A 144,179-nucleotide genomic window follows, 5' to 3' on the forward strand; every position below is an offset into this window, starting at 1 on the left:
ATTGCATGCAAGGCTCCAGCAGAGGCCCGGGGAGACGGTGGCGTCACAGCTGCAGCCCTGAACACTTTACCTGGGAGAGCAGAGGCAGCGGTGCGACCCCCAGCACCCAACAAGCCTCAACACACCTCGGCTCCCCCCTCCATCCATCTGTTCAATGTTTCTCCCACAGAACACCTCTCTCTCCCCCCCCCCCCCCCCCCCCCCCCCACAGTCCTTCACTTTATTTAACCAGGACGAGATACTCACTGCAATTACTGCTTTCCAGGGACTGCACACATACACGTGTCGCCTGCTCCTACACGCGCTCAAACATCACTCATTTCTACCTATGCCTATATCTCCCTTTCTCTCCTCCCATCTCATTACCCCCCCACAAATCCCTTTATCTCCCACTCTGTAACCTAACTCCCCCCTCCCCTCGTCCTCCTCTCCCCCCTATTCTCTCCCTCTATCTGACACTCAGCGGGGCCGCTCTCCATCTCTCCCTGTGCCTGCAGGCAAACATATGCTGCTCTTCCCGTCAGATTCCGGTGTGTTTGAGAGAGGAGGGATTGTTTAATGTTTATTAATCACCTGTCTGTGGTGGAGAGAGGAGAAGATGATAGAGCCACACACACTCTGGTACACATGCTGTCTCGCTCTCTCTCTCACACACACACGCACGCACGCACGCATGCACGCATGCACGCATGCACGCGCACACACACACACACACACGTTCAGCTGTGATGTTACCAACTTGGCCTGGTTTTTGCATTTACAGCTGTATGTAAGCAAATGCTCAATTACTGTTACACTAAAGTCAAAATGTATCTGTCACAGCAGCTTTTTTTTTAGCAAACCATTTAAATATATGTGTTTTTTTCCCCCAAAAAAGATCATCATGTAAACACAGGCAATGTTAGAGGAAGAATTCATATCCTATACCGCATTCAAATTAAAGTATGTTAATGTTAACTAAAAAATGTTCTTCGAAGTAAAAATATTCAATGGAGAAGAATGGCCCCTGTGACTGTAATCATATAATCTTTATATATTGATCAATAAGGAATAATTATTGTAATAATACAATTAAATTATTAAAATAATAAAACAGTAATATTTATGAAGATAAAGGAATGAAATAATTTAGGATCAAAAATCATATAACCAATTAAAAGAAAATGGCGATTAATCTTCTCTCAATGTGAACAACTCTTAAATGTTGAAGTTACTTGTGAGTAAAGCTGATTAATAAAATAAGAGTTAAACGCATAATGTTTCTCTCTGAATGTAGTGGAGTAGGCCTTTAAAGTAAATACAATCAGAATCAGAAATACTTTATTTATCCCAAATTGGGACATTTTTTCGTTACCGCAGCAAAATACAATACAATATGAAGCACCTAAAATGTGTAATGAGTACAGTACTTTCGTAGATATACTTTCCACTACTGCCTACAGGCTCATCCTTGATCCTTCCAAACTAATTTCAGTAACAAATACATTTAAAAAAGGCGCACTGTCAGCACATCTACTCAAAATTCAGCCTGTGGCTTTAAAATTGAGGAATTGTTGTTTCATATCAGGAATTTGATGCCTGACAAAAGTAACAAAGATGGTGCAGTTCCAATAATCATATTGCTGACAGTGTGCAGGAAGCCAACGCTTTCATTTAAATGTTACCATGTTTTTATCCAGCAGTTGTGCATTACATGGTTTTTAGCTATAGACATTAAGATTTGGTTTATTTTTATACAATTGCACCCTGATAGTGAGCTATAAATATTTTACAGCTCATTCACGGACGCATCAGCCTGTGACCTTGCTATTTACTTCAATCTTGAAAAACTGGTAGTAGAAATTGGTATGCGAGTAAGTAATAGGTAAGACCTGAATGCTCTTTCTTTCTTTTTAGAAGATGAGGGGCATTATATGAAAGAGAAAGGGAAAGAAAGAATGAAAGAAATATATTTGTTTGTCTAAATTGTTTTTTTCTGAGAGTTTCAGTTATAGTTTTTTTGAGATTTAAATTGATTTTGCTCATTCGTCATCCCTAGTGTAGAACAATTGAGCAAACTACATGTGCTGGCAAAGAAGACTGCGAGGTGTGATTAATATCAGCATGAAAAGCAGATCTTAAGTAGGAATAATAACAGCAGTAAAACACAAACATGCATTGATCTGTATCTTCTGCTTTTGCCTACTCAACATTCAGTGTTGATAGGATGGATATCTGATGATGTGTGTGGCACATAATAATTCACTTTGGTTCATTTTTCAACTTTCTAATTCAGTGTGTATTGCTGGTGAAATAACCAGAGGCTGTAGAAATAACAGCACATACAGTATTAAATTGGATTTACTTTTAACCCTGCTCAGGCGAATCAGTATCAGAACACCTGTACAACTTAAGCCGAAGCATTAGTTCTGCAGCTGATGCCAACTCTGTGCAGGTAATGTTTACCGACTGCGTCAGAGGTTTGAATTAAGCTCTAGTTCAGGCAATTTTTGGAGATAATTCAATTAACTACATGGATATATTGATTTTAATAATATCAGGGTTCCATGTTAACAAATACCTTGTTTCTATCATCTATAACTTATATACTCAATTAAACTAGTGTATATCACATAGCTTGTAAATTAAATTTCCCCTACAGGGATTGATAAAGTAGAATTGAGAAATTAAAAAACAACATTATTTTTACTTTACTACGCAGATTGTTCATTTGGGGAAGAAATCTTATCAGAAATCGACTTTTTCCCTTTTAAGTAACATTATATGTGCATGTTTGTTTTATTACACGTGTAAAAGCACGAGCTGTGTACATTGCACACGCACACTCACTGAGTACAAGTGCAAAAGTACACAGCCAGGAGGCTGTTCTCTTTCCATGTGCAGATGAGTAGAATAGAGAGCAACGAGAAAGCACCACAGGGACAAAGAGCTTGTATCTCAACTGTGTGTCACTTTTTATTGGAACAGAAAGAGCAAGGAGGTCAACGGTACAAAAAAAAAAAGAAGGAAAGAAACGAGGGCGTGGGGGTCGATTGTTAAGCAGTGAGCGGTCACTTGGCGCCGGTGCAGATCTTCTCCAGGTCATGGATGCCCTCCTTGTCAATCAAACGGACAGTGAAGGAGGGAAGGTTCAGGATGAAGCGCTTCCTCAGCTGGAGGGGGGGAAACACACAAGAAATATTAAGATAAGGCACGAATAAGCAGAATGGATGTAGAATTTTGTCAAACAGAAACAGCTATTTGGAGGAGAGTCAGAATCATAAACAATGTGGGTTACTGCCATTACTGAACCTATGTAAGTGTATATACATTAACATATATAACTGGCGCTTCGGTACAAAGCAAATGTGTATAACTAACGCTCCCCTTCTACTAGCAAAGCGCGATGCAAGGCGGGGGCTGACAAGTGAGCCGAATAGCTGCAACTTAATAGGTGACATGGATCTGTCATTGATGGTTTTTGTAATTTGAGATGATGAAATAATTTGAAAAAGGCAAGTTACTAAGAAACAGAGGAAAACAGAGGAAAATGACACTTACAGGAGTTATTCTAAATACGATATACAATTGTTATGTAATGTCATTTTTGTACATCTTGCTTTCTGGACACCCAACAATGAGGCTCAATCCATGCGAGCCAAATCAGAGTTCCTGTAAATGTCCCTTTTTTGTGTGGCAGAGGCTGAACATCATAATAGTTTAATAAGATGCTTATTAGTCCTCTTCATATTAAAAAAACGAATGATTTAGATCTCTTGAACTCACTTCCTCGATGCACTTCTTCAGCAGATCCACTGCCTCCTCTCGGGTCAGATCTAGAAGACAGAATTTTACAGATATATCAGGGATATTTAAACTTCAAACTTCCATGCAATACAGCATACAAAGCGTCTTGTTTCTAAACTAATCTTTGCATTGAGGTGAAATTATTAACAAGAGCCCGTACAGTGACATTAATTTGTACCAGGAGTGTGAAGGAAATCATTTCATTATTTTGCTCTCGTCTCACAGGAGCAATAAAGACAAAGACAACATGCATGAGGCACTCCCTCACTGACCTGGTCTGTAGTGCTGGTCAAGGATGGAGAGAGTGAGGAAGGCTCCGTAGCCGTGGGCAGCAAAGGGGGCCTTGGACAGGGAAGACAGGTGGTCCATGTAGTAGAGACCGGGGCCGTCTGTGTCATCGTAGCCCGCCAGCAACAGGTTAACGTGATAAGGAGTCTGGAGACAGGAGTGGCGGATTAATATTCAGCTCTATGAGAAGGGATTTAATAAGGTGTAATGCTATGTTCACACCAAATATGGAGGGAATTTTTAGTGAGTCTTGTGATTATTTTGATTAATTCTCAGTCTTGGGAGGCTGAGAGGAGGGGCTAACTCCCATGTAGAAACCATTGATCTGTTTTACTACAGCAGTGTGTTTACTCCTGCAACATAGTGACATGACAATATAACACTTCTATTGGCTAGCGCTCCAACACATTATACATGATAGGCTAAGAGGCGGGACAACTTTAAGCGTCTGACCAATCACCAAAGAGCTGGCTAGCTAACCGATCAGAGCAGACTGGGTTTTTGGTTTCAGACAGAGGGGGAAAAGAGGTGCTGCAGCGCAGGCAGTATGAGAAAAATAAAGAGCTATTTGAACATTAAAGCGTGGAGACATGTCAAAATAGAGGCACAAAATACAAATGTGAACCAGAAAATTAGCATGATAGGGCCCCTTCATTAGCAATAAAGAAATCAAAGGGATGCCGGAATAAACACCCGATAAAAATGGTATATATATATATATATTTCTGATTTAACAATATTAGAAGCATCTTAGGAATGATATGCTTTTGCGCTAGAGCGTCCCTCAATTTAATAAGGCAAATTGAACATTTGTAACTTCCACGTTATGAGAAAGACCCTGCTCAAATTCCGTCCTTTCAGTATCTTTGCATTGATTGTTACATATAAACACGGCAGGAAAAATTCGCTTTCACATGCGTGTTGCAAAGCCAGACGTATCTCCACAGCGTTTTCTCAGTATGAAGACTACTCCAGTGTAAGCATTACAGAAAGCTCAACAGCTGGCAACTGCCTCGATATGTAAACACGAGTATATGCTGTGTGTATTTTATCGTCATGTTGCACGATATTGCACATAAATAGTTCTTCTCTCTAATTAGATGTGCCAACATTCCCATCAGTAGTTTCAGGAATCAGATCGAGACATCTTACAACTTGAAAAGTACAACTTCTTTCTCCACTAATCGCTATTATTATTTGACTCTCGCTCAATAAGGGGTAGCCGGAGAGAGGTGGAGGGTTAGGAAAGGTGAAAGGGCGTCAGAGGACACGAGTGTGTTTGTGAGGAGGGGCAATCAGGGTGTCACTGGCAGTGTGACATCTGCTGGGAGTTAGCACCCCTGTTGCTCCTGCATAGCGCACTCCCTCCCTCTCCATCCCCTCTTTACCTCCCTCCCTCCTCCCCTCTCCGCCGTCTTCACCCTGTGCCCTGGAGTAATGCCAGGGCTCATTAAAAACTTCTAAAGTCGTTTCTCTTGCCCCCTTCCTCCCCCCCTCCCTCCTTCCTCTCTTATTAAATTACATCTTTTACGCTCCCAGCCTCTTCTCCGTTCTCTTCCTCAAAAACGCTAATTTTCTCTCTTCGTTGTTGCAAGCTACTGTTCTTCATTTTAAAAAAATCCCTTTAAAGCTAGGCAGTTTTGGGGGATTTCACAACAACTTATGACCCAAATGTTTGAGTGAGTTATAAGCAGTGCACTGTGTCGGGTTGAAAAGCAACAAATAAAATATACTATAGCATTTCTATCATGCAGTGAGGCAAATGTTATTCATATGACGCCAGGCGAGTTGTGATCCGCGCACCTGCCCTCTCGTTTCAATTTATCTCTGAGCAGCCTGCTTATTTCTGTGACTTGTGTGTTAGTGCTGTGTTTGCCACAAGGGAAATGATGATCGTTATGCTCCCTGTGGAGCGGGCTTTAGTCTGTGTGTTAACGATGAATGCACACGTGAGAACCAGTGTTGGTTAGTGTGCACAACAGGCGTGATTCTCAGGTTGGATATCTATGCGTGTGTGTGCTTTAACTCCTCCGTGAGCCTGCGAACGCCCCAGTGGCGTCACCCCCCACCCACCAGACACCTGTCTCGCTGGTTACAATGTAACAATAATACAGACTTGGCATCAAAATAACCTTCCCTTCCCATGTCACCTAGGAGGGAAGCAGGCACCTTGTTAACCAAGCCACCTGAACTCACACCCATGTTCACATACAAACAATACACATCATATTTTTTAACCCCCCCTGCTGTCGTTTGTTTCTCAGCCAAACAAGGAGACCGCTGTGTGGCGAAACAAAAGCTTTAACTGTGTGTTGCTTCTGATGCCTCCAGCGGACACTAACCACCTCCAACGGTTTTTTAGGGATTTTCTAAAAATAATACTTGTATTTGCACGCTTGCTGAGAGTCAGATGAGATTGATACCACTCTTATGTACGGTAAAAATGAAGCTGCAGCAAGCACGAGCTTAGCACAGAGACGAAACTGCTAGCCTGATTTAAAAAGAAAAGGTACCCGAGAGATAATCCATACCACAAACTACCATTTACTAAACTACAATTTACTAGTAGTTTTAAAAATAGTAAAAACAAATTGTCAAATCAATCAGCGGTTCAATCAGTTTTACACCAACTAACAGGATTATCATCAAAACTTTTAAGTCCCAGTCAATCGATTTGAAGGGTAAGCTAAAGTGTTATTTTGAGAGCTTGAAATGTGAGGCAGGTAAAGTTATCGTTGGACAGCGAAAGCCTAGCAGTTTCTAGCCTTTGTGCTAAGCAAACAGGCATCTAGAGGTAGCTATATATTTAGTTTGAGTGATATTGATCCTCTTATCAATATCTCAACAAAAAATAAAACAAGACAGACGTGGCTCTGTTCCTTTAGAACATCATGAATGTAGGATTCTGAGCAAAAAGCTCTTTAGCTGTTACACAAATTAAGGTCAGGCTGCTAAAAATCTTCACAAACTCATCCCCAAACTCCCTGCTTCCACGTTCCAGCACTCTCTCCCTCCCGTTTCCTTCCTCCCACTGCCTCCCTCTCTCCCCCTATTTTTGCACCCTGCCCCGGGGCATGTTCTCTTTATTGGCATTTCTCCTCAATCTGCTGTATTAATTGTTCATCTGTGCAGGAGCAGGGGAGCCGTGCGCAATATGGCGGCAGTAATTATTTGTCACTATTGTGTGCCCGCCCCTGCTACAAAATATTTTACAAACCCATATGGGGCCAGCTGTAGATCACCAGCACTCAGAGGCTAACTGTTGCTGCGGCGTTATTGAAAAATCAGAAAATAAAGATTAAAATGTAAATAGCTGTGATATTTATGACCTTGTCTGCCTCCACTTCCTGTATCTATTTACCTCATCATGTCTCAGACGCCTTACATCCGTCAATTCAATATCAATTTGAATCTGTACACATCTTCAATCTGCAATTTTTGGGCAAATATTGCAGCACATCAGACAGGAAGCTAAAACAAATAGAGGCAGAGCAGATGCTGAGTTTCAATGCCCTTAAAACTTTAGCAGTTGTTGTTTTGCTCTGCAGTGAATTTCATGTGTATCATTACCGATACGCAGGCAGCAGAGTCGAGGCCTCAGGTGATTCTGCTTACCGTTTTTTTTCTCGTCTTTGTCTCCTCTCTAAAGCTTGAGTGAGAGCAGTACTCCAGAGGTTAGCGGAGTTGTTTTTGTGGACGGGCGGCTGGTAAGCACACGGCCGTATGTGAACGCAGTTTCGCTTACTCTGCGCCGACATGCTCTGCTGACTTTAGCTAACTACACCTCCCGGAGGTCTGCAGCCACTGGGGTATGACATCTTTCAGACTAAAGGACTCATCTGTAATTTATCCTGCAGGAATAAGGCCATCAGAATGAACAATATACCACTGATTAATTTATCAGCCAGTGGTTTTTAACCTAAGGCTCTGGATGTGCCAGTGGGATCACATGAGGATTTTTTTTTGAAAGATGATTTAAGGATGGTAGAAAAAAAAAAAGGAAAAAAGATTTGATATAGAAAGCAGATCATTATCCTTCCTTTCTGTCTGGCCTCAACTTGAATCTGGAATGATTTAATCAGATTAATTAAAATAAAGTCCAACATATGCAGCCAGTTCCCCAGACAGGGACTGAGCATGGTCTTGGACTACAGGCGGTTTATCTACCTACATCTACATTAAATGTTGCTTTAGTCAACAAATTGGCTTAATGTATGCAGTGCATGTTTTAGAAATGTTTTGTTGGGGATCCCACAACTTTATAATTGTTTGTTTTTAATCAAATTTGGATCATTTGTTTCCTTAAAGCAAACAGCATAACTCAAGACTGAGTTTTCCTTCAATTAACAAAAGTATTGATAGATGTAGAAAGTTTTGTTAATATGTTATCCTACATTAAAAGAAATAATTTGATGCTGTTAATTGAATATATCTGGAGTTAAGGGTTGAACAAAGGAAAACGTCACAAGAACACTTTGATGGGCATTTGTTTTGTTTATATTTGTGGATACTTTGTAGATCTAAAAAGGTATGAATATATAAATGTGATTGAGAATAGATTGATCTATAAGAAAAATCCCTTAATAAAAGTTGTGAGTTATTGTAGGAATTGTTTGTGTAACACACATACAGTTCTTCAAAGGGAATCATTATCGACCCAAATGAGACACAAAATCAGGTCATTTTCGATCTTCTGTGTGTTTGTTAAAGAAGTGTTACTTGTAGATGATATTAAAGGATTTTCACATTCAAATGGACACCACATATTAACTATTCTACATACTCAAGACGTTCTACGGGGAAAAACACCATAAAAAAAACTGTTTATACAACATAATTTGCAAATGTCCGTGTACTCTAGAGGTTGATGAATGTGAGGAGAGCATAGCTGGAGGAAGGTGTGGGAAGCAGCGGAGAAACTGCTTTTGCTTCAGTTTCTGAGCACTCCTGAGAACGCAGCATTAGTAAATCCTGCACTCATAAAAACCAAATTCATAACCGTAAGGCACGAAAAATAGCGATACACACGCAGCTTATGGCAGGACATGAATATAAATGTTATCCTCCACAACATGAGCAACCTTGACAGAATAAAAACGATCCTATAGGTCCCTCCTGCATCTTGTATTTCTGTGTGTATGTTGACTCCTACTCGTTCTCACACTCCGGTCTGTGTGCTGTTGTCTACTGGGCCTGGCTGTTTCCCCCTGGGACCCCCGCACCTCCTCCTCCCCCTGCTCCTGCTCTACCCCTATCCCCCGTTCGATGTGTCCCACATTCCCTCCTCTGCCACACTAATTGTTTTTTGTAATTATTCTCACCCTTCTGCTATTGTGACAGGCAGCGGCTGCACTACTCTTAACAAATTAGTGCAAGAGTTACGGCGCCGGGATACGAGGAGCAGAGCTGACTGGAGCATTGGGCGTGACATCTCAACCCACATATGTCACCGTGTACACAAACACTAACGTAAATGCTACAAGGTAAATGCAGATGCAAAAAAGGGCTCAAAACAATAGTTGATCATTTGACAATGAGAAGAATAATTAACTTGCAAATATTTGAAAAGGGATTCAAAGTAATATTCTTAAAGATTTTGATTTAACAAATGTCCATTGAGTCATCTATCACTCAATGATGGACGTATCTATGACCCACTGATGAAGCAGCCCAATGAGGAAAGCCACTGCATTTGTCGTTTAACAAACTGAGTGGGTTGGCGACATTCCCCACGTCCCAATTGTTGACATTGTTTGGATCTCTGGGAACTTAAGACGCAAAACACACCCGCAATAACTGATTAAAGCTAAATTGAACAAAGCGGTTTTAGGCAAAATGTTGGATCACTGGCTTGTTAACGATTCAAAAATGTGCAGCTTTTCGGCAAAATATTATATCTTTGACAAATTATGAGACCCCATAGACATCCCTTTCTGATATTCTTGGAATCACACAATTGATTGACATTAAAATTATTCTGATCGATGGAAAACCAAGTTATTTATAGAAAAATGTATCCAAATTTTTACGAATGCCACTTTGTATGTGCTAACAAGTCCGCATAATATTGTTACTAGGGCCAGTTATCCACCTTCATTACTTAAGTATTGAAAGCTATTGACATCCTTAAATGCTTTTACTTAATCTTTAATCTCATATTTATTGTTTTAAATAATTCAATTAAATAGTAACATTTGAAAAAAGTTCTTTACCACTGCCAAACAGAGAAACAATCACATGATGGATATGTTCAACACTGTGTGGTATAAAAGTGTATTTTGCTTCTACGTGGCTCTCTGATAAATTATAAATGGTTTCTGGTTTAATTTCCTTTTGAAAATCTAAGCTTAAATAATAAAAGGCGAAATTCGGCACGTACACACATTGTTTTACAGATTAGTATTGAACTTTAAGGTCAAAGCAACGGTAGTGTTTTGTATTATTATACCCTGGGAAACTGTAGGGTAATGGTGGGAGACTCCTGCAGGCTCAACTGTTGTCATTAAGTCTCAAGGGAGAAACCTCTGTCACCACTCACAACGAGCTGACAAATGTACCTGCTCTGTCAAAACGCATCTACTGGTTCAGCTTAGACGTCTCATGCTGATAAGGACACAAACAGGGGTTTAATTACAAGGGAGACATAATTCCCACCAGAATGTCTCCAATACTACATCCCAGTAGTGTCAAGTGATTTAGAAAGGAAAGGCCTCCATTGTGTTTGAGTGCTGAGTTTCTTGCCAACAGATTAATAATTCCAAATCGGAAATCAAAACACACCTTGGATTCGGATGAGTAAACCTCACACATATGTAACTTTCCCTGTCAATTGAGTGAAGTGAGTATTACTTTTGTATATAAATGAGTGTGTGATTGTATCATTGGTTCCCTGCAGCTAAATGAGATTGCAAAGGCAAACAGAGGACTGTAATTAAGTTAAAACAGAAATTTAAATTCACTAATCACTGCATAATGAATATACTTAATTGACTAGTACAGGGGATTAATAAGCTACTGTTTTGTTAACTGAAGAAATATAAAAGATACAGATGTTAAATGTTTTTCGATCGGTTTGAAAAACATTTTTAAGGGGAGCCGTAATGTGCTTTTTTGGTGCATGTAAATGGTCTCCAAAGGCTAAAATCCAAAAAGTTCCCCCCAGAGGGGATTTCTCTCCCACACACTATCCCCCGCCTGAAACACCATCATTGGACATTTTTGTTTACTTCCATAGCATTGTGACATCACTATGCAACACTCGTGCTTTTATTGGCAAGACATCTCTTAAATGTTGACCAATCAATCCAGAGCCAGCCAGCTAACCAATCAGAGCAGACTGGGCTCTGGTTTCTGACAGAGGGTGAAAAGAGGTGCTGCAGCACAGGCCGTATGAGAAAAATAAAGACCTTTTTGAACATTAAAGCCTTTCAACATGTAACAGTAGAGATACAAAAATGAACCTGCAAATGTGCATAATATGACCCCTCTAAACACAAAGGTAAAACTAAAACCTACACTAGAAGCATACCAGACAGCAGCTCATAGAATACATGGCAAATTCAGCAGATGGAGCAACGCCACTCAGCATGTTCTTGATGAACAACAATGATATTAATTACCAAAACGTTTTTTTTTATTTCATGCAATCATATCAGTCAGTCTAGTAAAAACAAACTGTATATTACAGTAGAAGACAATATGGTGAATCACTTGGCTGGTTGCTCTATTATCTTTTAAACCTTTTTGGCAAGTGGGAACTTTTAAGAAACTGGTAACTTATTCCGTTAAAAAGTGTGTTAAATTGTGGAGATTATCTTGTTAATTAAGAAAATACATGCATAACAACTGAATGATTTAAAAGCAATGTTATTCTTGATCAAACCCCCCCGCTATAATTGAATTGGCAATGAGCTGTGAGGACCTAAAGAGGATCAAACATAATAAAGTTGACCAACCAGAAGAAATCATCTCTTTATGCTACAGTGTGCAGAAATGAGTTTTAAACAAGAAACTTGCCCCATACTATGGTAATAATTATTGTCATATCTCTCATCAAACTGTAAAAGAACAAAATCTTCCCAGAGGAAACATTAAAAAGAGATAAAAGTTACTACCACTGCTTTATAGGAAGCTGATGGCTGCTTTATGGGCTGAGAGTAGAAGACCATCAGATTTAGAAACTACCAGTGCCAACAGAAACACATTCTTTCAAATCAACACATCAATAAAAAAAGGGGATACATTTCTAATGGATAATACCGCTTTCTTCACTTTGATATGTGGTCTTTTTAATGCTTTGGCAATACAAGTTTGATGGTTTACACATTTGTCCAACCACAAAGTCAATCTAGATCAGATTAGTGTAGGCCCTGAGATTTTTTGAAATACTAACATGTAAACTACACATTCTGGTACACTATATATCTATTATTACCCGGCATATTTAATAATATTTCATGCCATTTATCTTTTGTTACTTTGTTCTGACAGCTGAAGCTGCTTCTCGTCACAGAAAGAACAGGAGAGAGGAGATGCTGTGTGAATTACTTTAAATTGTGGATAGGGTAGATAGCTCCCATTGTTCTGTGGGTCAAAAGGAAAGCCTACACATTTTTTCATTATTATTATATCTTTTTTTAAAACAGTAAATGACATGGATGTATACAGAGTAGTTCTACCGCAAAGTTATTCTCCATGGGAACTTGCAGCAACATGCTGTAATCTTAATTCTGATTGGCCAGAAGACTCAAAACTGTTTCTGTTCTCCACATTTCCAGTCAAACGGCTACTGCACACGTAGCATTAGAAATTCCAGCCTTCAAAATAAAGTTTGACTTTTTTCTGTGATTTTTTTTCTTTTTCACTTGCGTATCTGCGACCCACTCATAGGACACTCATCTGAATTTGCAAATGATATGCACACTGTTATAGTTTGGCCAAGATAAAATGACTATTTCATTTTAAAGATGTGTTGTTGTTTGTATTGTTATAGTTACCCTGCTCCGAAGGTAGTCTGCAAGATTCTTTCTTGTGAAGTTTGCGGCGGCTGATGGACTGAGCTCATAACCTGAGAAAAAAAACAGTACTGTTAGATACAACATTTCTGGTCACTTGTTCTCTGGTAAACCCAATTTGCCTTCCAATATTGCCACTTTGCCAACATCTACAGATAGAGGAAACTTTCAAAAACAAGGAAAGAATGTTTTGCAGCAGAATTAACATCTGAGAGGTCCTTACCGTTCCTCATTTTGTAGAGCTGAACGTTCTTCTGGATGTACTCTGCAAACTGTGCCGTGTCTCCCGCTTCTCCAACACACAACAGCAAGATCTTCTCACTTAGTTTGAACATCTTGTCATAGTCTGAAAAGCAAAAAAACAAACATCATTTTCTGTGTGTTCTGCCTTCCTCTACCCAGTTATTCAGATGCGAATCTTGTTGTCATTACAAGCCTAGCACAATATCAAATAACTCTGATCAACACTTACCCCCAAAAAATCATTACATAAATATGACTTTTATCTAGTCAGACATACAAACACTCTTCAGCAGCCCTGGACACTCGGTTTGGCTGACACTGTTGTGAGATGCGATTATTGAATGAATGTATACATGACGTTATGGTGTAGTATTTAAATATGTATGATTCCATATGTATATCTGAATCTTTCTGTGCATTGCTTGTGAAAAAATGTATCCCCTGAAACAAAAATAGGTTGTAGGATTTAAGAAATCGGCCATTAACGGACTCCCAGAGTGAGTAACTTGAAATCAGTAATCTCTTTCACTTTCACTGTCAGAAGCCTGACTTGGCAGCTAGTGCTAACATGGCTAACTTGTTTATTTTTTTAAAAACGGAAAACACATGTAACCCCGTGGAGTACATAATCATTATTCTACACATATACACTTGCTGATGTGAGTTATGGAAGGAAACTGTGAGAAAAACAGAATAGGTTAGATGCATGCGCGACTTTAACTTAACGTTAGCTACGGTTAGCTTTGTTAGCTTAAATTCAATTGAGAATATGAGTAAATTATGCGATATTAGAGAAGATATATATTACACACCAACACAACGTGAAATTGGAATTATTTAAGCACAGTCTGTGAGTAACACAAACTGGTCTAAGTGTGAACAACAACTATAAAAACAGGTGTTGTTAGCAGGTTATAGCTAAATCAACCGACAGTGGCTAACGCTAAGCTAACGCGTTGTCATACCATGTTTCATCTGAATGATGCTGCTGGCTGCAACATTATCGGCGGCAACCAGGACGAAATCAGGTCCCTGTATCCCAACTAAATATTCCATTGTGTATAACAGGTATGAAGTGGACTATTCCTATAAATTGTTGAAATAGCACACGGGTTTCCTTTTAGCCTCTACTGTTCAGATTACACAGCAAAAGTTTGAGAAAGGTGGCGCTGACTGTTGTCGTCACCGGAAACCACGAGTGCGTACTTTCAACGCGACTCGGGCGGGCAATTTGAGCGGACTGCAGTTGTTTGTGACGATACAACTTTACAGTGTAAAACTCATCTCGACATACGCGGTTATATCACCAGGAGACGGTCAGTATGAACGAAGGGACGCCAAAAAGCATTATGGTGGAGTTAAAACCCATTAACGACTCGCAGAGAAGACGATCACCGCGGTTGAGTTCTCCTCCGGCTAATATTCAGGTTAAACCTGACAACAAAATCTCGATTTCTCTTAAACGCCGTATTACTGTGAGGAAAATAGCTCCTAGAAAAACAGTCGCACCGTCGGAGCAAAACAAGGAGAATACGCCAGGCCAGCAGAAGAAGCCGAAGGTCTCCACTCCGGATCCTGTCCCGAGCCGTGGGGGCTCCTCTTCTGCAAAGAAGCAGAAGGCCGTTATCCTCTCCCCGATACTCCCCCCATCACCGCCAGGCCCTTCTCAACCCCAGTCCCCCTCAGTGGATCCAGGGGACGCGGTGTGGTCGCAGAAGGTGCGGCGCTCCTACAGCAGGCTCAGCGACAAGTCCTTCAACAGCCCCGACTCAAAGGAGAACATGTTCGGCTTTCAGAAGATGAACACCCCAGAAGTGATCCGGAGAGTCGAAAAGCCAAAGGCAGGTCTCGAACTTTCTGGATCCTTGTCTGGTCTAAACTTATTCACGTCTCTGCTTGAGGCGGAGGACTGTGGATCAGCCATACCTGAGATGGACCTAAACATCCCCGGAATAGTTATGATCAAGGAGAAGAAAAGGAGGAAGAAGGTCAAGCAGATAAGCACCACAGAGATGGAGGCACTGGAGGCCCAGATGAACGAAGAGTTTGAAAAGGCAGAGAATTTTGAGTTGCTTGTGGAGTAGTTAATGTGACTGAAAGACTGAAGGATTTTGTTATTATATGCTACATTGTAGCAGACATGACAAAACATGATTCTGATATTCACACTTGCATCTTTTTTTGGATATTTCTAGCTTTATATCATGTACATTCTTTTACGGTTTGTGTTGTTTGGTTTCTAAGTTCTCCGCTCTTATTGTGTTTTGGGGGGAGATTAGTAAAAATATGTATTTTGTTTTGGTTCTTTTTTTAAATATTATACACATTTTCTTTAATGTGATACAATATTTTATATGTCATGTTTAAAGTCCAACATGGACACAAAACAAATAAATTCAATTTAGTTTTGAACGACTTTTACTGTTTTAATTGTATTTGTAATACCTAACTGATTGATGGAGCAAATAAAAAATGTTGGACGAATATTCAACATTTTAAAATGGATTGTTATCCCATGTGGTAGCTGTAGTTTGGAAACTTTCAAAAATTATTTTGAGTAATGATAGGATCCGAAAGCTAGAAAGGGATGTTTTTATACCAGTAGAAATACATCTGTCTGTTCTTAAATAGAATAGAATAGAATTACTTTATTGATCCCAACTTGGGAAATGTCTATGTTGTAGTTGCATAAAAACAAGGCATAATAGTTCAAATACAAATATATATATATATATATATATATATACACATTTTTGACAAAAATGTACAGAAAATATTAACAAAAAATATATATAAAAACTAAATATAAAGCAGGATGTAATATGTACAATAAGTGTGAGAGGTGTGGAATATTATTAGAATAAGTATAGATTGGACAGTATGTAATGGTTTAAATCCAGTGGTCACAGAGAGGCTATGGAGCAGAGAGTTATCTTTCAGCCAGAGGTGAGTTGTTATACAGAGTTATTGCAGTGGGCATGAATGTTCTCCTGTATCTGTCCTTGTGACAGCGGAGCTGGAGCAGTCTGTTGGAGAAGGAGCTCCGCTGTCCTTCCAGCTGCAGGTGGAGAGGGTGGCTGGGGTTATCCATGATTGATAACAGTCTGTTCAGAGTCCTCATCTCTACCATAGCCTCAAAGTTGTCCAGTTTGGTGCCGATGACAGAGCCAGCTTTCGTGATCAGTTCATTCACTCTGCTGGTGTCACCGTCCCTGATGCTGCCCCCCAGCAAAGAAGAGTGCACTAGAAGACGTCAATTTTTATTTTTGTTTGCCTGTAAATAACATTTCAACAAATCAAATCCCCTGATTTAGAGGGTCATTCAGCAACTGTCTATTTTAAAGAAATATTTCTCTTCTGCTTTTAATACATTTTGAGATGTATTTTTTAAGTATAAAGTCAAATTTAATAAAACGAAAAGTAATCAGCTGAGCACAGGCTTTAGAAAAACAACAATCAATTATCCTTTAAACCTTGCTTTCAAACATGACTCCAGTTAAAACACGCATTCAAAACATATCTTCATGTAATTAAAGGTATTCCCACCTTTAAAAAGTGACTGTTGGAGCTGTGAAGTAGGGGGTGGGGGGGATGATGGCACTTGTTAGTGATGAGGTTAACCTGCTCAGGGCCCTAACAAGCTTCCGTCTCACAACCTTTCAAGATACAGTCTATGCTAACAACACATTCCTATACGCAGCACTGGTCTCCAGTGATTCTAATGACGCAGACTGAAGATCGGGTGGGCGATCTGTCTGGATTTAATGAGAATGGTGGACAGGTAAAACATTTTCCTCTAGAGTCTCTTAAAGGTGTGAGTGGACGTGTTTCATAATTTGCTCTAACGAGGGGGAGTGATCAACCTTCATGTCTGCCTCTAACTGCAGCATCCTCTCTCAGATAAACTGAATGGATTCATACAGGTGCAACTTTAATTCATAAAACCCACGGGTCATCATGGCTCTTATAACAATTTCAACATACATTTTTTTTAATCATTTCTATTTAGTTTCTTGATGTTATAATGTAAGCCAAATAGTAATAGTTAGACAGTTATATCTTTGACATTATGGGTCTTATTAAGGGACAGAAGCAAATATTGCTGGGCCTTGAATGTAACATTTCTATTTGTTAATGTGCATGGGGAATTTCATGGATGGCTCTTAAGTAAAAAAAAAGGTGAAATTCCAGTGATGTAGTATTGTTTTGGTATTTGTAATAAAGCTCAGTAAAACTAGCAGTACTCAAAAGCCCTATTGGAAACAATTGCTCTTCCATTTACTATCAAAACCTGATAATTCTAGACTTTTTATTATTTCATTAAATCTTTTTTGCATGATTTGGGGGCCACTTTATCCATTCTAAAGTAGAAGTTTATTTCCCAGATGATCTTTATTCAATCCTTAGTTGTTTTGATAGCATCCAATTAAAACACAGACTAAACTGCCACAGTTCATACACAATAAGTAAACCCTGAAGATCTTTATTTCAATTTGAAGTCATCCAGCATAGTTCTAGGATGCTGACAAGTTATATCTTCACCTGTTATACCAACCTTGAAAAAAAACGGTATAAACTATGAAGTTGGTTGTTTACATCTTCTGAGAGAATGTATACATGCTGATAGTATTTGTGTGTGTGTGTGTGTGTGTGTGTGTGTGTGTGTGTGTGTGTGTGTGTGTGTGTGTGTGTGTGTGTGTGTGTGTGTGTGTGTGTGTGTGTGTGTGTGTGTGGTTGTGTGAAAAAGAGACTTATAATGAGTGTGTAGCAACGAGTGAGTAAATCAACAATTTGCTCACGCATTTTAGGGTGTGCAAAGCATGCTCTGTTTTCTTCCTCAGGTGCCATTTCATGTTCTTACCCTTCATTTGGCATCTCAGCTGCCTGGGAGAGCACAACACATGGTGGCTTGCCTCTTTTTTTTGTATATTTTTAACAAGGTATTCATGTCTGCTTGTCACTATGACTGAAAGTAGAGTGTTTTTGAGCTGCCACTGCCAGAAACAGTTATTGATTTACAATGCTGCTGCTGCTTGGCTTTTGAGTCTGTTCATGCAGATTCTTTTAGGGGAGGTTGGGTTTTTTACACTCATATTCATGTGTTTTTTTTACCCCCTTTCCCCCCTTCCTCCCTCCCTACATTTCACTCACGGCAGTTGTCGCTGGTTCAGCTTGACTGCTTCGTTAGGGCTCATCATTTGCATTCAGATTAATTATCTAATTACCGACAAATGTCCGGCGGCCACCCCACACTCCGGCTCGTCAGCTTTCAGCCTGTAATTATTTTAATCATTTACTTTCATCTGGAGCGTTCTTGCCATTCTCCTGTGTTTAGAGGCCATTCTTAATTACCCTGCCAAGACACTCTTTTCATGAGAGGGAAGGGAGGGAGGGAGGTTGGTTTGAGGGAGAAGGGAGCAATTGGGTGAGGGAACGTGTGTGTGTGTGTGTGTGTGTGTGTGTGTGTGTGTGTGTGTGTGTGTGTGTGTGTGTGTGTGTGTGAGAGAGAGAGACCAATGGGGACATGATCCAGAGGCTTTGACAGCACAGAGGAAGCTCCCTGCTCTGCTGGATGCTCTTTCCTCCCTCTCTCCTTCTTTTTTCTCCATACTTTTTACTCCATGCATACACCCCCCCTCCTGCCCCCGTCCCCCCCAACCAACTTCCACATCTCTCCTCTCACCCCCTCCTCCACGCCCCGCTTCCCCCCTCCGTTATACTTCCTCCCTTTTTTCCCTTTATCGCAAGCACACACAGGAATCGCCCGTGGGCTTCAGTGCTCTGACTGCTAATACACTGACACACACACACACACACACACACACACACACACACACACACACACACACACACACACAACACACACACACACACACACACACACACACACACACAGAAACAGGCAGACAAGAGAGAGTCATGTGCCCTGTTTGTGGCACTCATCAGGATGCACGCATCTTTCCACTATCTGCCTGGAAAATCTATACTCCTCTCAGCTCGTCTGTCTGTTTCTGTTTCTTTTTTCTGTCTCCCACCATCAGCATCCCTCCATCCGTCAGACCTGCATGGCTGCACTCTGCTAACATGTCTATCTGCTGCCTGTCTGTCTCTCTCCATCTGTATTTTCCTCTTTCTGCCCATATTGGTGTGTTTGGACAGGCCTAGCATCAGGCCTGCTGCTCCCAGTCCTCGATGAGGGACGATGGGTCATCTCTTTCTCTTCCCCCCCACCCTCCGTGTGACCGCTCCATAATGATGCTCTCACTCACCCCTTAAGCCACTCACCCTCCTCTCTACCCCTGACTGCTCTTGTTAAGAAAAGCGAGAGTGAGAGAGGAAGAGAGAGAGATACAAGCTCTGTAATTGGGCTCTTGAATATTTAAGTCAGTAGGGATGAAAGTTTAATGAAAAGATGATTATCTACCAGTTTATCACACCACTGTTTCATATTTCATTTTCATATCCCCGTTCCGAGCTGCATTGTCCGTTTTGGCAGCCGTGGGTGCAGACTCTGTGAATACTGAGCATAAAGAAGAAGAAAATGCAAAGAGGAGGAAGGTTTAGATCATGATACATAAAAAACAATTTAAGCAGACATAAATGGGACTTTTTGTCATCACAATGGTCCAAGAGTGTAGATATTTCTCACTTTCAGATGGGATTTCATCACATTGACCACCAGATATTTCTGTTAAAGCAGTGTAGCTCATTTACATTATACCCTTATGTGAGTTTTGATCCAGTGCATGTTGTAAAATATTAAGTAATAGTGTGTAAAGGTGGAGAGAAAACAAATTTGGCTTAGATGCAGATGAAATCATTTAAACAAATGCATATTTTGTCATCGCTTTGTCCCAAAAGTCTACGCTACTATGAGCAATGTTGCATTATTGTCATCATCACAAGGCTTTACTCTTGTTGATGGGTCAATTACCCATTTTGGCAGCTGTGGACTGAGTTATGATCCACTGATTGTTGGAAGACAAATGTTATGACCATGTCTTTTGTTGACACTTAAGAACAAAAGATGCCATTTAATTCTAAATTCTTTGTTATTTAAGTTGGTCACATTAGCAATGATTCTGTGATGCATTGTCACACAAGTTCCTACAGTATTACTTAGTAGTACATGTTGGCACTTTTAACCCGTTGTGGGATGAAAGAAAATGTGTGGAAGAGAAATGTTAAGGCCGAAATTGAGAGGACACTGTTGATTTGATCTGGATAACCAAAGTGTTTCTGCTAGGAGCAATATCACTCGCACATTGACGCTTACAGTATATGGTTGCTTAAATATACACAGGGTATACGTCTATGTACTTTACAAAGGCAGTGAATTGACTCAGTCATTTGTCTAAAGTCAATCAACACCAGCCAAAAGACGCTTACATTATTTATATAAGAACAAAAGCTACAAATATCTGACAAAATCTAACAAAAGCTAACAATAGCTAAAGTTAGCTAGCAAAAGATTACAACAGCTCACATTCGCTAAGAAAAGATAACAATCAACTGGTCATACTGGACTAGGTAGGGCTGTTGCAGCAAAACCACTAAATCATTAATTAGAGCATATTCAAGTATCAACCATAATGTACCTATATACATTTGATTTTGCTAACTTATAACTTAACCTATAAAGCAATATACCGTACCTCTTGTGAGTTTGGACACCCCTGAATTAGACTTTTGTGAACAGTAAAATATGTTATTTTTATGGTCTTATTTAAAGATCACAAGTTTTCATTATTTCTCACTTGTTTTATTGAAGTTGTTTTGGTCACAGTGACTAACTGTCTTAATTCTTCTAAGAGTCTATATGTATGTTGGCTCATGAACAAGGCAGTAGATTCTATCAGGAACACTAAGGTCACCATGGTCGGCACCTCTTTCAGAAAACCAAAAAAAAGAGAACATCTATTTGTATATTCCCCTTTTGTATAATTTAGTTATCTCTTTGTGTAAACTGTATTTCCAAACTAAAATGTATTAACTGTCAGGAATAGGGGTGCTTAAAGTACTCAAATGTAGAAATTGATCAAATATGGAGTTTTGAAATAACACAACCGACTTAATAGAATACTATATTTTGAATAGTGGACTGTAATCATCAATAGTATACATTAATATCTATACATTGTTTTATGAGCAGATATTAACACCATGGTAAATATGTGGATATCTGTGGAATCAATCTGATCTTTTGTATGTTGTCTTTTCTATGCATACAAAACATACAAACGCTTCAGCTCTCTATTTCAACATTAATTAAGAGATAAATTCAGTGGCAGTACTTTAGCCTAAAGCATCAGATGGTAACTTAACTCACACATTTCATCCCATTCTGTCACCTCCAAAAACACCCTAAAGACTGTTCAATAAAAGAGTACAAGGACACTCTTTCCTTTATTTAATCATGTGGGATAAACAGACGGCTGTTTGTTATTCATTCTCATTATTCATAATGGTGGCAACATTAATCCCCTTTTTGAGAGAAGATGGTGTGAAAAAGCCGCGTTGTGTTGCACTTTTGCCAAACCCCAGTGGAATAAAAGGGACTGCAGAGTTTTGAGGGGGATTATGCTGCGGACCCACACATAGCCTTAGGCCACAGTTTGGAAAAGGGACACAGTTTGGACGGCAGAGATTAGACACCAAGGTTTGGTGCAAAGAGGCCATTTCCAGGCAAAGACAGCCTGCGTGGGTCAATACAGGGGAAGACAATCTTCTCTGATGAATTAATTCTGGTAATAATACACAGATTTTACTTTGAATGCATGAAAATTAAGATAAGAGGGGATGCTTCCATAAGAGACCTACATGACAAAAGCTTATACAATTTGCATTCTTGGTTATTTGATTAATTTTTTGGCAAAGTTGCAGGATATATTCATGAGCTGCATTATTAAACAGCTTCAGCTTCATATACAGAACACCATATGTTGATCTTTGCGCTTCAAAAAACTGAAATCCAATAACCTGTATGAAAGAAGCCTCTGGGGACCGAAGAGAGACGGAGTTAAAGAGTGCGTTAACCCTGCCTCCTGAGTTACTTGGCACTCACTTAGTCCAATAAAACTCGCTCAAAAAATGTGGGGTGTGTATTATTCTGGCTGCTTATCAGTTTAATCCACGATTTCACGGCGCTGAGGCGGGGACGACCCGCGCCGCTTGCTGCTTTTGTGGACAGGGTGTCACCGTTTAGCCCTCTCTGCGGCTTGAAAGTGGGGGAAACCGTGCTCAATCTCTGAGGGGGAGGGGGTGAGACAAAAAGAAAAAGAGCAAGTTAAATGGAAGTGACAATCTGCAAACATTCCTGCCGGCAGCTGCGTTAGCATTCTCCATAGTCAACCACCCTCTGCATGGTCATCGGGGCCCCCGCGACCCCCCGTGCCTGGCACACGCACCTGCCGCTCCCAGCCGCTCTTTCACCGACAGCCAGATAATCTATGGGCGGGTCCGGGCCGGGGCTCCTCTCAATGTGCTCTTGAGAAAACCCCTTATGCGTGAAAAAGCCCCCTTTCTCTTTCTTTTGTCCAACACAGTTTTATGGGACAACATTGGGCATTATGAGGTTTGGGGGATTTTTCACGGGACTCTATAGAAGGGTATAATCCTTTCAGGCACGGGACGAATAAAAAAGTTTTAACCTGCTGTTTTCATATTTATTAGCTGGTTATAGCAGACGAGGCAGCTGAACCATTAACACACACCCCTCCTCACACACACACACGAGCTTCAACTTCTGGAATCAAACTCTGATGCTGTTTCCTGAGAGGGGCCCCTTTAATGGACCTGATTGCTTTAACTGAATTAGTGAAGAGAGTCAAGTGTGTGACTGACACCGGGGTCACGGAGGCCTGAAACGCCGTGTGCTTCTCTGTTTCTGTCAACAGGTTGGTACAACACATTATTAGGTGTTTTAGTTAATAAAGTTTCACATTTCAAAAGAGGATTTGACCTGCTCTGTCAATTAAAGTTTTTGACGCATTGTAGTTGCATGTTTTTGTCCATGGTTTTCAATTTAGGCTCAAATTAAGCCAATTTAGAGCATGATGGTGGACAAACACAATTTGATTTTCTAAAACTTCTGTTGATGAGGCTGGTAATTATTTTTAATTTAATAACTTATATCTTCAGGCCCGAGCAAAAATAATACAACAATTATAATCAATAATTGAATACAATGAGACATTTTATCAAACAGGGACATCTGACTTCTGTATAACTCATATGGGAACTTTTTTCTTTCTCTTAGAGTTACAACTAATACTTTTTAGTTTTTTTCTCTAAACTCAGGGTGGGTGTCTTTTGAAATGATAAATATATATTTTTTTTTGTTTAGTCCAAACACTGTATTTTACTACACTAAGTATTATTTTAAAACACACCATACTGCAAAAAAAATGTACCAAACATCAACATCCATCAAGCACAACATTTTTTTTGACTTATTGTTAAGGATAATTTCATATAACTTGTCATGTCTGCGTGTTTTACATTAAAAATTAAACAATAAGAGCACATTAACTTTTAGCAAATAATAAAAAAACATGAACATGTTAAAAACATGAAACACTTACGCATTTCAAACAAAGAAAAGCTTTACATGTAATTAAAGTTACTGTTCTTTTTGTTGTTTATTTAAAAAAATAAAGGGCTCACATTTGTATCTCTATCTATCCATCTATCTATCTATCTATCTATCTATCTATCTATCTATCTATCTATCTATCTATCTATCTATCTATCTATCTATCTATCTATCTATCTATCTATCTATCTGTCTGTCTATCTATCTATCTATCTATCTATCTATCTATCTATCTATCTATCTATCTATCTATCTATCTATCTATCTATCTATCTATCTATCTATCTATCTATCTATCTATCTATCTATCTATCTATCTATCTATCTATCTATCTGTCTGTGTATATGTATATGTATATGTGTCTATATATCCCCCTCTATGTGTTGTGTTTCTCCTCTGACGACAGGTCTTTCTATCCAGTTCATCATACACAGGCCCCGGGCCGCAGCCTCCCCCCTTCCACCCCTCCACCCTCCCTTCATCCCTCCCAACTCCTCTACCTCCCTCTATCCTCCCCACCCCACCACCCCCTTTCTGTCAAAGCTGATTGTTTCCACGCCAGCAGAGTGCTGCGGGCAAACACACTGTCACACTACATCAGGCAGAGGCAAGAAGGGGAGAGAGAGAGCATGATAGGGTATATATGTATATCTGTGTTCAAAAAGCTCCACAACAGCTAAAGCCCCAGCTTTCAGCAGGGAGTCCCAAACTTTTCCATGTCAAGGGCATCCAAATACAAGACAGCCGATAGACCTCCGATCAGCTCCTGAGGAATCTTAATGTGAAGCGGGACCAAAAGATAAAACGGTTTAAGATTAAAGGTTTGCAAATCCATTAAATATCCCTATCTGCTTTCATTACAGGGCAGAATGAGGTCAACTTAGGCAAAGGACATTAAGTTTTGCTTATTTTTAAACAGTGTTTGCTGACAATAATCAAGAAATAGAAGTATAATGATGTGTAGACACAGTTTTCTATGTTTACCCAGTACCCATGAGTTAATTTAAGCCGGTCATAGAGTTTGTTTTATATAACTAATGGATTAAGCTCAAGTTTGACGTTATTGAAGTTTGAAAATATATGTGAAGTTGTACAAAAGAATGTGAAAATTACATTTAAAAATATTAAGAATACACAAATAATTAACTATTTGTTATTATTGTTTTCCCCCAGTTAACCCAGAACACAGAATTTTATTTCTAATTCTCAATCCCAATTTCTTTCTAATAAGTTGTCTGAATTTCAGAGTAGTGTAAACAATATCTTGAATATTTCTCATAAATATGAGAGAGCTTCAAGAAAGTTCTGAAACAATAGGATAAATAAATGTTGTGTCATGTTGTCTGAAGACTGGAAAGAAGAAGATTTACCAACCGTAAAGACACTTACGATGTATAGCACATTTGACAACAAATTATCGCTCAAGAAATCCCATTTAGTATACTGTTTGAAAAAATAATTCTAGGCTGCCAAAACTCATCTAACATAACTCTTAAAATTACTATAATTATAGAACAACCATCCTCATACATTGTATAAGACTTTCTAAACAATGACATTCGCTTGAGATCCCTTGAAGCAAAACCATTGCAACCCTAAATTATTGCATATTAGGCCTACAGGTTGCAACCAGTTCAACAATCAGATTATCTTTTCCCTTTGTTTCATCTGAAAATGTATTCACAAAATATTAAGTGAACATTTAGAGGAACACCTTAAAAGAAAACAAAACTATGTGCAATAGAAAGGTGTTATTTTCTGCTTTGCTGTCCTGTTGATCATCCAATGACCCCTCCTGTGTCCTGATCCTAGGTCAGGACCCACTGCATTATATCATCCAACATGTAGCGAAAAACAATCCATTGCCTCCCAGTGGGAACTCTCCCATAGTTCCCAGGTGGTCCCCTTGTGAGTGCACCACTGCTGGATGATCCTGCCCCCACCCCCCTCCCCAGGTGCACTCAGATGCCCCCTGCAGTCTGAACACAGAAACATCAGCGGGATAGGGGTCTGGTATGAAGGTCTGTGATGGAGTGTCTCCCCCTACTGGACACTCATGTGTATCCTCTGAGTCAGAGATAAAGTGTGAAACAGATTCTAATGGATGTTTGAAATGTGAAATAACAATCTGAGGTAAATGCAGGCAAATGAAATTCAGTCCTTAAATACTCCACTTGTTTATTAACCCTATACTGCCTGGATTTCTTTAAATCATAATTGAAAAATGCAGTCCTTTGTAACCTGGTTTATATTTGAAAGAAAACCTGGATCATGTAAGCTTTGCCACTCTTTTGTCTTTTGTTTGTTTTCTTGGGGTTTAAGGAAGTCATGGAGTATTTTTTTTTTTTTTTTACTAGTGTAGTATTTGTTTTGTATGCAATGAACTGAAAGGAATTATAAATCAGGAATACATTAAGTGTTTTCATGGTGTGGTTCTGGTCGTTTTTTGTGTGTGTGTGTTTGTAAGGAGGGGCTTTTAGTGTGAGTATTATTGCAACTAACTAATGTTCTTACGATGAGATGTATAATGGCAGACTTATAATAATTCAGCCTGTGTAGAGAAAAGGTACTTGTTTTATAAAGAAAATATCTTGTGTTTTAAGATTGTCACATGATTTGTGTATTAATACTTGAGAATACATTTAGATACAATGTTGGCCTAGGCTAGCAGTTTTCCGGCAGGGAAAAACATTTCAAAATCTTCATCAGAGATTGAAATGCAGGCATATCATGATCACACTGTTTTGAAGAAAAGTGAATTTAAAAATATATTTAAAAAATACAGATCCCCCTCCTGCCCCCGCATGTCGCCATGGGGGAGCCACTAGGCCACGCGGTGTGCACATCGCTCTGCTCTCCAGGAAGTTCTGCATTAAAAAAAATATCCACCTGTCAATTGTTTTATGTATTGTTTCCCTTCCTTTTTATTACTGCCTGAATTAAAAGGTGTGCAGGGTAGGAACACACTGCAGGAGTCCCTGCCGTCTCGAGGAAAGTGTTCCGGGTGAATAAAGTACAAATCTCACAAATGTTCTGTTCTAAATTTCACATGGATATAACTTTCTTAGAGTTGTCTTTTTGCAAATGTCAGTATGACAAGGCATTTATAAACTATAACTAATGACTTTATTGCTGATTCATCAGCTAAAAAGGTCTCCATGAATCCATCAGTACAAATGTTGGTTTATCTTTTAGCATGGTGTTTATCCTCCTCAGATGTGGTCACTTCTTTTGTCTATTCATCTCTTTAGTTCATCAGGGAGATCTGCTCAAGGGACCACATGACCTCTGACCTTTAAAAAAAAGGGTTTAAAAGGGCATCTGGATAACATTTATGTAACTTTTGACATTTGCAATTTGTTGTGTGATGAAGTGATGAACAACAAGTTACCCAGACTCATGACTTGTAAAGTCATGAGTCTGGGTATAAGAAATGGCAAAACATGTGAAACTTAGTATTAATTACCTAATTGACATTAAAAGCTGAATATTTATGACTAGAAAGATTTTATTCAGCTTTTATTGGAGATAAAAAGCTGTCATAATTCATGGCTATCTCTTCTTGTAAATTATGTACTAACCAATAATGGACTCTTTATAAGGAGTGCCTTATTAAAAATTGCCATCTACATTTTTATTTTTTCTATTTCCCTGGAAGAAATATGTTTGAACTACCAAGAGATATAACAAGTCATTGTTCTAAAAATACTTAATTTTCCTGGTGAGTTAAAGCAACTTTTAGGCTCATTTATCTCCGTGTTTCATGCGCTTTGTTTGGATACATTTATTACCTATCCTAACCCTGAAATCACGTCTCGGTGGTTTAGATAATCAGCATCAAAGGCGTGTTTGTTCCTCCTTAATGTCCTTTTTTCAGAGATGTCTGTTCGCACGTTACTTACAAGTCACCATTCCGGTGTAAACATGTTATCCTCGCGCTTTGATGCGTCCCAAACCTCCAAGCTTCAGCCAGCGAACAAGGGATCAATATGTAAATCAACTCAGACTTTCTCTGCGATGCCTGCGTCCAGGGGAGGCGATAAGCGTCGAAAAAATAAACTGGAGTTAGTTAGGAGGCATAGCCGGGGATTATCCCAAACTTGCCCCGGGGTTCTGGCTCTCCTGCGCGCAACCGGACCGGCATCTGTTCACCGCGGTCGGATAGGACCTGCAGGGCCCCGGGGCGCAGACTGACAGGCTCCCCGGGGGGGCCCCCACCACCACGACTCGCTCAGGATGGAGATTATAGGGTGGCAACGGGGCTGGTATCTCTGTGAACACACACACACACACACACACACACACACACACACACACACACACACACACACACACACACACACACACACACACACACACACACACACACACACATAGAAGAAGGTGAGATGATGTTGGCGTGCCCGCGGCAGGAGCTATGCCCATGGAGATTGACGCCTGAGCCTCTCACGGCTATCACACACCCCGCAGAACACACACTCCCCAGCCCCGTGTGATGAGCTGATACAAACCAACTTTGTTCGGCTGACAAAGAGGCAATTGTTGGCTGAAAGGTCATTCGCCCTAAGGCTCCACAACAGCAAGTACAGTTTTAGGAGATTAAAAAAAAAACCTTTTTTTAGTCCTATCTGCACTGAGGGGGCTTTGATAAACCTGCTCTTGGAGATCAACATGATGATGTGGAATGAAATGAAGACTTTGTGCTCCTATTGTCAGACACTCTTTGGACTTCCCCGTAAGATGTATCTATTATGACTCACTGCAATAAGTCGTTTTCATTAGATCAGCTTAAATACAATCAGACGACGCAGACAAATCAGATAGAAGATACTTTTATTTATTCTTTAAATGTACTTAATATTTCTCTATATACAGCATTATCTCAGGGTATAAATCATCTTTTACAATCTATTTTATATATATATGTAGGGGGGTTTTTTTTCTACTCACAGGTCAAGACAAACAAAGACATTGCACAGACACAGATTATTTCTGATATATTATTCCCACAACAAAGTGTTCATCATTTCGATGCTTTGACCAGGACACATTTTGGTTTGGCGTCAATACATTTAGGGTTAGGGTTTATTGATGCTCTCGGTGGGACACCAGTAAAGAAATTCAATTTTTTTTTGAGTCATTACAATCAGAAACAAGAGACTGGAACTTAAAATCATCAGACTGAACAATGGGAGATTGTCTTTTTTTTCTGGATAGAAGCATACAGACTACTTCCTGTTTCCTCCCATCCTTCTCTCTCTTCACGATTGGCTGACGGCAGCAGCGGGAGCAGCGTTAGCCACGGCGGCAGCAGCGCCCATACGCAGCAGCTCCTTCCTCTGCGTGAGGATGACGTCAAAGCTGCTCTGCAGGCGGTTCTGCTGCTCCTGGATGCGGCTCTGCAGGGTGCGGACCCAGCGGATCAGCGCGAGGCGGCGGTACATGGTCAGCTGCACCTGGTGCTTCTCCATCTCTTGGGCCTTGAAGCGCTCGCGGTCTCGCAGCGTCCACACCGCATCCATCAGCTCAGGGATCTCCCCGTCTGAGTCTGAGGAGCAATCTTTGTCTTCTTTCTCTTCTGCTCCTTCTTCCAGAAGATTTCCCAGGTTGCATCCTGTCAGAGACTTGCGTCCGAAGCTTCTGCGTTGCCCAACCGAGTCTCCATTTCCATTTCTGTTTGCGTCACTTTCATTGTGGTTGGACCTTGGTTCCCCAACGCCAATGCGGTCCCAGCCTCCCATGAGCATCCCTTCGCCTCCACTGTCCATGTTGAGGGAGGACATGCTGCCACCAGAACGGTGGCTGAACTCAGACTCAGAGTCACTGTCACCCCATTCGTCACCGTCTTCCAAACCTGGCTCGTCTTCATCTTCTTCCTTTCCTCTGAAACCTGAGCTGCTTTTCCTCCTCTGCTGCTCCCTTTTCTCTCTTTGCTTCTCCTCATGCCGGTATATCAGCTCCCTCCTTTCCTCTTCCTGTATCCTACCTTCTTCTGCTCCGTCAGGGGGCACTCGACCATAACCATCATCCCCACACTCGATTTCAGGCAGGGGCTCCAGTGGGCTCCAGCAGGGCATGCGGGAGCGTGGGGACAATACGCCTGAGTTGTTGTGGTACCCAGAAGAAGAAGAGGAGTTTGGAGGGTCACGACCCAGCGGGCCCAAGTTGCGGGGACGGACCTGGTTTCGGTTCTCGTCTCCGCCTCCATGACCCATGGAGCCCTCATTATCTTTGCCCGGCAGGAAGTTGAAGTTGCCATCTTTGTCACACTTCCTGTTTCGCAGCGAGGAAGAGGAGCCATTGTTGGAGCCTCCTTGCCCGGCGTAGGCAGAGTTCAGATGCTGGTCCTGATGGTGCAGCATCACTGACCTCGACTGAGCCTCACTGAAACAACAAGGGACAGACAATAAAACAATTTAAGAACCCCAACCTCAGATACACACTCTTACAATTAAGTTCTTGCTTATGTTTAAAGAATAAACATGTTTGGTTTGTGTCGTTATATTTTTTTCCCTTGAAAACATATAACAGTTAACTATCAATTTGGTACTAGCATCCAAAAATGTGAAATACCCAGAAAGCAAATTATATCTTGCAATCAGAAGCACAAAAGATCTCTTCTGTGTTGGTGTGTTGAAGATGACATAAAACAGCAACCTCTTTAATGCAACAAGCCAGCACTTTCTTCCCCACAACAGCTCTGTTTGTTTCAATTCCTGACAGCACATCTCATCTAATGCTGTTCCATAACACATTTTCTAATCTTGGTTAATGGTACGTCCCTCAAGTTTAAAAGTAGTCAAAACAAGCTTTCAACTTGATTTTTAGCAAACGATAAAGTAACTCAAGTGTTCTGCCAATTGATTTTGAGCACAAGCATGAGTCAGAACCAGCAGCTGCTAGAAGATACATAAAAAAGCCACCAGCAGCCTAAAAAGCGATGGTACATTTTGGAAAATGTTCAGTATGTTCAGTATCCGCCTAAAGCACAACAAAATGCTAGAACAATGTAATTGACATGGATGAGGAGCAACTATAAAACAAATGAATACGAAAAATGTAATCTTGTTGCCACCCCACCCTAAACGCACACACAGACAAACACACACAAAACTCCTTGTTTATAACGTCTAGAACTACAGGCTGGTCTGCACGCTCCACTTCCATTACCATCAAATATTTACATGTCTCCTCAGAATGGAAATTTCTCTAATCCTGACTTCAGGCTGCTGTCAGTCAATCCCTCTCCTCTCCTCTCCTCTCCTCTCCTCTCCTCTCCTCTCCTCTCAAGCGCGTTCACGTGTTGCTGAAGGACAGCGACGGTGGCTTTGGGAGCGCGCATAGCAGGCATAGACAGATGCTTGATGATCACGAGGAGAAACATATGATTCTCGAGACATTTTTCTTTTTAGAGCTGAATTTGATATGTGAAACAATCAACAGGGTGCAATAGAAAAAAACACAGTCTGATTTAAATTAGTATATAGCGTTTAACACATGTAAAAACATCAGCACGCGATAAAAATAAAAATAAAAATATATACCGAAATAATCCTGCTGCAGGGTGGATGTTTCTTATCAGTACAGAAAGATGCTTGTTTTTGCTCGGACTACGGCAGAAAACACAGAAAAGGTGACCAATGGCGTTGAACGGCTGCATGTTTCCGGATTAGTGTTGAATATAATGTCAAAAAAAACAACCGACAGTGTTACATCTTAATCCATCTAGAGCGAACCGGGATGGCTAAAAAATGACTCGATATTTACTGTTAGTGATGAAATAGGATAAAAAGGCAGGAAAAAAGGAATATTTCATGTGCGTTGGGCGTTATGTAACGCTCACCCCATATCAGTGCTGTGTCCTCTGTCGGCAAAAACAACCTCAGAAGCTTCCTCTCATCTGCTGCGTGCAAATGACCGACAGAGAGCCGTGTTAATATTCTTGTTTATTAGTAATCTTACCTTTTTTCCTAGTCTGTTCCGTGGAGAAGCTGGACGCTGCTCCCTCCCAATTTTTTCTCCTCCTCCTCCGATCCCTCCTATTGTGATGTTTATTTTCCTCTTCCTCTCTCCTCCTCCTCCTCCTCCTCCTCCTCCTCCTCCTCCTCCCATCCTCTCACTGCTACTGTGGTTCTGAGGGAAATAATACCAGCACTTCCTAAACTGGGCTGGGTCTGCAGGAAGAGGGAAACCGTGGAGAATGAATGGGAACAATGGGCTGTCATGATACTCTGAGTCATTAACTGGAATAACGGTATGACTGTGCAGCAACAGGCCGAGGTGGGAGAAGTATCTGTGTACTTTAATCAAAGTATAAAAACCAGATTGTAGAATACTCTGTTACAAGTAAAAGTCCTGTGATCAAAATGTTATTCAAATAAAAGTACAAAAGTACCAAAACTAAAAGTAGTCATTCTGTAGATTGGTCCATTTCAGAATAATATATTATATGTTTTGATCATAATTATTGATGCATTAATGTGTTTATCAAAGCTGGAAAAGGTGCAGCTAGTTTTAATGACGTTGTATACTGCAGGGTAGATTGTGAATTTCCTTCAGGTGGAACTAAAGTCTGATTTAAGTTTTGATTATATTGCACACCATTAATCCAAATCTGCAAATTAACTAAAGGTACAAAATAAATGTTGTGGAGTAGAAGTACAAAGTAGCATAAAATGGAATCAAAGTACAAGTATCTCAAAACTGTGTTTAAGTACAGTACTTGTGTAAATCTAATTAGTTACTTCCCAGCCCAATTCTGCTCTATACATCCAGTTGTGGGCAGTAACTAAGTACATTTACTATTAAGTACTGTACTTAATCTCAATTTTGAGGTACTTTACTTGAGTATTTCTAGTTGTTACTTTTACTCCACTGCATCTTAGAGGCAAATATAAAGTTAATTTACACCACTACATGTATATGACAGCTCAAGTTACTTTGGATATTTAGACTAATAATACAAAATATCTTCACATTTCTTTTGTTTTAATTCATTAAAAAAATATATGTTTTACAATGAAAAAGCCAAGTGCCATAATATAAAAATAAACCAAAGACAATGCAAAGGAAACAGAAAGAGCTTTCCGGATTCATGCATGAATGTGTAAAATGTTGAAATGGGGTTGTGCAAAAGTTCACAGTTTGAATTCTAAAGTAGAACAATATGTGCAAGTCATGAGGTGTATCAGCAATAATACAGGGGGATTCCCTCACTGAAATCAATGACAATAAATCAAGTTTTAGACTTGTAAGGACAAATATTGTTTATAGAAAAAAAAAAACATCATCTGTTTCTAACCTGATATTTCTTTCTCCTCCTCCTTCTTACTGAACTCAAGAAGCAAGGTTGTCAAACCTTTCCTCTAATGGTGGTCGGAAAGCATTCTGGGAAATGGAGGAAATAAACAGTAAATGCGGGGTCGAAAAATCACACATTTTCTGGCAGGCATTGAACATATCAAGCTGATTGTTGAAGGAATGTCATCATAACACATACAAGTAAAGAGGTGTTTGAGGCATCAAACTCTTACCCACAATGCAATACTTGCAGGCAACGTCACATCTCCAGTTTGTGCAAATTGAGAACTGCAGAATTTGTTGCTGTATGATATTTCTCAAAACTGGTGACGGACTGCATTTGTGATCATCAATCTCAGATCTAAGCGCATGGCAGTTGAAAAATGGTGTGTGTGTGTGTGTGTGTGTGTGTGTGTGTGTGTGTGTGTGTGTGTGTGTGTGTGTGCAAGTGTGTTTTCTAGAGGTGTGTGTGCGGTATAGAGAGGCTACATCAGACAGACTTAACAAGTGTTCCCTGTCTCTCTCCAGCCTATTCTCATCCCCCTGACATGTCGTCGCTGGCGGCAGAAGAAAAAAAAACTTGCGTCCTCATCCTCTTTCAACACACACACACACACACACACACACACACACACACACACACACACACACACACACACACACACACACACACACACACACAAACACACACACACACACACACACACACACACACACACACACACACACACACACACACACACACACACACACACTTCTATCCCTATCTAGCCCCTCACCCCCCCTTTCTCCTTCAACAACATCCCCATTCAAGTGCATCAGCTCCAGGCATCCTTCCTCCCACCCCCTCCCCTCTTCCTCCCCCTCCCCATCGTTCACCAGTAGCCTAAGCACATAAAAAATACATCAAACATAGCAGCCCGCCCAAGGCCTCGTCACACGCAAAATCATCTCTCCCTCCATCTCTCTCTCAAAAAGAAAACCCAAGTTACAAAAGACAACCACAGAGGACACTGATAGGAGAGATAGGCTGAACCGGTGGACTGAGGGTCGTCTGTGAGGCCTCCTGGGGGTGGGGGGGGCAGATTATTGTAATGTTGTAACACTAACCTCCCCCCTTTCACACACACACACACACACTGTGAAAAAAAAAGAAGCATGACTTACCTTGTGCATAATAAGACCTTGTTTGGATTGTACACAGCCTCTAGCGCCCTGACCCACTTCCCTCAGTTCAGCTTCCACATCTGCTGCAGCACCAGTCTCGGCTGTGACAGTGGCCGAGGGCGCCTGGCAGCACCCATGGGCCACACTGTCAGATCCCCGGTGCTGAGACTGTAAAGAGAGGCCTGCCGGACCTCCAACTCACAGCCAGCGCTCATAAAAAAAATCACCCAAATCAGCCAAGACGTGCTAAATTGAAGCACTAATCCAGCACGGGGTTTGTTTTCCGCACTAATTATAAACTTTTATTTTAGAGCATAGATGCGAGTAGACACGCACACGTACAGTGCAGACGTCATGACACAAGCTGCACACAACCCCTGGGTGTTATACAGCTCATGTTTCTCTTCAATTATTCCACCCTCTGCCCTCTCTCCTCCTCATAATCTGAATAAAGCCAGATCCGTGTCCTCTAGATATTTAGAAGCCGGGCCTCAGTGCCAAAACATGTAACCTTCCTCCTCTTCTCAAGTGTGGAGGGAGTTGGGAGTTCTTGGGGGGGGGGGTTTGGCTTTACTGGGTTGACCTCGCAATTCCCTCTGGGGGTTAGACAAAGTTGTGAAATTCAGTTTGGAGTGCGGTGCCGATGCAGAAAAAGAGAATTATGCTTGAATTAGCCAACAACTTGCAAAGACGTTATTAAATTCTCATTAGACTTGATTTCTTGACCCTGCAAACAGACCCTTAGGATTCAGCATCAAGTCTTTATCTCGATTAATTGCATTGTAATGGCTCAAATATAATGACAGAGGAAGCTCCACAACGAAATCTATCACGTTATTTCCTTTGCCCCAAGCCTCTTGGCTCCTAAAATCTCACAGAAATCCAGAGTCTTAGATAAACAGACCAAACTGAGGCTTTGACAAAGGTAAAAATGTAATCGCTGCTTTAACAACACCAGAATTAAGCTCGACGGCCTGCAGGTACGGCAGCTCGCTATGGGAGGGGCCCACCATGGGGTTCATTCCAGACCCTCCTGGCGTTGGCCCCTAATGATGTGTAATGGGGCCTCCTGCGACCGTACCTAACCCCGGGACCTTCTCCTAATCACCGTGGCTCCTAATGAGATGGAGAGACATGAAAGGGCTCGTTAGAAAGAAGACCCTGTCTTTAATGCCTGCCTATTATTAGCCACTTAGCAAATCATTAGTCTCTAAACTGCGATTACGCTTTTAAGCTCGAAGATAAAGTGAAATTAAAGAGTCGAAGGAGTTTTGAAAATGTACAGCAAAGGACAGGTGAAGTGGAGCTCTCTCCAAAAACAACCAGGAAGTAAAGCTGGTTGGACTTTGGGTTACGATCTCCATCTGTCTTTTGTATCAGTTTCCTTTGATGTGCAGTCCTGAGATTATTGTAGAAGATACTTGTCTCATATTAAGTCAAGTAGTGACCTTAAGTCTGAGCAGGGAATGAAGATACACACTCCTATCCACAGGAGGCCTGATAACTAGTGTTAGAGGAATGGTAGGGGTCAAAAGTGGGAAACAGATTCAGAGGCACTAAGAGGTCCCCCTGAACAAAAATGTCAAAGTTGGGTTAAATGATCGTTGCTTTACTGAATTCCTAGACAAATAGATTTTAGAAACAGTAGAGCAGAGAGAATGAAAACAAGTCTAACGGTATGCTTCAATACCCAAACTACTCAAAATATTTAGTACGTACCAATACATTGTATGTCAAATGAAGTATGCTAATAATACCAGGATGTCCTGCTGCATATGGTCACATTTTGCCAGGATACAAGACAAGAGTCTTAATGCACGATAATGATGTGTGTCCCAAATCAATTTCTTTTTTTGAAACTTTAATTTTTATTAGGATTTTTTCATTTATATACATTTATACACAGTAAAACACAAACAAAAACATGTCCATTAACAGCTTATGAGTCCATTCATCCAGTCACAATGCAACACTTCTGTCCTGTTCAGTTGTCTATACTAGTGGTATCACCCCTCGCCCCTTCTGTAATCCTTCCATTTCTCCCATTTCAATTTAAACTTTCCCTCCCGCATTCTCAAGGTATGTGTGAACCTCTCCATGTCATAGATCTCCTCCACAATGCTCAGCCACTGTTCTTTAGTTGGGGGGTCTACCTTATACCAGGCCCTTGTAACTGCCTTCCTGGTAGCCACCAATAATACTTTCACCAGGTATCTATCTTCTCCTTGTAGCCTACATCCCTCTGTGAGATGTTCCCCAGATATAATACCAAGCATGTCTTTGGTATCTCATATCCAAGTATCTCCCTCAGCACCCTCCACACTCCCTCCCAATATCCATCCATCTTTTGGTAGTTCCAAAACACATGCGTATGGTCTGCCTCCTCTTGGCCACACAACCTCCAACATGATTTCTGATCTGGTGTGTATCTCCCCTTAATCTTTGGTGTAATGAAAAACCTTACAATGTTCTTCCAACCAAATTCCCGCCATACCCTCGAGCTAGTGGCTGAGTGTTGGACCTTGCACACATCATACCAGTCATCTTCAGTTATTTCTATTCCAAGCTCTTTTTCCCATTTTTCTTTAATATACACAGTTGAATTACCCCCACTGGCACCTAGAGCTTGGTATAGAGCTGAGATTACCCTACAATGTTTCCCTTCATATGCACCTATCATTATTTTAATTATCATATTCTGTTCTTTGGGTTCTTCTAACTTTATCTCCTTTAAATAATAGTCCCTCACCTGGAAATATCGAAATAGTTCGTTAGCCTTCAAATCAAATTTCGCAATTAAAGCCTGAAAACTCTGCATTTCCCCCCTCTCAACTAATGTACATATTGATGTAATACCCCTTTGTGCCCATCTCTCAAAGCCCCGATCGCTTATTCCCGGTTTGAATCTCTTGTCGTGGGTTATCCACGTCATCTTCGCTTCGGTCTGTATTTGGTACTTTCTCACTATCAAGTGCCAAATCCCCAAAGTGAATTTGGTTACTGGGTCCAACAATTCCTCTTCCCTCTTAAATAATTCCCTGTCTGTCATTAGTATTTGTACTGGGCTGGTCTCTGCCTTCATTTCTATATCCTTCCATCTAGCTATATAATCTCTATTACACCAGCAAGTTACCGCCCTGAGCTGTGCAGCATAGAAATAGTCCTGCAGTTTCGGTACTGCCATGCCCCCTTTGTCCTTGGGAAGCTGCATAGTGTTATATCGGATCCTTGGTCTCCTGCCCCCCCAAATGAACCTGGAAATCCATCTATCCCACTCCATAAACTGTTTCTGTGGTATCATTACTGGCAGAGTTTGGAACAGGTACAGTAGCCTTGGTAACACATTCATCTTCATTATTTCTATCCTTGAACTGAGATCCAGTTGGAGTGTTGACCATCTTCCTATATCCCTTCTAAGTTCTTGATTAATCTGAAGGTAATTTGCAGTATATAACTTACCCACTCCCCGTGTGATGTTGACTCCCAGATATCTAATTGTTTCTGCATTCCACTTAATTTTGTATTTCTCTTCCAACTCTGGTGTCGGGCATAGTTTATGGCCAAGATCTGTGTTTTGGTAACATTAAGTTTGTATCCTGAGTAATATCCATACTCCTCCATTAGATTCATCAGTGCAGGGAAGGACTCACCCGGTTGCTCCAAATAGGCTACCACACCATCCGCGAACAGCCCTATCTTATGTTCTGTACCGTTCATCTCCACCCCCTTGATGTCTTGGTTCTGTCTAATCGCCTGTGCCAATGGTTCTATGAAGAGAGTTGGAGAGAGACCACACCCCTGTCTAGTAGACCTTCCCAGACAAAAGGGGTCTGTGAGACTACCATTCACCTTGATCCTAGCAGTTGGTTCTTGATATAACGCCTTAATACATTTGACAGACTCCTCATTGAAACCAAACCTTTCTAACACCTTATATAGGTAGGTCCAATTGACACTGTCAAAGGCTTTCTCTGCATCTACACTGACTAAAGTAGCACTGTTCTTCGTTCGTTGAGTCTCTTCTACAATGTGTATTATTCTCCTAATGTTGTCCTGTGTCTGTCTCCCTTTAATAAAGCCTGTCTGGTCTTCGTCTATAATGTCAGTCATGAATGTCTCAAATCTTTTGGAGATTATTGAAGTGTACATCTTGTAGTCCACATTTAGTACTGATATTGGTCTATAACTGCTACAGTGCTCTTTATCTTTGCCCTCTTTGGGTATGGTCGTGATAATGGCCTCCCTCCATGAAGGAGGGATTTTCCCTTCTTTAATTGTGTGTCTAAATGAAGCCAGGGGTCAACTCTTGTCTAAAGGTTTTATAGAATTCTGAGGGGAATCCGTCACTACCAGGAGATTTATTGTTTTTCATCCTAAGGATCGCCCTTTCCATTTCCTCCTCTGTGATGTTTGCAGTCAATAGTTTATTCTGCTCTTCCCCTATTGATGGTAGATCCAACCTGTCCAGGAAGTCTCTCATAGCCTGTTCGTCCACCATTGCTGGTTGTGTGTATAAGGACTGATAATATTCCCTAAATGCTCTCTCTATTTCCTCTGGTTCAGTAAGTAATTCATTTGTTTTGGGGTCTCTAATTTTGTATATGGTGTTTGACGCTTGTTGTTTTCTTATACGTCTAGCCAGTAATCTGTTTGCTTCGGGGCCTCCCTCATAATAGGTTTGTTTTACAAATCTAGCCTTCTTTTCCACTTCTGACAGTAATATATTATCAATCTTTTTTCTTGTTTCTTTCACCTGTCGAAGTACCTCCGGGACACTTGTGGCTTTATGTTTTTTCTCCAAGTCTTTTAGGTGACCAATTTGTTTCTGGTAGTTCGCTAGTCTGGATTTCTTGCGAAACGTTGTCTCTGCAATCAATATTCCCCTAATGACGGCCTTAAGCGCATCCCAAAGAATGTTTGGATCTACCTCCCCATTGTCGTTTTCCTCTATATATCTATTTATATCCCTTTTTATCCTTGCCACAAGGTCGTCCCAAATCAATTTCAATTGAATGTATGGACTTTGTATGGGCAGCTAGAGAAAACTGAGCCACTTAGTCACTGTGAAGAGTCTACAGCCATGCTCAGTGGCTCTGTGAGGCAGTATGCAGCACAGTGATGTTTCAAGCTCAATGCTGAAAGATCTTTTAGCAAGGTAGCCAACTTGTATTAGCTCATCTGCTAATAAGTGCTATTGGGGCATTTGACCTGAGTATGGAGCTAGATTATCACCATGGTTATAACAGTTCTTCCTGAAGGGACATGAATCTGTTTACCAGGTAATCCGGCCAACAGCTGTAGATATTTCACTCAAACCCACAAATGATGTGATAAACCTCATGGTGGCAAAAGAGGAAAAGTCAGATTCATCAACCTGGTACCTTGAGTATCAATCTCAAATTTCTGATTTGTAAAAAGATCAGAAATGCGTCAACCTGTAGGTTTTACACACACCTGAGCACCTGCAGAACCACTGACAGCTTGCATATGTTCTGAGACAAAGGACACCAAGGCAATATCTTAAAATACAATTTTATTTACAATGTAAAACAAATACACTTAATTGATACAAAACTCCCTAAAAAAAACAAAAATCAATCCTATTTACATGATAAAACTATTTTAAGTGGACCGCCATCAGAAAGTCCAAATCAAGTCAAGTTAGGTGTGACAGATGGATGCTTCTGATAACGGATTTAAAATTCAAACACACACGGACCGGACTGCAAGTGTGTGTGAGAAGTAAAACATCAAGAGATGCCTCAGTGGTGTGCTGTAGTTTGCCATTTTAAGGCATTGTAAACATGTGAAACACAAGGATCTTATATGTGTTTCATTAAGAGGGTGTCCAGCAGCTTCGCATGTCACCATAATTTAACCATTGTTCATTTTTGAGATCTTTAATGGCTTGTGAAATACTGGATGTGGCTGGTCTATTCTGGCCTTTATCCGATGGCTCTTAGTTAGCGTTGCTCCCTCAGTGGTCCAGGTAGCTGAAGATGCTCCTTTGGGGGCCTTTTGTCTGTGCTGCAGGTCTGTTCTCTCTGCAGGGCCTCTTGGCTGCGGGGGTCACCGATTCCACCGGCCCCCTCTTCTTCATCACCTGACGATCCAACACAATAAATATAAACCTTGTCAAAACACTGGAGAATACATAAAGCCATGTTTTTGTGTCGATATAAATAATGCTTGGTAAATAAAACATTCATACTGAGAAGTGGGCTCTGCCTCCCCCTAGTGTCATAACTATAGAAGACATCAGAGTCAGTAAACACATGATTATCACACCGAGCGATCTTTGGAAACTGATTTGTTTTGGTGCTTATTTTTAGAACAGTGAGCTCTTGTGAAAAACACGCAGCCAAACAGGGTGTAGGCCAGAGCAAAGATTAAACCCTGTGATTCAAAACAGCTGGACAAATATGCCAGGCCATTTTTGTAGTCAAGGATTAGGTACTAATATGGGTACTCTAGAGTAGCATGCAATATTTTTAAAGGATACAGTAAACACAGAAGTACCATGAGCCTGATTATTTAAAGATCAGTGGTGACTCTCCGTCATCTATGCGGCCTCTTGTTGCAAAATGTTCTCTTAACAAGCTGTGATGTTTTTAATATGAGATCATCTTTCCTTTTCCCACTCATTTCAAAACATTTATGTAATCAAAACAAACAGTTATTATTGTTAGGATCTATGCACGGGCACGCCAGAGCCCCGTAGGACTAACAAATGTTTCTGTTACTTTTGACTCTGCCACCTTGTGCAATCTGTGTAAGGCAGTGCTTTCTACTAGCTTGTGTGACACAGTGCCCCAGGACGAAAGTGTGAAGGGTCATGGTAGATGCTGGTTAAAATTTAACTTTAACTACAGAGGCTTTATTGCAATTGCAAGAATTACTTAATCCCAATATTGGAGTAAGGTAGCAGACTTAATAATAATTGTGCAGAGGAGGTCAGTTCTCTGAACGATTCAAATGCTGCCAACTCTGTTCAACATTTAATGCATTCACATTCTTAAAGGCTACCATTTATTAAACAATAAGCACAACTTATTACTATCACTTTCCTACATATGTGTATTACTAACTACAATTACTGCCACATGGGTTCTTAAAAAATATAGTATCAGGGCACCAACGTGAATTCCGGACCAAATCACGGCCTCGCCCACTTTTCCGGCAGATATAATGCATTAGAGCGAGCGGAAACTAATACTTTCTTCATGTCTTAAAGCTGCTGAGTCATATATTGCACCTAAAACAACAAAGAAATCCAGACTTACGGTTTCTTTACCTCTACAGAAAAAAGGAACTAAAGAAACTAATTTAGAAATCTCAGTATCAGTGTAAGCCTGCTGCCTGCCACTCCTCCTCCGCCAGACCCACCAGACGTCCATCCTCTATTTATTCTCCCTAAAACAAAGCTGTCTGTGCCGTCTGACGCTCCATTTCACACAATTATTATATTATAACGTTTTTGACGAACATAAATATTGTTTTCTGGCATCACTCAAGCATTTTATGGGGAAAACCTGCATTTTAGTATGGTTTAGACAAAACCCCTGTACCTTATTGTCACCTCTGCAAAGGAGCTTGTTTTTGGGCAGTTTGCTGTTTGTGAGCAGGACTGCTATAACACTTTTTTAGGAATGTCTGTTTTTTCTTTTATATGAAAGCGCATAGCACGGGCAAAGGAAGAACACATCACATTTTGGAGCAGATGCACGCATCATTTTTCAGTCATGGGATTGGGTTTAATGGAGGTCTGAGCAGATCAAGTGCCCGTCTATCGTTTTCTTTTATCCTGAAGTAATGTATATAAAGATAATGACAAGATTCTATTTTAAGCTTATAATGTTTGGTAATCTCAATCAATCAATCAAGATTTTCTGACCATTCAGATTAATACATATTTTCTGATTTTCTGAGGGCTGAATGGTTGATTGAGCAAAGGGACACCATCTTGCACTTCTCACCTGTTTGTTGGGAGCGTTCAAGGTGGACTTGTCCTTCTCAGGAGACAGAGTCTGGAACAGGAATCCTCGACTGTTTCTGGGAGCCAGAGGATTCCCGTCTGAGATGCAGGCCAACTTCTGGAGGACGGACTGAGGCCGACTCAGCAGGGAGCCCCTCTTCACCTGGAAGAGCATGCATCTTAGATTGACCTTGTACAGGCAACATATAACAGACATAGTTGGTAAAAGGTTCAATGCTAATCTAACAAAATGATAAGTCAGAACTCAATTAAATCCACATTTTCTTTACATGACGGTGAGGTACCTGTGAGGGCTGCGAGGGTCTCTGGAAGGGGTTCAGAGCTGATGTCGTCTTCTTGGATGGTTGTGGTGCCGCAGTGGGATCTGGTTTGAAAAGATTAAAAGTTAGAAAGTGAAATATTCTTTGATATACTTTTATAATAATGAAAGGTAGTTTACACTTTTTGTCTTTTCCCAAATGATCCGGGGAGCTATAAGCTTACCAATATCATTTAAAGACCACCGATCACTGGAATTATTACAGAACCAAAGCGTGTTTTTAAGTCCATAGGATTGGGTTTGCGATGCCTTGTCTCAAACTGACCTTTCCTCTGCAGAGTCTTGGCAGTCACTTTCTTGGCCAGCTTCATAAACTGACTGTCTTCTTCTCCAATCTTCTCATCGTCTGCATCCAAGTCCTCCTCTTTCTTGGCTTTCTGCTCAGACTGTGAGAAGAGACACAGAAAAAAGAAATGAAGACAAAGTAACAACAGCCCATGCAGAAGAGGGGGAAGACTCAACCACATTTGTCTCCTCACCATTATCTATGTACTGTATAATACTCCCAAAAATAGCAACGTACCTGTTCTCTGAGCCACTGTTCTCTCTCCAGCCTGTCTTTCCTCCTCTGGATCTCAGCTGGGTCCACCTCATCCTCATCCTGCTCCCCTTCCTCCCCCTCTCCCCCCGTCATGTCCATGTTGAACCCGTTATCTGGAAAAATAATTCAAAAGGTTGGGTTAATACTTGTATTAACAACTCATTTCCAAAATCCCTTCTCAGTACCAGTATAAAGTATACAATATATGGTATGGATCCCTCATTCGATAAACTCACCCATATTTTTCCAGCGGAATTGGCGAGCTCGTCCCGGGCCGTCAGAGTGCAGGTCTCCGTCAGCGAGGTAACGCTCCTGGTAGAGCCTCAGCTGGCGCTTGTCATCATCCATGATCTGCTTCCTGTAGGAACAATACCGGATGGGTGTGATTTTAAATTTTCATCTTTCAGTTTAAACGGCTAAACTTAAGAAGACGTCTTCATTGCATGCTTTATAGGGGGGAAAGCGAACATGTACATCTCATAGGTTGTTTGGTTCAGGATCATCGGTTCGTTATGAAACCTCTTCAGGTCGGTATTCCCTGTGACCCATCAATAACTTAATAAAGATGAGTGTTATAAACTATTCCTAAATGTTCCAAATTTTCTAAAATAATTTACAGAACCGTGATCCAAAAACTGAAGATTTATATCAAACAGTAAAGTTTGAACACGGTTACACCCCTTATAACTTCTATAGGTTATTCCTAAAGAGTTGTGCAGTAATAAGGCCTCAAAACCAAAAATGAGTCAGCATTTGAGCCATTCCAGGTTCCCTCATTTCGAAGACTGGTTTGGTGAATGTGAAAGATGCTTTAAATAATGTCTGTGGTTCACACAAGCTCACTAGACGTTCATGATTTGTAGTAGGACATAAACTCTGCAGTAAATACCAGCTGGTGAATGTCTGAAGTGGGTGCTAACAATTGAATAAATATTAGCAGCCTTTAACTTAGCGGTGGTGATGCGCTGCCATGTGACGGTGAACTGGGGTCGTTCTTTTATGTCCTAACGTTAGCTACAGTAGGAGGTGATTGCATTTACACTTCAAAAGTCACGTTTAATATATTGAAATTACACTGCTGAACAAATTATGTATCATAAGCATGTGTTTGATAAAGAGTCTATTTCTGCTATACTCAAAAATCCAAAGCAATCCAATGGAAAAATCCCATTGCTTTTTGTGATTCCAACCCCCTTATACCAGCACCACTCTATTATGAGCGGAGGAAACTCCAACCTTATCTTGGGTCATTACTCACATGTGGATCTTGTTGACCTGGTCCTGCAGCTCTTCATCAGAGGGAAGATCCTCTAGAAGCTCCTCTTCCTCATATTCGCTTCCTTCGTCGCCGTCCTCATCGTCACTGTCCATGTCGCTGCCGGACAGCTCGGCCTCTGCCTCCAGGTAGTCGGTCATATGCCTGGGAACAGCAGGTGAGAGGAGGTTCACACGAGTGCTCAAGCGTGGACTACGTGATGATAGTATATGACGTGTGTATGCATATGGTGCTAAACACATTCATTTGGTTCTCAACTTACATCTTCTTCTTTTTCTTGACTCGGTGTGGTGCGAAGACACCCTGCATCTCCTCCTCTTCTACATCATCGTCCTCTTCCCCAACCTCCTCTCCATCTCCCTCCTCTTTTTCCGCTGCACCATCCTCATCATCGTCCTCCTATGAACGTACAATTCATGTGTCATTTGCATCAAAAAGACGTAAATCCAGTATGTTCAATTCAACTAAATTAATAAAACGGAGGCACGTGTTGACGCCTGGATCTCACCTGTTCACTGTGACTTTCCACATCTGACAGAAGCCGGAACTCACAGTCCTCCTCTTCCTCCTCCTCTTCTTCATCTGGCTTCCTTTTACTTTATATTAAGAAATAAGAAATTAGTATGAGAATATTCCCAAAAAATGGTACCTTTAATGTACCCTGTTAAAGGGTTTAAAGAAAGTGAGTAAGTAGAAAAAGAGGGAATAGATATAATATTATGTATATTTCTTTAGACCCATCTCCTTTCCTAACAATGATGTGCATTATTCCAGGTCTTTCTCTTGGTACTGTACCTGTCTTGTGCTGGCGAAGCTGTGTGAGCAGAACCTAAAATTGGCAGCAAAGGGAGACAGATGTAAATATTGTGTCGCTGAAATAAAAAAACAAAGACCCAGGGCAACAAGAAATGTACATATAAGAAACTGCATCCATTTATTGTGATATATACGATATACATATGGTTGTTAGATAAAATATTGCTTTGGGTATCTTTGAATACATGAACTTCTGGGAAGACAGAATATTATAGTTTCAGAAAATATTTCGATGATAAAAGCTTAATCGTAACAATAGATATTCTAACCAAAGCCACTGAATTTAAATAAAAAGTAAATTACATAAAAGAAAGAAATTCAAACCAAAAACATAAAAAAGGAAGTATGAATTTTAACAGGACAGTCATCCGAACTACATTGTTTATCGGCCTCTTACTGCTAAGCTTAACATTTATTTCCCCTTCACAATAAATACATTTTTTAGTATTAGTTAAATTATTAAGACCTGAATGTCTTGTCAGTAATAACATAATGTATAATGTGTATGTGTGTAAAACAATTGTTTGCACACTGTAAGTGATTAAACATAAAATACACTTTATTAAAAGAAGGAATCTTTACCTTGACTGGGGAATTTCCCCGAGCAGAGCCCCAGCAGCTGATCCATGGTGTTATCAGACTCTTCATCCTGGTCACTTCCCTTTTTGTCCTCTCCTGCCTGTGTCGGTGGAAACGCTCCGGAGCACATCTGGAGCAGCTCGCCCTCCTGTGTGGCTCCGAGGCCCTCGGCCCTGCGGGAGCCGCTGTTCGCCGTTGCAAAGACTCCTGAGCACATGCCCAGCAGCTCCCCCATGTTAGCGTCCATCGCGTTTTCATCCAGGCTGTCCAGGATCAACTGTCTCTTATGGGAGCGGGGTGCACCAGGCCTCGGCCCGACGTTCAGGAAGCCGTCCGCATCCAGTAACTGCGAGTGGGTGTCCTCCTCCAGTGAGAAGCGACCCTGGGAGTCTCCTCCCAGGCCGGGGCCTGAAGCTGCTCTGTCATGGGGTCCTGAGTCTGCTCCTGGGGACGGAGGTGCATACATGTCTAGGGAGTCCTCAACAGGGAGGGAGAGGGAGGGCTCGGAGAGTTTGCCTGAACTCTGGTGGAAGAAAACAAGGTGGAAATATGTTTGGTAGAAGTCCAACCACTGATGATGTTATTTGAATACTTTGGTGTCTTAAACATAATTAAAAATATGATATCTTACCTTAGAGGCAGAGCCAAGGAAGCTGGGCCTGAAGAGGCATGGAGAGGGGGAGCGGAAAATGGAGGAGTTGGAGAGGCTTTTTCCTGCGGAGCGCTGATAACTGACAGGCTGGTACGAGGTGATCATGGAGCCAGCCAGCTCAAAGCTGCTGTTGTGGCTGTTGTCCTTCACCAGGGACAGAGAGTCGTCATCCTCTGGAGACGGGAGGGATGAGACAGTGAGAAAATAATACACACATTTTGCACAAAATGCTCCAGTAAATAAGAGCTCTTAAAAGCAAATGCTTCCCTTTTACTCACCCATCTTATTGCTGTTGCTGTTCTGCCCAAAAGGACCAGACCTTCTGACACCATCACTAAAAGGTTAAACAGAGCATTTGACAACATACAGTGCAAACAAATATAAGAATACTTAATTTAATATTAAGACCAATTCATTGAAGTTACTGATTAAAGTTACAATGGTAAATACATAACAAGACAACTAATAAACTCCCCACACACACTCACCCTGTGCGAGAGCAGGAGTTCCCGGGGAACAGCAGCAGTGTGACGTCCCTGTTCATGTCAGGAACCGGCGATGGTCCGTTCAGTGCCACAGGAGACAGACTTCTAATACTCCGGGCCACGCTGCCTTCATCGTCTTCATGCTCCTTCTCTTCTTCCTCGCCATCATCCCCTCCCAGTAAGTCATCTACATTCTGTTAAAGGAGAAGATCAAGTTTACAAGGCTGCAAAAGGTACATGTCGGTCATTTCAAAAGCAAAACCTCTTACCTCCTCTGCCTCAGAATCCGTCATGTCTTCTTCCTCCTCTTCCTCCTCTCCACAGTCCTCATTGTCGAGGCGATTCAGCTCAGCCTTGCGTTCCCTCTCCTCCTGTCTCCTCTGGGCCATGGCGAGCTGCAGGCGCTGCTTCAGAGTCATCAGCTTCACCCCTAAAGAAAAGGAACAGAGGATGTTGGACTTGTCAGACAGGAAGCAATCCATGTCTCCAGCTCAATATTGGTACACCAAGATGTATCTTTCCATTCTTTGGTCCATGGCCTCAAAATGCACTTCACATGTGGATCCATACCTGGTTTGGTGGTCGGAGGCTCCTCTGCTCCCTCTTTCACAGTGACAGTGACTGACTCGGTGTGCAGCTCCTCCTGTCCAGAGGGGGTGCTGTCTTTGCGGACTATGCTGAGCTGCATCGTTCGTTCTCCTTGAGGCCGTACGGGTGCTTTGACGTGACGAAGGTAGCGCTTCTTCAGTGCCTCAACGCCTAGTTGAAGAAAAAAGGTGAACACAAGATCAATTTTTGACAAGCTACTCTCCCCTTAAATGAATTAAACAAAACAAAAAATCTTTGTCTCTTCTAACTTTATGGAAATCCCAAAGAGAATCATCACTCACCAGAGTTGAGCTGTGGAGGCTCGAGCTGAACAAAGGCCCCGTCATCTGGACATAATTTAGCGACGGGTGGAGGGTTCAGTCCGAACTTCTTCAGAAAGGCGAATCTGTCCTTCTTTGGTTTGGTGGGTTGCTGTGCTGAAGGCTCTTTAACAGCAGGTTCAGGACACTGAGCACCCAAAGGCTCCACCACAGCCCCAGATACAGGCTCTTTCTGTGGGGCGTCGGACATCACCGCATTCTGGCTTTGCTCTGCAGGTGACGCTTCTCCAGCATCAGAGGCACGTCTCTGTGCATCTGTTCCCTCCGACTCATGCAGACTCTCAGAGAGGTAGAGCATGGGTCCAGAGTCCTGGTCGGGATCCAGGCTTGGGGCAGCGTCTCTGGCTTGGCTGAGGCTCTCCTGCTGCGGGGACGAGGTGGCGGCAGGATGAGGAATGGACTGGATCTGAGTGGACGACATATCCAGAGACGGAGGAGAGTCCTGCTCTGTGGCTGGGATGATGGGGGGAGGAGGAGGAGCTGATGGTGTCTCCAACATCATGGCTGAATATTTGGTAGATCTGATGAGAAAATATGTAAAAATGAGTGTGAGTAAATGTCGATTGTGTGTGTATGAAGGAAATGCACTTGAGATTAACTTCCTAACACAAAATCAGAGAGTCTTTAAATCGTTACGACAGACGGTCATTTTTGAACCGTATGGCCAGCTGTTGCCCGGATACATGCGTGTTATGTGTTACACGAGTCCTTACTTTAACAGTCTCATGGCGGGACCCTCTGGCCTGGCCCGCTTCTTAAAGAACTGGTCGATGGTCTTGGGCTCAGGGATGTGATAGGGCAGGCCAAGTGTAGACTCTACAGAGACAGAATAACTTGTCAAAGATGCAAACACACATTATGAACTGTAAACACCTTGCCACAATAGATCAAAGTGAATAGAAGTGTTTCATGTGCACTGACCTCGGACCAGCCTCTGGGACTCACTGTGGAGGTGCTTCATCGCCTCTTTGCTGGCACGTGCGGCTTTCCTCTCCTGAAAGCATCACACGTGTTGAGAATGAAGCCGCTTTTCTTACAGCATTAAGAATAAAAGTCAAGAGTTTTGCCTATGCATACCACACGCTGAGGCTTCTTTGTGTCCTCCTCTTCATCTTCCTCCTCTTCATCATCCAGGAGAGGATCCTGCAGCAATATTAAACACGGATTACACAAAGGCCTGTGTAGACGACCTACATGTCATGCAAACTATTGTAATTCATAAATATATACAACTATTTAATGGCCCTTTGAAGATGAATAACAACTGCTCTGCATTTAACTAAAATTAATTAACTTTTAACTGGATCTGTTACCATTATTATGCATACCAATACGCTGAACAAAAAGCAAGTGCTCAGAATCATGCTAACACTAACATATACACAGTGATGAACAATTTGAATTGCCAATAGTCATCTTTGTACCTTTTGATTTTTCATTTTTTGCTTGACAGCAGCCCTGATGGCCTCCAGAGATTCTTCCTCCTCATCATCGTCTAGCCCTGTGTCAAACAGATCTGTGTCGCCCAGCTGACAGCCACTATCGTTCAGACCCCGAGGGAGAGGTGTGTTCTGGGAAAAGGAATGCACGTTGTCTTTAAATTACAAAAAAGTAATTGACCATGCAACTTACTGGTAATTTGTGTGGATTTTTTAACTTTTAATGGAGACAAATGCACACTGTGGTATACCTACTTTTATGTATTCATCAGTAAAGAATCTGAATACTAGAGTCACTGCACATGGAATTAAAAACACAACTATGGGAAATAAATTCACAAACCTGATTTATTTCAGAGAACCTCTCCTTTTTCTTCAGTTTTTCCACCGCCTTGCTGCGCTTTTCCTTTTTCTCCCTGTGCCTCTGACTCTTTTCTCTCTTGTTCAATTCCTTCATCGATTTCGCTTTCTTCCTCACCTCCTCCTGTTGTTGCTCCTGCATTTCTCCACTTTTCTCTTGCTCAGACTCACTGTCTTCGCTGTCAATGGGAGCACGGACTATTCTCTTGCTCTTCTGCGCCCCCTTCTCTTTCCTCTCACCCTTGGTTTCTGCGTCTTCAGTCTCCATCTCCTCTCCGCTGGAAGCAGATAAGACCAGCGCTTCGGCCATGTTTACACTGTTGTCACCAGCGGCCTCCTCTTCCTCACTCTCACTGTCTCTTATTGCATTACGATGAGGCTTTCTGTGAACAGTGATGTCTTCATCGTCTTCTGAATCTGAAAACATTTTTTTTTTTAGAACCAGTCAAATATAAAGCACTTAATACAGAGTTATTGTAATTGCCTGATATTGGTTCTGTTTGTCCAGTGTGTTGTTCTTTTATTTTATTTGTATTTTGTTCTTTTATAACCGTATGGTAATGGTTCCTTGTATACTGTTTAAATACTAATTTGAGTACTGCACTTGTTGTAAGCTTTGTGTCCACCAACTACCTAACAGTAAACGTAAATGTAAATTGTGTTTGTTATTGTATGGAGATTAACATGAATGCCCTCATTTACATAGCCAAAGTGTCCCCTGCCCTGTCTCTCTCAGGCTGAATGATCATCTTTTGTTATGTTCCTTCACCTGGAAGCTCCACTCTTTTGTTGGCTGCCTCCATCACCATCTCCTCCTCTGGAGAGCCCATCCCGCTGTCTGAATCACTGTCTGGGGCTGTTGGGACCACAGCCGGGAGAACTTCAGCCTGGGAACAAAAATACAGATAAAGTGCACATTCTAATTATTACTCTGTATTCTGTTTGCCTAGTTTAAATAACTCCAAAAGTTACTATGTATAAATTGCATTATTAAAGTGGAGACTGCAGCTGTTGATATTCCAAAACTTAATTCTTAACTTTTTGGTCTGTTATTGAATGAACACATAAAATAATCTATTTCCACTAAATCAAACAGCACTCCCTGAGAAGCTTTAATGGCTTTTACATTTGTTAATCCCTTGCAGCATAGATAAATATACATTTTTATATAATCAGCTTGAAATACCTAGAATGGGGGTCACTAGGTCAATATCCAGTTCCAGACACAATATTTGTTATCTTTGCAAATGTATTATATGTATTGTGTTCGATTGTGTGACTCAAGACATCCGGATCGGTGTTATAATACCTTAGTGGCGCCTTGAAATACACCAAACAATGAGCAGTGCGTTAGCTAGCGACATTGCTTCCTTTCAGCAGTTACCTTAGGTAATGTAACATGTACCATACATTAATAATTGTTTCAGGGAGCAAGCAGTATTTTATTTTACTGCCGATATTATAATCTTCCCAGATGTGGGATTTGAACAGTAGTCAACAATATAAAACGCCTAACTAGCATGCATTTAATCGATGTGACCAGGCCAAGAGGACATCCACCATTCCAGCTGGCTAAACCAAACGTAGCAAGCTAACGTTAGCTATGTGGCTAAAGCTAACTACAGCTGCTATTAGCACATTTGTTTCTTTCTTGAATGCGTTTGATCTAGCTAGTCTTTTCTCCTAACTCATGGCTAACAGGGCCTAATGTGGCATATATGTCAGTCTGATACTTTAACGTTAAATCGATGTTTAAAACACATTTTCCTCACCTGTTGAGAGACGGCCAGGCTCATCTTTGTCCGCCGGCTAGTTTTCGCTCTTCTGTGAAATAAACCAGCGGAGACCAGTAGCCACAACTGATGTGGAGAAGCAAATGTCTGCGTGACAAAGGCTACTTTAGAATTGTAAAGCACATTTAGAAAGAGTTGAGCCGGGCTGTTTCTCTTCCTCCCGCCTGTTCCCTAACCTTACACACCGAATAGAAAATTTGATCTTTCGCGCGCCGTGACAGCTGGCCCGCAGTTTTTCGTCACCGAGTGTCAATCGCCTCGTTCTCGCGTTCCTATTGGTCTATTTTGGACGTTTGTTTCCGCCCAGTCTGACGACACGGCTTGGATATAGCTGACTTTTAATGCCGGGAGTTCTCGAGCGGGCGGGGTTGAGGGGGTTTACAAAAGGGAAGGTAGTAAAAGATTAAACTTTATTATCCCATAACGAGGGAAGTTGTTGTGCAGCAGTTGTACTGCAATAGTTGAACATATGAACACATCTGAGTAGGCTAGTCTAGTTCTATTTAGTAAGGTGCAAAACCGAAATGTAAACAATGGCAGAAAAGTTAATTGGTTAAGGGTTACTGCCATACAAATGACAGAAAACAACCAGAAAGAAACAAAGGAATTTGTCATGAATTGGTCTTCGTTGCAATCACTAATAGTACAAAAATGTGATTATCTGGAAGGGAATTGAAATTTGACTAAAAATTGGAAAATTGTAGAGACAATCTAAATCTGACTTTCTAATATTTAATGTAAAAAAAGAAATGATATCGCTAAGGCCCCTGGACATTTACAGGATAATAAGATATGCATATTTTCAGTACTTGCTCTAATGTTGAATTTATTCAGATACATTTCTGAACATGTATATCGATCACAGTATCACTGACTATATTGGATCATATGAGCAAATGGATCCATCTGTTAGGGTAGGGCTTATTTTAGTTATTTTACATCTGAAAAGAATTACTCAAGTAATGCTCTGCTCAGTGAATTACTCTTACATTAGAAATTCACTAGCCTAATCACTTGATTAATAAAACAAATAACTGAGTATTATTAGAACCAATGTACTTTACTTTCCAACCCTAATTTGATTTATTTTGCTCAAATATGAATTAATGTAACTACGTACATTTACTAATTTACAGTTTTAACAGTCACATTTTTAAGAAAGTGGATTTAAGTCAGTATTTACATTTTACGTTATACACATTTCGGAGTGAAATATTGCACTTTTTACTGCACTTAATTATGCCTGCAAGTATCTGCTTGATTGATATCAGTGATAAACAGAAAATGCATCAATGATTATAATCCATTTATTCAATCTATACAAGTAAACATGTAAATGCATGCACCCCCACCCCCTTTAAGTGCTGGTGAGGCACAGCAAATTACGCATGCGCACAGTTTACTCCACGGCTTCTAACTAGAGCATGCGCACTTACAAATCCCCAGAAGCAGCAGCAGCGGCGGTGGCTTGGGTCAGTTAGTTCAGTCAGCAGTCATCCACGCATCTATCTATATTCCCTTTTCTTAAATTAGCCACATTAAGCTTCGCGATACCGCCCCCAATATCAGCGTCGGTACGGAGCCGCCAGGCCGGGACAGAGACGGAGAGTGAGGCCTCGGCCATGGAAGCGCTCGGACCCGGTAAGAAATATGAGAGACACACAGCAGGCAGCGGGGAGAGATGGCCGTGTGTGGTGAGCGTGTTGCGCAAATGCGTCGCATCACTGGGGGCCGCGGCTGCAGCGAGGCCTTGACGCTCTGACGGGAAAACAAACCGAGGCCCAGCCCGTGTGTGTGTGCGCGCTGTATATGTGTGTCGGGCTTTATTTACACCGAGCGGGAGCCACGTTTTTTGTATGTACGAGGAGGGTTGGTGTTTATAAACGGTTATCGAGCAATGTCTGCGCGGTTTTATTTCTCTGAAGCACTCTGCCCGTCGTGTCGGTGCTGGCATTGTGTGAGTGGGGATTTAACCAGGACCTTCCTTCCTTCCCTTCCGCGTCGTAGTGTGTTTACGTTGTTTGTTCTCGATGTGTTTGTCTTTGCCCACACTATACGACTTAATTCCTACAACGAGGCCACACAATACCGTCGAAATATGTAAAAATATGCTCCTTTGTATCAAATAATTGCTGCTAAACCATCTAAATGTGTACCATCGCCATCAGGAACAGTGCGTCTCTTCGTACTGCCCTCCGTACAAGATGACAGCGATGGGTGGAAAACAAAATAAATGCCAATATAACGGACGTTACAGGCGTTGAAGGAGCATGTTTTGTGACTCATAAATTACTGGTTTTATGCGAGGCTGTCATTGGTTAAAGTGCCATGCGTTTGAGAGCCGAGCAGGGATGGATGGCGCTTTTATCGATCAGATCAGCCGGCCAGCTCCATAATATTCCCCTATATGATAACAAAGACACTTATTTTGCAGCGATGCAGTAACCTAACGATAAAGCTTGCGGAGAGATGGCAGCCAAACACCTGAACCTGCCCAGCGAAACAATGCATTCTTATTGCAAAATGAGTGGGTTTTTTTTGTTTTTTTTCAACATAGTTTCAAACCGTTTCCTCATTTTGATGGTGAAATTAGCCCTTAAACACACAACGAATTAAGTGCAGTTATCAGCCATTGAACCCTTGCATATCCACACACATTGTACACATGCTCTGGAAGAATGGTGGTGGTATAAGCTAGATGCCACCACTACACTGGAATGTAAGGAGACAACAATATTGTACAACCACCCACAGGTGTAAGTGCCACACATAATCGGTGCAGGCCATAAATAATAATCTATTATAACAGCAGCTTCTACATTGTAAACTTCACCAGGTCCTGTCAAGGGATAGCACATGCATTACCCTTATCACAACATATTTCGGGGAGGACTAGTATTGTAGTTTTTAGTCATTAATCATTTCTTACATTGAAAGGTGTAGTGTGGATTTAGGCTTGCTATTGTTCACACAATTTACTCACACTTGTAATGATAAACAGGAATACAGCAGTAATAATGTCAGACCTTTCATGCTCATTGCCTTGAATAGGATGCATTACACTGTGACAAGATCAAAATACGATCACAATTTGAATCGTGCATCTGACGACGCATTAAATGAAAGGATGCTGTAGTGCTTAGCATAGACAAACTACAGATAATATCAAACCCTGCATAGAATGACCCACGTGAGAAATTGGTGTTGACAAAGCAGGTTTTAAATATGGAAAATCAGCTGCCACTGATTTAAGTTTTAAGTGATTTCTACAAAATAATTGCATTTTTTAACCTATTGCTTCATTATGACAGGAGTTCTCTAGAAAGCTCCCCATAATGTAGTGTGTAACAATGTGATGGAGGTTGGGGGTGTCTTCACAGAGCAGCTTGTTAAACCGTTTTTTTTTGTTCGGTTTGGTAGAAACTGTTGAAGTGAGGTTCAAATCCGAACTTAATGCAGCTGAAACAAATACACTGACTGTCACAGGAAAGACGTTAATAGAGGTAACAATTAACTCAAGAGGGCGTGAACTGATGCGAAGATGAGCCCACTGATGTTGAAAATGTTACACAAGACCAAGAAATTCACAACTATTAGGAACTCCATTGCAAGAATATACATGCATTGATTGGTGGAAAAAGACAAAAGCCTCTAAGTTAATTAATAAAAACTATTACTGCTCAAATGTAGGTGTGTTTGACGGTAGTCTCAGCATGCTCTATTACACAAAGACTGGATGTGTTATTTAGCTGATGTGCTGCCAGTCAAGAAATGCATTCATTTGGACTGAAAATTGAGGCGACATTTATCTGATAACAGAATATTGCTTTTCTGGTCTGTCAGTTCAAATGAGTTGCGACTGTAGCTAAAGCTGTACATCAAGCTTCTCTTCATTGAGTGGCAGATATTTCCTTCTTGTGAATGGTCCCTTTTTCCTCCTCTAGCGTAGTATTGTTATCCAGGTGGCTGCAGGTGTGGGCGTCAGCACGCTCCCCTGCTGTTACTCTCTGACTCACCAGCAGGCCGAGCCATCATCATCCTCCTGCTTAGCTTAAGCCCAGTTGACTCTGCTTGATCTCACTGTGGTTACTTTGAACACACATAGCATTACAAGCTTCTACAGTGCACACGTAGTAAAACGTCTCTCCTTTAATGTCAGTACACCACACACAATTTCATCTTTTTAGACATTAGATCAGTGGAAAGTAAAAAAAAAAAAAAAAACTGGTTTGTGCAATATTGTGTTGCTCATTGAATCTCTTGGTGGTCTATTTTAGCTGAAAGATGCTCTTAGATTACATAAGGAGCAGAAACACTTACTTGGCTCCAGTGCCTCTGTCATTTTCCGCGCCAGGAAAAGCTAATTTCACTTCCTCTTTGTCTCAACGTAGCTGCAGCTCGGTGTCACTTAGAGCAGAAGCATCATTTTATGCGGGAAGCTTGCTTTTGCTTCACGAGTTGTTCAAATCAAGCCCTAAATGTGACTTTTGACAAGTCTGCAGTATTCCAAAGTTGATACCTAGATCTTTATTGATAAGAATGGTTCACATACCGGTTTAAATCAACTCAATATGCTTAAATTATTCCTGTAAAAGACTGCCTAAGTAATGTATAAACACACTTGGCAACAAGATTGCACATTTTTATCAAAATATGCTTGTGACAAAGAAACAAGTGAGTATTCAGTGAATAAATCACTTAAGAGCTGTCGTCTTGCGGACAAAATGTTCTGCATATTTGTAGCTTTAATTACATTTCTGATTAAGTAGCACTCTGTGATATTGCATGACCTCAATCTTAATGTGATGTTCCTCATGAATTTTGTCATATTAGGAGCTGTTGGTGAATTTTTGATGTTTGCTTGCCGGGGTAGCTATATCTTCCGCCCTTGACAGTTTGCTGCGCTTAAATAATCTCTGATACATAAATGTAGTGCTTTTATTCTCTGACCCAACGATTACCCTTTTACCTTGTTTGGAGCTACCTATGCTGGTAGGTTTTTGCTATCTTGATCTTTTGTTTTTATGCCATTTAGTTAGAGCTGAAACAATTAATTTGTTAGTCAATGGATAAAAAAATAAGAATTTAAAGCAAAAACCTTTTAAAAAAAAAGAGCAAAACATTCTCTTGTTTCAGCTTCTCAAGTGAGATGAGTTGAAGCTTTTGTTGTGTAGGATATGAGAAAGACCACTGAAGAGGCGTTCTCGTTTTTACTTTTCATATGTTAAGCAAACTCGACAATTATTTTCTCTGGCTGCAGGATTATGAGAATAGGTTGCTTTTCTTCATCTTAAAGGACAGCAAACTGATTATATGTGGGTTTTGTATGGTGTGTCCGACAAACAGTGAGGAAGAAATTACCTTTGGCTTAAGGATATAACTACATTTTATAAACTGAACTATTTATTAATATAATACAGGGGGAAAAAAGCATTTCAATCAACAGATTGCCCCCCTAACTCTGGTTAGGCGGTGTTGGCTGTGGTGAGCAGACAGGAAGTGGAGGAAGGATGAGTTCAGACATTTTATGTTGAGACACACACATTTCCAAGTGTAGTAGTGTGGCAGCTGAGGGGGCTATATTTAGGTACAGCTCTGCTTTTGGTGGAAGTGGAAGAGGAAGACCTCCGACTCTGTGGTGCTCACACACAGCAAAACCCACTCTGCAGGAAGTTTACACCAGCAGAGAAAAATGGAAACCCCTGTCCAATCGTTCCACCATACTTTTATACTTTGAATGGTATGATCCAGAGCTGTAACCCTGAGAAGATGTATTGACTGTCAAACTTCAGATATTTAGATAACCATGTGTTACTTTGCCAAATATAAATGAATTTCTTCTTGTAAATATATTATCTTGGGCATTCAGCCTCTTGGCAAAGGAAATGTTTAATATTTTCGGACATTTTGTCAAGCATGTTCAATTAATCGATGAAAAATAAATAACAAAAAAGCACAGCAGTTCTGCAATTTGCATCAGCTTTTTGAAAGGCCAGACTTCAGGTCAGAGGTTTAGTCTCAACTCTTAGGTAGTTTTTGTGTCGCTTGAGGTTGTGGTGTTTTTTTTTAAAACACCACAACCTGTTTTATCATTTGGAACTGTGTCATGAGCAACATAATGATGTAGTGAATGGTGGTATAATACAATCACGCTGATGGGTGATGGATATGGGGGAGGAGTGGGTGGTAGAAGGCAAGGGGAGGTGATTTGGGGCCCACGCTAGAAGAGGGCATGTTAGGAAGCGTGTTTTCAGGAAGCGATGGGGAGGTACCCGATTGTCCGTGCTCTTGCGCTTCACTTGCTAACTGGAGCGTAGAGTTCGGGAGGACCCCCGCAGTCCCCTAGCTGTCAGTTAACAAAAGCTGTGAGCAGCCTCCTCCAACCTCCTTCAATACCACCAACACAATGTTGATTTAATGTCGTTTGTGTATATATATATATATATTAAGTCCCAAAATTCAAAGCAAATATGAACTCTATGCGTTTCCTCTTTAAGGGATGCCTGGTCGGCCAAAATAAAGGAAGCGGATAGCATCACGGTGCCTCCTTATATAAACAAGTAGTGTTTATGTGTAAGCTTAGCTATATTTTAATTTCTTATTAGTCCTTTTCTTAGAATGTATATTCTTTGACTGTGTATGTAGCACCAATTCAAATTCCTCGTATGTCTACTTGGCAATAAACCTGATTTTGATTCTGACTCTAGTCAATGACTGAGATCTCGAGTGAATATATGTCTTGTTTTTAACTGAGGACTGCAATCACTGTGTTTTGTTCCCCCATAGCCTGCAGCTCTTTGTGTTACAATACAATCCCCACAAGCCCCACACCTGTCTTAGGTACCTGTGTATTCAGTATGTAATGTGTATGTGAGTTAAAAGCGTGTGTGTGTGTGTAACGGTAATCCCAGACCCTCTGTGTCACCCCTCCATATGTCCCTGCTGCTGTCTGTCTGAGAGGAGCTCCGTCTTTGTCTCGGCGTGAGGGGTGGGCGCCCCGTGTGTCTGGGTGGGGCTTGGGGGGTGGTGCCGAAGGGATAATTGGAGGTCATTGTTTCGCCAGCCCCCTTGTTGACCCATGTAGGTCAGAGGCCAGAGTCCCGGATCAATCAAGCCGTGTATCTGCGCCCCCGGGTCTATGAGAGCAGTTCAGTGCATTCAAGCAGGTGTCCCTGATGAGATGGTTCGCAACAAGCTGGGCGTTGCGTCGCACACATTCTGCTTGAAATGATGACGGTTTATTGCGGAGATAGGCGCGCACAATCTCACTGTCGCCACCTTTGTTCGCATTCAGAATGAATGCCAAACATGCTTTATTTGACGCTTTCATTTGTGGTGAGGAATCCATGCATTTCTTTAGAGTTGTTAGTCTTTACTGAGAGGAGCAAATTACTAATGGTGAATTAATTTAAGAGTGGTTTCAGGTATTCTTATGCAAAGTAGTGGCATGTCAATTAAAGTCCCTTTTTTAACTCAAAGACAGTGGTGACTCACAATCTTCTTCTTTTTTCTTTTCTCTGCTTCCTCCAGGCCCGCCCGCCCCTCCCTCTCTGTTCCAGCCTCCGCGGCGTCCCGGCCTCGGCACGGTGGGGAAACCCATCCGGCTCCTGGCAAACCACTTCCAGGTGCAGATTCCCAAGATTGATGTCTATCACTATGATATCGACATCAAGCCTGAGAAACGGCCTCGGAGGGTCAACAGGTAAATACCCACCAACGACAGCAAGATGCACACGATGTCGTAAATATTTAAAAATGTTGAAATGCAAGTAGCATCTGTAGCTATCATAACAGACTGCACAAGATGAAGTGCGGGAAGCTCTATATGCTTAAAAAATAGCAAAGTTAGAAGAAAAAAAAGCTTTTTGTTTTATTGCATTATAAAACTCCATGATTTTTTTTTTTACGTTGTCATGAGAAATGTATTTTTGGCTCAACGTCCCGTTGTACCCGTCTTCCAGGGAGGTGGTGGACACTATGGTGCGGCACTTCAAGATGCAGATCTTTGGAGACCGACAGCCGGGCTACGACGGGAAGAGGAACATGTACACCGCACATCCTCTGCCAATCGGGAGAGACAGGGTTGGTATTTCAAACAGATGACCCTCGTGTCACAAGCATGTGCAAAGAGTAACTTGTGTGACTGCTAAAAGACAGACAAGACTTTTACACACTATTGGATCTAAGAATATTTCAAATGAAAAAAATGGTTTAAATGTAAGCAGTAAGCACCTTTTTATACATGTTCATATTCTGAGCACTTCTTTCTGTGTTGCTCTCCTTATTTCAATCTACTTTGTCTTCAATCTCTCCCTGTCACATGCTCTCCAATCCATTTCCCTCCATTAATTATTTGTCTCGTCCTCCCACTCTATCCTCTTTCCCTCCTTCTCCTCTTCCTCTTCAGGTGGATCTGGAGGTGACTCTGCCGGGTGAGGGGAAAGATCAGACGTTCAAGGTGTCCCTGCAGTGGGTGTCCGTGGTCAGTCTTCAGATGCTGCTGGAAGCTTTGTCGGGTCACCTCAACGAGGTCCCCGAAGATTCGGTCCAGGCTCTGGATGTCATCACGCGGCACCTGCCTTCCATGAGGTACACTCATAACCTTTCCCTTTCTTTATAAACACATCACATCTTCTTCCACAGTTGTTGACAGAGTTATTGCTTTTTATCTCTTATTCGTCTGTATTACTTAATTTCCTGCTGTCTTGCGTCTCCCAGATCTAATTATATTAAGATCAAATAGCATTTTCCTGGGATTGATTCCCTCACAGCAGCTTTCATAGCAAGTGAACTACAGGGCACTGCATTCCTGAGATATTTGAGTGTCTGTGAATTGATTCATCATTCAAACGACTGTCTTTGTGCGCTCAGGTATACTCCTGTGGGGCGTTCGTTCTTCTCCCCTCCGGAGGGCTACTATCATCCTCTGGGTGGAGGCAGGGAGGTGTGGTTTGGTTTCCATCAGTCTGTCCGTCCCGCCATGTGGAACATGATGCTCAACATCGACGGTGAGTGGAGCGGATGATGAATCAAATCACATTTTTACACGTTTCCTTGGTCAAGACAGGCAGCAGCACATTAAACAACGTTTCAGATAAACAAACATGACTTTCAGATCATAGCATGACTGAAATAAAAGTAGACATTTTCTTTCAAACACTTGAAGAGACCAGCTCCGATAGACTGGAATCAATCTGTCAGTAATTCCTAGTCGAAGCAGCAACAGCTGCAAACCCTTGCCCTTTTCTTAACCACAGGACTGTTATTGGTCTGAACACTCATTAAAGCTGCCCTATTAGTCTTTTTGAGGTTTTAAGATTTTTAAGATAAGATGGAAGGTGTAGTTGAGAGGTGTGAGACAAACTATCTAATGTGATACTTTGAATCCACTTTAAGATGGATTGCTTGTTAGCCAAGATGTTGGTATCCACTTACTTATATTGTGGAGAGACGATTAGCAGTCAGTGGATGTTATTAATGAGATCCTTTGGCCCATTCATTACGGCTACAAGACATTTAATGAAGCTACATCCTCATTCCCCATTTCTTCTTTGGCCAGATTCGCTCTGTGGTATACACTACTATTTGTTAATGTCGTCTGCTTGTGCTATTGAATTTGAACGTAATTTGCTGAATCCTTTTCATATCTTTTCCTCCCCTCAGTGTCAGCGACAGCTTTCTACCGCGCTCAGCCTGTGATCGAGTTCATGTGCGAGGTGCTAGATATTCAGAACATCAACGAACAGACCAAACCACTGACTGACTCGCAGCGTGTCAAATTCACCAAGGAAATAAGAGGTGAGCACTCAAAACCAGCACACACACACATTATGCAAAACCAAAGGTGAAAGAAGACCAAGGTTTCCAGACATTCTAAACACAACTTGTGTGATTCACTTTCTATCAATGTCCTCACTAGATAACAGAAAGGTGTGGGCCTGCAGAGCACATGCATGTTTGTGTTTATGCAGTGTGTAAACTGTACAAAAAAAAGCTACACACGTAATAATGCTGTATACCAACCACACTACACACAGCTTAGCCTTAACCAAGGCTAAACACCTGTATCACACAAATGTATACAGTGTTTACTCTACTGTACAGTATTTAATTTAACTTGTTCTTTATCTTAATCTATCTTATTTGTGTGTGTTTGGCTTATTCCTGCAACTTACCTGCACTTTAATGTCTATTGGTCTATTTTATGTGATGTTATACTGTGTGTTGCATTGCTGGAGGACCCTTTCGTTGCCAAAACTACGCTGTAGCTAAAACAGCACAGACTTTGAACCATTGATTTTACTTCAAAGAATGGTGTTTCTCAAATCACAAAAAATGTCCTGAATATGGCTTTTAGATATAACTCACAATTTATTTTAATATAAGAAGATACTCCGGTGCCAAGTTTTTCTAATAACTTCAGTCTCTCTTTGGTTATTATTTATGCTTGACAGGGTGGAATTTCAAAAGTAATTTTCTACAGCAGACACTTGTAAGCTCTCTAAATTCTCCTCTGGTTTGTGTTTTTAGCCAAGTTGTTACAAATGTATAAAGGGAAACTAAAGACCTGCTTAAACACCCTGTACGACACGCTAATGGCTGTCTGGTCAGCATTAGTCTTTATCATGGCCTGAAGCAACAGCAAACAAACAAACAGAAGTGTGCGACTCCAACCTGCTCTATTTAAAAGATCTCAACATTTCTAATTGTAGCTAGTAGTCAATGGCAGAACCTTTCCCATGCCTCTATACCCGTTCTTTGTTGTTTGATTTTACCCAGGTTTGAAAGTTGAGGTCACACACTGTGGTCAAATGAAGAGGAAGTACCGTGTGTGCAATGTGACACGCCGACCTGCCAGCCACCAAACGTAAGTGCCGTCTCTCATTAGTTTATTCCCCTTCACGTGTCAGCATAGGACACTTTGTGTGTGTACTTTAAGCCATTTACAAATCATGCAACTCCAATACTTTTTTCTCTTTTCTTCACAGGTTCCCCTTACAACTTGAGAACGGCCAAGCCATGGAGTGTACCGTAGCTCAGTATTTCAAGCAGAAGTACAATCTGCAGCTCAAATATCCACATTTACCCTGCCTGCAAGTAGGGCAGGAACAGAAGCACACCTACCTACCCCTGGAGGTGAGAAGCACGCTAATATTATAGGGCTTTCCTCCACTTAACAAATGTTTAGTCCACTGACGCTCATGCGTTGTTTATTGACAAATTGATTCGTTCATTGATTTTATGACCATCTGAATGAACGACTATTGTTCAATTTTACACATGCATTCATACAAATTCCCACGACCACCTATAAAACGACACCAGGCGTAGCTTCAAGATCTCAAAGATAAAGGTCTTTTATGGAGATATCAAATTTAGTTATTGAGTTGTTTTTTCAGTAATTCAATAAATCAACAGAGCAAGCTATATAAAATCTTCTTGATTGTGGAAAAGTTGACAACCTGTAGACTTGATATTTGGTGGATTAATGAAACGTGTCTTCCTGCTCTGTAGGTCTGTAACATAGTAGCAGGCCAGCGCTGTATCAAGAAACTGACAGACAACCAGACGTCCACCATGATCAAAGCTACAGCTCGCTCCGCCCCCGACAGACAGGAAGAGATCAGTCGACTGGTGAGGAAATTAAGTTCTTGATTTCGAGTAATATTGAAAAAAACAAGGAAGATCATTGTTCCACACTTTCCGACATTTGATTTTTGTTTTCCTCATTTCAGTTTTTGTATCACTTTTTTTCTTCATACAATTCTCATTTTATCTCGTGCGACTCATTTCCCCAACTCTTTTCTCAGGTTAAAAGTAATAGCATGGTTGGGGGTCCGGACCCTTACCTGAAGGAATTTGGCATCGTTGTTCACAATGACATGACGGAAGTAACGGGGCGCGTCCTCCCTGCTCCCATGCTACAGTACGGGGGCCGCGTCAGTACCGACACAGGGAGAGACTGTGGCAGGGTGAGTACCGGGATGGGGCAGCACTGTTTGAGAGCTCGACTCACTGGGATGGGATAGGGCAGGGCGCATTAGGGTGAATGCTGGGAAATGGGGGTGGGTCCAGGCTTGCAAGGGTCACTTGCATTACAGAGCAAAATGGAGAAAGATTCATATTCAAATACTTTATTTTAAAATTGGCTATACCATTGACTATGAAATATAACCTCAAACAGTACACTTGCAGTGGGACGAGAAGAAAACATCCTTAACTTTTGTTAAGAGCAATAAACGTCAGACACTTAAAACAAAAATAAACATAAAACTGTTTGAACCACCTCTACCACTGTAATGGGCATCACATTTCTCCAGGTTGAACAGTGTTAGAAATATCGGGCTTCTTTAAAAACAATTGCAGGTACAAGCCGGTGTTCATAAATACAATCTAAGAATCCTAAGGTGCATTTCCGTAAAGAAACGTCCAATCACAGATCCTAAAATACTGATAATTGACTTGCTTTATATCCTAACTGAATTTGAGATGAATGTCGTTACAACTTTGATTTTCACATCTGATTGGCTCCTTCTCCATAGCAACAGTAGCAGAGGTTCATGGGTATTGTACTATTTAGAGTCGCCCACCATGCCAAATTGTTCAATAAAACAGGATTTCTTTCTTAAATAGGAAGTTTTAATATTAAAAAAAATTAATTATTTTTTTCCTACCTTTAGTAAGATTAGGGATGTCATTAAAGGAAACCCAGAATAAGGAAAAACACCAACAGATCCATCTTCTCCTCTAAATGCCGTGTATAACTTCAGGTGTTGACTAGATACAATATTTGACTTCAATATTTGACTTAAATATTTGCAGACCTGTAAAACCTTGAACTTGTCCCATGTTACCCAGTTGCACATCTCTGCAATTTTTCCCTTTACAGTTTTTAAATATATACAGTGGGGCAAAAAAGTATTTAGTCAGCCACCAATTGTGCAAGTTCTCCTATTTAAAAAGATGAGAGAGGCCTGTAATTTTTATCACAGGTATACCTCAACTATGAGAGACAGAATGGGGAAAACAATCCAGGAAATCACATTGTAGGATTTTTAATGAATTAATTGGTAAATTCCTCAGTAAAATAAGTATTTGGTCACCTACAAACAAGCAAGATTTCTGGCTCTCACAGACCTGTAACTTCTTCTTTAAGAGGCTCCTCTGTCCTCCACTCGTTACCTGTATTAATGGCACCTTTTTGAACTCGTTATCAGTATAAAAGACACCTGTCCACAACATCAAACAGTCATACTCCAAACTCCACTATGGCCAAGACCAAAGAGCTGTCAAAGGAGACCAGAGACAAAATTGTAGACCTGCACCAGGCTGGGAAAACTGAATCTGCAATAGGTAAGCAGCTTGGTGTGAAGAAATCAACTGTGGGAGCAATTATTAGAAAATGGAAGACATACAAGACCACTGCTAATCTCCCTCCATCTGGGGCTCCACGCAAGATCTCACCCCGTGGGGTCAAAATGATCACAAGAACGGTGAGCAAAAATCCCAGAACCACACGGGGGGACCTAGTGAATGACCTGCAGAGAGCTGGGACCAAAGTAACAGAGGCTACCATCAGTAACACACTACGCCGCCAGAGACTTAAATCCTGCAGTTCCAGACGTGTCCCCCTGCTTAAGCCAGTACATGTCCAGGCCCGTCTGAAGTTTGCTAGAGGGCATTTGGATGATCCAGAAGAGGATTGGGAGAATGTCATATGGTCAGATGAAACCAAAATAGAACTTTTTGGTAAAAACTCAACTCGTGGTGTTTGGAGGAGAAAGAATGCAGAGTTGCATCCAAAGAACACCATACCTACTGTGAAGCATGGGGGTGGAAACATCATGCTTTGGGGCTGTTTTTCTGCAAAGGGACCAGGACGACTGATCCGTGTAAAGGAAAGAATGAATGGGGAGATTTTGAGTGAAAACCTCCTTCCATCAGCAAGGGCACTGAAGATGAAGCGTGGCTGGGTCTTTCAGCATGACAATGATCCCAAACACATCGCCAGGGCAACGAAGGAGTGGCTTCGTAAGAAGCATTTCAAGGTCCTGGAGTGGCCTAGCCAGTCTCCAGATCTCAACCCCATAGAAAATCTTTGGAGGGAGTTGAAAGTCCGTGTTGCCCAGCGACAGCCCCAAAACATCACTGCTTTAGAGGAGATCTGCATGGAGGAATGGGCCAAAATACCAGCAACAGTGTGTGAAAACCTTGTGAAGACTTACAGAAAACGTTTGACCTCTGTCATTGCCAACAAAGGGTATATAACAAAGTATTGAGATGAACTTTTGTTATTGACCAAATACTTATTTTCCACAATAATTTGAAAATAAATTCTTTAAAAATCCTACAATGTGATTTCCTGGATTTTTTTTTCTCATTTTGTCTCTCATAGTTGAGGTATACCTATGATAAAGATAAAACTTTATTAATCCCTGTGGGAAACAAAAGGCCAGATTCTCCTGTTTCTTTCCACTTCATTAACAAATCTACTTTCACAGAAGTACAGAATCATTTTGCTTTGGTAAAATCAAAAAGCTCCTACGTTCCAGTGCCAAGCTAAAATCCTGCTATTGGTTTATTTACCCAAGATCCTATCACAACACTCTCTGGGCACCTTGCCTGCTGGGATATGGAGTCTAATCGGCTTCCAGTGAAATGCCTTTAAATGCAGACTGAAAGCCTTTTCCATTTCTGTGATCACTCGCTAGGAATGAAATACATCTCTCATTTTGAAATGGCTTACCGATGTTGGCAGACAAACAGTTCCATCAAAGTATTATCATAAAAAAAAATAAAGAGTACTTCCTGAAGTGACTGTATTTACAACATGTGAAGAGGCAGAAGCAGCAGTATATTTCATGTACACTGAGAATTATTTTCTTATTTTAACAGTCTGTACCTTATTAGGTAGTTTGAAATCCTGTGACTTTAATCCTGCCGTAGATCTTTTGAAGACTATCTTGTAATGAGATAAAGCTCTTAACTTTCCTTGGCACACAACTCAAGTAGTTGATTGTGGTGCCTTGTTTCGGAGAATAAGAGCCCTTAATGGCCTTTGACAAATCTTGTTGACTAAATTGAAATCCACTTTCCTTCAATTTGTATTCACAACCACACTGGAAGCAGGAGCACTCACCTAATGACGCGTCCTCCCAGAGATGCACTGCTGTTTGCTGCTCATGTCAGGACTCCTGATGTAAGAAGCTCTGACGACTGGATATTTGTACACAATACACACAATGCTCAACCTAAAAGTGTATTCACTTTGCGATGCAGAGTAACCCTGGGAATACAGAGAGTAGTTAAACAGTAAAACAGGCGTTCCAATGTGGTATAATAGTTTTTGAGGTTCAGCTATTACTGCCAGTGTCTGTATCTCTGCTGGACGGCTTTATAGCATTTTATTTGTCTGTATACAGGATTAAAAATGAAAGATTTAGGTTTGGCTGTAGTACCTGTTTATCGGCTCGCATACCCGGTAGATTGACTAAGAGAGTAGGGACTCTCTCCGCAGAACAAAACCGTGGCCACGCCCAACCAGGGCGTGTGGGACATGAGGGGGAAGCAGTTCTACGCCGGCATCGAGATCAAGGTCTGGGCCGTGGCCTGCTTCGCGCCGCAGAAACAGTGTCGAGAGGACCTGCTAAAGTAAGTCAACTGAACCTTTTTATCATGAGGCTTGTGCTTTAATCTATCACTTTGTGTATCACCATTAAAACACGTTTTAAAATGTTTAAGAAACCCCACACAGCTCAGTAAACAGTGAAATGTCGACTTTATTTGATCTTTTCAGTAAAATAGTAACGTTCATATTACGCCTTTTGATTGTTACAGTGTTGAACGTTCAAAGCACTTTGAAGTTACAGCATAAGTTTTAAATTGCTTACCAAGCATTGTAACTTTCATGAAACGCATTTCTCCGTCATGATCGGCTGTTTCAGTGAACGGCCGAATGTTGGGTCTTGGTAAAAGTTGCTGCCGCAAGGCATTGTGGGACAGCATTTTCTCCTTTCCTTTTGCAAAGAAAGGTCCAGCGTTTCCTAAGCTAAAGGAGGTTATAAAGGAAGTTTCAAAGCTGCATTCCTATCATCGACAGAATTCCAACAGCTCTTATCATGGCTGCCACTGAGGTACTTCCGGGTCATTTCGCTCCGTTAGGAACCTTCCTAAGCTAAACCGACTATTCGACTGCAATCACAGAAGAAAGTAAATGCCGATAGGGCCTTTGTACCTTAAATGATTCCCTTTTAATCCACGCTAGCAGCATGGCTCTGGATGGTAATGTCTTTTGGTTAGATGGTTCAACACTTTGGTCCAGACTTAAATATTTTCAACAACTATTGGCAAACACTGATGACAGATGATGTGTGAAACATTTATACCCTCTATATTGGATGTTATAAGTTGTTCTCTCCCTTATTCTGCTGGTTTCTCATGAGTATATTACACCCTTCAACAGGAGCTTTACTGACCAGTTGCGGAAGATCTCTAAGGATGCTGGGATGCCCATTCAAGGCCAGCCGTGTTTCTGTAAATACGCCCAAGGAGCTGACAGCGTGGAGCCCATGTTCAAACACCTCAAGATGTCTTACGTTGGTCTGCAGCTGATTGTGGTCATCCTGCCCGGAAAAACACCAGTCTATGGTGAGCTTTAAACTTTACTAGATAAGGAAAAAATAAAAGCAATTTCGGATATTAAGAGGGTCTCATATGTTGAAATGCGTTTGATTCCACAAGAAATTATTCTGTTTTTAAACAAATAGTTTTACATGGATTATCTCCCCTTTTTTTTGTCTCCAGCTGAGGTAAAGCGGGTGGGTGATACTCTGCTCGGCATGGCAACCCAGTGTGTGCAGGTGAAGAACGTGGTGAAGACGTCCCCTCAGACTCTCTCCAACCTCTGCCTCAAGATCAACGCCAAGCTAGGAGGCATCAACAACGTCCTGGTGCCTCACCAGAGGTCAGAAGGGATTTCCATTTTAGTTAGGGCCCCCCAGTAGAAATTACAGTTTTTGTAATCAATTTTCTCACTCTGTTTTCCCCTCTCTTAATGACAGCAGTATAGAAATAGAATGAAAATGATGTACAGGTCTGTAATTTGTTTTTTTCTTACGTCCTGTCCTTCGTCCAGGCCCTCTGTGTTCCAGCAGCCCGTCATCTTCCTTGGCGCAGACGTCACACATCCCCCAGCAGGCGATGGGAAGAAGCCGTCCATCGCGGCGGTGGTGGGCAGCATGGATGGTCACCCCAGCCGATACTGCGCCACGGTGCGAGTCCAGACGTCTAGGCAAGACATATCCCAGGTTTCAGCGGTACGTATTGGTTCTCCTAATAACTTTTCTTTCAATCATCCCAGTGTATCCAAGTTTGAATGCCTCACTTCAGGAGATCGAAGTTCCAGTCTGAAACATTTCTCAAACGTTGACTCTTACAGTGCCCTCCGCCTCCGACTCATCAGGAGCAGCTCTTCAGTCAGGAAGTGATCCAGGATTTGACCAACATGGTGCGAGAGCTGCTCATCCAGTTCTACAAGTCCACGCGCTTCAAGCCCACACGCATCATCTATTACCGAGGCGGAGTGTCTGAGGGACAGATGAAACAGGTGAGAGCTTTGCAGTCTTTTTTTTTTTTAAGCTTCTCAAGTTTTTTTCCTGCCTTTCTCCAGTTGATTTCTGCTTTATTTTTAGAGTCCAAAGGCAGTAATAGCAGCTGTGAGTCATGGTTAGAGGGGGCTGTCAAAACCATGTATTTTGGATTTGAATCTTTTAGTTTTTTTTTCCTTTTTATCATATTTCTTATATTTGCACTCTTCCCACTCTGTATCGTCAATGCAACCTATTGGTCATAGGATAAATAAAGTGCATCCCATCTGACACCTTCAGTTAAAATGGAACAAACGAAATACCACGAAAACATTATTTGCACTAGTAGTATTGCAACATTTTTCAATCGTGTGACTTTTTGTGTTTCAGGTGGCCTGGCCGGAGCTGATAGCCATCAGGAAGGCCTGCATCAGTCTGGAGGAGGACTACAGGCCGGGCATCACCTACATTGTTGTTCAGAAACGTCACCACACTCGCCTCTTCTGCTCTGACAAAGCTGAGAGGGTCAGTAGGAGTTAACTCTATCATGTGTGGTTTGAAATAGTTTTTTTGTTGTACAACTATTGTCCTGTGAAAATCTTAAATGCAATCTGATTGATCCTCTGCTGCAGGTGGGCAAGAGCGGTAACGTCCCAGCAGGCACCACGGTGGACAGCACCATCACACACCCGTCCGAGTTCGACTTCTACCTGTGCAGTCATGCTGGGATCCAGGTACACACATACTCACGTTTAAACAAGTTTTCAGAGATTCTGTGTGGTAAACTTACCTTTTACCTTAAGAAAACTAATGGAACTTTGCATTTGGTCCAGCTACAGTTCTACCAGTCATTTTTGAAAAAAATCTAAATTATCAGTGGACATTCTATAATATAACTATCTTTCCTCCGCCTCTGATAGTTGAAGATGTTATTTTAATGAATTTTAACCTCAGACTATGTTTTCGGTTTTAATCACTTGTCAGCTTAGAATTAAACAAATGTGGCTGCACACAGAAATTAGCAGAGGGTTATGCACACAGCAGATTGTGAGTTTACCTAATATAATGAGTAATAATTTCACAACTTTTTAAATGTTTAGTTATGTTTGAGTCCTTCGTGTTAAAGAAAGATTTTCTTTTACTTTTGCAATATTCTTAAAGTGGATAAAGTATGATCAATATGCAAAATGTGACTGTATTTAAGAAGAGCCTCTGTGGGGGTTTTCTACGAAAAAGATTTGTGTCAGAAAGTAGGCTTATTCTTATTATTACACTAGAATAAATGATCAGTCCTTAATTAACCTGTTTTTTCTCCGTCTTCCCTCAGGGAACCAGTCGTCCCTCCCACTACCACGTCCTGTGGGATGACAACTGCTTCACTGCCGATGAACTGCAGCTCCTCACCTACCAGCTGTGCCACACCTACGTCCGCTGCACCCGCTCCGTTTCCATCCCCGCTCCTGCCTACTACGCCAGGCTGGTGGCTTTCCGAGCCCGCTATCACCTGGTGGACAAAGACCATGACAGGTGAGCCACCATGGGATATCTCTGCTTCCAGATCAAAAACGATAATTTATTACGGGCGCTTCACGCTTTGTGTCCAATCATAGACGATCGGATAGTGTCGTCATGATACGGGAACTTCTAACTTCTGGCATACAATGCCTCAAAAATATAAGGCACATTAACAACATTGAGTTGCTTACTATTGCATTTTTTATTATATATATCATAATATGAATATAACAAGGCTTTAACTTAATTTCTCAATATAATCTCTATATTTTAAACATTTTGTCAACTCACTTTTGGAGCAAAGAGTGAGAAAATGCAGCGGCCATAATTGTGTCGAGACTGTAAAATATTGAAATGGTTTCAATATTTTGAATAGATTTATGTATAAAGAAAACAACATTTTGGACCTCATTTCCAAGGCTGTATCTTGGCTAATGCGTTTATTCAACAGTTTCTTCTCAAAGACTCATGCAAAATAAACACTGGTTCACTCAAAAAGTACTCTTAAGTACTTAGTTTCTTAAATGTCATAACAATACCACAATAAGTCAACTCAGACCTAAATCACTAGTTTAGTCGACCAGTCTATTTGGTTGGATGTGCCTCTATGACATCTATTATTTTGTCTTTGAAGCCTTTTATAATATGCTTTAAAGCGTAAATATAAAAAGGTCTGCACTGTTATGAAGAGGAGAGGCAAAGCACTTGTGTTTTCAGAAGACCGACACGGAATCATTTACTTTCAATCAGCTCCTGCTTCCTTCCCTGTGCCCTGTATCCCCTGCATTTCTGTGATTTGATCCTTCCTGACAGTAAGAGTAACCTCTGCCTCCTTCTGTCTCACAGCGCTGAAGGGAGTCACGTGTCGGGCCAGAGTAACGGCCGGGACCCGCAGGCGTTGGCCAAGGCGGTCCAGATCCACTATGACACCCAGCACACCATGTACTTCGCCTGAGCTAGCGAGCATTTCAGCCAGTCCACCCGCGGATTCCCTTTCTTCTTCTTCTTTCCTCTCTTAGTCTTTTAATCTCTTATTTGCCAGTCCTTCTATTTTCCTCTCCCACATCTTTGTAGTCTATCTCATTCTCTTCCCACTCTACATTTTTCTGAATCTGCACCAAAGCGGCTCTTGAAGGGGTGGGTGGGGGTGGGGGTGGGGGGGGGGGGAGAATCTGCTGTGTCCCAAAGTCCAGCAGGTTTTTTTACTACACGGAACAATTTCTAACCAGCGTTCCCAAATCGAGCCGCCTCAAAAACCAGCAATCAAGCACTGCGAACCCCGAGGGTTTCCAATGCACAAAAAGAAGAAAAAAAACACGAAAAAACAAAAACAAACCACACACACACACACACACACACACACAGCACACACACATACATACATACATACATACATACATACATACATACATACATACTACACGTTGAGCCATTTCCTTTGAGTTTGTTTTTGTTTTTTCTATTTGAATGTCTGCACTCTTGCGTTTGTAAGATACACTGAGCGAGGGAGTGGACGGCACAGTGTGTGTCAGCGCAGCTCTTTAGCTCTCCCAGCTAAGCAGGACTCTTATCTACTTTTACCTCAAAGCCCCTTTGGGCAAAAATCTGTCACAAGGTCTTGGGTTTATTGGGTGGTCTGGAGGGAAACTCTACGCGAAAAAGAGACGGAGGGGGAGTCGACCTTTTTGAGAATGATATATATATTTTTTTTTTCCTTTTTATGAGCGTGTGTTTTAACTTTTTCTCCTTTTAACGGTCTTTAACAAGCGAGGTGACCTGGGTGTCCATGCCCATTACTATTTTCCTCCCATCATAGCGAAGAATACGCCAGTCTGTATGTATGCGTGTGAGTGTTTTTGTGTGTGTGTGCATCTGTATATACATGTACTGCTGTATGAGAGTGTGTGCATGTGTGTTTCATGGCAGGCCACTGAATTGTAAAGGGAAATCAAGGAGATAACTGCTGTAAATGCCTCAGATTTGTTGTTTTTATATTCACACATACAGTACATATAAGCATATATTTACATCTATAGAGCAACTTTGAGACATATGACTTAATCAGGCCTCACAGAGGCGGGTGTGGTTTTTTTTGTAGCAGTCCTGGGTCACTTATTAGTTGAAATGCTTTGGATCGCCTTTTTAACATGCGCGTCATCGATCAGGATTCCACACATTTTGGGAGCCAGATGTTTCTTTTGTGCATCAAAACAGTTTTGAATCCCAGAAAAAAGCAACTTATTTCATTTCAAGTAGTAAGTGAAGTCAGGTCTGACTGTAGCAGTGGTAACCGTGGTCTGGCTCAGCATTGGGACCTTTTGAACGGCTGAAGGCATTCAACGCAGAGTAGGGTCTTTATCAGTCCCGCAGTTTGTGTGGAAAGCAGGATTTTTTTTTTCTTTGGACCTGAAAGATTATATGATGACACTGCTGGACGTTGCTTTTATTTTTTTTATTTTTTAGATGTAGTATCAAGGGCCGGAAAACCAACGTAGTTTTTGTTTTAGGTCTCCTTTGCTAATATTGGCCAATTCATTGCACTGACCCGGGACGCTAGGCAACAGAGGGCACTCTCAATCTCTCTTACCTTTATGCATTTATACATACGAATCAACAAAGCAGATTTGTAAAAGTTTAATATAAGATGTTTTGTGGTTATCCTTAAAAAAAAAAACTGTTGTTTAGAATTAGTAGTTTAGCATTGATGTTGTTGTTGTTATCATTGTTGTCGATGTTGTTACTATCGTGATGAAATTTTATGGTCGGCAGCGAAAGCCAGTTATATAGTTACTAGTGCGACTTCAGGAATAGACTTCAGTTGTTGAGCTGCAGGTTAGGGGGGGTAGAGCTTTGGGTTGGAAATTATTTTGTAGCACTCTGGCTAACGGTGGGAAGAAGTAGGACCCCAGAACAGGTGACTTCATGCTTCCTCTGAAGGTAAAGGAGTGAGATTTGAGCGGCAGATTCGAGGTATTGTGTAGCACTCCGACTGGTAATGCTGATCTGCCGCTGCCTATTTCACTCCACTGGTTTCAGTCGGTTTGGACCGGATGGATGGAGACAATCAGGGATCGTAATCAGAGTGAAACCTAGTTTAAGGGATTTGTTTATAAAGCGGTTTGCGATTGGCAATGAGTTGAATTTTTAGACTTTTTAAAAAAACGGTTTCTATTGCTGTGTGTATTTGAAGTATACCCACCTTTATCGTCTCTGCTATTTGACGGTGTTTGTTTCATACTTTTATGCATTTTTAACACTGGATTAAATGAATTGACAATAAGCATAAGCACTGCCCTTGGACCCCCTCCCATATGGCAGACTGTTACCATGGGAACTGTGAGGCGCTGTGGTGATGGTTGGTGTTTTGATTGGATAGAGATGCAGGAGAGAGAGTCGACGTGCACGCCTCATCAGGAGGGGACCGCTCAGAGAAAACCCTTTTGTAATAAACCACCCGTAAAGCAGCAGGTTTACTATGAATGAGTTTGAGCACCTTTCTGTTGAAGGCGTGGGCATCGGCCAGTCGCAGAGAGGCGGGACATGAGGACGGCTAGTGGGGGGATGTGGAGGGTGTTGTCCAGGCATTGCATGCAATAAGTTTTACTCTTTGTTTAAAGGGGGCGGATCAGTTTTAGAAACGTGCACTAGTTTTGTCAAGCCAAGCGGGCTGTGATTAAATATTCATCTGGCATCTGTAATGGGGAATGATTCAATGTTTTTAATCCTAATATTTGATCGTTAAACTCTAGTCAGATTAATGATCACTCCCTGTTTGTAACATGACATTGCAAAGCAATATTAACCAAGTTTTCATATGCGGAAAAACAAAGCTATAATTCTACTCATTGTGGTTGTCGGTCTCTCGCTATTGTGTATCTGTACTTTTATTATAATTTTTTAAACTTTTTTGTTTATTTTATTTGCTTGTATCAATCAGTGGGAATGTGCATTTGGTGAAATAGTTATGTAGACATTTTCTTTAAAGTAATTCAAATGTAGACTTTGCTCACCTGCATGCCAGAGTATTGTCCTTTTTTAAAAAGAAAAAAAGAAAAAAATGTTTTTTTGAATCATATTTATTATCAGAAAGGAAAAAAATATAAACGCTTTTTTGGGGTAAATGTTTATCAATTTTAGTGGGACTGATTTAGGCTAGCAATATTTGTCCAGTCTCTAAGATGCATTTTAAAGATTCCTACACAAATGTCAGTAATTTGGGAGGTACAAGCTATTTTCTGAGGGGAGGGGGCCCAGCTCTTTGCGTTGTGTTCGAATTAAAACGAGGTACTTTCTTCAAATGTGAACCCGTTAAAGACTGAACCCCTCTCCTCTTTGCCAGGTATTTCGTAGCGAGCATCTATTTGGCTCCTCGTTCCTGGTTTGTACCTTTTGGCCACGCCTCTTTGGTGGGGGCTCTCCTGTCTCCATGGCAACTCTGTTGACCCCTCACAAATGCACTTCCTTTTTGTGAAGGGGTCCCCATGGCATCAAGGGAGCAGGAATACCTCTTTTTAACCTTTTTAAAAAAATATCCATAATTCTTTCTGTCCCCTGATAGAGAGCATGATTTATTTTTTAATTCCTCTCACTTTGATATATTGTTATATCTTAAAGGATTTGTAATTTGACATTGTGTATTGTGTATTTAAATTGAATTTTGTTTTCCCTTATCGGTTCCTTTTTTGGGCGCGGGGTTGTTATAGCTCTGCTCTTTTTCTTTTGTTTCTGCTAGTGGTCTTCTGAAGCTGTGTGTGATTGTCTGATAGCAATAGAATCATAGAATTGGATCATTCCAATTCATTGAATGGAACGCTCCGATTTTTTGAATGAACTGACCGGTAGTAAGAGGGCGGGGCATGTTCTAGCACCCCCCCCCCCCTGCAGAGGGCCATTCACGCTGTTATTGCTATTATGTGACATGTTCAAATACTTTTTTTTTTTTTTTTTTTTTTTTTTTTAGCCTGCAGGGAATTCTTGTGTTAATGTGCAAAGTAATAAATTGGTATTTTATGCCTATAACAGAGCTGGTGTGTTCTTGTCATTGATGAAAGATGGCATATTATGCAACTGGGATTCTCAACATCCGATCTTAATACATCCCATTGAAACTGCTCTGGAAAACATCAGACACGTGCAGCGAAATATTAAAAGACTCACGCCAAACCAAACCCTCTGCTAAACCAAAACCTGTTGGGATACATCACTCCTGCATGCTTAGTTCCATGAGAGATTTCTCCACATCCTCAAAATATAAGTAATAATTAAAAATGGTACTTTTAGAAAATGTAATTTAAATAAACCATATTAAAGGACGGATGGATAATGCTTGAACTGTTTGTGGATACAAATTATATCGAGAGAACTCAATAGAATGGAATTTGAAATGGCAGCTATGTTTAAGAACCACAAACACTACATAAAGTGGTAATTCTGCTTACATGTCCAATTTGCGGTGAAATAGATTTCGTTTATAGACATTTTCCCCCTTATGTTAATTGTCATTTCCTTTTGTGTTATAACATCACATTAAAAACAAGCAGCAACAATGCAACTGTTTGAGTCCAGAAATGGATGATGCACACAATGTCTCTCTGTGCATGTACTTTGTCACTAGATGGCATTCTTTAGCCAGGTAAACGGGTTCCCATGATTACTGGGAACAGTAAAACATTAATGATCTATCCATTTCCCCAGCTTGATGGTCATCTTACACATAAGTGACATGAATGAGACATGAAGATATCTTTTCTTACAGAACTGATGTCGTTCCATGTGAGATAGTGAAGATGCAGTCAAACTGAACTTCCATGTTAAGTGAGTGCATTTCTAGAACAGCAAAGAAGCCAATCTTATCTTTAGACCTCGACCAAGCTTATGCCTAGAGGATAGATTAGCTCCAACAATGGAACACTAAAACAACTGGTTAGTGTAGCAGCATTTAACATATTTGCAGGTACACTATATGGTCAGTAAGTCCACTGAATTCACTTAATATAGAGTGAGAATTCACAAATGATGATACACTTTCTTTTCATTAAATCGTTACAAGAAGTCGGCTTTTATGTATGAAGAATCAAGTTTAAGTGTTTTTACTAATATAATAGGGAAAGAGAAGCAGAGGTTCAAATAAAGCTAAAAGAACAAAAAATAAATAGATCAGAAGGGATAACAATTATTTTCAGCTGAGCTGTAAGAAGCAATCAACTTAAAATAACATTTCAAACAGTTTTTATTAATTATCAACATTATTTATACTTAGGTTGGAAACAGGTATCTGTTGGTGGCTCAATTTATTTGAAAAACAATGGATTCAAAACAAAAAACACAATTTTTCATCTTGCCTTTGTTGATAAATGTGCCACTATTGTTATTCAAATTATTTCCATATGTTAATTTAAAGTTGCCATTTTGAATGGTTGTCATTCAGAAATAATTTCAAAACATATTTTCTCACTCTGTTCTATGTTGCCCTGTTATGATAGTTCAACGCTGCACCCCTCTGCTCCTGGGGCCTCAGGTAAAAGTCATGCAGTCAGCTGGTATGACCTTTGAAACAAGAGCATTCAAGCTATTTACAATAACTCCAATATTTTTACTGTATGTAAATCAGGAACATACATCTGGTGATATTTTTCCTAATTACGATGGAAATGAGGCTGCATGGCTTTAGTGTGATTTCACTACAACACACCTATATCTGTGTTTATACACCCAGCCTGGATCGCAATCATTGGTATGTGTCACCTTTTTCTGCTTCCCTTTGTGTATCATCCCGTTTCCTGTGTCCTGGCTGGTTGTCATGACCACCGTTACCAAGGAGAGTAGAGGCTACACAAGAAAGGAAACCTGAACCACAGATCTTGATGCCATGATATTTAATTCATCAACACGCCGGCACACCAAGGTTCGGTGTAATACTGAGGGAGCGGGAGAGCGGGATTTGTAAATATATAAGACAAAGAGGTGCTGTCAGATCCTTCTGTTGCAGCCAGGGCCTGCTTTCCTCCTCAGTAAAAATGTACTGATAATAACCTGTTGATGTTTCCTCTGCAAATTGCAAAATGTAACAAATTCAAAACCCCCAAAAGTATCAGAATTCAGGGTTTTGTTATTTTTTTTTGTCCAGGTGACACAATCATACAATACTTTTTTTTAACCTGTGACCTATGTATTTCTCCTGTGGCTTTTCAGCATTTCAACCATAGTTATTGTTAAAAAAAAAAGAAAACCTATGCCTCCTTTTGTAAAGTGGTTTCTCCCTTTCATCGCAAACAAATAGCAGAATTAACAGCTCATATTTGTGAAAGCTCCCCAAAAATACATACGAGTTTGTGTGATACAAAGCAATACAAAGTGTGTAATCCTCATTGTAGAGGCCTCCCCCCACCTGTGTTGTCTTTGTGTTAACTGATCCACCAACAGACCGTGCTCCATCCTCGTCCAGCCATCCCTCCCTCCTTTTGTTGTCTCACCCTCTTTTTCCCCCTCCCTCCCATCGCTTTTTTTTCCCTAGGGTTCAGTGTTGCTCTCGCAGCTTTGACTGTGAACAGTGAAGATTGGAAGAAGTGAATAGATGCTCTGCAGGAGTCTCACTGTTTGGCCCTGATTTGTTATTTATACCCTTGTTTGGAACCAGACAGACCCATTTGGGCTACGTTGCTACTGAGGAAGCAGTTGGGGGCAGGGTGAAGCGGAGCAGCTGAAGTGGCGTCGTCCAGACTTGGACCTCTGCGCCGTTTATTGTCAACAAGGAGATACTTCAACGGGCAACAGCAGCAGCGTCTCAGGCCAAAATCTTCTGCCGCTTTTTCTATGGAAACCTGGGTTTTATTTCAAAAAACCAGACACAGATTTTAAAGTCTGTATTTTTGCGAAAGTTGAGGTGGAATCGTGGAAAAACCTGCTCAAATACATGGCTCTTTGGATTGTTCATCTTGACAGGATGTCTGTACCATTTGTTCTGCAAGGACTCAACATTGGATAACTCTGAATGACGAAGACTTGCTGTCTTTATTCTGTGTAATCAAGCATCACCCTTCTAGACCTTGCTGTGACAGGATACACGCAGAGCCGCCTCACTGGCCTTCGAATCCGAGTATCAGGTTATATCAGTGTGATCCATCCAGGTAAGGCAACACCGTACCAGGAGTGTGACACTGAAACACACTGCAGCTCAACAATTGGCCTCCTGGATTTGAACCAGAGCTGAAGGCAAAGAAACACTTCCACAGAAAAAATAAAAGCCTGGCTGGGATCAATTTCATTCACAAGGCCTGGACCGTGAAGCCCAATCGATCCCGCTACAGAGGACTGCCACAGGTGGCTGCACAGCTATTGGCTACTCAATAATGTATTGAGTCAAACTGAGGAATGAAAAGGAGGAGAAAGTGCTACTGATGCTTTGAAAAAAGGTGGATTATAGAATTCAAGTGATTACTTCAGAGTGAATTTGAGGACTCAGGGAAGTTGGAAAAGGGAGCAGATGTTGAAGCGGAAAAGAAAAAGGGAAGAAAATGGCTGCTGACAAGGTGGCATTGGGGCAAAGACCGTGAAAATTTGGCAACGTCAACAGTAACAGGACCAAATACCCAAAGGAGTAGACTTTAAAGACCACAAAAGAGGATAAACAAATAAGAGGTTACTGTAATAGACTAAGGGAAACTGTGATTCTTCAGAGAGTGGTCTAACAAACAGGTGTCATCATGGTGAACACTGGCATGCAGCTGATCAGCTTCACCTGCGCGGTGACCGGCTGGATCATGGCGATCGCCGTCACGGCCCTGCCTCAGTGGAAGGTCTCGGCCTTCATCGGCAGCAACATCCTGACCTCGGAGATCAAGTGGGAAGGCATCTGGATGAACTGCATATACCAGACTACGGGCCACATGCAGTGCAAGACGTACGACTCCATGCTGGCCTTGCCCCCGGACATCCAGGCGGCCCGCGCCCTGATGTGTCTGGCCATCTTCATAGGCTGGCTCTCCTGCACTGTGTCCTGCTGCGGCATGAAGTGCACAACCTGCGCTGGAGACGACCGCAGGGCCAAGGCGGGGATCGCGCTCGCAGGTGGGGTTCTCTTCATCCTCACCGGCCTGTGCGTGCTGATTCCCGTCTCCTGGACCGCCAACACAGTCATCCAGGATTTCTACAATCCCAACGTGCCTCTGATGCACAAAAGGGAGCTGGGGCAGGCAATTTATCTGGGCTGGGCGTCTGCCGTTATTCTCATGATCAGTGGAGCTGTGCTGAGCAGCACCTGCCCCCTCATGGAGAGGAGTGGCAGGTACCGCAGGGGCTACATAGGCCGGAGCTTCGCTAATTCACCAGCTTCAGCACCAGATCCTCCAAAACCCATCACATCCAATAGTGTACCATTAAAGGAGTATGTATAGGTAGGGGAGGAGGGAACAGCAAGTGAAGAGGGATGAAGTTAGTGAAAACATTGTTTCTTTCCTAAATTTACTGTCTCAAGTTTTAAGTCTCAAATTATACATTGAAATACATATATTTATTAATATATTGATCCTATATTTTATATATCTCTTTGTAATGTTGAACCTGTTGAAACCTGAAGTTTGTTTGACTCTTACTGCACTGTGATTTATAGTAGTTCCTGAAGAAAGCCTATTGCCGAAATTGTCAGTTTATGACTGTTATGATGGCTTTAATGATGGCTTGTTTTATGAAGATTGCAGTGATTTCTCAAGCAGGTATTCTCTCACAATGTCATTACCTTTTTCTTTGTCACATAAAGCTTTGACTGAGTGTGCCTACATTGAAAGTGTGAAATAAACAAAGTTTGTTAAAAAGCGTCTCACTACCAATTGTAATTGTGGCTGGTTGTTTCACAAAAATAGATTTGTTTTGGGTCATCTGAATCATCACAAACCAAAATGTTGTCAAGTATGATTTTTTTTTTTTTTTTGTCAATGTGTTAACTTCTTCTTCATCTTCAATTACAATATAAAGTCTGGTACATGCACACATATCCGATCCATGGATGTGTGCAGGGACATTTCTTTAAAAAAAAATAAAATACAGTCTATTTTGTTTCATCAACAAAAAATGCGTCCATCTTTACGAGTTTATGCACTTCTCTTCAAAGACAGCAGTCATATTTAAATCTGGTCGAGGTTGCCCTTCTGTCGCGTTTACTCTTCTCATTGGGACTCAATAAAGAAGTGCACTTTGCAAAGTGTATCTGCAAGAAAACAGAGAAGTAGTGAGTTCACCTACCAATCTTTGGTACACACACTGCTAACACTGACAGCTAACTAAACAACAGCCAATATACTTTTTGGCTTAGTGATGCTCTCTGGTCAGTGATTAAATCTGAACATGACTTCACATAGTCTGGCCTTTATTCTAGAGTACAATACAAGTATACACCAAAAAAAACTATATCTGATCGTAGCAAAAGTCAATACATTTGGAGTAACTTATCTTACGAGAATGCAATCATAAATTCATTAGTTATTATCCGAACAGAGCAGCATTCAAAATAAGGCAATGTACCTCTGATTTCATCCTCTGCACTGGGAGACTCCAAAGATTTCCATCTTTTGGGGGCAGATTCTAAAAGGGAGAGATCATCTGGCCTCAGAGTCTGCAGCAGAGTCTTCCTCCTCAGATATCTGAACATGAGTTAAGGAGAAAAAAGAACCTAAAACATAATGCAAATCAAATTCAAACACCAACATTAAGGATACTGTTGCCGAAAGTGACGCTCAGCATTGACCAGCCACTCCAGCATGTCGGAGACTGAGGGACCGGTGGATGATCGCTCAGTCACAGTGAGAAGATCCAGACTGTCTGCGTTCTGCTCATAAAGCTGGACCACCGCAGAGACCTGGTTAGTGACGGAATCTCTAACAGACTGTAGAGAAGACCTGTGAGAAAAAGGGATGGCTAATTATTTTAATCGGGTTACATGCATCACTATCCCAAACATAGTTTTAAACTTTATTACTTCTAGCTGGTATTCTGCATTAAGTCAATTATTATAAGCCAATATGCAACAGTAGTACTGTTTTTTTATGGGAATATTGAAAAAATAGCAATAACTATGAGTGACATCCCTCAGAATAGGTATGCATCACATACAACTGGTGGCATGCCATCAGCTACGTTTCAGCCTTTCTGGCTTGGAGGTCCATATATGCCCAGGGTCTTTCTAACAGGTGGAGCTGGCTAAGCTGGCTGCCGCTGATAAGTGCAGCGGCAGCCACATAAACTAGCAGATTAAAAAGTGATGCTCATTACAGTCTTGCAGTCTTTATTCGTGTTGCACAATTTACCCAGTCACTTACATATTCAAGTTGAGTTTTTCCAGCACTGTATCCGTGGATAGTTGGAGCTTGAAACGCAGCCGCTCCTCCAGGTCAGGAAAGTCTCTGAGCGGTGTGTTGGAGATTTGGATGTTTGAAAGGGCTCGGGACTGCTCCGCCAAGTTACCTAGAGATACCATCAGAGGGATGCAGTCGGCCAACACACTCTCCCATACTTTCTGGTTGTTTTCAAGACTCTGGAAGCTTTTCCTCAGCCCTTGATGCAGTGAAAGTAGTATAGGTTTGGACATTTCAGGTGCCGATTTAAGACATCAGTTGAACACAACATCTAAATGTATCAGATCCTAAAATTATGTTAGTCCGTTTTGGATTAACGCACTCCTTGAATATGATACGGATAACCCTTTTCAATTAAAGCAACAGTAGCTGCTTGTTCAAATCACATTTCTACCCATGTATCTACCATGTTGCCTGTATCCATTTCCGTCCTGCTGATGGAAACACTGACGTTTGCTGCTGTGATTGGTCGAGAACCATTTTTCATGACGCAGAGCAAACACGAATTTTAATTGGCTGACTGTACGCCTCCCTCCTGGCGCAAACATTTGAAAACGGCTTTGTGAAAAAGGGAGAGACGAAGAATAATACCATCAGGTGAGAGAAAGTAATTATAAAATATATTATGCTATGACGAAAACGGATTATTTTGTATTAATTGTTTGTGCGTATGAAAGAAGCTGACAATTAAGAAATTCAGCCAAATTACGAGGCAAACAAGTAACCTCGCTAACTAAGAAGCACACCAAGGGACGTTAGCATTAACAGTTGGCTTGTTACTGTTAGCGGCATGTCGGTGGTTTCTTTGCAAAACGCTCGTTTTATTTATAACCATTTTACTTAGTAAACCCACGCTTTGTAATTCGCTAATGTTTAGAACCGTCTCGTGTTGTCAAACGTGGTTTCGTTTATTTTGTTTCCGCTCCCTATAGACGCAGACATGGCTCCCAGAAAAAGGACGACCAAGCAACAGAAAATTACCCCCAAGACGGTTAAGATGGATGCCTTCCTCCAGGATTTCGACAGTGAAGGTGATTATATTTCACGTTTTTTTACACTGCATATTCAATGCTTTTCATGGCATGTTGTAAAAACAAGAACCCAAATGAAATGCTTTAAAAAGGCTTGTTTTAAATTTGAAAAAAAACGTAACGTTTCATTGACACCAATCCCTGACAGGCTTGCTATATGTGACAGGAAACAACTACTTTCAAAATGTTGTTTTATATTTTAGCCTCTTAGATTTAACTGCTTCTTATACTAAGATTGCTTAAATGCCTTTTACATGTGTTTGATTCCTCCTTTTCCATTAGGTTGTAGACTAAGATATTGACACGTGATGAATATTGGATTCGAACTCTGTTCTGCATCCATATACAGAGCAAAGCAACAATATTAAGTCATTTAAGATATCGAAATCATGGTTTTTACTTGCCTCGACACTGCAAATTTGAAAAATAAAGAAAGCAGTATTTAAAAAAAATGTTTTCAGCAAATACAAAAGGTATTGTGGAATACGGTCCACACATGAAACTTGTGCTTTTCTTATATTGTACTTCTTAAATATATATATATGTGAACATAATTTATATTACACAATATTCATGTAAGTTTTCGAATAAATTCAGTTAATTCAAGTTGAAAACCTCTTCTAACAAACATTAGTGGATTAGAGAAAAAAAAAGGTCAAATAATTAATTTTCATAACAAGCTTGAAATAGACCCTTCTTGTTTCCCCTTATTATAAGCAATCTGAGCCTCCTGTTTTAAGGCTGCCAACAAAATTAATGGAAAGCTGTGATGTCACCTGTTTGGTTTCTTAAAGCATATTCCAGCATCAACAATAATGTGCCTGCATTTGATCAGTTGTATAACTTAACTTATGAGGCAATACCTCTCCTCTAGTGAGTGGCCCAGCTGTTCGAATGTTTTTCTGTATGTGGCCCTCAGTGAAAAAAGTTTGGACACCCCTGTCATAGACCTTTCTGTAAAGCAATACCTTGTAACTTCTTTGGTTCACATATATGCCAGTATATTAAATTAAATCAGCTTATATTATTGATCAGTCAGGATAATATAGTATGAGACTATCTTTACTGGTGCGTTTCTATACAGCAGGGCATTTCAAAGCTGTCGTTTGTCCATGATGAGACAATTTGAGCTTCTTTTATCAACTAATGGATTAAGCTAAAACTCTTTTATTATGTTTCACAGTGAAGACCAGAGTTACACGAATGAAAGAGAAGATCAGCCATCTGCTGAAAGATGTCGACAACGGCTACAACGTGGAACTGATTAAGCTCCCAAATGTTGTCCGCCAAATGCCCTGGATAGAACTATTCAGTGAGTTTACACACAGTCAGATATGAGTCTCACCAGAATCCCAATTCACTAAAGGTTGAATACTACTGATCCAGTGCTTTTCACTCCTTGAACATGTTGTTCGATGTGTAGGATATGCACTTCCATTTATTGTTTTCTCATTTCAACTTCCTTAAATAAATACAAAAACATTTCCTTCTGTGCAGATTCTGAGAAACAAAACTCACCAGAAGTGGCAAATGTTGGCGTAAGTTGATCATGTTTTTTATATATCATTGATTCACTCAGTTCAGTTTCTCTTTGGCATGTGTAGACTCACCTTTTTGTCTTTATTAAACACTCATTCAGTTCTTAATAAATGTCTACTTGCAGAAAGAAGAGGAAGCTGCTGTTGTGGAGAGCATTGTGGATGACCAAGCTGCCTTTCTGAAATCAATAAAACAAAGTATGTAAAGATAAACACCTTCAGTTTTCTTTCAAACTATTTTTAAATGAAAGAAGTGTATTAACTAAATGCTGTTGCTGACTAACATTGTTTAAATAAATGGACAATAAATTAACGTGTGATTTGATCCCATTTATTTTGTCTTCACCCCACAGCATCACAGAAAAAAGCTGAATCCAGTTCGGATAAGGAAAACACCCTGAGCATAACAAGGAAGGTAATAGATGATTTTCATTTAAGCAAGCATACAAAGAGGAAGACCCAGCTGAGCGTTTGAGAACATTATTGATGTAAATACAGAGACTGTGTGGTTGCTATGGAGTGGCGTTGTGTTTAACTGCTTGTTCCTAATTCAGGCGAAAGCAACAAGGAAACCTCCAACTACATCAAAAAGAGCGAAGGCACTGGCGGTCAGCAAACATAACACCCCCCTCAGACGGTAAAGAGATTCTTTATCCCTTTTCAGGGCAGAATGATTAATATCATTTAAGAAGTATGGTTTGTAAAGAATGCAATATTCAAAAGGCAAAATAATTATTTTTAACCTTGTTTGATTGTATTATAAAATATTTTTAGTAAATGTACATGTTGATCATCGATGCTTTGGTGGTCATAGAAGTATTTAATGCTCGTGTGATTGATACAGAATATATGAAGTTCTTTTATGCTGAATATGAATATTAGTCTCAAAAAACCTCTTTCAGTCCAGCCATCATTTCTTTAACCTTTTGAACATTTGGTTGGCAATTATGTAACCATGCTAAGTTGTCTCTGTCTGGTTTCAGGTCGAGCAGGAAGCCATTGATCACTCCTGCAAGGAATATGATGGATGATTCTCTGATGATGGGAGCCACTCCCCTCATTACCCCACGCTTTGATTCCAGGTAAGCAGGCATCACAGTAGAAGCTACACGTTAAAATACATAGTAATATTGTCGCTGTTTCGGCAAGAAAGGATATCTCCTTCCCTGTTATGCATGAATCATATTGACAACAATTAAATTCTGCCAAAGGGAAGTCTGTGTTGTTGGGTTTAAACGTCTCTCTGCGCCTATATGAAGTGATGAGTAAAACCAACAGCAATGTGGTTAACTGACTCCTAAATGTAAGAAAAGCCTGCTTTGTCCAGTTGTGTACTCCTTGCTTGTATCTGTGTCCTTTTTTTAAATTCAGTATTTAACTTTGAAATTCCTGTGCTGTTATTGCTCTGAACTGTTGGGCTAGTTTTTCTTTTTATGAAAACGCAACAGGCAAATAAACACCCTAACTATTGCATCACATCCCAAGATAATTCTTAAAATGGTTTGGTTTTATAGTTCTCATCTGCAAGTGGATTAAGCAGAGGAAGTGCTCATGCGCGGAAGTGGTGTGTAAAACTTAGGAGCGTGTAGCTCCCGTTTCAAACTTATGAAAAATCAGGTTATGAACGGATGATCAAGTTGTTCAGTCAAAGTCCATAGTGAAATATAATGTGGGGAATATAATGGCACCAAAGAAAGCACACAAAAAGGCTAAAGTGCCGTTAAACGAGAGCAGCGGCCTGTCGGGAGTGAATGACACACGAGCAGCTGAGGAGAACGCCATGGAGAGCGAGTCCTCGCAGGTGAACAGCTCGGAGCTGTCGGCACTAATACGCCCAATAATAAGAGAGGAGATAGGGGCTGCTTTCGAGAGGTTCCAGCCGCAGCTTGATGCTTTAAAGGGAGAACTCGACTCATATTGTCAGAGGCTCGGTGATATGGAGGAGGGACTGACCGATATGGATTGTAGGGTTGCTATACTCGAAACTGCAAATGGAAATCTAATGAAGGAAAACAAAGAGTTTAAAGACAAAATTGAGAGGATGGAGATTCAAAACAGAAAGTTGAATCTACGTGTGTTTGGACTGAAAAAGGATATAGAGAAGAGCGATCCCATTGCCTTTGTGACAAACTTTTTAAAGGAGGTATTCGGAAGTGAGCTCTCATGTGACCCGGCAGTCGAGATGGCATACAGGATTGGGCATGGGACTGATACGAGACCCAGACCTATGATTGTCACTATGCAGAGATACCAAGCAAAGGAAGCTATCTTGAAGCTGGCAAGAAGCAAGGGAGAGATCATTTTCCGAGGCATGCGAGTGAAGATATTTCCTGATATTACTGCGGATATTGCCAGGAAGAGAGCACTTTTCAATGACGTCAGGATGAAGCTGCGTAAGGCTGAGGTGAGGCATGGACTACTGTTCCCTGCAACACTCATCGTAACCTTCAATGGACAAACAAAACTGTATCGGGACTGTAGTGAAGCTGAGCATTTCTATAAAACAGTGATAAACCCGGTTTCAGCTCAAAGCTGAAATAGAGGTGGGAAATGACTGATGGACATGACATAATTAGATGGTATGTTTATGCATATCAGGAGATGAAATGAATTATATTATGCAAAGGGAATTGTTGCAGTTTTGGTGTATTGCGAATTTATTCATTGTAGGCCAATATTCACTGGCCTATGAGTTATCTACTACCTTATTTTAAGTTATTTATTTCATCAACTGCGACTATGAGATTGCGTTTAATAGATTTTGAATAGAGGCCAATTTTAACTGGTCTCTATTGTTGTTCATTCCTCCTAAAAATGGCATTTTGATTTATTGATTTATAAATTTGATCTTGCGTTGCAAGACATTACCATGAATGTATTTAACACAAAGGTTATTATCTAAAATGTTAGGGAGCTACCGTGCTGCTCGTTTAGGTGAGTGAGTATGCACATGGATAGCAATCTATGGGCAGTGAGGTGTGGGGTTGTGTGATGGTGTGTGGTTGAAGTTGTGTTGCTTGTATGTTTTGGTTCAGCTTTCAATTTTGAAAAGAAGTGAAAAAGAAAAAACATTTAAATTGCCATCTTAATGTCAAATAAGTTACCAAATAAAGGTTTAAATTGGCTCATATCAATATTTGTAGCCTAAGAAATAAAGTGTCTGAGATAGAGGAAATATTATCATGTGGTATTCATTTGTTAGCAATATCAGAAACTCTAGATGACACCTTTAATGACGCTGCCGTGGACATTCAGGGATATAGTATATTTAGAAAAGACAGGAATGCATATGGAGGTGGGGTGGCAGTATACGTTCAAAAGGAAATGCCAGCTAAAGTCAGATATGATTTGATGTCTGCTGATATTGAAGTACTTTGGTTGCAAATTCATTTACCTCATTTGAAACCTTTGTTGGTGGGATGTTGTTACAGACCTCCTAATTCAAACCTAAATTATTTAGAAAAAGTATGTCAAATGTTAGATAAAGTTTGTGATCTTGATAGAGAGATTTATTTTATCGGTGATTTAAACATTGACTGGAATATGTCCCACTGTGCCTTAAAAAACAAGTTGCATAGCTAATACATGTAACTTGGTACAAATGGTGACTAAACCTACTAGGATATGCATAAAGAAAGGTGGAGCAACAAGTGCAACTTGTATTGATCATATATTTACAAATGTTAGCCATTTATGTTCACAGGCAATATCAATTCCAGTAGGGTGTACTGATCATAATTTAATAATTATCGTGAGAAAGACAAAGGTGCCAAAAGCAGGACTGAAAGTAATTGTGAGGAGATCAATGAAATGTTTTTGTGAAGAGTCATTTATAAAGGATGTTCAAAAGATATGTTGGAAAATATTTTTGAAAAACTAAATCCAGATGATGCTCTTGCAGTATTTAATTTGTTATTCATGCAAGTGATTGATAAACATGCACCACTTGACAGTAAGGAACTTTAGAGCACCCTGGTTAGATGATGAATTAAGAGATGATGCCAAAATTGTAGCTTTCTCATCAAGTTATGAGTCAGATGGGCAAATTTATAGAAGGTTAAGAAATGATGTTACAGCATTAAATAAAAAGAAAAAACAATTGTATTACGGAAATAAAATTAAAGACATTAAGGATGATAAGAAACAGCTGTGGAGTTTAGTAAATGGCATGATGGGCCGTAAGCCGAAATCCACCTCAACATATCTTGAGGTGGAAGGGAAATTCTTGACTAAACCAGTACAAATTGCTGATTATTTGAATGATTATTTTCTTGATAAAGTGAATGATCTCAGGAGAAATATGAAGCAACCTATAAATAGGAACTCCACTTTTCTAATAAATGATTTAATTATGGAAATAAGAATTGTAAATGTAAAATAGAGAAAGTGACAATTGCAGATGTTGAATGTCAACTAGGTAAATGTAATGATAAACCGCCAGGTGTGGATCATTTAGATGGTACATTTCTTAGATATGTTGCTAATTTGGTTGCAGAGCCTATCTGCTATATCATCAATTTGAGTATTGAAAAATGTATTTGCCCACAGGCATGGAAAATAGCAAAAATTATTCCACTTGCAAAAAATCCAGCTGGACCATTTTCTGGTACAAATAGCCGCCCAATAAGTTTGTTACCAGCATTAGGAAAGATAATGGAGAGAATAATTTTAAACCAAATACAAAAATACTTTGAAGGCAACAATCTTAACAGTGATTATCAACATGCTTACCGGCCGGGCCATTCAACATGTACTGCTTTAACACAAATGACCGATGACTGGAAGGTGGAAGGAGATGATAGGAAGTTAGTGGGTACAGTACTACTTGATTTTAGTTCTGCCTTTGATGTCATTGATCATCCATTGTTGTTGCACAAGCTAAAACAATATGGTTTTAATCTGAATGCGCTGAGGTGGATAGAAAGTTACTTGACCAATCGATGTCAAACTGTTTTTAATGGAAGTTTGTCAAAGATTAAGTCAGTCACTTGTGGAGTTCCTCAGGGTAGTTGTTTGGGGCCACTTTTATTTTCTATTTTTACAAATGATCTACCATTAGTGCTACAAGAATCCAAAATTGTAATGTATGCAGATGACTCGACAATATATGGAGCAGCTTCATCTACAAGTGAGCTGAGTCACTGTATGAACAAGGATCTAGAACAGATCTCAGAGTGGGTCATACATAATAAGTTAGTACTTAATGCTGGAAAAACTAAATCTTTAATAATAGGATCAAATCATCAGTTAAAAGGTGAACCTAAGTTGCTATTACATTTAAACCATATTGAAATTGAACAGGTCAAGGAAACGAAATTGTTAGGTATAACTCTGGATCAAAAATGATCTTGGTCTAAACAAACTGATAATGTTGTATGTAAAATGGGAAGGGGTGTGTCACTTGTTAAAAGAATTGTAAAATATTTGCCAAAAGATGTCAGTAGACAAGTTCTAGATGCTTTGGTTCTGTCACCGCTTGATTACTGTTTTGTTATTTGGTCTAGTGCTGCAGAAAAAGATCTAGACAAACTACAAGTAGCTCAAAAAGGCAGCACGATGTGCACTGCAGTGCTCCTACAGAACCAGAGTGACTGAAATGTTGGAGACCCTTAAATGGTTGAGTGTCAGACAGAGGTCCACTTATACTTTGTTAAAGTTTGTTAGGAATATTACAGTGACACACTTACCACATATATTATCACAAAGGTTTATATCGCAGTACACTCAACATAACTATCAAACAAGACATGCAATAGAAAGAAGGTTCGTATTACCCACATCTAAATCAAATATCAGACAAAACAGTCATGTACAGAGCCATGGTCAGCTGGAACTCTTTACCAGTCCACATGATTCAGGAAAATTCTCAAGTACATTTTAAAAGGTTGCTAAAACATTATATGAGCATTACAGAGTAAAATGTAACTGCCTGTGGTTTGGCCTTGTGATGATGGCTAAAATGTGATGACCATTTTTGTTTCACTTCGTATACCATTGTTCATATGATGAAATGAGTTGTTCTATTTTGCTTTTAGTTTTGTTTAATGTTTGTTGTGTGTGTGTGTGAGGACCCCAGAAAGAATAGCCAACGCTTGTGCTAGTGCTAATGGGGATCCTAAATAAGAATAAGCACCTTCATATGTTTTACATTATACGGGCATCGCTAGCTATGTTGCTCCTTTTTTAAATGCCGCTCATTTTTACTCTCTTGGATCTACTTTTAGATCACAGAGACTACACACAGGCTTCCAACATGCTCACCATTAAATCTTTATTTCCTCAGACTTCCAAAGACCCCCGCTATGAGGAATCCCCACCACAAAGAGAGGGTTTACAGCATCTCAGTCAACGGCTCTCCCATCGCAGCCGGAAATGAAGACATCGTCATCAACATCCCCATCGGCAACGGAGAGGTGAGCTCAGACTTTTGGATCCCAAAGAAATCAAGGGGAGCCTTTCACCTCTTCTACTGGATCCATACGGTCTACATCAGGGCCGTCCAAACTACGGCCTGGGGGCCAACTGTGGCCCGTTCTCCATTTTGAATTGGCCCTCAGCAAATTCTAAAAGTATAATGGAATATTGCCCTCACATGAAGCTTGTGTATCATCATTGACCTACATTTGATTGATTTAGCCAGCTTATAACTTAATTTATTAGCGACATATCTGTATGTGGCCCTCAATGAAAAGGTTTGGCCACCTCTGGTCTAGATGTACAGCCATCAAGCTTACTGCTTATTAACAGCAGGGCAAGAATATTCACATTTGTAGCTGACTTAATTTAGGAAAGATGTGGTTGTTTTCCACAGCTTGTTGATAAAGTTTATTTTTAATGTTTAAAACAAAAATTCTGGTGCCGTCTTAAACTTCTCTTTTGTTTAGTTATCTGAATAAATTTACAGGACACAAAATAAATGACACTCCATGACATTACAACAGTGGCCTCATTATGTATTTCTTTAGATAAGCACATTGATAGAGCTGTGATGTTAAGCAACATTTTTCAAAAAGTGTAATATGGACTAGTGCAATTAGAAATACAGGACGTGCAATATTTGTTACAGTTCAAATATGTGAAGATATTATTATGAATGAATGATGTTGGTGCTGGGTAGATGTCCCGGCCTTCAAAATCTTATTTGACAGAAATGAATAAAGTATGTTTGTTGGATACAGCGCCTCTTAATCACACCATGATCATTATAAATATATCTTTCAATAACGATGCTAAAATGATTAATCCCCTCTCTCGTGAATCATACCGCAATTGCAATATCAGTCATAAATAATCGCTATAGCTTTTTTCAAATCATACAGCCTTCTGATCTGTGATGTGATATGCCTCTGCAGAGTGTTCAGCTACTGGCCAGCGAGATGGACTCCGTGGATCTGTCTCTCCTGGATGAACCCACTCTGAGGAGAATTAATACCCTTAAGGTATATGAATCACTTGTGTAATGTCACTGTTTCAGCATGTGAGCTGAGAAATGTAGCACATGCTTTTGATTCTCATCATTGTTTATTTCTCCTCTTGACAGAATCGCCTGACTGCGCTGTGCTCATCTTCTACATCACTTTAAAAAAAAGATTGTGTGATTTTTGCCATTTTATACCATTTTTATTTTTTAAAGATCTGACAGATCTTTACTCATGTTCCACAAATATAAATAACAGTTAATTCTTTGATTTGTAAGTACATTTTAATCTTACATTTTATTTCTTTTTCCATTTCCTTATTGTCAAACAATCCTCCATGTACATATCACAGATTGTCCACAAAAACTGATAAAGGTTTTGGAACAGAGCTTTGTGTGACGTGTTTTATTCAGGGTAGAATGTGTTGGTTGATAGGGGTGAGGATGGGGAGCTTGATCCACATAATTCTGTATTTCTAATTTAAAATGATGCTTTAAATATGCTTCTGTAGAATTTACTGGACAGGATTTGTCTTTTTGGACAGTTCTGTTCTCCAAGCTGTACCTTTGCATGTTGACCAGTAGGTGACAGCAGAGCACCACACAAGTGTAGTCTTGAATCGTCAGAGCAGCCTCTGATAGTACAGAAGTTTTATCAGCACTTAAACTATCAAACATGTTAGTAACCCATTTAGCAGAATGGATGTAAGTACTACATTAATACTGAATATTAATATCACAAACGAATTCATGTTAATTTGGCTTTTCAGTGTGGAGCCAGTTGTGGATGCTTTGATGGAAAGTACTGTTTTGATCCCAATTTGAGAGATTTTACGTTGCAGCAACATAAAGACAGGGCATTGTACATTACAATGAAAATAAAATAGCATTAAAAAAAAAAAGAAGTAGAAAACATGCATGTCGGCCAAAAAATGTACACAAAATATAAAGCAGGATATTATATCTACATTAAGTATGTAAGGAATATAAATGTAAAATGTACAGTGAGTTAAGTTCTGTTATCCAAGAGAAGCCATGGAGCATTATATTTGAATACTACCGAGCAGAATATAATACACCCTACAACTTTCAAACAGGAGGATTGTTACATAAGTATTGTACACAAGTAAACGTTGGAGGTACTTAAACTCATACTTCTATATTTTAACTAATATTTCACATTTGCTTCATTTATTTGACTCCTTTAATTAGTTTTTAGATTCAGACCTTTTTGCTTATACATCATATAAAAAACATTTCTCAACAAAGCTGTACTTTTTGTAATTTGGGTGTTTTTTGATACAAATACATTTATACTTTTGCACTAGTAAGATTTAATGTGCAGGACTTTTTTGTAACAGAGTGTTTTTGTCCAACTTCACATTTCTAGTTTTACTTTTACTTTTTTGGTTATAGAAAATCAGAGTACTTCTTCCACCGCTGTACTTGAGTTAATATCTTGCATTTCACCTCTGAGCATAACAAACTCTGGCTTTGCTAATGTGAGAAGTTCCTGTTGTCCTTTCACGACTTTATTTACACAGAGAGACTTTAGTTTGGTCATGTGAGCTGCTGTTGGCAGGAAGGGGCAGCCTTGCACACGTACCTGCACTCTGACCTTCGGGACATCATAACGCAGCCAATTAGAATCCCGTTTAGCTTCGTTAGGCCTGATGAGCTCGTTAGGGTTTCCACCTGGGATAAACTGGGTCAGCCCGGCCTCACCTTGGGCCGAACCAGACAAGTATAACTCTTTGCTATCCCCGCTGGATCCTCATGCATCATATGCTACCAGGCCCCTGCCAGGGACCTCTTTGGCCCCAGCTGAAAACGGGTCCCGGTCCCTTCCATCTGTATCCATCATAGGCGCTCTATCATCTCCTGTCTCTCGCTGTGCAAACTGCTGCAGAGGTAAAAACCAAACTCTGCATCCCTACAAACGACAGATGTTGTGGTCAGCGGTGCGTGCAGTTCAGCTCCCTCGTTAGCGGAGCAGCGAGCCTTAGCGCACCTGCTCTACATATCACTGAATTTTCCTACTTTTGCCTCTAAATGGATCGGATCCTTTTTTCCCCTCTTCTCTAGGTGGGTGGAAAATTGCCATTTTGCACGGATGGCTTGGTTTTCAGTAAGCACGCAGGCAGTGGCGCAGTGACAGGTGCGGTATGGATGGGGCGGATTTTGAGGTCACAGAGCAACACTGCGACATAAATCATCCGCTGAGATGTTCAGGATGAGGGACTGGAAGCTGTTAGTGGAAGGGAGACACAGAGCAGCAACGCTTCAATAAAAGCAACTCTGTTTTAGAACCAGTAGGTTTAAACCAGTTAAATGAATACGTGGGCAAAATTTGGTTCGTTAAGCAGTCTTTGAAGTGACTCTCATCAATATTTTGTATTTCTGACAGCTGTGATATATCCCTTTTAAACTGAGGTACAGCAGTATCAAATAACCACTGCCACAATGGCTGCTAAGCAACCAGCATTATATTTAACCATTAGTTAAATATATTATAGGTCTCAGATCCAAAACATGTCTCTGAAGTGTTTGGGCTGAAATACCAAACAAATTTCAAAATTGCTGATTCTGAGTCTGTAGCTTTAAATGCTAATGAGCTGCTAATGAGCTGCTGTTGGCCATACCCCTCTGCAGAGGGTTTGGTTAAATAAATCACAATGATGCTTTAGGAGGAGATTTATTTGATAAGGTGGGTGGGTGTTACCTTGTTTGGTTATTAGCTAATGGTCACACAACCCTACAACATATGGTCACATCACAAAGTGGCCTAAATCAGATCAGCTCTCAAAAAGAGAGAGAATCTTCTTTCCTGAAACTTTAAGAATCGTTTAACACAGAGGGGACACATAGTTATGTATAAAAGACATGCAAAAGTACATTTTGCTTAATAGGTGACCTTTAATACATGTATGTATCTAGATGACATGTGAACTTTATATTCCAATAATATATTTAAAAGGCTAAAGTTTACAGTATGCTGCCAAAACAATCATATAACACTGCTTGAACCTGCATCCACGTTAATTTGACCTTTTCTTTATCAATCATTTTGTCCCCTTATTGCACAATAAGTCGCATCCCCCAGCAATCTCATCTGTAGGCCCCTAGCCCCATCCTTTCCCCAGCTAACCTCATCCTACCTCAGACTCTCATTTTGTATTCCTGAAATCTGTTATCATTAACACATGTGTCTGACACATGAATGTGGCGTATTTCTCAACAAAGCTGTTCCCTCCCTTAACTGCTGGAGCCGCTGGTTAATTGAGCCTCCAGACTTGGGGAAAGTGCCAAATTTGCTGCCAAGACGAATGAACCTGGCAAAGAAATGTTCTCCAAGCAAAATTAATTCTCTGGTGCGTCCATACCTTCCATAAATCCCATCCGTCAAGTGCCCCACTAATCGATTTATTCACGTGCCCACACCTTTGTCTGCCACTGCCTCTCACTCAATTCTCACAGAGCCCTCCACGGTCCAGACTCATCCTGTACTAAGTTGGTTTGTCAGAGCAAACCCAAAAAAGAGCTCACTGGATGCTTTTTTCTGTCTGCTTTAGAGATGGAGAGTAAGGAAGACACAAGCTGATGGTAAAGGGAAGTGGCAGACGGGAGGAAGAGTTAAATGGGACTGAACGGCCCCACATGATGCATTCTGGGCATGTTTTTGTCTGGTGGCCAGCAGGGTCCTGATGGCGTTCAGGCACCCCTGACGATGGGCGGGGTAGATAGGAACATCTGCTGCCAAAAAAAAATCCTTTCGAAATGTAGTCCTAGAAAATAACAATGCACACTGAGGAGGAGCAGGAACTTAATGCCATTTGCTGATTGAACAGACAAAGCTTTTCTTCGCAGGGCCCCTAGTCGGCTTTTGAATTCAAACATTTGTCTATGGCAGCTTTTGTTTGCACTGGGTACCAGGACAGACATCAAACCTATTGTCTGAAACCTAGCTAAATGCTCTTAAAAATTGCAGGTGCAAACAGTACAATGAGGGTTATTCTTGGCATGTGAATTTCTGTCCGAGGGCCATCATAACCTTTTTCTATATAAACTTTCAAAAACAAAGTTACGATTAAATCATGATAAATCTTTAAAGGGCCAGTATGTAGCATTAATAGGGCCCATTAGCAGAAATGAAATATCTTATTGATAGCTATGTTTCAGTGTATAATCACCTAAAGAACTGGTGTGTTCTCATAACCTTAGAATGCGTCTTTGGGAGTGGAATTGCGATGCGCTTAAAGTGGTAAAGTTAAAACCTGCTTAAAAGCTATCGGGAAGTACTACTACACCATCACCACGTTAAACATGTTCGCATTTGGTGACTCGTTTCAGACCTTGAGTCGGATCCAATAAATACTTGTGACTTCTGTTGAGTCATTTGTATGCAATGAATGCTGGACTATGAAACCAAGTGGATTAAAATCCTTTTGTTAAGTCATGTATTATTGTCCAGTAGGAAAGAGACTTAAATCTGTCGGTCCAATGTAAGAAGTTGTGGTTAAAGTGTTCGCACTGAAAGCAGTTTATCCGTCAGTTATAAAATTCTTTATTGTTGTTTTCCTGAATTTTAATGAACATTAAGAATGAAGATTCATCATCAGATTTATTTATCTGTCGTTCCCTCTTTTTCTTCCACCAAACAGTCCTCCTGTTTTTGTGAAGGACTATAACTTACTCTCTAAAATTTGAAAGTCAAGGGCACAAACGTAACAAAGTGAACTAGCCTGCATGCAGAGGCTAATTATTGTGGAAAGCACTTATTTGAACTTTGTGCTGTCATTCGTTTCTATGCTAAACATGGTCTAGGAAGGCTGGAAACAAGTGCTCCTTATTTCGTTAAATAATATGACATGCAAATATCAGGTAGGGCGAGAGTGCAGGAATGAAATAAAGTGAATTCTCACCCCATTCATTACCTCCATCAGAGACAAGAAAAGCAAAGTGACCATAAAATGAGCGGTGGAGCAATGGCGAGGATTGCCTTTGAGACATAATTAAAGCCTCTTTGCAATGCTCCCCAGCCTCTGGGAAAAATCCCCATCTTTTGTATGGGCTACAATTGATGTTTGGTTTACCAGCCCCTCTGTATAAAGCAGACCTTCAATAAACTATATCACCCTATTTGTGAGAGTAATACAGCCCAGTGCGGTCCTCAATTAGGTATAAATGACACAGCAAATTGGAAAATTAGGAGGAGAGGGAAGGATAATTTGTTCCAAAACAGGCTAAAACCATTTCATTAGGACACCGGGAAGGAGACAAAGAGTCAGTTTCTGTCCTCTAACAGAAAATCCCACTTTAAGTTCGGATGCCGTTCTTTTAACCTTGCCACAGGTTGTGTTTGCATGCTGATTTTAGCACTTAGTATGTCTCACATGTTATAAATAGTGCATGGAATTACAGGTTGCACTAATGGGAGAAAAGCTAATGGAGTCACTATTGTTAATGCTAATCAGACACAGCCTCGTAAATGTAGAAGAGGATAACATTCCCAAATTTAATTCCATATCAGATAATGCATGTTATACTGTAAAACAAAAAACAGGTCAGCACAGGACAGTGAAGAGCAATGTGCTGCTCATATTGCTGGATGACCTGGGTAAGGTTCACCATACTGATGAGTGTCCGCTTTGCTGAAGCTACTTATTATTTCCTTGCTGAGCGGACAGCTTTGAAGGCTCACTAGATTACCACATTAGTGCAATGTAAAATATTCATTAGAAGTTAGAACTCAAGAAAAAGTAATTCAATGTCAAGGTAACCTGTGCTCAACATCCACTGGATAGTTAGGAGATTCTGTAAGTATAATCAGGGTCCCGTGAGGATGACCCACTTTGACTTTAAGGATTTCCTGACACTTTTATTCCATGAGGTTGACATTTCTGTAGTCAGGGTGACCTATCTTGAATTTGCATGCAATTTACTAAAAGATATTCAGGGTCCCAAGAAGATACATTGTTATTTTAGTGATCGCCTCACTTTTAACTGTAGCACCACAAGCAGTTTGAATGTTGGTTTACAGTGAATCCCTGGACAAGTTTTGAGGTTTTGTACAGACATTCATGGCGTCAAGAGCATGCATTAAAATCACTTCAATCCTCATATCGTTCATATGGCGCCATTATAAAGTAAACATTTCAGGTTAGTTTAATCCTTTGATTTTCAACCAAAATTTGCCAAAGTAACAGCTTTCTTAGGAGCTTTAGTTGTACTCTATTAGTTAGTTTTGTAGTAATTCTTCAAATGTAAGCGTGTTAACCAAACGTAAGATCATGAACATATTAAACTGTATACCAAGAGGTCATACTGTATCTGGGCCTAAAAAAATAAGGCTAAAGCTAAGGTGCCATAATCCTGCATTGTTTAAAATGGCGAGCAGGAGGCGATTCACTGGTTGCTAAATAAGTTCAATTGTATAGAAGACTACGACAATATGAGAAAATGGGTCGCCATATAGCTCAGTAGGGCAGTCCTTGCAGCTGCGGACACAGGCTTTAAGTCTGTCTCTTTACGTTTCATCCCTTCTGTCTGACCCTTTGACACTGACATTCTCAAATAAATGCTAACATGGCCCAAAATAAATCTATAAGAAAATGACCTTACTTCTCACTTGATTTATTACCTAAGGAAACAAGAGCTTATAGTCTCAAACACTAGTTTCAGGTCTTTTTCAATACAACTTGATATCCATTTTATAAATTATGGTCCCATTAGGAGTCAAAGCACGGCTGGAAACCCTCTAGTCTTGTTCTCTTTAAGGCACAAAAGGAAGTAAATGGACATGTTCATAAGAATAAAACAGTGCTGTGTTTCCAGTCAAAACTCAAGCAGTGCTCCCACTTGTCTACACCTTACCTACATTTTTGAGTTCCAGATACATTTTCTGCAGCATTTCTGGTGTGAAAACAAACTAAAGACCACGCTGACAGTTTTTCAATGAGTTTTTTGGGCAGTCTGTGGTATTTCAGTGACAGACCAGCAAAAGGAACTGAGCTGACACTGTTAGGATGTTTTTCAACTTTGATGCAGGAGTAAGTTCACATATTCCATTATTATTTCAGGTTATATCTGTCACATAGACCTTGATATTTTCATGAAGCTATGGCTTTTGCTTTTTGTAATGTCTACTGTCCCTTTTGTGTTATTTTACGAGATGTGCTTACAATCCATATGAATCACCTCTAAAACCTACATATTTTGTGCGTTTTGCTTCACCATCCTCAATCTACATCTGTTTTTATACTTCCCCAGTCCTTTTGGTCAGATAAAAAAAAAACCCTCTCTGTCTCCTCTCTCTTTATTGCTCGTTGCTTGCAGACATGGTGTGGCGTTAGCGCATGTCCAGGTGGGTACATGTGCTTTGGCCCCCAAAAAAACACAGATATGAAGTTTGTTCTGTGAGACACACACACACACACACACACACACACACACACACACACACACACACACACACACACACACACACACACACACACACACACACACACACACACACACACACACACACACACACACACACACACACACACACACACACACACACACACACACACACACACACACACACACACACACACACACACACACACACACACACACACACACACACACACACACACGGATCATCTGAGAAACACCTGCCTGTCTTGGATTCAGGGCCTACATGATATAATAAGTTTGGGGATCAATTTGTCTTCATTTCCGGCCTCTCTTTTTATTAGATGCAGTGGTGAGTGATATGATTAGCGGGGTCTGCTTCAAGAGCTGCTGCACAATGGGCCCTTTTTTCCCCCACTTGAGGTAGCAAACACACACACCCACACACAGACATTTCAGCACAGAAAACAATAGTCTCGTATCAGAAAAGAATAGAATAGAATACAATGTTGTTAATGAATGCTCCCTATCATTTGAATGCACAGGGACTCATTTCTAATAATTATTAGCTTTTGAATAGTCTGCTGATGGTCGGGCTTATTTCAATCACCAGTTAGATGTACAAAACTAATGTCCTATACCACATAAGCCAAGATCTAATTCCATGAAATTGAGGGTTCATGGTATTTGTAATGGCATACTGCAGTGAAAAATCTAAATTCAAGCCAAAGATGGAGAGGTGGCTGTAACAGTTGTTCTGCTGAAGGACTGGATTAGGCAACTTTAAAAACTCCTAAAGTAGATTTGTGCTACAAGTCAATAAAAAAATCTCTCCCCATGAAAGAGGGAGATGTTTGACTTTTTAACTTTGGAAGTTTTCAGCTGAACACTTATTGATTTAGTCTGTTCCTTCGTAACGGTTGTTGCTTTACTGAGAGTGAGCGTAAGAGACAGAGATGCTTCATTTCGAAATAACTTTTGGCAACCTTTAAAGCTTTGGTTGATATTACAAGACACAGGTAGCTAAAAAAAATGGATAAATAAAATCATATTAAAAAAATCCAATTACAGTTAACTGAATCTGTTTAAATGCATCAATTGATTTTCTTTTTTCGCCACCAGAGCAAACAAAAAAACTGAAGTATTTTGAGGGTATTTTTCCATTAGAGAGTAGACACTAGAGGAATGACAAGAAATGAGGGCTATGTTCATTATCTTATAACCAAATGTGTCTGTCTGCTGTTCAGTTTTTGTGAGCGGCTTGCACATGGTTGCAAAATGGATTGTTTGCAGGCTGGAAATCCAAACAAACAGCTGAAAGACACTAAAAAGGTCTGGAGAGCTGAAAGGAGCTGCAGAATTGGCTGACAAGTTGTGTGTCACTAAAAGCAAGTCATTAAGCTGCATTCACTTTCACATTTGAATGTATTTACTGCTGACCTTTTCATGCACAACAAATCCTATGACAGCTGTATGTAGCACCAAAAGCTAGCAGGGGACGTAACCATAGAAATGAAACTTGACTAGTTGTTTAAACTGCAAGGCTCTGCACATAACCTGGCGATGAGCAATCACACATGGCGTTTCATGTGAATGCAGCTTTAGTCATGTAATGCTGTTAACATAAGCACACTGTATGCATCTGGTGCCACAGATAAGATAACAGGCCTGCATGCAAACACGCAAACACACACGGGTGAAGACAGTCTGCTGGCCCATCACTCTCCTGATGTGTCTCTGAATAGAAATCCAGTGTGTGTGGAGCGAAGTGAGTCAAATGCTGACCTCGCTGTAAGCAACACCGGGGTGCCGTTATTCCTCTGTCATGCATCACAGAGCTGTCGACCTTCAGACCCCCGGTGTCTGTCCACTCAGGCGCAAAAATGTTGTAAGTGTTCTAAAATGCCCCGGCCTCAACTCTTCCAGTAGCAGGTGTCCATTTTTCTCGCCTGTTTTCCTGGAAAAAACTGTTAGGACCCTGAAAAACACATCATACCTGTTACAGTAACTTGCTGAGTTGCAGATTTCCCCTCCCTCCTGCATCCCTCACTACATCACATTAACAGTGATGGCTTGGTGCATTCATTTGAGGTTTCTCCTTTATGTGGCCTTTAAGAAGAAGGACAGTCACTGCTGATGGTACAGATTATAATTAAAGCAACATTTCTAAACCTGCTTCAAGCCTATATTATATTTGCTAAAAACATTTATGCATAGCTCTTGTTTGTGTCTTCACATTCCCCGTCCCTCGGGTGCCTTCTTTTCCTTTACAAACAATACAGCTACAAATTCCAGTACTGCAAAAACAAGTTTATTATTTGCATCATGATTGCTTTTCTTTTGACATCACAGCGGCAAGAGAGCAGATTCAGCGTTCCCCTGGCATGCCTGAGTGCGAGTCGTGCTTATCTGAATTTTCACGGTAATCATAGCTACGCAGGGCTTATTCAAACTGACTGAGCGAGGCTACGTTGTGGTTGCACCTGCCAACAGCTTCAGTATTACAGCAGGTTTAACACACATTAGTGCTGCTATTCTGCTGAAAGACCTTTTCTCTATTTTCCATGTTTTCTCCTTTTACGAGAACTGACAGTTGACATGATCTGCTTCATGTTAAACAAGTTTTACAGTCTATTCTTGCAGCAGTACCCAAAAGAGTAAAACATTGTGGAAAAAAGTAAAAGTAATTTATTTTTTTCATTTCAATTTACCTTTCGGGAGGGCGGGATGTGTGGAACACTGATGTGATTTAAATTGACTGAGGATGGTGTGGAGTCTCAGGTGTCTCCTGCTCTGAGACTCCTCCTGCCTCAGCACTGTGAATTAATACTACAGCTGAATCCATTTTATCTTTTTTTATAGTTTCTCAAATCTAACAGAATACATGCATTGTGGTTAAAAGTTTACGAATAAAGCCCCCTCACAGTTTCTGGTTTCACTTCTCTTTTAACGTCAGAGAGGGATGCTACAGATATATTATCCAATAAAGCAGTCCCAGTGCAACATCCCTCCTCTCTGTCTGTCCGCCCTTCTCTGAAATGTTGTTTTTTTATTGGGCAGCTGCTTTTTGCAGTAATTAAAGCTGCAACTTACTGCCTGGACTGTTAGCCCTGCTTGCTTTTTTCTCAAATGAGTTAAAATTGGAGATTAAAAGATTGAGAAGTGTTATTAATGACTTGCTCGTACGATATGTGCTGGGAAATTATTTTCTACCTTTAAAAGCAAAGCCCCTGCAGAACTCGAGACAGTATTGGAGGTGCAAAGATGTCACTTGAACTTTTATCAAATAAATATTTTTCATAAATGTATGTAGTATATATATTATTCTCATTCTGCTTTAAAATATTCTAAGGTTACTGTTGTTTAAAATATGTATGTAGGTCCTGTATGTAAGGATGCATTGTTTCCTATATTATACAGGCTGGAAATTCTTCATTTTCTTTTATTTGGGGCTTTTGTAAGTCAAATTAACTTGACATTACAGCTGCTGTCTCTATTGTTCCACACCTTAACTTTACACCAAAGACAGAGGATGCACAGGTTTGAGGGTAAAAGCTAACGGCAGCTGTTTTAGTCCTTAGCCGAAAAGCAGGGAACAGTATTACTAAAACAATGATACAGACACAGATATATAATCCGATCATCCACTAGACATTTTTTTTAAAAGGGGAAGAAAAAGGAATAAAAGTTAAATAAACGTAGAAAAGATGTAATAATATATAGGATTTTTTTCTGGGAAAGTGACTGACTCCCGCTCTAAGATGTAGAAGTTGTTGGGGGAAGAAAAAAAGTAATAACATCTCAGAAGGGTTTGACTTCTCAGTGACTTTGCTCATGAATGACAGGTCGTTCCACTTTCTGCATGAAAGCACTGCGTCAGAAAAATGTGAACAAGTATAAAGGTCAAGTTGAGAAAATAAATCACTGCCATATTATCATATAACTGCTAATAAGACACAAATAAAAAAGTAATTTCGGGGGGCATCCATGTGTACCGACACAAATTATTTAAGCCACTTGAGGACTGTTGCAGAAAGGGAATTTTTCTGAGAGCTGGGAAAGTATTTGTGTATTGATTTGAGGCTGAGCCCTATGGCAGTTTTAATACTCAATCGATACGTGTCAGGGCTACTGTGAACGGGTAACATTAAGTGTCAGATTGAGGTAATGAAAGGAAACTGCTTGCTGTCAGATATGACCTTATTACCAGGCCCAGTTTAGATAGGTCAACATGTCCGCAGGTTATGAGTTAAAGTGTAATCATTAACAGTAGCACAGCATCCTGGGGATAAACACAAAAAAATCAAACTTTCTCATATTTTATTCTGTTCTGACAAAAACTGAAAGTCACAGGAAGAGAAGCCCTTTTGAGCTTCCCCTTTAAATAAAATATATAAGCTAATTTTTGCGTATAATAACAAATAAAATTCTTGACGCTAAATTCCTTACCTTGCTGCTATCCTTATTTGTCCCCAATCCTCTGTTATCTTAGTGGCTATATTACACAGCTGAGTCTTTGAAGGAATCAAAGCAATAAAAGACTTTATTTACCCTTATCTGAAGCAGAAAACTGCACAGTATAATACAGACCGAGACCCTTTCCACAGACAGCCCACAAAAGGTTCCTGCTCCTGTCTCCTGGCAGGATTTTCTTCTTATTTTCGTTTATTAAAAAGTCTTATTCCTTGTCACTGTGCATTGTACCTTATTGCGCACAGATTTCTTGGAAGGAATCATCTCCCATGAGCAGGTGAAGCTAATGGAGGCTGCGAAGGCATTGAGGAAAAGGGGAATGAAACTTCAGGTTGCTAAATCAGGTCTTGCCTTTGACCACTTAATAATGAAAAGCAATTACAGGCAGGCACGGCGAGGGAGTATGTTTTCTACTTTTTATTTATCAAAGAACCCCAAACGTCCTTGATGTCTAATGCACATTGTCAAGAATAGTTTTAAGGGCTGCTTTCTGTTTTGAACTTCAATTGACTTCAGTGTCACTTTTTATAGGTTTCTTCAAAAAACTACTTTGTGCAAAGATTACATTTCTTATGTTGTAAGATGTGGATTTCTCATCTTACAGAGAAACAAAAAGATGGTTATGTATTTAAGGACATTGAGCTAAATGCTTACATTAGCACCATAAACTTCTGCCATTCACAATGCCTATATGCTATGTTTTGCCTGTATTATGTTAATCACCATCATAGTGAGTATGATAGTATGTTAGCATTAGCACAAAACATAAAGTAAAGCTTAGGCTGATTGGGAGGTCATTATTGTTGCAAGTATATAGTGAATAACCAAGGTATTGTATGCCCTTATGATGGAAGCCAGAGGATCCCAAAAGTGATTACAATCAATGCTAAAAAATGTCACTCAAAGCCATGTTAGTGTTAGAGGCAAAGTCATGGAATCTCCCAAGTCAGTGGATTTCCCTCTGGGAAACATGAATGTCTGTAAAATATTTCATGGCAATTCATCCAATAGTTGTGGGTTAGTGGTGATCAACCAACATTGCCTCGCTGTTAACTTGAATTGCCAGATAGTTGAATAGCCGTCTTTGGAAACTGTAAAGAAAAGGGATTTTTTTTCCCAAAAACACTTGGCAGGTGAATGGACGAACCATTTGTCTATAACCATCAATCACAGGCTAACTCAACCAATCAATAAAGACAGTTGGGAGAAAAGCAAATAATATTTTCCATCAAGGAAAGTTTTTTTTATCTCCTTTCACAAAAGAAATACTCTCCAGTTGTCAAATAACTGATTCTGTTGCAGCTTCTACATCAGTCTATTTAGGAGCTGAAGAGTGGCCTCTTTTGGTTTTCTCACACACATTTAAAACACAACACTGCCAGTAGGTCCTCACAGGAGAATACTGATTTGCCTTACTTCAAGCATGGCAAGATAGGTTTTGGTGTGAACTCTTGATCAAGCCTTTCTTATGTCATCTTAAAGTAACTGCAAGAATCCAGTTACATTGCAAGGTAATCATGGTTCTCATACTTGGTAGCCAACTCAAATTCTACACGGTCTTACTTTCAAGGACCACTCAATTATTAACAGTGTCTCCAACTGGGGATGTTTTGAAATTCCACAAAGTTTAAAGCTGTCTTTCAAAATACTAACAGTTTGGAGGGAAGACTTTTTTTGTATTTGTTTATTCTGCTGTGCACTCCAGCAAGATCCGGAAGTTCTTCTTCAACACAAACTGGCAGTTTTGTAAAGAAAGTGTGCTGTATCCTACATATCCCAGGGGCGATACGTGTGTAGCACCTGTCTACAGCCTGTACGCTGTCTAAAGTCATTAACAATAAAGTGATAACTCCACCTGGCATTGTGTTAAACTGTGCCACTCCTGCTGTTTTAACTGCAAATCCTCGCTGCTTTGCATAAATATTTAATCCTACGGTGAGAGACGCCCGGGGTTAAAAAATCGGGGACGAGTGATTTACGGGAGAAGGAGCTTTTGGCACATTGTGATGATGCGGGGTGACCTTGTTGCTTTTGGCATTCCCGTACAGGGATAAATACATTAAAAGTGAAAAAGCCACTAGATGTTTGCGACAGCCACCTCTGCGCTTGCTTCGAGGTGTGATTGATTGCGCGAGTCCCTCGCAGCGTGTCTTTTTCGCGAGCCTTCCATGGTGGCTCGCTGGCGGGGAAGATGCAGCGAGGCGGAATGTTGGGATGAAGGTCATTTGAAGTGTCTAATTTAGTGTGAACCACGAGTTAAACTGAACTCTTGTCAACATAACAATGATGATGTAAAAATGTTTCAAGTGGCCTGTGGTAGAAACCGCTTATCAAAGTGTCAGGCTGCAGGAAGCATGGTGTTCCTGTAGCGACTTCCTCACAGCAGCTTCACTTAGGTAATGCCTCCTGATCTCCATCACACACTTCACCTTGATGGCCCATCCTCTCTAGAGTCACAGAGATGCAATATAAATAGAGACAATCGTAGTATTCAGTCCCACCAGAGGTCTGAATATAACCTGCAATTTGGTCCCTTGGAAGTATCCGTTATTGCAGCCTTTTCTTGTCCTTGGACTCTTTTAGTGGCACTTTCTTCCCTTTTCTCCAACCAGGATGACAGGGATCTGCACCTTTCATGTAAATATCCCCCGGTGACGGGTCTCAGAACAAAGGGGAACCATATAGAGAGCTACCCCTCGCTCCAAGCCTCAGGTTGAGACATTCCCAATGGGGCCAATATATCACCATGTGATTTATATGCTTTGCAGGAGCCTGGTTGTCTAAGAAATAGAGAAAAAAGTAGGAATTAACATAGAAGATGTCATAAGAGACTAGGGACTAAAAACTACAGGAGATAGTTAAATAAAATACAAAGACGGTGATGCAAAGCTTAGGAGGGGTAATTAATGTATGTATCCCCACCCTACAGTAAACACTCATAGATTATTGTGCTGATGATGAGCTTTATTAGAAAATTGTTTATCATCTGAGACTGAAGAAAAGGGCATAACTGTAAATGAATGTTGCTGATGGGTGAAATGCCATATGGACGTCATATTCACAAAGTTTAATTGTTGGTGTTAGATTCATTAGTTTTATTACATCATAACAACAGTTGAAGTTTTAATTGCACATTCGGTTAGGAGGCACTAATAGGGTCATAATGAATAACATTATCCGCCTGTTTTTCCCCCCGCTTAGATGGCACAGATATAACGTGTTAATGAGAAGACTGTTTACATTTCATTTTTTTCAGGATACTAACAGGATTTAAGAGTTTGTTAAAAGGCTGTTACATGGAGGAAAGGATGGATCATATTTCTTAATTAAAAAAATATTGTTATCATTACTATTAGGTGGAATCACCGCATTATTTTGGGCCTTTTTTATGCAATAAACAGTTAAAGCATTGCATGCTCTGTACTATGTTAAGGAATTTGGTATATAAAGCTTGACTGATATAATTTCAAACCTTTTTGTAAGATAGCCCCTCCTTCTTATTTTAAGTAAAGGAGAAGTACAGTATGTTAGAGTTAAGAGCTTTAACCGTCTCCTGTTAAGAGATGTTCATAGTATTAATACATTCTGTACAGAGTGATTTAAGAAAGAATCTCTTTGAAGAATTAAATAATGAATAAATTCTCCTACTTCAGGTATAACTCATAGTACAACATTTTCATTTGCTTTTCCCCTATAAATTGTTGCAAATTTGTATATAAGAAGTATTCAGTGTAGCTGTCATGCTGCCGTCCTTTCATTTTGACCCCCTAGACAGAGTGCAGGCCGCTCTGCTGTGACCCAGAATGGCGATAGCGAGGCTATCAGTCCCTGTCAGACCACACAGTCGGGCCATTTCCAGTAAGTCCCAGTCAATCACTCTCCTCTGTATCACAAACCCCCAGATGGCAAGTCACCACCTCAGCGCTGTCCCAATCCATCATACGTCTGATTCTACGAGGCAGTAGGTGTTAAAGGTTTATCAGGGTGGGCTTTTTACTGCTCTGCAAACCCACAAATCTGTCAGAGAACAGGTTAGAGGTGAATCTGCCTACAGCCAGTGTCCTTTGACCTAACCCAGTTCACTGCACATTACTAAAACTACGGCCCACTAGGCTATATAACCTCTCATCACCTTGATGCTACAACCCCTCTCAACAGTTTCTATATGCCTTTCTAAATGCATGTACATGAAACCACTAATAATAATTATAATTTCAATTTATATAGCGCCTTTCTAGGAACCCAAGACTGCTTTCCATGTTGTGAGGACAGACAGAAAACAAATAAACAAACAAAAAAGTAGAGCAAATAAAAGAATAGAAAAATAAAAAAAACAAAAAACAAAATAAAGGCAGTTGTGGTAGAAGGACGGGGGACTAAGTGGAGTTAGTGGTCAAAGGCTATGGTGAAGAGGTGAGTTTTTAATGAGGATTTGAAGATGTCCAGGGAGGCAGCATTACGGATCTCTGCAGGAAGAGCGTTCCAGAGGTTGGGGGCCACAACACTGAATGCCCTGTCACCGAGGGTTCGGAGGCGAGTGCAGGGAATAGAGAGAAGGCCCATGTCCGAGGACCACAGACTCCGTGTAGGGGTGTAGGGATGGAGGAGGTCCGATAAGTACGGTGTAGTGAGGCCATGGAGAGACTAACACTGAGTTCTCACTGCTTATTCGACAAACCATGTCACATTGGCAATGACTTTACATTTCTTACTGACAGTCTGTAATAAAATGAATAACAACATAGTGTAGCAGAGAACACTTGCAAAGTAAGATGTTAAGCAGAAACCCAATTTTGCACTCATAGGCTAACATTTGAAATGCTTTGTTTTGCTTTTATACCTGTTTCAGCTGTTTGAATAGTCAAAATAATTATAAATAATAGCTTTGTACCACTTTCAACTGTAGTTCAGTATCGTTATATATTGTAAATAAATGATGCAATAAAAAATTATCTAATAACGATGTCAACTGATCTGGAGTTTAAAATATTAGCTTTTAAAATGGAGTTGGATCTGGTTGCCCTACTGATTTTATTCCAGAAGCCTTTTTATGAACTATTGAAGGAGCTTTTTAAAGAAATACAGAAGATACAGCTTTTGAGACCCATCAACTGAAAAGAGTTGCAACCGAAAAGTCACTTCGTTATGGCTTTTAAAAGGATTATGCCAACATTTAGGGACTTATTGTTTGTTTTTTTTACTGATAATAAGATGAGAAAATCGATACCACAGTGCTATTTATCTACCCATCTTATTGATAACCGATTAATCAAGCTTGATTGAAAATATATTGTACCAACCATTAGTACAGCCAACCAAGACAACCTATAATATACAGTATATCCTTTGTAAACTATTTACACTTGAAAGCTAGCATTGCATGAAAGACAGATGGAAGCTTACTATTTTTTCTTGTAACTCCAACAAATGTATTTCCAACAAAGGGTGCCTTAAAGGAATTCATGTTGACCCCTTCTGTGACCAACAATGTAGGAAAGATGTGTCACCTAATACCCCTTAAGATAAAAATAAATCAATTTAGTCAACCAGAAAGTCAAATTCAGAAAATCGACATGTGGGAGCGAAAAGAAACACCAACATCCATACATGAATGCATACACTTATTACATAGATTTTCCATCAATGCCTCCCATCATTAACCCCAATGTGTATATGTATATTTGAGCGTCCTTTTACCCAACACCAGGCCATTTGTTATTTTAATAAACAACCACCCCAACCTTGCTGTCATCATCCTTTCTCCTGTCCCAGTTCACCTCACAAATATCCCTGGAGCAGTGCCTGCATAAAAACACAGGAAGTAAATCATCAGTAAGGAAATTAGGCTGAGGAATGATGGTCTTTCAACTTTCTTTGACCTTTTGTGGAGAGTTGTTGTAAGTGCGTCCTCATGGGAACTGAACGCCCTCTAGGCATGAATTAAATACACGTTCACAATAAAAAGGAGAGGGGATATATGGAGGGATGTGAGGGAATTTTATTATTAATTGGATTTGAGAATTTTACGAGCGTCAGCAGAATGTCTGCGTTCCTGTCGTCTCATTACTGTCCAGCAATTTCAGCAGCTTCCTCCTGATGCGGGAAGTTTCCATCCTTTTCTATTACTGTGCAAAGTTTGAAAAGTTGTTTCACATAAACAAGAATAAGTTATGCCAAAGTTTTAAAGATTTAGTTTTAACTTTATTTAAAGTAAACTTATACAGTCCCTGTGGGACCATAAGTTGTATAAAACATGATAAACTTGATAAGCCTCCTGCTCTATAGTAATATTTGGCATTCATGATAGAAAACATTCAGACAAGTAACAAAATGCACATAACGTTCTAAAAACACTAAAAACTGTAGTATTCAAAATGGTCATACATTTGACAATTCTACGATGGAATATAGTAGCCTACATATTTTTTACTATACTTACTAATATGTACATTTCATGCTTCTTTATTCTACTCACAGCAATTTAACTGCCAACCTTATAGTACACTTCATTGATAAAATTAGGTAATAGTTACATTGCATTTTCAAATAATTAATACAATATTAAATCAACTAATTCAATATGATATATCATTTTTGAAAAAGGAACCTGGTAGAATATAAATTAACTACAAAGATTTCCACCTTAACCAGCTGTAACACTGAACTTATACACACATTAAATGCAACATTTAATACAGTGATATTAAGTAAATACAGCATGGAATGGATTACGTAGCCTATGTTTACTTTTGATACTTATGTCTCTTGTTCAAACGTAATGACTAGGATAATTATTATTTTTTTAATATTGGTTTTTATCATTTGTTTAAGTTGAAAAAGACTGAGTTAAACTAAAGAGAAAAGTGCGTAACAACGACCCCTGGATAGTCACTTCAGGTGCATGTACGGCAGCCTGTGAGGTCAAAAGCGATATTGCCCATTTCTTCACTCGCATTCACGTTGATTGAGGGACGCTGCGTCAATTGAAAAACACTGTGCCATGTACACAATGAGATGTGGTTGCTGAAATTACAAGGCGACACAGTTAGTGAACGTCACTGTCTTTAAAATAGTGTAAGTCACCTGTGAGACAACAGAGTTATTTTGAGATAAAAAGTGGTTTTAGTATAATTTAATTGATCCACCCGTAGAGTTCGCTAATTCTTTTTCCAGCACTTGCTGCTAATAAGCTAGCTAGCAAGAACAAGTGAAGAAGTGGGCTGTCAACTAATGAAGCTACAAATGACAAATTATGGCATGGATATGGACCCTCGTGAAGGAAAGGAAAATGGGCTGCCTTCAACGATAAAACAAAGTAAGTGAAATGCATCCCCTGTCTGTCTCTGTCTGTCTTTCTGTCTGTATGCCTGTCTACATACAGGCTGGTTAACTGTCCTGGCTGAATGTATGCGAGGATGCATTTTGCTTTCTTCCTTACTCGAACACTGAAGCTGTTGTGCTATTGTTGTGACACTGCCAGCAGAGACCTGTTGAAGTTGTTTGGAAACAGTTTTTAATCCTTGTTTGTTTGTTTGTTGTTGGCTTTTATCAGTTTTGATATGAACATAATGGGTTAGTGTTACTTTTTGATATCAACATAGTTTTATTTATTTCTGTCTTCTCTGTTGTGTAGTTTATAAGCTTTGCAATGCTCTTTGCATCTTTGGTGTTCAAAGAAGAAGAACATTTGATAATGTACACATGATGAAACATAAATACTGTAAATAGTGGATCAAGGTTTTGGGGTTATGTTGTATTACCGTACGGTGGAAAAGTACTACAAACACACATTTTTAACCTAAAGAAACCACAACATTGCTGCTTATTTTATTTTAGTAGTGCTTTCATATATATTTTTTAAACACTTGCTTAAATGATCATTAAATGTCACTGAGTTTTAATTGGACACTACTTGCCCTTCTTTGTATCATATCATTTTGCAGACAACTCTAAATACTTCATCACAACAGACTTAACCCAACCTTTTACTAAATTAATGAACGAAACACTGCATGAACGTTGTCCTCGAATCTTCAGCCTTAAGAACAACGTCTCAGAAATAAAAGTATGAGTCAGTAAGAGACACAACGTACACGGGTAAACTTTCTTCCAGAAGCCATGACGGACTGTGGGAGTTGTGTGAAAATCTGCAGCCTAAGTGTGAAAATTCCTAGCTATAGTTACATTTTCTTTTGCAGTTACAGAACTTTTGCTTCATTATACTAATGCAACTATGTAAACAACAGATGTGCGATTTGACGGAAAAGGTGTTCTCGAGGGTTTACCAATGTTCACAGAAGAAAATAACTGTCTCATCTCTGATTTTGCCTCTTTTATGACCATATCAGGGAAAAACAACAGGCACCAGAATGTGTGAAGTCTAATTAATTGGCTCGGATAAAAGATAATACCAGGAAAAAAAAAAAAAGCTTAACAGAACAGAATAAAAAGGCCTTAGAGGGGGAAAATAATAAAAGTTCTGTCATCATTATGAAACAACTCGTATCTGTTTGAATCAGTTTTTTAGGATTCATTCCACTTCGTATCTGTGTTAGATATTTAAAGCATAGCGCTCATCCGTTAAACTGCAGGTCTTAAGCTAGCACAGAGAAAGTACTTCTCCGTCTTCAACTGAAAAAGGACTTTACTTCCCGTGAAATAACATCTGAGAGCATACAATCTCTTTGTGTCTGCACAGAAAGGAGAAACTGTAGTGAAAGAAATCACTAATCCACTTCCTTCCACCTGAGTCCTGCCTGTCTGACCTCGGCCTTTTGATCTGCATCGTGCGATAGCTTTCCCTCTTCCGCAGCAGTGTTTGTCTTCTCTCTCAAAGCCTGTGCCTTGACTGAAAACCCTCTGTCTGTCTGTAGCTATTTTACCCAGAAATCTTGATTAGCTGACACATTCCTGTGCACCTGAGTAACACTTACCTATGCGACCCCTGTCCTCTTACATCGAGCTGTCTGCACACTTCCTTCCTGAGCCTGTCAGAGGATTGACGGACACGCAGGAGGTGGAGGTGACAGCTATCAACTTGTTTATTCCCCATCCTGCCACCACAGTAAGGAGGGCAGAGGGCAGCTGCATCGGAATTGGCACTGCTGATAAATAAGGAGGCAGCCTGTCTGTCTGCTTGTCTTACTGTCTGTCTCCTTCAAATCCCAATATATGACTGTCAAGATATTTAAGACTTTTATGGACTTTATCTCTTTTATATTGCCAATGCTTTTCATTTAGTATATTTGCTGTTCAAAGCTGCTTTTAAAATCAATAGTTTGCCTACAGAAATTCCTAATAGTACTTGGAACATTGTTGACATCCTCCTGGATCGCATTATTTCAGTTTTGTTTTGTCATTTGAATTGTCTATGCTGTTGTTTAGTATATTTTTAAATCTATCAACACAGTAACCTTTACATATCTGTACGTCCTGGGAGAGGGATCTTTTCTCTGTTGCTCTCCCCGAGGTTTCCCTGTGAATTGTGGGGTTTATTTGGGAGGTTTCCTTGTCCACTGCAAGGGCCTTAGGACAGACAGTGTCATATGCTGTACACACTGTAAAGCCCCCTGAAAAATGTTTGTATTACATGATATTGGCTTGTAAAAATTAAATTTGATTGATCAGTTGAATCACTGTTGATCTCAGGGCTTAAACGGAACCAACCATGTGAACAATAACCAGAAATAACTCTGATTTGTAAAACATGCCATCAATGCTGGTAGGACGACAGAGCTTGGAGTAATGATAGTATGTCAAAGTAGCATATTTATTATCAAATCCAATGCACAAATGATGCCAAAGGGTTGAAATCTGCTAAAGCCCAACCAGTGGCCAGCGATGCAGCCATCCAACATTGCAGACCAAAGTGGTTTTTGGGATCATCGACAAATACCTTTTCTTGATAAATATCTGGTGCATTTGGTAACACCTGAGTAGTCACACGTTTAATAACGGACAGGAATATTTCCTCCATGTGTTTCATCCCCAATCTCAGTCACATTTAATTTAGCTGTGGATTTTCAGTAGACTGCTGACGAAATGTTGTTATAAACTTTGTTTGTTATGTCTACAATTTTAAATGACCCATTCTCAGTAAAGAATAAAAAACTTTAAAAATAAATAAAATAAAACAAATAATAATACAAATAAATAGTCACTACATTCCCAGATGTACTGGTAACGAAGTGATGGAGTCGTTTAGGTAGGGTTGAGTTCAGACAAGTGGTACTACTAGTGTAAATTGATGTTAAGGAGGTGGGACCGCACTTCTCATACACAGCGTCCCTCCCATGTACACGCCGCCTCCTGTGGTTTATTGACCTTTAGCTGCACATTATAATATTGCTATGTGTATCTGCTTTTTGATGCACAATCAATTTGACTTGACACTAAAGTGCGCTGACAAATTGCCCAATATTGATCTCTTTTTCAATACTAATATTTACCATGTAGGAGCCTTTTGTTGCGATTCACGAAGTCGTATAGATCCAACCCCTTCACATTTCATCTGTTCTATAAGACTCAAATGTAGCTGTAACAGTTGCTCGATAGCACTTTCTTCTCCCAACCCACTAACAACATTCCCGTTATGTCCTCTCCTTCCTTCCTCTCTTCCTGCAGACTACTTATTTGCTAATGATGTGCTGCAAACGCTTACTCTTGTGTTTTCACGCTGCACTCTCCACCTCCCCTCTTCACCTTGCCCCTCTCCACGTCCCCATCCCCATCCCCCAGCAGCCCCCTCATCCCATTCCCCACCCCTGACTCCACCTCTCCTGACCCCCTCAAGGTGAGTGGCTTTAATTGGCCGGCATCAATTAAATTCTGAGAGCCCATGAACTCACGGGAGACAAGTAAGTGGGCTTCGCTGGAGCTAGTTATCTTCGCTTCCTCCTCCTTGGACTCCTGGACGTCAGACATGAAACTGATGCCTCTCACTTCCTCTCTCATGCCAAATCTCCCCCTTCATTACATGGTCATCTCTTCCTCTCTGTGTCTCCCTCTGTTTCCCCTGTCTCTCTCTTCCTTATCCATCCCTGCCGCCACTTTTTAAATAGATCCCTGCGGCGGTGGCTGAGCCTCACACAGCCTCCATCATGGGACCAAGAGGAGGCTAATGCCTTTTTAATGAGGCCTCGGCCACAATGTGACACAGTAAAGTGGCAGGAATCGGTGGCTGGCGAGCCCTTGGTCCGGGGTATTTATCACCTAAAACCCTCTGATCCACTGTGCCTGTGGGAGGGAGGGAGGAAGTGACGGGGAGAGAGGTAGACTGAAAGGGAGGCTGGTGGAGGAGGAAAGAAAAAGTTACCAAAAAGCAGGAAAAAAAAAAAGGAGCCAGTGGAGGAACCTGAAAGGATATTATGGAACTAAGGAAAGATTCAAAGATAAAAGATTCAAAAAATATTATAAAAAAATCCATGTTCCTTATTTTACCCTCTTCCCACAACTCCTCATCCTCTTAAGTGGCTCGTACCTGTTCAGCATCCCACCCCCGATTGCCCCTGGAAGCTGTATAATGCGAAATCATAATAATAACCATAATGCTCAGACAGTAATTAATATTCCTCCATGGATATTGCCGCAGCGCCAGAGAGAAAGCCACTGAGAGTTTTTGCCTCCAGTTAGGGGAGCGCACATTATTATATTCCCACTTCATTCAATATTAATGCCCACTGGGCCCAGTATTCTAATATGAGCTCTGCTGGAATGGCCTTAAGTAGCTGAATAGCAAATAAGATAGATTAGCAACAAAAGAAATACCACCTCTTTTATTAATAACGCAGATGATGGAAGGTAGTGCGAAGAGGCGTGAAATCAAAGAACCTCTGAAATATGAACTAGAAGAATATCCTTAAAGTGCGCCCGCTTAGGACTTCAATGACGGTCCATTATTGCTCGGCACCACATAAAACCAATGAGAGGTCCAATAAAATGGCCATTGTAGTTACTCGCTTCAATCTCTCCACACTGCTGCGCTGGGCTCTGTACCAGGCCATATTCCCTCTCTCACACAACCTGATGCTCGGGAAGAGTTTTTTTTCCCGTGGTCATTATCGCTTATTACATTTCCTCTGAAGTACGGTAGATTTGAACCTTCAGTCTTATTTCTTTAGATTTTATTTTATTAGACCTCTTTTTTTAGCCATTCAATGTCTAAAATGCCTCTCTGCATAGTTTTTTCAATGTTATCGGCCTTTAGTGCATGGGATTTTGATTGCTCACCAATTCACAGGTAACTTACAGGTTAAAAATACATGCTTGTACTGGATGTGATGTAAATGCCCAAAGTTGGTACTGAGCATTTAGAAAAAGAAAGCATAGTGTTTGCTGACTCTTATTTCATCAAATGATGATGTCATGTAAACCTCTGTTCAAGGCCTCAACTTCATATGCTACAAAGTCAGTCAGGGACTATTAGGATTGTAACATGTTTTTTTTTATTTCAGCCAAGGCAATCCTTTGTTCATCTAAAATCCATGTACCTTGACTTTCATTTATCAAGGTTCAAAGACTATGCTCTAGCTACAGCGTAATTGTTGGTAATGAAAGTCCAGGGCTCTTCCAACAGTGCAATATGCTTTTTCATCAAGACGTAAAAGAAAAAAAGATATCAAATAGTGCAAGTACAAATGCAGGGAATTTCAGACAATGTCCGTTTAAAATAGAACAAGATAAAACAAAATGGAAAAAAGGCATACACACTACCGACTGATTTTATACCTTATTTTACATTTCTGGTTCTTTTTACAGCTTTTTGGGAGACAAACTCTAAAAGTACCTCCAGAGAAATCCCTTAACAAACATGTTTTCTTTTTACTGTTAACAACAAGCCTTTCATAACATGCCAGTGTGGACACTTTACTCAGAGCTGCACATATTCAGAAATGTTTTTACCAAACTAAATGTGGTTTTAGTCACACAAGGAAAAGCCCCACATCGATAAAGCCTTTTTGGTAAATGTACGTTGAGTGTATCAGTCGCGTTAGGAAGCAAAGTCTACACAGTACCTTCTAACCCTATGACATATGAGATTCAATCTACAAGAACTTGCATATTTGGTTCAGATTTGACATGTTCTAAAAACAGGATTTCAAACTTATACTGTAAAAGTGTATCTTAATCTCTTCTCGTTTAAAGCTGGTTACTAATTGATCATCTTAAAACTGAGCCTCAGTGATAAACTTTACAAAACTAACATCAACAATGATAGCATGAAATCATGAATAAAGCAAGACCCCATGCTGCTGCTCAGAGAGATGCAAGTGGAGCAGAAGAATCCACAAGGGTGGATAAATGGCTTGTGACAGGGAAGTTGTTGGTGCAAATCCTTCTGAAAAGACTCAGCAGCTACCATCAGGGTGCCCTTAAGCAAATCAGTGAAGCCGCTTTGAGCTGGGAAGTGCACTGCAGGGGTCATATTAGGCTCAAACAAGGTGTACAACACGTTTTTAAATGTGATGCTCACACAACACAGATAAGATAACAAATAGGAAGTGTGTTTCTGTCAGCTGTCTGATGTCCCGCCTTTTACGAGCTTATCCCTGCTGCACTGACCCTGTTTACAGTATATCAAGGCACTGACGCTCCATCCTTTACCCTGGACTACGTTTTGATACACAGTGGTGGAATGCAATGAAGTACATTTAATCAACTACAGTACTTAAGTATGACTCTCAGGTACAAGAAGTTTAGTTGGCAATTCATATTGGTAGTATTGTACTTTTAACTTTACTACGTTCATTTTACAGCTTCATTTTAACTTAAGTAACATTTCACTTATTAAATTATTTTTACAGTGTGGTGTTATTACTCTGTCTTAATTTAAAGAATCTGAATACTTTAGCCAACACTGTCGATAAACAGCAGGCAAGGAGAATTCGTTTCAACGTCGGTGAGGGAGGAAAGATTGACTAGATTAGGTTGATGTCCCTATGGGGAAATTTGTCTCTGACTCCAGACAGCATTTGTTCCAGCAGAGGTTTTAAGCAAGCCGATGCCACGAGATAATGTGTGTGACGCTGTCCGGTGTGAAAAGAAACCATGGCGGGGGGTTCTCCGGGTCAGATACCAGCTGAGCTGCTAGACGGTGTTAGTATTGGCTTGAGGATACGAAGATATGCCCTTCAGATTAATGCTGCAAGCGTCTGTACCAGACAGTCATAAATGTTATATGAGTTTGTGGATGGCTTGAGGAGAGGAGAGGAGAGGAGAGGAGAGGAGAGGAGAGGAGAGGAGAGGAGAGGATAGGATAGGATAGGATGAGAGTATAGATGGAGTTAAAGGAAGGAGAGGAAAATTGGTGGTGTTGCTAGAACTTGACGATGTAAAGAAAATCAAATATCCCAATATTTCTGATCTGTACATCAATATGGATATAGAGTGGTGCAGGAACGAGTTCTGAAACCCAGGAGTGAGTTAGCATTTTACTAACCCACACACACCTCTGCAGTAAATGCCATCTTTTGTGTCTTCCAGGCAATGACGAGTTTCATTAACTGATCAAATGTAAATATTTTTAATATTGTATTTGAAGACATTTTACTTTCACAACTTTTTAAAAAGTGCATTCATAAATGATCTTTGCAACAGCAAATACTTTCAAACTTCATGCAGGCCTAATTAAGGCTACTTTTAAAATCAGTGAACATCAGTAGGCCTATCCACAAGTCAACAAATCGGCACAGTGTGTCTGGGCCTTAAGCTCACATTTGAAGGAGATGCACGTCTCGAACAAAATCAGCACAATTGACAGCTCTCTGATCAATGAACGACAACACTGGTTGTTCACGGAATACATAACATTTAACAGTCAACTGCATTGAGGGCATGCTATCAGATCGAGCAGATGCACATATTTTCATCACATTTATTAACGTTTTCAGCCACATACAGTGGGGCAAAAAAGTATTTAGTCAGCCACCAATTGTGCAAGTTCTCCCATTTAAAAAGATGAGAGATGCCTGTAATTTTTATCATAGGTATACCTCAACTATGAGAGACAAAATGAGGGGAAAAAATCCAGAAAATCACATTGTCTGATTTTTAAAGAATTCATTTTCCAATGATTGTGGAAAATAAGTATTTGGTCAATAACAAAAGTTCATCTCAATACTTTGTTATATACCCTTTGTTGGTAATGACAGAGGTCAAACGTTTTCTGTAAGTCTTCACAAGGTTTTCACACACTGTTGCTGGTATTTTGGCCCATTCCTCCATGCAGATCTCCTCTACAGCAGTGATGTTTTGGGGCTGTCACTGGGCAACACAGACTTTCAACTCCCTCCAAAGATTTTCTATGGGGTTGAGATCTGGAGACTGGCTAGGCCACTCCAGGACCTTGAAATGCTTCTTACGAAGCCACTCCTTCGTTGCCCTGGCGGTGTGTTTGGGATCATTGTCATGCTGAAAGACCCAGCCACGCTTCATCTTCAGTGCCCTTGCTGATGGAAGGAGGTTTTCACTCAAAATCTCACGACACATGGCCCCATTCATTCTTTCCTTTACACGGATCAGTCGTCCTCGTCCCTTTTCAGAAAAACAGCCCCAAAGCATGATGTTTCCACCCCCATGCTTCACAGTAGGTATGGTGTTCTTTGGATGCAACTCTGCATTCTTTCTCCTCCAACCACGATGAGTTGAGTTTTTACCAAAAAGTTCTATTTTGGTTTCATCTGACCATATGACATTCTCCCAATCCTCTTCTGGATCATCCAAATGCCCTCTAGCAAACTTCAGACGGGCCTGGACATGTACTGGCTTAAGCAGGGGGACAGGTCTGGAACTGCAGGATTTAAGTCCCTGGCGGCGTAGTGTGTTACTGATGGTAGCCTCCGTTACTTTGGTCCCAGCTCTCTGCAGGTCATTCACTAGGTCCCCCCGTGTGGTTCTGGGATTTTTGCTCACCGTTCTTGTGATCATTTTGACCCCACGGGGTGAGATCTTGCGTGGAGCCCCAGATCGAGGGAGATTAGCAGTGGTCTTGTATGTCTTCCATTTTCTAATAATTGCTCCCACAGTTGATTTCTTCACACCAAGCTGCTTACCTATTGCAGATTCAGTTTTCCCAGCCTGGTGCAGGTCTACAATTTAGTCTCTGAGCTCCTTTGACAGCTCTTTGGTCTTGGCCATAGTGGAGTTTGGAGTATGACTGTTTGAGGTTGTGGACAGGTGTCTTTTATACTGATAACGAGTTCAAAAAGGTGCCATTAATACAGGTAATGAGTGGAGGACAGAGGAGCCTCTTAAAGAAGAAGTTACAGGTCTGTGAGAGCCAGAAATCTTGCTTGTTTGTAGGTGACCAAATACTTATTTTACCGAGGAATTTACCAATTAATTCATTAAAAATCCTACAATGTGATTTTCTGGATTTTTTTTCTCATTTTGTCTCTCATAGTTGAGGTATACCTATGATAAAAACTACAGGCCTCTCTCATCTTTTTAAATAGGAGAACTTGCACAATTGGTGGCTGACTAAATACTTTTTTGCCCCACTGTACAACCTCAGATTTAACCAACAAACAAAATGGCGCCATTCACGTCATTTGCGCCACAAGAGCGAAATCAACCCTATGGCCCAACCAATTTATGCATTCAAGACAACACAACTTTGAGTTTCAATTTAATCATCCATATCAGTGGAAACAATGAGGCCGCTCTTTTGATGCGCAGAGGTGTTCGATTCGGGGCTGCACTGCGGACAGAAAGAAGGTGCTGCCTCGGACCCCGACCAGGTGAAACCTAACTTTAAGTACTCAGGATCATATTCCCTACGTTTTTTGCTGGGTCCTGTCTCCTCCATTACTGCTGACTTCTGTTGACTTGGCACAAGGAAACGATGCATTTTACAGCTAATACACAAACAATTACCGATCTCAATACAGCTGCATACAGATTTGTACGTTATTTTTTCTTCTTCGCGCGTCGCGCCTCCCCTGGGGGGGCATCACCTATTGAAAACCGTTGGTTTATAGCATAACTTTAGCATTTTACTTCTGGTGATTAGAGTTATGATTTGAAAATGATAAAAGTAGGGTAAACATGGAGATTATCCGGCTGAACAAAACGTGCATTTATCTAACAGGTTCATTTCCACAGATCTAATTTTCACAATATTCCAAAATCCTACGGAGAAATCGCATTGCGTTTTTGTCGAGGGAACCCATGCGCAGCTTGTCCGGGTCGGCCTACAAAAATACTTCATCCCTGCACCACTCTCGGATAAAGGAAAATAATAGAGCTAAAATAGTCTGGCATCACCTTACTGAGAATACATAGACATCACATATATCAATATATTATCCATATATTGCCCAAGTTGTTGCACAAGAATGGAAGGCACTTGATTGAACAGATTCAAGGCCAGAAAGTCTGTTTAAATCAATTCAAAGTGCCTGTTATATATTTAAAAGGTAAGTTTTTATGTGCGTAAACAAGTTTTCCAATGCTTGAACTAGTATGTTGTTTTGCAATTATGAGGCGTGATCTTGTCCTCCAATCAGAATGTTTGGAAACACCCTTTGCTTCTCCTCCTGGGGAAGGGTTTTGATCAGCCTCAGACTGCTGTAATGAGCGTTGGAGATTAAGAAACCTTGCTCTCCGTGTGTGTGGGGTTGTAAAAGAGGACATCAAAGTAGTGATCTGCCTTGCATGGCCGTGTATTCTGCATGCTGTAGGTTTAATCAGGCACTCAATACGTTCTGCTTGTAAATTAAAACAACACTATTTACATTAATTTACCATTCCTAGCAGCTCATGGATTCCACAACAAGCTGTCTGATTTAACCATGGAGGGCATCAATTTATCACAATTTGTTCAGGTGCTCATAGCCGGGGACTGAGTGGTCGCTTTTATTCTTCCCGCAGTGTTACATCTTTGGAAAATCCCCCAAATCTGTTTGTTCAAAGACCTGCTTGCAAATCAGGTTATGTATTGAGAATCAAACAAAGTGTTGACAGAAACAATAACTCATGTTTTTTTTTTTATTTCAAAGCTTTGAAATCTAATCATTTGGATGCAACCATTGAAATGATTTAAAAAGGTCCTTTAGATTCACTTTACTTCCTCAAAAGACAAAGAAAGGCAACAAATAGTCTTATAACCAGCCTCCCGGATCTAATTCGTTCTCATTCTTAATTCATCTAATATTTACCTTAATGTATTCTGACTCAGCTTGCCTCATCAGTCATTATTTTTAATTAATTGCTAGAAAACAAGGAGAAAAAAAAACACATCCAGAGGCAGGAGAACCAGCAATCTTGGCAACAAACAGCGCTGCTCTCAGGGCTGATGTGGGGCAGTGATGAATTCCATAGCTTCCCTGTCATTAATCAGACCGTGGCTTGTCTCTCTCTGGGATGGCCCCCCATCTGAACCCCCCCTTGGAGGGGCCGCGGAGGGGGAGACTGCAGAGCCCCCTTTTTTCCCCCTTCCACCTGACAGCTATCACCCTCATCCTGCAGTCCCTCTGGTGACAACGCTCTCCCTTAGCGGAGAGGCTAAAAAAAGAGCCTGGAAATGAAAGAGGGGAGGATGGGACGCAGGAGGGAACAAAACAGGAGAAAAAAAAAGTAGACGGGAGAATGAATATTTGAGTTGCCAGGAGTGTGATTAGGAAATGTTTTATGTCAGAAATGTAAAGTACGGGTCCCCAGCACATAAGCTGCCGGATTCTATGTTGGACAATTTGCACAACTAGGATAAGTTGAGTAGCATCAAAGGTCTTAACAATATATTACAGGACCATATCTATGGGGGAGGGGCTTACCGTGGTTGGTTGTTGCTAATGCTGTACTACTCACAAATGATGTCAAAGATGAGCCTTTACGTCATTCATGAACCGAAACATAAACCACCCATGTTTTTTAGCGACTTTCACATACTTGGATCAGGACGGGAAGAGAGACAACCTTTTTTGCTGACACTTTCTGAGTCTCTTAACACACAGGGGAGACATATACAGTATATGTATTAAATACATAAACAATTGCATTTTGCATGATAGGGGGCCTTTAAATAGCATTGTAGCCTATGCAGACAATAGTTAAAGAATGGCTTGGCTGATTTGGACCATTTTTTTGCGTTCTTTGGGGGTTATTGAAGATGCTAAATCCATTTCTGACACATTTAAAATCAAAAGTGCCAGTTTAAAACAGCAATGGCAATATTTGTACCACAGACGGACTGATTTTGATTCATTTTGGGTCGATTCTGATCTAGAGGATGCTGGATAATTTGTTTTGGGGAAGCAGGAGTTTAAGGAGATGAAAGGGAAGAAGAAGAAACGGAAGAATGATAAAAAGTGGAGCAGGGGAATATCAGGGTGCCCCTTTCTTTGTAATCCTCACCCCACCATCCCCGCTTGCTCCCGCTGACAGAACACACTGGCCCGTCTTTAACAAGGCGCCTGTCCTTGGGAGATTTCTCTCATCATCAATCAACGGCAGCCGGGGAGTCACACAGGGCAGAGAGCAGGGGAGAGACAGGGAGAGACGGAAAGAAAGAGAAGGAGGAAGACAGCGAGGAAGAGGAGGTGGATGAAATTGATTTAATTAAGAGATGGAGGAGGCAGTGAATGAGGTGAAGGAATACATTTCGTGAAAGTTCCCTCTACCATGCGTGTTTCTCATGTCACACACCGCTGCCAGCGCCTCATTGAATATGAAACAGAGGCTGCACGCAGAGAGCAACGCAGCCACATGTTGTGACCAAACACAGCCCGCTATCAGACCCAGCAGTGTTGTTTTCAGAGGACTTTTGTTTTTCTCCGATATGCCAGGTGAAGGAATTTGTTCCTCATTGATTTATAGCCCTGATATGAGTTTTGGTTGTCTCATCTTTTGTTGTTTTGTTGTGTCGACTCATGTTTGATGGTGGAGACTAAAAGAGAATCTGAGTTTAACATCCTTTTACTGCCGCGCAGTCAGGCGGGTCGAATTTAATTTCAGTGCTGATGAAAAATCGCCCCAACGTTTACAATATGTGGTCAGAGACGTTGGACATCTGCCAGCTTGAGAGACAATGTTCAGGTTTTGGAGTATTTCGCTGCACTCGCCCACAGTTGGAGAAACATAACTAATGGATGTGTTTTAATGTTTCTGCTGCCTGGAGTTGGCAAAAATGGTGCAATTGGCATATTATAGCAAAGTAACGGTCTGTGGCATCATTAGCAACACACATCTAGGGTTTCCAAAGGCAGGTCTAGAATTGGCAGTATGTATTTTATATTCAGTTAAGTAATATCACTATGAAATTACTTTTAATCAAACCTGCTTTTAGACATGTATCAATAGGGTGGTGCAGGGATGACGTATTTTGTAGGCTGACCCAGGAGTAAGCTGCGCATGGGTTCCCTCGATAAAAAAGCAGTGTGATTTCTCCATAGGATTTTGGAATATTGTAAAAATAAGATCTGTGGAAAACGAAAACATGTTTGATAAATGCACGTTTTGTTCAGCCGGATAATCTCCATGTCTACCCTACTTTCATAATTTTCGAATCATAGATCTAATCACCAGAAGCAAAATGCTAACGTTATGCTATAAACCAACTACAGACGAGTACAGCAGGGTCGCACGACTTCAACGCCAACTTAAGATCCTTTCAACTGACTTTCAAGAATACAGATTCAAAATTGTACAAGTTGAAGCGTCTGTTTTCAGAGTTTGTGGGAGCGCAGGTACTTGCTATCAAGCAGAACAGGACAAACAAACTTAGAAGGGAGTGTTTACGTGTTCGGCGTAATGACGTACAACGTCCTCGACCACTTCTGTAGTCCTCTTCAGCCACTTGTTAACATCGTTTTTCAGACACGTAAACTCTGCTGAAATCACCAGTGTTTCACTGCTGATGTTTTTAATGTGGTAGAACAAAACTTGATCCATGTCTTTAATTTGTGTCAACCACAGACCTTATTTCGAGCTATTTTCCAAAATCCTATGGCGAAATTGACTCTAAGAGGAGGGAACCAGAAGTGGTAAAATGCTAACCCACAGTTTTAGGACTCGTTCCTGCATCACTCTATTACAATCAATCAACTGTAATAGGAAGCTGCTGTGGCTACACACCAAAGATTCTCTGTCTCCACTGATGTCTAGATTCCTGTGTTCCTCTTGAAATAAATGCTCGAGACTGTGTGTGTGTGTGTGTGTGTGTGTGTGTGTGTGTGTGTGTGTGTGTGTGTGTGTGTGTGTGTGTGTGTGTGTGTGTGTGTGTGTGTGTGTGTGTGTGTGTGTGTGTGTGTGTGTGTGTGTGTGTGTGTGTGTGTGTGTGTGTGTGTGTGTGTGTGTGTGTGTGTGTGTGTGTTCAGTCAGTGGCAGTGGGTTTAGATTGTAAAGAGTCATAAGAACTAGGAACACTTGATTCAACATGAACAGCAGACACACAAGAAATGGTGCAGATTTCATTTTGCCTTTAATGTGCGAAAATGTTTCTCATACATGATTTTTGCATTTTTTGTACTTTATGTATGTATGCTAATATTATATACATACATAGTGCATTACTTGAACTGATACACATATTTTCGAACCCAAAATAATGACGTAAATGTGTTTTGGTCAAAGGATTTAGTCATGCAGTATGCTAGCACGATGATAAGTCATATCATCGTCTAAAGATCAGATTGGTCAAACTTTCACTTTTCTTCTTTCTATCCCATTTGTGAACCCGTGTGTTTGCTATATATGTGTGTGAACCAGACGTCCGGCCACCACTTCATGCTAATCAGCAGCCATAATGTCCTGTCAAGGGAACCGCATAATAAATCAGTTTTGGTTTGACTTTGCGGTGTGTTCTGGGTGGTAAAGAGACAAGCTGATACACACACAAACACACACACGTCCTAAGTACAGACAAGGGGTTGTAAAGTATGAATAATTTCCTCTGGCACATGGCAAACACTTTGTATCCATTTCTTCATGGTCTTCTCTTTTTCTCTCTATTTTCCTGATCACTGTTTTGTTTCGATACTTAAACCGGGCCGTGTGCTGCCTCTCATCTCTCCGTCTGTGTGTGACTCCACCGTGTGCCAACAGGATCAGGCTGATGTCCAAACACATGACTCGACACAACAGGGAGGTATCCATGTATTCCTGAAAGCCTTGTTTAAAAGCACATGAACTCCTAAGAAAGAGGGGCTATATACCATCTACCAGTTTGAGAAGAGATGTGTAGTGAGCATTCAGATACTCACAGATATATACTGTGTCTATATATATGTTTTTGCTGTATCTTTTTTTAACACAGACATACTGGCACGCACTCAAGCAGTAGCCAGTCTCTGGCCACAGGCGGAAAAACTGATGCAATTTTCTGCCAACTCTCAGAAGCTTTTTTTTTAACATCTTCGGGCCGGCCAAGGCAAACAGAGCATGTCACAACTCCAGCTCTGCCTTCTGCGTGTTCATTTTCCTGACAGCACAGTCTAATTGCTGAGATAATTAGATTAAGGAAGACTGTGTTAAAAATAAAAGTCTCTCATGTTTCTCAGCACTTTTGCCTCGGCGGGTATAAGAAGGCGTTTGAAGGCGACATCCACGGGGCCGACAAAGTGCTGCGCTGTCCTCCGTCTGCTCACCGCGCTCTTGTCCTCCCGCTGCAGGCAGAATGGCACTAAAGAGAAACTTCATTTCACACAGAATGTTCTGGTTGGATTCCTTAGAGAAACAAGAGGTCAGAGTTCAAAACAATTCTGCACTGTTGTGGTGGAGGTTTTGAAGTGGGGATGCATAGTCCTGAAGAAAGGGATTTTGATCTTAAAAGCAACATGCCTTCAAGGGGAGAGACATTTTACTTTCCCTGTGATATAGATTGTGTTTTTCCTTGTCACCCTGTTGTATGTGTATGCGGGTTGTTGTGCGGTTCCTTTATACGAGTCAGTGTACGCATCTCAAGATCCACATCAGAATCACAAATCCATTCATCCCAAAGCGGAGGAATACGGAGGGACATTGCAGACATTGCAGATAAAGAAGTTGAGAACATATCAAATGAAGCGGCAAGTAATCCACGGTAAAAAGTGATGATCAGCATTTAAAAAAAGAAAGTAAAAAGTAAGTGAAGAAGTATCCAGTAATACCAAACGTAATAACAATCCACTATCAAACTGCAAAACCAAACTTGGAAAAAATTAGTCTTGATGGCTGTTTATCACAACCTCTGTAATAGGGATCAGGCAACACACTCTCATTCCAATCGAGGCAGGTACTGTGACACTAGCTGTTTTTGGGAATCCCCTGCTGATGAACTTACAACACACTTTCTGACCTGCCCTATTCATGTGGACATAGCATTTCATTTTTTCTATGATGTTTTTGTGGCATATCCAATAGTTTGCGTTTAAGACTCAGCCTTGATACATAGTGCAAGTGTTTCATTCATTTTAATAAGCTCCATACACACGGGGAGAAAGTGCTCTGCGCTGATGGTGTTGTTGTTTGTTACTACGGAGAGAGCGGGGCTCAAAGTTCAAATTATTTCAACTTTGACAACAAATAAGGAGACAGCGGTGCTAAGCGGTGCATGCTAGCAGGATAGTAACCATAGAAACAAAACTCCAAGGCTCTGCCAACCTCGCTGTGAGCAAATCTCATATCATTTGAAAGCAGATTTAATATTCTTATTGCATTTACCAAACATTGAGACAAAAAGGCTCACTTATGTTTTTCTTACAAAGCTCTTTTTAAATCAGTTTTGGGGCATTTTTTCCTCAATCTCTAGTGTAGCAAAAGAAGAGAAATGTTGAGAAAGTTAATTTTATTTTGGGAAAGCAGTAGGAGACGATAATGATGGTCGATATGTGCTGTTTTACAGCCACCAATAATACCGTGTGTGTGTGTCTATTTAGGCAGGGTATGTTTTCCAGTGGGTTTTCCCTGTTGTGCAGTGTGTTCCACTGCATACGTGATGGATCCCCGTCTCTGTATCCACTCCCTGTTTTTCTCCAGGTGCGAAGGCATCTGGATCGATTGTGCGAGTCTCATCTTGATGCCGGGTGATTGATGGTGTGAAGGAGATTTATTAGTCATGTCCGAGCAGCAGGCAGCAGGGGGAAAGCTCTTTTGTCCCTGTCTTTTGAGGGCCTCTCTGTTGTTTTTCATTTCTCTCTCTCTATCTCTCTCTCGCTTTGTTTTATTGTCGCCCCGCAGTGGCCTTTTAGATCTGGCTGTGAAATGGCCTTGTAGTGAACAAGGCTACATATCACATGTCTTGCCCTCATACGGCGACAACGGTGTCTTTCTATACAAACGCAATAAAAGCGCTGTAGGCTGGAGTGCAGCAGGGTAGTGTTTTTGTCTCACTCTTTCTTTGCTGTTGTCGCTGTCTATCTGTCTGACTGGAGGCTTAATAGCTTGCTAATCATAGGCTTCAATAGGTAGAGTGAGTAATTTCCCATCAAGTTTGATGTGTTAGAAGTCAAGAGGGAGAAAAAAGGATGATGACAGAGAAAAACGACAGGCTTCCAGCACTCCTCTCATACCTCTCGCACCACACTAACAGCTCGCAGAAGTGCTGAGGGCGTAGCTGTACGATGCCCATCAGTGGCACTTTAGCCAGTGTTCATATCTCATTCACATTTATATTGAAAACTAGCTCTGTGAAATATATCATTTTTGAATTTAGTAGAGGCAAAAGATACATAAGACACAACAATATGATGAAATGACAAAACCAGCTCATAGACAAGCAATAGGTTAAAAAAACCAATATTAAAAATTAAACAGCCAACAACATACGTGACATGCAAGACATCTTTATTATTCAATATAATCCCAGCCTTCAAGCTCATTTTGAAAATGTATATTTTAGAAACCTTAAATTCAGATAACTCATTGATTGCTTTTAAAATAAGTATTTAAACACACAGAACAATTTTAGTTATTATCTGTGGATATTTTTATCCAGAAACTCAAACACAATGTTCAAAACTTGATATTAAAGTAAGTTTATCACATTAACATTAATCTGACTTCTACAAGAAAGCATATTGTGTTCAATCCACTCCTTAACAGTGTTTTTGGAAAGGCTAAAATTAGACTTAACATGACAAAGGTCACTTTTACAGCATGCACTATTTATTGTATATGAGGAGGAATACAATCTTGAAAGGCCTGCTGCGATTCTTTACGAGTGGGGATTCATTTTCAGCCCAGCTAGGCAGATGTACTTGTTTCACAATTAGGACAAAACATACAATGGTGAGAGTTTACCGCTTAGAACTAAGCCGCTACCTTTTTATTATTACCGATTAAAGATGAGTATCTCTCCCTCCTAGAGTGATGTGTTGCACGTGTCAGCATATAATCAATGATCCAATTCATGACTGATATATTTTAGGCGTCGTGTTTGGATATTGCAGAGTTTCAGGGTGCAATACGACATAATGTGGAATGATGTGATGTGATTCAATAGAGCATAAATAGTTTCATTTTAATTCTGCTTTGCTGTTACATCGGTTGCGAATATCCTGTTAGCATAAATCAACACAATGCAGTTGAGCGAGAGAAAAATTCAAATGGGCTCCTTCGCACACTATTTGCAATGTCATTTATCTTAATGTACTGGATGTTTTGTAGCAGATAGAGGAAAATCATTTAACGTTATACTTTCAAACTGTCTAGTGTAGCGTGTATTCTTTGTTGCAGAGTTAACTAAACAGGCCCTAACTTTTTCACTGGGAGTTTTTGAAAAGTCTCCATGCAGGACAATACATGTCACATAAAAGGAGTTAATACAGCTGTGTTTAGGGGCAAATGATTCATCTTAAGAATAACCTATTTAGCTTTGACCTTTTCTTGTGCTATCCTTAGCACCATCATTAATGCTATTTAAAAGGCTTTAATGTGCTTTTTAGGGTTTACCCTTTAGAACCATCAAAATGTTCTGCAACCTTGTCCTGAAGCCCAACCTTTGCTATCCTGATCATTAATGCTTTTAAAGAGGCTCTCATTGTTGCCGTTTTCCCTTTCCTGCAGAGTTTTATATAGATTTATACATGGTCTGCAAAGGGTCAAATCCCAAAGTTCCCTCCAGCTGGAATTTCTCTCCCACACAATCCCCGCTGCCTTTAACGCCTCCATTGCACTCTTTAGTTCACTTCCGTAACATGGTGACATCATTACGTAACACTTGCACTTATATTGGCTAGTGCGCCAACACATTGTACGTGATAGGCTCAGGGGTGCGACTTCTATAAGCCGTTGATCAATCACAAGAGAGATGGCCAGGTAACCAATCAGAGCAGAGGGTGAAAAGAAAGAGAAGAATTAAAGAGCTTTTTGAACAGAAGCATGGAAACATGTTGCAGTAGAGGCCCAAAACACCATATGAACTTGAACATGAGCAGAATATGGCCTCTTTAAGGAACAGCTGTACTTTGAATGCTGAACAAAAGGAAGTAGAAGTGAAAATCTGAGAGATCTGTTTCCTGGTCATCAAGGGCTCGACCTCTCAGAAATAGCTGGCAACTCGTCCTCATAGCTGGGAGTTCTGCTGTAGTTTGACCTGTATGGGGTCATCAGGAAGATGGTTGGGTTGTTCAACGGAGGAGTGTGGGTCCCACTTCATTTGATGAGCAGTATGGCTAGTTTTAGACCAGTTACTTCAACGCCTCATTCTTTTGGCGGTGCCATGAACACAACAGTCTGTTCCTCCCAAAAGCATTTCAGATGTTAGTGAATCTTCAGTTTTACCATACAGTTTTTGAGTAGCCAGATTTTCGATGTATTGACACCTTTTCTCTTTTGTTATTTACATGCAAGAGGGTGGCATGACAAGCTGTCATTGACACATGATCTGCATTTTCCAAATTCACTATGTTCTCTCTTTACTAAATCCTGAGTGGGTAAAAGTACTGTATTTCATGCCTTGGCCCTGAAGTTGAATTCTTTCATTCTCTAAGACATTTCATGGCAAATAATTACTGTTTTGGTGCAGTTCTTTCATTAGTTGATTTGAGCATTATTCAAAACTATTGGAGACTTGAACACAAAGCAAAAGTTCGATTAGTATTTCTAGAATAGTGTTACGTTATGTCACTGGATCTAGTTTAGAAACTCAAAGATAACTAGTTTTTTGAGAAGTGATATTGATATTTGATGGATGCAAAAGCAGATTATAATAGTTGGATCATATTTTTCACATAAACACAAAACATACAGTACAGAGTGATTTCTGGATCAGTTTGATTTGAGTTATTATCTCTACACTAATTTCTGTTGACTCATCGTTTCGCCTGCAGTAAACTAATAACAACGAATGGGGTGAGATCACGTGGTATTTTTGCTACAGAGCTCAAGTGTCTCTTTGGGGAAGACCCAGTAGGTTGGCAGCTCGACAGTTATGAGTAAGTGTATGGAGGGATAGGGGGGCAAGGGGGGATGGGGATGGGGAGAGGGAGATAGAGACAGCGAAACGGGAGTGTTGATTCAGTGTATTTGAAGTGAAACCGGAGAGGTGCAGTGAAACCTGCCGGGAGCCCCGACAGAACCTAAGAAGAACAGTGCATGAAACACAAACACACACACACACACACACACACACATGCATAATTTCCTCAAAAAACACTAAGCAAATTAAGGAGTAGAAAAATAAAACATGTTGTTTATGATCAGCGGTTTGTATTCCAGGATCTGGAAGTTTTGTTGATATTTACAGTGTAAAAGCAGAATTTAAAAAGGTTATGCTTCAAGCTCTTAGTCTTACTTTATAACCACCATCAGGAGCAGGTGGAGGAGTCAGGAAATAAGCGCAGGTGTGCCAGCTGACTGCCCCGTCACATCAATCAGGCCGATGGTGTCACAGGCCTAATTTGTTGCGCCAGATTAAACATCAGTGCGTATGAACACCCGGCCGTCTTAATATAGTTTTAACAAGTTCAGTTCCTTAGCGGTTAGGATTTTTCGACTATTACACTGGCGGGATTTGCCGTGACACTATAACACTTTTCAGACTTTGAGAGTTTTGATTTATTCTCTCAATGTACGTGTGTGACATCATCAGCCTAAGTGATGCAGCTCAGCAATCAGCTGGCACACCTGCTGTCTGTTAGCTCTATTTTCCCTACACCTGTTCCCGGTGAAGAATGTCATTTTCGGGTCCATTTTGGGACAATTTCATTTTTATTTATCTCATAGTTTGGGCTCACTATAATTAAATTGACCTCTGAATCCTCTGTTTTTGTATTTTTTTTCTCTGGCTAGCTACTGCTGCCATCCCATTTAAAAAAAGAGAAATTGTCATGAATGTTACCATTCAAGCTGTTTTTCTGGGATTGAATTAAATAGAGATTATGTTATTTATATATCAATAAGTGATACCCATTTTTAGAATTATAATTCAGCAAATGTCGATGTTTTCATTTTCTTTGCTGTTTTTTCGCATCCATAATGGTGATATGTACCGTGGGATACATCGCAATCACAATATTTTTAAAGATCATTCCAACTGATATATTCTAACATTTCCTTAAGTGATGCAGTGCCTGAAACCCTTTGGTCCAACCTATACTTGCTCCCTTTAAACTCTCATCTATTTCTAGCTCTACCTTATGCTGCTCTTCTTTTATTCCCTTTCACTTTCTCTCACGTCGCTGTCTCCTTCCGCTCCCTCGTCTGCTGTGTCGGTGCTTGTTGGTGTTTATGAGAACTGTTGGTGCGATTACACAGAATAGCTAATGCTCAGCAGACAAGACTCTTGCTAACAGGTTGCATTCATTTGACAAGACATTTTTCCTCATCGTCCTATCTTCTACTCCTCTATTTTATCATTATTTCCTTCCTCTCTTCCCAGTCAGCTCTCTATCACCGCTGCATCTCTGCATGTTGTCTCCTGCTCTTTCATCGTACAAAAACATTCCCACATTTCCCTCATCGATTCCATTCCCTTTATTAGTTTTGTTTTATTTTCAGCTGTCAGTCAGTAAGGAAGATCATCTCTGAGACGATCAGTCAGTGCTGGCAACAAACCTTGAAAATCATTCCTGTAGGGAGTGGTTTGTGTTATTATTAAACCGTTTTTACTGGATAATGACTGACTGTCCTTTAGATTGGCATAGAGAAGCGAACAAATGCAATTGCTCCACAAAGGCAGCTGCTGAAAGACCGCAGCATATTTCTACCCCAAAATAGATCTGTGCTCACACGCTTCATATTCCTCCAATGGATGCAAACAATCAGAAATGTTCTCAGTATTGTCAGAATTGCAAGGATAGCAACACAATCATCTGCAGACATGATCTTAAAGGGTTTTACGGTATAATATTTGACCCTGGTGACCCTTCGTATCAGGTTGTAGTTCCCTCAGCGACCTATAGAGGGTGCTATTAAACTACACAGTCAGACAAGCATGACCTGGCATTATCTTAGCCCAGGTTGCTCCTCTTTCTGTCCCCTTTACACACACCTTCCGACCTGTAATGCCCTAACTGTAGCCAGCCTCCCAACCTCAGGAAAGGAGGGATGAGCGGGGTGAGGAAAAGTGATGAGTGTCAGGTGGGAAAGTGATGAGCACGGGGAGAGATAGCAAATGATTCCAAGATAATTCTGCCCCCTGAAAATAGCTCTCCGGGTACGAAGGTTGTCTGAAAACATTAATAAGTAATGAAAGACCAGCGAACCTGGACTGAGAATACATACATGCATATAATTTGTGTGTGTGTGTGTGTGTGTGTGTGTGTGTGTGTGTGTGTGTGTGTGTGTGTGTGTGTGTGTGTGTGTGTGTGTGTGTGTGTGTGTGTGTGTGTGTGTGTGTGTGTGTGTGTGTGTGTGTGTGTTTTCTAAAAGTTTTGTGTTTGATTGCACTCAAACACTGCAAAATGTTTTCCATTTAATTGGATTTTATACTTTCTGTTTTTGCAATGTGTTCATTTGCTCATATGACATTCAGGTGAATGAACCTGTCTCTATATTTAATCTGAAATAATGTGTGTGTGTGTGTGTGTGTGTGTGTGTGTGTGTGTGTGTGTGTGTGTGTGTGTGTGTGTGTGTGTGTGTGTGTGTGTGTGTGTGTGTGTGTGTGACAGAGAGGGAGATGTGCCTGTGTAAATGTCATGTTCTTCATATGAATATTATTCAGAGCTGTCCTTGACTCCCATTTTGAAAAGTGGTTTTCTCAGATATATCTAGTTCAGGAAAGGAAAACGTTGGGTAATGTGAAAGTGTACAGAGGGACCATTCCTAATTTAAATGTAATATCAGGGTCACGTAGAGCAGGAAACAAAAAAACACAGTATATGGTTGAAACGTATCAATATTTCCCTCAGGAACTTGTTTAGTTGAGTTTGTGAGCCGCTGAAATCTCAGTTTAGTTAGTAGATAAGGTCCAAACCAACATCTACACTATTAAATACATTAGTTATACAGTATCACCTCTCCACTTTTATCTAGTTTTTATTTTTCAAAAGTGTATATGTTTTACAATGGCACGCTAACCCAACTAAGTTTAAGCTTAGTAGGAGTAATGACAATATTTCTTTTTGATTGTGGGCAGCTGAGAAACACAACGGCAAATATTTAAGATATAACTCTGTTTTATTATATACTGCACATAAACATACATGTAAAATATAAAGGTCCATACTTTGTACTTTGGGTTTTCACTAAAACATTTTTTCATGCTTTACTTTGCAAAAAAAACACAAATATTTTCCTATTCTTTCTGTTTTGACCCTCTGACCTTTGGTTGTATTTAAGCTGGGGGGAGATCCTTAGATGGGGGTGTTGTTATTGCAATGCGTTTAAGCAGCAATGTCTTCCCATTTGTGTAGCTCAAGAAACTCCATGGATACTCATCATGTTGGGTGCATTGTTGTGGAGGCAGCCTCTTCTTGGTCGGTTTGTAACGGTGATTGCAGCGTTGTTTTAGTAAATGCTACTACTCCTCAAAGCTGAGTTCCTGTGTGTTGCTTGTGTCATGCTGATTAAATATGTCATGGTGAGCTGCAACAACATCGTAAGGTGCTGGCAAATGAGGTTGTCCCGCTGATACGGGCTTCGTATTTAAAAGTGCTCGTGTCGTTGAAGGGCAGTTACAAATGGCTTATTCGGTTGTAATTTCAAGCACTTTTTGAGACCTACTGAGCACATCAGACTATGTTAAAAATCTATGTTACAGCCTCCCAATGGGCATTCATGTAAACATATCTAACAGCATTCGTTTTTAAACGGAGGAAACATAATTGTATCTTCCGTTTCCAACAAATCTCCGGCTGAGCGAGCGAGGAGTTCACACTGTTCCCCGGTACATTCATTTGCTGCCAGAGCTCCTACAGTTTGTATGTCCTTTGTGTTGTGGCCATTTTACATTTCTCCCTAGTAAACACTCAGTTTAATTTGACTGGGGACTCAGCATGGCACAAATTAAATCAACTCCCTGTGTACAATCATTTACTTTAGAGGGACAGAGGAGGTGGCCAGTTAGAATAATGTGAATAGATCGTAAATCTGCTGCTCCACCTGACTGCGGAGCAGATAGCTGGTGCGAAACCAAAATGATGTAATCTTCAAACTGTCATGTTACTTTGTCCTCTGGCACATAAAGACCCTTCATTTAAATGTAAGGGGCTTCGCAGCAGGGTGAGTTTTGTGGACCTTTTTAGTTCTGCTCGCTCAATAAGGCCAGAGCACCTGGAAGGCACTAATAGATACAAAGGTTGTAATTTGTCCTTTGGGTTGATCAGCAATGAGTGAGAGAGAAGAAGAGGAAGGAGGGTGTAAGGGAGGTATAGTGGGAGAAAATGTACAGATTTTCTAAGTGGGCATGAGAAAGAGGAGGTAAGCACACTTGTTTTACCGGGAGAGGACGGCTGCGAAAAACTAACCTTATGAGAGAATAAATCAAGTCATCATGCGGGGCCAGTAATAAGCCATTTTTCTTTTAATAAATGACCTCCACGCGCTACATAAATATCATCTAACCCACACAAGTGTCACTTCCACTTTATCTCCTGCCAGCACACAGGGAGGAGGAGGAACAAGAGAAAGTGGTAGTGTCTGCAGTATCTGCAGGAAAAAGGATGAAGGGATACGGGCTACATGAATCTATATGTGGGTAATACGAATTCTGGGATTAGACTCCATGATTATAAACTAGAAAATGTCTCGTTTCAACCCATGCTGATGGCGGGAATGGAATGAAATGGAGAATGTCTCACAGTTACCCATTTTTAGTTCAGGGAAGAACAATTGTTTCTGCATATAGGACGCCAGACAAGGTTGAACGAGCAGGTCGGGACTGCTCAGATTGATTTTATATTTATGAGACTTCGTGGAGGGTTGTTGACATTCCTAATCCTGGAAGTCTGTCTCTGTCTCTCCTTCCCAGCCCCATTAGCTTGTCATTCAGGTTGTGATATACTGCCAACGCTTGGCAAATGATAACCTGAATTTCGAAGTCTTTGTTTTTATCAAATCTTCTCAAAGTCTTTCTTTAAAAACAAGACAAAAAAAGAAAAATTGTTGCTATTTCCGAATATGCAAAAAAAAAGTAGTTTTTGTTGTGATTTAGATGCAGAAACTTCATTCTTTTCAGTTGTCAAGATCCAAAAAATGCTTAAAACTAAGTGATTTAGGTTGATTTAAAATTAAACTGTTTTAGACGTATAGTCTGACATAATGGCCCCCTTAAAAACATGTGTAGCTGGAAGTTACACAGACATTGTTCAAATGTTTCAATGTTCTAAAAAGGAGTTCTTAGGAGGTTTTGTCAGGGGATAAAATGTCTTCATTCAAGGTTCCCGCGTGCGTGCGTGCGTGCGTGCGTGCGTGCGTGCGTGCGTGCGTGCGTGCGTGCGTGCGTGCGTGCGTGCGAACAATGATATGTTCCTCATCTTCGACATCATCCGGGGGCGTTCTCAGCATTAGTTTGTCGTAGTATCTCACCACTGAGCCTCGGGGAGGGGAAATGCTTCATTGTTCACCCTGATAGAATCAAAACACACAATGATGATTCCCTGTCATGGTTCCCATTGTCTCTGTGATGTTCTCTTAATGCCCCTACAATGCTGTGAGTGTTCCCGTCCCCAGTCAGGCAGGAAGGGCAGGCAGAGCTCCAGATTGCACAGATTTTACGTTGAGGATTACATGTAATGCTTTTACTGTAACATTGTTATCAATATTGTGACTGAAAATCCTGGAAAACAGCTTGGTAATCTAATGTCAGTGTTATCATATGATTCCTGCAATGCTGTATATTCTACGGTGGCCTGCAGGTGCAAACACACTACAGCGGCCAAAACATTTCCATCAGGAGAAACGCACTGGAGTTTCAAAACCAATGCAAAAATAAAAACACAAATGTGCCATAACACTTTCAAATGAAGAATCATCTTCACAAACTTGACGAAACATGCACAACTTTTACTAGAAATTGATGCAAACAGCTGGGAATTGAGAGCTTGTTGACATACGGCGACTATAAAGTTGGCCAACTGTCACTGTTGTTGGAAATACCTATAATGTAAGTTTTATCTGTTTATTTTACCAATGTGATCGAGTAATTCCTTCTGATGTTATTGCAGATCTGCTGTAAGCTAGCCATGTAACCTAGCTAACCTATACATTTCAAATATACTCACCAAACACTAAAAATGATGAAACTGTGACGGTTGGCTAACTCCCCGAAAGTCAACCAGGTTTCCAGTCCAGGCACATCACTTTTTAGTATCTCCTGGTTCACGTTTCGTTTTCAACTTCTTGCAGCGTTTCGTTTATGCAGCGCTTGTAGTAAAGGCTGCACAATTTCCGTCAGAGTGAATGTTTTGTAAGTGCTGTGCATGTATTTTCAAGTTTGTGAAGAGGCTTCTCCATTTTCACTTGTTTTGCCATATTTGTGTTTTTATATTTGCATGTTTTATAGCTGCAGTGCATTTTTGCTTACTGAAGTGTTTTGGGCTGTTGTAACCCATTTGTACCTGACGGCCACCATAGTATGCAATAGGTGGAGCTGAGGCAAAAGGCCTTTAGAGCGTTATTCTGAAAATGTGGAACATAACTCAGGAAACACAATAGGAAGAGACATTGTTTTAATCAGTGGATGCTCAGGAAATATGAATAATCAGTATGTGTTTTATCCTCGTTTGTCACAATGGCACCTGACCTTTGAAAGGCAATGTTTTTGAGCTTCAGTTAATGGTTCGTCCTGGAAATGAGGCTGTATTTCTTTAATGCCCAGTGAAGCTTTAAGCCTACACCACCTGAGTTGTAACTGGTTGCATTAAACAGGATTACACTAATTTGATATAAATACTTAAGGAGCACTGGCTAGTAACAGGGTTTTACAAATTAGAAATAGTGTTTAGTATTCAAGTTGGAGAGTTCACAGACTTTGGCTGCCAAAGGACAAGCTATACAGCTTATTATCTGGAATAATAGAAAAAAAGTGAATAAAGGCCAATTATATTTTCCCCAAGCCTAAGGACACATGTTGAAATTGTTTGTTTCTTTGACCAACAGTGTACGGCCCAACGATATTCAATTTACTCTGTTATATGAGGAATAAGATACACAAATCACACATTTTGAAGGGCAATCTAACAAAGGAGTGTGGTTGATATATTAACAAAATGGCAGCCGGTTAATTGGAAATGATGCTGTTAATTGATTGATTGACAACATTTTTTAGCTCCAAACTATTACCTTGATGAAAAACGTTCAATCACTACCAAAGTGAGGTATTTCCCCTTTGAGGAAAGCCTTTTGGAGGGAAATGTTTGTGCTATTACATGCTTTGTTTATATGATGAAGCGCTGATCAGCATCTGTGTATCTTACCAAGTCTACATCTGCTTTCTGGATAATCTAACAACATTTTATAAATGCAGAACAAAACACTAGTCATGGGAAGACAGAGTAAGAAAATGCAAAAAGCCTCTTGGATTGTAGAAGAAATACAGCCACAGGAGACGTCTGACATTTTCAGGCCGAAGCAGGATGCCCAGGTGTGGTCTCATAATGTCAGATCTCAGATAAGCGCATATCAAAAATAGCAATGAAATGACAAGTGTGGATAAAACAGACAGAGCTAGGGGAGAGGGAAATAAAAAGTAGCAACAATCAGAGATCGGGAAGGGACTACTAAGGTGAAGCTATCATGTCTGACTCTTGTCTTCTGAGAGCGACAGTGAGTCGGACTAAACTTCAAATGACTCCGTACTCTCTTCACTCCCCGTCCCTGATCGATACATTAGTAGGCTCAGGCGCAGACAAAGCAGAACAAGGGGAAATAGAGTCAAAGACTCAAGTCTGAGAGCCATTCAAATACGCTGCACTCTATTTCACCCTTTTCACTGCTTGTCCTTGCCTCACTTTTTTCTTTTTGGATGTCTTTTTCATTTTCCTTCTGCATAGATGTATCTCTTTCCTCTCCCTTTACTTATTCAGGTGTCTCATTCGTTCTTAACTGTCTCAATTTCTCTCTCCAACCTGCATTCCCACTTTCATGTTTTTTTTATACTCTCCACAAAAATGTCGCTCTCCGATGTGAGATTGGACATTTTGTTTCACGAGTGTGCTCCGTAAGTGGCGCTGAGGGTGTTTGTGTGTGTGTGTGTGTGTGTGTGTGTGTGGGCATGGAGTCCAGCCATGTGTGTCGAGAAGCCATCTCACAGTTGGCTCTATTCAAAACAATATTCAGCTGCTGGGTAATTTCATCCGTCGCTCTTTGGTCCAGGGGTCAACCTTTATTCATACCCATTTTCCATCGCCAGTCTCTAACTCTCTTTCCCATATGCGTCACACACCTTTACACATGCGTTAATGCATGCATAGACACATGCACACCTATATAAGAACCGATATGAATATGTTATGGTAATGCGAGGGTGTACTTATTATTTTAACTTGCTGGAAGCATCTATGACCCGCTCAAATCATTCCAATACATGCCATCACCAGTGACAGTGTTTTCAGTGGGTTATACTATTCATTAGTGTAAATGTGGGTATAGACTTTGTCAGCTTGCAGTACTTAACATTAGCACTATGCAGTGGTCCTCTGTATGAAAAAATACGATTGTCAAAGAATCCTAATCATCAAACCATTCACTTCACTAATACCTGTATTTAGCCACCGGATCAAGTTAGTGCCATCTTCTCTTTGCCAATTATGTTCACACGGTTGCATAGGTACTTTTACACATATGTTTTGGGAGTGCTCTGAGATACAGTCCTTTTGGGTACAAGTCACTGAATCTTTATCAGAAATTCTCCATAAGGAGATTCCATGTTGCCCCTTATTATGCCTGTTAAATGACAATTCTCAGGTCCCCATGACTGTACACAAGAATTTGGCTTTCCGGCCTAACTGCTGCAAAGAAAATCCTGGTAGTACGGTGGAAACAACCACAATTACTGTCACTAAAACATTGGTGGCAGCTGCTGTTAGATATTTTGACTCTAGAGCTCTCTATTGCACGGTCTCATGGTGCCAAGGGAAAGACTATAGATTCTTGGTCAGAAGCTCTTCTAGTCATTAAATCTCTTGCCAGAAGAAGGGGGGGGGGTTAACCGAGGGGAGGGGAGGGGAGGGCTGAAGATCACCCACCAGGGAGGGAAATAAGGGTACTGAATACACTTATATTGTGTGAATGTGTGTGCGTGTATGCTTTAGGCATGCGTACGTTCGTGAGTGTGTGCATATGTAAATATTTGTGCACGCATGTTTATAAGTATATAGGATTATTTTGTATACGTATGTGCAGGTGTACGTCTGTATCTGCTTGTGCATGTAATGCCAATCTAAGTTTATGTATATGTGTATTTTATTTGCAAATTACCGGGTGTATACGTACATGCACAATATACCATGAATTGATTTAAGTTTAATTTAAAATGATATCTGTATGTGTATACGTGCTCTTTTCTGCTAACATAAACAATCTGAAAAACCAAATGCTAAAAAAATGAAATTGTGCATTTTTGTAAAAAATCTTTGAATCTGAAATATTTTCCATTGGTTGTCTGTTAAAAAATAAGACACAAATCCCAACTTTTTAGATGAACTAGACTTTAGGTTTTTGAATCTTGGATTCACCACTGCCAGATAAACTTGGGGTCTCACAAGATAATATCTAGATTCAAAACACAAAAACCTAACTCTAATAAAACCACGTTTTAATCTCTTTTCCTTGATCTTGTTTCCTTTTCCTCAGAAGTACTGGATAGTCATAGCCTTTATTCTTTTTTAGATATGTTCTGACGTTGTATTTTTTGAGTAAAGATCACATAGAGCTCATAGACATATAGCACTTGTAAAAAGGCCTTTATCACACATGTGTCTAAAAAGGCTCCCAAACTCTAATGATTTCCGTGGTATGTTAGCCAGGGTTTATAACCTTTTACCACAATTTAGGATAAGCCCACCCCAGGGGGGGCTGGTTCTGTCCTTCTCTGATCACGCTTCATACAATGACTACAGCATGGCCAGCCTTCATACAGTGAAATATGGCTTTGTCACTATCAATGTTACCTTCTCATGTAGTTATGGGTTATCATGAGACAACACCAGAACATAACCATTGTGATCGCTGAGAAGTAGTAATCGTAGAAGTGAATACCTACAAAAAGTGTTGAATGCATAACGTTAACACAACATTACTTCTACAAGCTGTCAACATGCCAAAATGCACAATAATAGAAAACAGAGAAAAATACTAAATCCTCATAAATATGAAAGAACGATTATCAGAATAGTTGTTGATTAATTTTCCGTTCATCAACTGATGGATCACTGGTTTCAGCTCCATATTAAATGTATTATTGCAGCACGATGCTATGATAGTAAAGCCTTTTCTTCACTGTATGGTTGAGTTAAAGCATCACACCCCTAACAGGCTAGCTTTATGATAATAGTTGTTTCATGGTGATTGTTAGTTTCTTACAAATGCAAACACAGACTATACTTGTTTCTTTGCCAAATGGCTGAGATCCCATCATAGCTTGTTCTCCCTAAAAGGTTTTTTCTGGCAGATCAAATTATATTTTTATTGCAATGTGCTTTGGTATAATCCATTCTACAATTTGCTGATATCAACGCATGGATCACAATTCAAGGAAACAGCATCTTTGTGTCAGAAGTTGTATTTTGAGGGGAAGAAATTGATTGATTATCAGTTTTTGTATCTCTCTTGTTTCATCTGTGGTAAGAGGGAACAGAAGCGACTTAAGATAAAAACTGGTTTTAGTATTTAGAAGTAGCTGGAGGAGGAAGAAGGTGGAATGGAATTGAATGCGGGGGTTTAAGGATGAAAAGCAAACATGAAATGCAGACCATGAAGAGCTGAAGGAATGAGGAGAGGGAAATGAAAGTAAATGCAGAGAACCGGGGAGAAAAGTGGGTGCCTGGTAGAAGCCTGATGATGAAAATCAATATCCATTTCAAGCTAACTTTTCAACTCTTCAATGTTCTTCAGATAATGCAGTGATACCTGTTTATGCCGCGGAGAAAAGAAGATGTGTTTTAAGATGAACATGTGGTGGGGAAAAAAGCATGAATGATGGCTTGATGGACATCTCCCATTTGTTGGAAAAATAAATGGAGTCAAAGCTGATGTAAAGGCAGAGGAGAATCCACAACAAAAGGAGGAAGAGGAAGGGGATGTTTGGGTTCTCTCAGCTCCTGCCTTTCCCTCTCCATGAGGAGGTCAGAGCTATCAGCGTGTGTGGAGGAGAGCAGGGTTACAGAGATGAGGGAAGGAGCCCTCGATAATGGATTAATATAGACCCACAGCACCCCAACTCTTGTTCCGCTCTCCCCCACCCCCCTCTCCTATCATTTCTCCCTCCCTCCATCACCTCCTCCCCTCCATCTCATCTCTCCATCTTCCAGACAGTCGTTCATCTTCCTCCCTGTTCCGCCGCTCCCATTTGTTCTCTCCTGACATGGCCTTTTACCTCAGATCCAATTCCCACCATTTTAATCGAGACAAAATCACATTACGGTGAGCTGCTGGTCCTCTGTGTGTGTGTGTGTGTGTGTGTGTGTGTGTGTGTGTTTGTGTGTGTGTGTGTGTGTGTGTGTGTGTGTACCACCATTTTGAGTTTGTGATTGGGTGTGTCTACCTGCTGTCTGAATATTATGTCTGGCTTTATCTAATTGACCTTCTATGAGAGTGTTATTTGGGTGTATGTTTCTGCGTGTGTGTGCCTGGTAAATGGATACAAACTTTGTAAAAACCAAATTTAGGATCAACGACATGTAGTATATTATGATATCCATATTTATTTTGTTCTTGCACTTATTGGTGTGACGGGAACCAAATTTCGGGACCAAGTTGAGGCCAAAATTCTGGAAACATTGGCTCGAGACCAATGGCGTCATATTATAATACACTGAAAAAACTGAAAGGTTGACTTCAGATTTCACATAGCTGTTATTTGAAAGCAATAATATTAAGTTTAAATAAAAAAATATTATCTTCAACTTAATATCATTGCTTTCAAATAACCTAATAAAGTTAAATATGTTAACATACATTTACATTTAATTTAAGTCAACAGTTCAGTTTTTTCAATGTATGAATTATAATCTGGTTTCCTTCCATATGAAAACAATATTTGATGTATGTTGAAGTACATGGGAATTATTGTATTTTTTTTAATACCGTGGTATCGTATTGGTATCGAGAATTTTTAATTTGACTTCTATTGGTCCTTTCTCTTTTTCTTTTTTAACCATGACATCCATAGTTAAAACCACCGTAACCTTTTTTTTAAAGACCTTTATCCACAATTTCTTTCAGTGCACATTTTGGCAGCACAAATTAATTAAAAAGTCATGCCCATAAATAACATTTGAATTAAAAAAGCGAGAGAATCTGTCACCCATTTAATGTCCCTTTAGAGAAAGCCTTGGCTGCATGCATGATGTCGTCCTGCAGTGTGAAAGCTATCTGATTGGCTCCCATACCTGTGTGTGCCCCAGAACAAACAGTGTTTTTTTTTCTATGTGCATGTGCATATCCGGGGCGGTTTATCTCTTCTGGTCCCATATCCCCTACTATTCTTTGGCAGACGGATCAACGGAGACAGGAAGGGAAAGGGCAGTTGGGGAGGGATGGAAACGGGAAGACAGAAAGGTGAATCTCTGGAGCCATCACTCTTATGTTTTTGAGAGAGGAGCCACTGATATTGCTGAGTTTATCGCTCTCCATTAGCACCTTGTTTTCTCTTCCCCTCTGTCTGTGTCTCATATAACCTCACTGTCTTCCATGTCAGTGTCCTTCAAATCTCTGTCAAGGGTCTGTCACAGTCTTTTGATTTAGCGCATCCTTCCTTCTTAGAAAGAAAGCCTTTGCTACAGATCA

General features: G+C 40.5%; 8 protein-coding genes across 13 annotated transcripts; 4 read left to right on the forward strand and 4 right to left on the reverse strand.

The window, feature by feature from the left end:
• Positions 1–2,930: 2,930 nt before the first annotated feature.
• Positions 2,931–14,517, reverse strand: psmb2 (proteasome 20S subunit beta 2). Its single transcript, XM_063899827.1, has 6 exons — positions 14,297–14,517; positions 13,312–13,434; positions 13,071–13,141; positions 4,059–4,221; positions 3,766–3,815; positions 2,931–3,152 (listed from the first exon to the last, which is right to left on the reverse strand). The coding sequence occupies exons 1-6, from the start codon at positions 14,385–14,387 to the stop codon at positions 3,051–3,053; spliced, it is 600 nt and encodes a 199-aa protein (XP_063755897.1). The 5' UTR covers positions 14,388–14,517; the 3' UTR covers positions 2,931–3,050.
• Positions 14,518–14,520: 3 nt separating this feature from the next.
• Positions 14,521–15,627, forward strand: cdca5 (cell division cycle associated 5). The gene has a single exon (XM_063899826.1). The coding sequence runs from the start codon at positions 14,654–14,656 to the stop codon at positions 15,413–15,415; it is 762 nt and encodes a 253-aa protein (XP_063755896.1). The 5' UTR covers positions 14,521–14,653; the 3' UTR covers positions 15,416–15,627.
• Positions 15,628–28,859: 13,232 nt separating this feature from the next.
• LOC134874443 (uncharacterized protein DDB_G0290685) lies at positions 28,860–32,023 on the reverse strand. Of its 4 annotated transcripts, XM_063898448.1 has the most exons (3): positions 31,770–31,789; positions 31,471–31,536; positions 28,860–30,310 (listed from the first exon to the last, which is right to left on the reverse strand). In XM_063898448.1, exons 1-3 carry the CDS (start codon positions 31,772–31,774, stop codon positions 29,188–29,190), a joined length of 1,194 nt encoding a protein of 397 aa, XP_063754518.1. In that variant the 5' UTR covers positions 31,775–31,789; the 3' UTR covers positions 28,860–29,187. The 4 variants fall into 4 exon arrangements, with proteins under 4 accessions (XP_063754518.1, XP_063754520.1, XP_063754519.1 ...); XM_063898450.1 differs by lacking the exons at positions 31,471–31,536; positions 31,770–31,789 and adding an exon at positions 31,889–32,023; XM_063898449.1 differs by lacking the exon at positions 31,471–31,536 and having other exon boundaries at positions 31,770–31,895.
• A 7,886-nt stretch (positions 32,024–39,909) lies between these two features.
• On the reverse strand, positions 39,910–51,838 carry LOC134874447 (claspin). The gene is made up of 24 exons (XM_063898458.1): positions 51,558–51,838; positions 50,555–50,672; positions 49,769–50,202; positions 49,411–49,557; positions 49,064–49,129; positions 48,908–48,980; positions 48,700–48,802; positions 47,948–48,507; positions 47,628–47,816; positions 47,327–47,487; positions 47,061–47,251; positions 46,851–46,906; positions 46,552–46,745; positions 45,924–46,443; positions 45,321–45,354; positions 45,034–45,121; positions 44,788–44,924; positions 44,508–44,669; positions 43,486–43,607; positions 43,232–43,362; positions 42,974–43,094; positions 42,674–42,753; positions 42,370–42,531; positions 39,910–40,496 (listed from the first exon to the last, which is right to left on the reverse strand). The coding sequence occupies exons 1-24, from the start codon at positions 51,579–51,581 to the stop codon at positions 40,371–40,373; spliced, it is 3,999 nt and encodes a 1,332-aa protein (XP_063754528.1). The 5' UTR covers positions 51,582–51,838; the 3' UTR covers positions 39,910–40,370.
• A 1,190-nt stretch (positions 51,839–53,028) lies between these two features.
• ago4 (argonaute RISC component 4) lies at positions 53,029–71,810 on the forward strand. Of its 2 annotated transcripts, none has more exons than XM_063899924.1 (19): positions 53,029–53,219; positions 59,109–59,280; positions 59,540–59,660; positions 59,986–60,167; positions 60,450–60,586; positions 61,242–61,376; positions 62,358–62,445; positions 62,567–62,714; positions 63,093–63,212; positions 63,389–63,550; positions 67,081–67,229; positions 68,041–68,225; positions 68,382–68,541; positions 68,713–68,893; positions 69,016–69,183; positions 69,554–69,688; positions 69,796–69,897; positions 70,491–70,690; positions 71,525–71,810. In XM_063899924.1, the coding sequence occupies exons 1-19, from the start codon at positions 53,201–53,203 to the stop codon at positions 71,631–71,633; spliced, it is 2,673 nt and encodes an 890-aa protein (XP_063755994.1). In that variant the 5' UTR covers positions 53,029–53,200; the 3' UTR covers positions 71,634–71,810. The 2 variants fall into 2 exon arrangements, with proteins under 2 accessions (XP_063755994.1, XP_063755995.1); XM_063899925.1 differs by having other exon boundaries at positions 67,096–67,229.
• A 5,079-nt stretch (positions 71,811–76,889) lies between these two features.
• airim (AFG2 interacting ribosome maturation factor) lies at positions 76,890–82,471 on the reverse strand. Its single transcript, XM_063899385.1, has 4 exons — positions 81,988–82,471; positions 81,388–81,567; positions 81,194–81,312; positions 76,890–80,879 (listed from the first exon to the last, which is right to left on the reverse strand). The coding sequence occupies exons 1-4, from the start codon at positions 82,254–82,256 to the stop codon at positions 80,839–80,841; spliced, it is 609 nt and encodes a 202-aa protein (XP_063755455.1). The 5' UTR covers positions 82,257–82,471; the 3' UTR covers positions 76,890–80,838.
• Positions 77,284–80,513, forward strand: cldn35 (claudin 35). Its single transcript, XM_063899384.1, has one exon. The coding sequence runs from the start codon at positions 79,381–79,383 to the stop codon at positions 80,068–80,070; it is 690 nt and encodes a 229-aa protein (XP_063755454.1). The 5' UTR covers positions 77,284–79,380; the 3' UTR covers positions 80,071–80,513.
• A 9-nt stretch (positions 82,472–82,480) lies between the features above and the next one.
• Positions 82,481–92,398, forward strand: cdca8 (cell division cycle associated 8). 2 transcript variants are annotated; one of them, XM_063899382.1, is made up of 11 exons: positions 82,481–82,620; positions 82,956–83,054; positions 84,238–84,366; positions 84,552–84,592; positions 84,718–84,790; positions 84,946–85,007; positions 85,147–85,229; positions 85,576–85,674; positions 90,876–91,005; positions 91,945–92,031; positions 92,133–92,398. In XM_063899382.1, the coding sequence occupies exons 2-11, from the start codon at positions 82,964–82,966 to the stop codon at positions 92,172–92,174; spliced, it is 837 nt and encodes a 278-aa protein (XP_063755452.1). In that variant the 5' UTR covers positions 82,481–82,620; positions 82,956–82,963; the 3' UTR covers positions 92,175–92,398. The 2 variants fall into 2 exon arrangements, with proteins under 2 accessions (XP_063755452.1, XP_063755453.1); XM_063899383.1 differs by having other exon boundaries at positions 82,540–82,630.
• Positions 92,399–144,179: the final 51,781 nt, after the last annotated feature.

The sequence above is a fragment of the Eleginops maclovinus genome, chromosome 13 (genome assembly GCF_036324505.1).
Source record: "Eleginops maclovinus isolate JMC-PN-2008 ecotype Puerto Natales chromosome 13, JC_Emac_rtc_rv5, whole genome shotgun sequence".
NCBI lineage: Eukaryota > Metazoa > Chordata > Actinopteri > Perciformes > Eleginopidae > Eleginops > Eleginops maclovinus.

Bases quoted from the DNA above. Each gene is read 5' to 3' on its own strand.
- psmb2 (XM_063899827.1), bottom strand. From the start codon at position 14,387: ATGGAATATTTAGTTGGGATACAGGGACCTGATTTCGTCCTGGTTGCC. The intron at 13,142-13,311 runs GTAAGGACCTCT...TTTTTTTCTCAG, and splicing joins GCTCTACAAAATGAGGAACG to GTTATGAGCTCAGTCCATCA. The intron at 3,816-4,058 runs GTCAGTGAGGGA...TCTGTCTTCTAG, and splicing joins TGACCAGCACTACAGACCAG to ATCTGACCCGAGAGGAGGCA.
- ago4 (XM_063899924.1), top strand. The intron at 61,377-62,357 runs GTGAGCACTCAA...GATTTTACCCAG, and splicing joins ATTCACCAAGGAAATAAGAG to GTTTGAAAGTTGAGGTCACA. The intron at 62,446-62,566 runs GTAAGTGCCGTC...TTTTCTTCACAG, and splicing joins CGACCTGCCAGCCACCAAAC to GTTCCCCTTACAACTTGAGA.
- cldn35 (XM_063899384.1), top strand. From the start codon at position 79,381: ATGGTGAACACTGGCATGCAGCTGATCAGCTTCACCTGCGCGGTGACC.
- airim (XM_063899385.1), bottom strand. From the start codon at position 82,256: ATGTCCAAACCTATACTACTTTCACTGCATCAAGGGCTGAGGAAAAGC. The intron at 81,313-81,387 runs GTATCCTTAATG...ACTCATGTTCAG, and splicing joins GAGCGTCACTTTCGGCAACA to ATATCTGAGGAGGAAGACTC. The intron at 80,880-81,193 runs GTACATTGCCTT...GTTTTCTTGCAG, and splicing joins TGCAGAGGATGAAATCAGAG to ATACACTTTGCAAAGTGCAC.
- cdca8 (XM_063899382.1), top strand. From the start codon at position 82,964: ATGGCTCCCAGAAAAAGGACGACCAAGCAACAGAAAATTACCCCCAAG. The intron at 85,230-85,575 runs GTAAAGAGATTC...GTCTGGTTTCAG, and splicing joins CATAACACCCCCCTCAGACG to GTCGAGCAGGAAGCCATTGA. The intron at 92,032-92,132 runs GTATATGAATCA...TCCTCTTGACAG, and splicing joins GGAGAATTAATACCCTTAAG to AATCGCCTGACTGCGCTGTG.
- LOC134874443 (XM_063898446.1), bottom strand. From the start codon at position 31,586: ATGCAGCCGTTCAACGCCATTGGTCACCTTTTCTGTGTTTTCTGCCGT. The intron at 30,311-31,470 runs GTATATATTTTT...TTGTTGTTTCAG, and splicing joins CCTGCAGCAGGATTATTTCG to TGAGGCTCAGTCGAGGTCAG.
- LOC134874447 (XM_063898458.1), bottom strand. From the start codon at position 51,581: ATGAGCCTGGCCGTCTCTCAACAG. The intron at 50,203-50,554 runs GTGAAGGAACAT...AAATGTTTTCAG, and splicing joins CAAAAGAGTGGAGCTTCCAG to ATTCAGAAGACGATGAAGAC. The intron at 42,754-42,973 runs GTCAGTTTGAGA...TTTTCAAACCAG, and splicing joins CAAGACTCTGCAGAGGAAAG to ATCCCACTGCGGCACCACAA.
- cdca5 (XM_063899826.1), top strand. From the start codon at position 14,654: ATGAACGAAGGGACGCCAAAAAGCATTATGGTGGAGTTAAAACCCATT.